The sequence below is a fragment of the Gastrolobium bilobum genome, unplaced genomic scaffold (assembly GCF_033153095.1).
Source record: "Gastrolobium bilobum isolate Gb01-03AN ecotype WA unplaced genomic scaffold, APGP_CSIRO_Gbil_v1 utg27331, whole genome shotgun sequence".
NCBI classification, from domain to species: domain Eukaryota; kingdom Viridiplantae; phylum Streptophyta; class Magnoliopsida; order Fabales; family Fabaceae; genus Gastrolobium; species Gastrolobium bilobum.
This window is the reverse complement of record NW_026896532.1, coordinates 9,823-154,001: the sequence shown is the minus strand read 5'-3', so window position 1 is coordinate 154,001 and position 144,179 is coordinate 9,823. Positions and strand designations below refer to the sequence as shown.

Sequence of the window (144,179 nt, the reverse complement as noted above, 5' to 3'; positions counted from 1 at the left end):
TATTTTATCCTTCACATGGTTCTTTATGCATACGAGCCTTTGCTGATTCCGACTGGGCATGTTGCCCTCTTACTCGCAAATCCATTACTGGTTTCTGCGTATTCATCGGTGATTCACTGGTTGCTTGGCGTTCGAAGAAACAAACGACTGTTTCTCGTTCCTCTTCCGAAGCAGAATACAGAGCTCTAGCTAGCTTGTCTTGTGAATTACAATGGTTCCAATACCTTTTCAATGATCTTGGTTTACCATGGCACACTGCCTCTGTATATTGTGACAATCGCTCCGCTGTATATCTTGCTCACAATGCAACATTCCATGAACGTTCCAAGCACATTGACATCGATTGTCATGTTACTCGTGACAAAATTCGTTCTGGCCTACTTCGTCTTCTTCCTGTATCCTTAGTTCATCAGGTCGCAGATGTCTTCACCAAGTCTTTGTCTTCCTCAGCTTTTGTTTCTGGTATTTCCAAGCTCGGCCTCGTTAATCTCCACGGTCCAGCTTGCGGGGGCTTCTTACCAGAGTCATGCTCATCTAACTCAAGCCCAAAGCTAATTGATCCAGGCCCAACTCATCAAACTTACTCTTCCTCTTCACATGGGATCAAGCCACGTGGAACCAATCACAACATATGACGAATAACTAACTCAGCTCTCAGTTTGTTAGTCAGTTAGGAATTTGTTGTAAACCTTTAAGCTTTAATCATTGACTATATATCTAAACTTTGTAATCGTTTTACGAATGTGAAGAAGAATGATTCATTTTTACATTTTGAGAAACCACTCCATTGAAACAATTATTCCATATATTCTATCAGTGTTGGGACGTTTTCCCTCATATTTACAAACCTAAGATTATTTATTTATTTTTACTTTTTTTTGTGTGAAGAGTATCTATTATTTATTGACAGTCAGCCATATTGATATGGTGTCATCTACCTTATATTAAAAATGGAATGCATTAATTGACTCAGATGAAAAATAGGCTGGATTGCTTTACTATAACCTTATTGTTAGTACATTGCTGCATCTCTGTGTAGTTACGTATGTCTTGTTATGTTTTCTTTCTTTCTTTCTTTTTAATTAGTCGAGGTTAGAAGGAAAAGAAAAGAAAAAAAGTGCCTGAATCTTAAATATGGTTGTTGAGGTTTTTAAGTCTAGTTTGGGTTGCTTCTTTGCAGTTTAGGTTGGCTTATATTTCCCCCGAGTCAAGGGTGGTTGGTGCTGGAGATTTAGTTGACGGTCCCTGGGAAATTGCTTGTAATTATATGAAGGGTTATTTTTTTTTGGACTTTTTTGTTGTATTACCTTTTCCGCAGGTAAATTTCTTCCCATCTCTCTTTCTTCGTAGTTAGCTTATTGTAACTTGGTATTTTTGGTATCCACCTTTATGTTCCACACAAAGTTTATATTGTGAATTGAGATATACATGCCTTACAATTGAACGTGAATGCTAAAATGATATTTTCTCTCCATTTCCTGGTTGTAATCAGATTTGAAGGAAAAAAAAATCTAGTCATCTCATGCAATATCTGTTTTTATTATGGGATTAGGGTTTCACATGAAATTGAGGTTTCTTTTTCTTCTCTTGTTTCTTTTGAAATATCTATTATTAAGTTGTGATATTCTTGTTCTAAATAAATAAGGAGTCCTTGGGAGATGCTGTTACGTTTTTCAGATCTATTGTAATTACTGTTGTTAAAGGCCAAATTTTTAAACAGCTTAAGCTGGTAGGTGCATGCACATAAATAATTTTTATCCATTATGAACTCCTGAATGCACAAGTCTTTCTCCTTGAAGCATAGACATGCCAAAGGTCAACCTTATATTGTGTTGACATTGAAATTAATTAAGAAATCGGGGCCATTGAGATTCTATGTGTTGACAATGAATTGTAGAGGCTTAATACCTTGTTAAGAACCAATTATCCTAAAAGCTTAAGCAGCTAGGTATTGGCTAGAAATGATTTTTATCTATAATAACTTCCATGCTATAGCAGAGTAATGCTCAAGAACCCTAAAGATTTTGTTGTCTTGTTTCTATCTTTATCTTTACAAATGGCTTCTTGTCTTATATCATCATGTTCAATTTCGAAGTGGGCCACAGTTATTACACATTTTAGTGTGTTATTCTGAGGAATAAGTAGTTTGTGGACATGAACATGTGCTTGAGAACAAGTAGGTAGCAGGGGAAGGAAAGGGGATTCAATATCTGAAAAAGACTATGGGTTTATCATGTACTCATCAAACTCCTTGTCATGACATGTAGTGAAATATTTGCAGATAATGATATTGTTGGTCCTTCCAAATTCCTTCGGGTTATCAGGAGCAAATAATGCTAAGAATCTTCTGCGTGTACCAATCCTTGTACAGTATCTTCCCAGATTATTCAGGTTTCTGCCTCTGCTAATTGGCCAGTCTCCCACTGGATTCATATTTGAGTCAGCCTGGGCAAATTTCATTATAAATCTTCTCATTTTTATGCTATCTGGTCATGTTGTTGGTTCTTGCTGGTATTACCTTGGTCTACTGGTGAGTGAAAATGATATTTGAAGCTTCATTTTCAAAAAATTCAAAATTTCTTCCTCTCTAAATTTCATAATTTGCTTCTCACATTGCACAAAACTGGAGAAAAGGTACCCTGCCCAGAACAAAAGGAAAATGCAGAATAAATAGTACTTGATTCACTTGAATTCTCGTGGTTTTCAAGTGGTTGTATATAATACGACAACATGTAATGAGAATTACAGGAAAAATAATGTATGATAGTAGTATGTGGCAGTGTGTGCTCAGAAATTTAATTAGCATTCAATTTACTAACTTTCTCCCTTTCTCCCTCTTCCTTCTTCTAGAGGGTTAATCGATGTTTGCAACATGCCTGGGATAACCTTAATATTACTGGATGCCAGACATTCAATAAGTGTGATCGTGCGTTTCACCAGATATCAGCCCTGTGGATCAACAACACAGATGCCATTGCTTGTTTGAATTCCACTCCCGATAATAATCCTTATTATGGGATCTATGTCAATGCTGTAGAACTTACTATAGAAACTAAGGTGGTCAAAAAATATGTGTATGCGCTGTTTTGGGGCTTCCAGGTATGTATTTCATTCTTTTCCTTTTTTGTTCCTTTGTTAGAGTGTGTGTGTTTCTCCTGCAACAGAAGATAAAATTATCTCTAGCAACCCCAAAACGACGTCATTTTGTGGTTTAGGAAAAAAAAAAATGCGGGGTATTTTGATGAGTTTACATTTCTTCTGTATCATATATCTTACTAAATATCCTGTTTTTCTTTTCCCAAACCCCAAACAAATGTTGTTTTGTGGTTAGAGGAAATAACTTTATCTCATGTGAGAGACGAAATATAAAGTACGTCTTTTTAAGGGTTGAGGGAATTAATGAAGGGTATTTTGGTAATTTTGTTCATTTTTTTTATTATATTAATTTTACCAAAACATCTCTTATTAGCTGCCCCCCCCCCCCCCCCCCCCCCCCCCCCCCCCCCCAAAAAAAAAAGGCCCACACACACACATGTATATATATATGTATATATTGCTAGCCTTCTCTTCATGTGGAAGTTACCATCATGCACTTCTTTAGTTGGATGAAAACACGTCATCTTTTCATAATTAACAAGACCTATTTTAGTAATAAAAATTCCCATTAATTCTTGCAGTGAAACAGCTAAGGTTAAATTATTCAGTAGGTAGTTTTACATAATCTTTAAAGAAGTTCCTATTCTTTAAAACATTTTAATGGCTCTCTATACTTCTAAAAATTTTATAAGTCCCTCTAATGCAACCAAATTTTCAATTTGGTCTCTAATAATTATGAATTTTAATAAATATCCTTGAAATCTTTAACAACAGCACAGGATGGCTTGTAGATTACTATAAGCATCCATTGACAGACTAACAGCCCATCAGTCAATAGGGACTTATTTGAAAAAATTTAAACATATTACGTTGAAAATTTTTAAAGTGCAGGTGCCTCATTGAAAGTATAGTATAACTATAGGGCACATATAAAGTAATTTAACCAAACACTACTACGCTTTTGTAGTATACCACAAATTCTTTTCCCTCTATCAATTCTCATTGTTTATCTCTCCCTCTCTAAAGCCCACCACTGGTAACCCCTTTTGGATTTAGGTGTAGATAAAGCACATCCCCACTTTATGTTGTGCGGGAATTATGATTTAGTTAGAAGAACAACAACCCTATTTAAAGGGACGAACCGGAACAGTGGTAAAGCTGTTCTTTCATGATTCAAAGGTCATGGGTTCAAATTCAGGAAACAGCCTCTTTGCAATATGCAAGGGTAAGGGTGCGTACAAGGATTGCCTTCCACCCTACACTCGCTAGTCGGGTTTAACGGGAAGTGGTTTATTTGGTTTATTAACAACAATGCTATTTGGTACTAAAGCTTTTCTACGAAAGTTGTTACGTATGTCTTATAACCAATCATGCTTGAAGAGACTAAGGTTTGAAAGGTAAATTGGTAATTGACAAACCGCAATAAACTTCTTTCATTTTATTTTTATTAAGTATTATATGGAAACATATTCATACCATTTAGCATTTTTCTTAGAAGAATGGGAAAGACAAAGCTTAAATTCCAGAACTCATGGTCATATATGCTCTAATATCATGTCAAGACCCAACTTGGACCAAAACTAAAAGGCACATAATGATTTGATATCCCTTAACAATTTTACCCTTGTGATCTTTTAATACAGCAAATCAGTACTTTGGCTGGTAATCTAACCCCGAGCAAATTTGAGTTGGAAGTCCTCTTTACAATGACCATCATAGGATTGGGACTCTTACTTTTTGCGCTTCTCATTGGAAACATACAGAACTTTCTTCAGGCTCTTGGACGGAGGTAGGACTTACTGCTTTACTTGCTGTGACCCTTAGCTCTTGGTGACAATAGTGCTCTTAGTCATCTCTTTCCCTTTAAATCAACTTCTGTTTACAGTTCCTTTCATTTGAGAAATTAAAAATGATTCAGACGGATGAATGGCAGCCGTCCCATAAGTGCAATTGTATCAAACTATAGGCTGTAATTCCAAGACATCAGCATGCCTCTTAAGTTTGACTGTACCTCGCATGTGACTCATATTGTCATTAATTTGGACTAGGTACTTAAAGTTGGTCTCGGAAGAAGTCCTCTCTAAGTATTATATCTTGTTAATACTGTATAGGGCATTGTTTTGTCCTTGTTGGTTAGTTTAATTTATCTTATGCTGCGAGTTTCAATTGAACTTTGATAGTGTTGTAATGTGTTTAGGCTCATAACACGCATCTTATATTTTCTTCTGTCCTGCTTCAGGAGGCTAGAAATGCAACTTAGAGGCCGTGATGTTGAGCAATGGATGAGCCATCGTCGCTTACCAGTAGATCTAAGAAGGTATGAAATGTTCTCATTCTTTTCACAAATCACATCCACATTGCCAAAATAATATGTCAATTGGTTAATCCAAATAGTTGCTTGTTAACTTCCCGTCACCTCCTACAACTCCTTTTCTTGACAATGTACATGAAGCAGTATGCTGTTACAATGTGACACAGCTACTGCTTTACACACCGAGTCTCAATTAAATTAGCAACTTCTAAAGACTTATTTTAGTTTTTAAAGAGAGAAAAAAGATAATTTGTAATCTCTCATTGCATCTATTTGTATCTGTCTGCAGTGCAGGTTTTCTTATTAAATATGATTAATCACTATGTGCATTAGTAGTATCCTTAATCCTGAAACTTATGCGGAATAACTAACTGTTGGGAACATCTTATTGGTATGCTGTCTTGCAAAGGCAATCCATTTCCTTATTGATTGTGTCTTAATTTAATGATTTATTTTGTAAATACTGATTTACTCCTCTATTTCTTATTATACTAGACCAGTCTAAATTTTTACAGCATTTGTGTATGTTACAATCATCTGCTTCCCATGAATTAAGTGCTTAGCTATATTAATCGTATTGATATAGACAATGTACATATATGTGGAGCTACTGATTATCATATAATAGAGCATATAGGCCTGAATGCTAAGAAAATAGTATGTCAACTATTTTTTATTTTTTATTTTTATTTAGGTTGTCACATGAATTTAAGAATCACACGTAATGTACAAGTGATAGATATTATGTGTGTCATGCAGGAGAGTACGACAGGCTGAACGGTATTCTTGGGCTGCAACAAGGGGGGTGAACGAGGAAATGCTTCTGGAGAATTTGCCAGAAGATCTCCAGACAGACATAAGACATCATCTCTTCAAATTTGTTAAGAAAGTATGCACTAGAATATTCGTGGCATAAATGGCTAGTAATAATTAAAAATGAAATTATGATTGATCATTATGTGGATTTTAGTTATCTTGTTCATGTCTGTAATGGTTATTTAATTTTCTCTGAGGATCTAAAATATCTGCAGGTTCGAATTTTTGCCCTGATGGATGAGCCAATCTTGGATGCCATCTGTGAGAGACTAAAACAAAAGACATACATCAAAGGAAGTAGAATTTTGAGTCATGGTGGTCATGTGGAGAAGATGGTCTTTGTTGTGCGTGGAAAATTGGAGAGTATTGGAGAAAATGGAATGGGAGTTCCCTTATCTGAAGGGGATGCTTGTGGTGAAGAACTTCTGACATGGTATCTTGAACATTCTTCTGTAAGCACAGGTATAGCAATTGCAATACTTGATGCAATGATAAAATACCTGTTAAATATTTGAAGTACAAATCAGCAGAAGTTGCAATAATCAACAACTTGACCATACTACAAAATCAGAAAAAGCATGTTTCATCAATATGGTTTCTCTTGCAGATGGTAAAAAAGTAAGGCTTCCAAGGCAGAGGTTGCTGAGCAACAGGACAGTAAGGTGCCTAACAAATGTAGAGGCATTTTCACTCCGAGCTGCAGACCTTGAAGAACTCACAACCCTTTTCACAAGATTCTTGCGGAGCCCTCATGTTCAAGGAGCTCTAAGGTCATTCATTCTATTTACTTGCATTTGGGTTTATATTTCACCATAATCTTGACCTTTTTATGACTTAGAGTAATGAAAATCAATTATATCTCTCTCATGCCCCTCATGCAAAACACACTGACGTAATATACATATTACAAATGCGTGATTTTTAACCATGGTTTCTGTTTTCAAAACCATGGCTCTGACATAATGATATGATCATTTTATTATGTTAGGTATGAATCACATTATTGGAGATCCCTTGCAGCAAACCGAATTCAGGTTGCATGGAGATACAGGAAGAAGTGTCTAAGTCGTGCTAATACCTCACAATCAGTTCAAACATTGAGTCGTAGGGTATACTGTAATATATGATTAGCTACCCTTTGTCATAGGTTGTACTTGAAAAAGGGTACTGAAATATATTATTTGAATTGAAAGGGTAATGAAATATATTATTTGAATTGTATGTAAACTGTACAAAGAGTTTTCTATTTAAAGAGATTACATGACCTAATGGGCTAAGTCCAATATAACAAATAAATAAATAAATATTATTATATACAACACTTCCCCTCAAGCTGAGGAATAGATATTTATCATTCTCAGCTTGCTGGTAAGTTTTTGAAATCTGTCTGAAAGAAGTCCCTTTGTCTATACATCAGCTAATTGACTCTCAGTGGGAATATATGGAGTGGTAATCAACCCGCTATCAAGTTTCTCTTTGATGAAATGGCGGTTGACCTTAATATGTTTAGTCCGATCATGTTGAACTGGATTATGAGCTATACAAATAGTGGACTTATTATCACATAGCAACTTAAGAGGTCTCTCATATTTTATTTTGAGATCATCAAGTACAATTTTCAGCCACAATAACTCACAAATGCCTTGAGCCATAGCTCGAAATTCAGCCTCTGCATTTAATCTGGCAACTACATCGTGTTTCTTGCTTCTCCACGTCACCAAGTTACCACAAAGAAACATACAATAACCAGTGGTAGAACGACGTAGAACGGAGGTCAGTCACAGATCTAGCATAATCAGCATAAGTGTAAACTTCTAAAGAGAGATCGCCATCACGCCTGAATAACAATCCTTTACCAGAAATGGCTTTAAGATACTGAAGAATTTTCTCCACTACCTGCATGTGTTTCTCCTTTGGATCGTGCATAAACTGACTGACAACACTAACAGCATAAGCTAGGTCTGGTCTAGTATGAGCGAGATATATCAGTTTCCCAACTAGCCGTTGATATTGTCCTTTATCAATTGGGGAACTCTCCTCTTTATAACCTATCTTGTGATTCTGCTCAATAGGAGTATTCGAGGGTTTACACCCATGCTTTCCTGCTTCTTTGAGAAGATCAAGAACATATTTCCTCTGGCTGATAAAAATTCCTTTGTTTGAATGAGCTACCTCTATCTCTAGGAAATATCTCAGTTTCCTTCAAACTCAGAGGCTAGTCGTGTTTGCAGAATATGTCTCTCCACACAATCATCACTTGTTATAATAATATCATCAACATATACAAGGAGCACAGTGAGCTTCCCATCTTAAGAGTGCTTAAAGAAAAGTGTGATCTATTTGACTCTGTTTGTATCCTATGGTCATCATAACCTTAGTAAACCTCTCAAACCAGGCACGAGGTGACTGCTTCAATCCATACAAGGTTTTTCTTAATCTACAAACTTTATTTTCTCCGTTCACAGAATCAAAACCAGACGGGATTTATATGTAGACTTCTTCTAACTCACTATTAAGGAAAGCATTCTTCACATGAAATTGATTTATATCCCAATTGTAATGGGCAGCAAGGGATAACAAGACTCTCACTATATTCATCTTTGTAATTGGAGCAAAGGTTTCTTCATAATCAATGCCATAGGCCTGAGTGTAACCCTTGGCGACTAACCGAGCCTTATATCTCTCAAGAGTGCTATCAGAATTATACTTCAGGGCATAAACCCATCTGCACCCTACTACTTTCTTTTCGTTGGGTCTATCAATAACATCCCATATTCTATTTTTCTCCAATGCATTCATCTCCTCTTGCATGGCTTGAGCCCAATTCTCATCTTTCAATGCTTCATGTACTGATTTTGGGATTGAAATAGAATATAGTGCTGAAACAAAGCTTTTGTGCTGCACAGAAAGATTAGTAGAAGAAACAAAGTGGGAGATAGGGTATTGAGTACAAGAGGGACATGAGGAACAAGATTTCTTGGAACAACATCTTTTTCCTTTTCTTAGGGCAATGGGTAAATCATCAGAATCAGAAGCAATGGGTAAGCCCTCAGAAGTATTAATATCATAATCAGGAATCTGAGATTCAAGACTTACCAATGGTTCAGACGATTGAGGTTGCTGGTGAAGCAGTGTGGGTTATTTCCTTCTATGATATACCAACTCAGGTGTCACAGTCTTCCATCTTTCTAGTGTACTTGATGGATCAGACACAGGAAGATCAGACACGAGGAACAGAGACAAGAGGAAGAGGTGAAGGAGTAGACACTGAAGATTTAAACTCAAAGAAGGAAGGTGATAAGTTTTTCTGAAGAATTGTTCTCCCCCTGAAGATGAGGACCTTGGAAAAAGGACTCAGATTCCTAAAATGTAACATCCATAGAAACAAAAAAAATTCGGCTGCCAGGGTGATAGCACTTGTAGCCCTTCTTATCAGGAGCATAACCAAGGAAAACACATTTAAGAGCCCTAGGATCTAACTTACTGCGATGATGTTTATGGTAGGTGGCCCCCCCGTTGGTTTTCCACGCCTGGTCTTTATTTTCCTGACATGCTCCATATTCCACACTCGCTGTGAAATATGAGCACGCTGCGTCCTCTTACGAAGGACCTCCCATCTGTACGGCCCATGTATAATGTACATGCTAGGATTGGTAGGCTCTACATCCGATGCAGAACCCGATGAAGATGATGAATCAGCCATTACCCTCAACTATATCATATAAAACAACATTTAAATTAATCACATGTAATGCCCATTTTATTTACCAATTATTAAGCAATGCCATAATTTATTATCAAAAAATTTAAGCATATGCGTCATTTATTTTACTAGAATTGAAATTAATGAAATAATGTTAATACGTAGTACAATCATTTATTTGTAATTAAATAAAAAAAAATATTGGACAAAAATAATGTAATACTTACAGAATACTTAACCCTAGGTCACTAATAACTTCATAAATATGTACTAATCATCACACCTAACTGACTACAAAATTATGAATAAACTCCCGCATTAATAACATCATACATACAAAATTTACGATCTCGCTATCACTATTTTCTAAATCACTAATTAATATGCTAAACCCTAATGCATAATTAAATAATAATAATAATAACTACGTAACAAAAAAAGGGGAGTATCATTACAACATTCATAGCATGGCACAAAATTTTTAAGTGACTATCCTAATGTTCTAAGTCTCTAATATACAATCAATCCTAACATGTATTACTAACTAGCACTGTAATTTAAACGTATACATAAGAGGTATTACGACCTTACCTAAGTCGGCAGAACTTCGCTACGAACCGTGGTTAGAGAGAGGTTAGAGAGAGGTGAATGAGTGAGGAGTGAAATGGGAAAAATGAGATATTTATAGCATTGCACATGAGACGCCCCTTTTGGGCATCACATGTGACGCTCCATTGGGGCGTCTCTCCTTAATAAGAGACGCCTCACTGGGGCTTCACATGTGACGCCCAAAAGGGGCGTCACAGTGTGCAATAGATCTGTAAATACTTCCCAAACTGTCATATTTGCGTAATTATTTAATTAAATTGCAATAAATAAATTTTTTTGCCCAACATTTAATGAAGTTCAACAAAGGTGTCCTTTTGTAATTAGATAATAAAGGGTAAATGCTTTAAATTTTTCTCAAGGTTTAGGTATACTTACTCTTGATATGCCTCTATATTATAAGAAATGTGTAACACCTCCAGCATTAATTAATTAATTACGAGTAAATCACCAATTTGGTTTGTGAAAGATTTGCTGTATATGATATTAATTCTTAAGAGATTAAAATTCACTTTTTTTTAGTATATGATTAAAATTCACTTTGGATGTATGAAAAATCAATTTGTTATTAAAGTCTGCTCAACCATTAAATTTGGTCTGGTTGATTCGGTTTGATGGTGTTCTAATTCAATTAATCAAATAATCAATGAACTAGTGAATATATGTATATAAGAAAATGAATTTATAAACGCCCCTTAGTGGGAGATTAACTGCTTATGTGGTAGTAATGATATTATGTGAGGTGCCCAATGGACCCATCGTGACTACAAGGGTAACATTACTTTCTGAATCCTAATTTTTCAAAAATTCACAATTTGCTTTGTTCTTCTTCTCCCTTCCTCATTGCAAGTGTTTCCTCCCTTGGTCCAGGAAGCATTTTTTGAAATGGGTAAGTTTGAATGGAGTGATTCAAGAAATGTATTTTTTTTAATATCTTAGACTATAGAAATAACGGGTTAGGATAGAGAATAAAAAAATAACAACCATTAATTTATCTAAAAAGTTTCACAGTACCTAATGTTAAATTTGTAGTTTGACATGTGATAACAACGTAATATTACTTTTTTAACCAAAAAAGTGGATATTAATATATTTCAAATTTATTTTAATAGTACTGTGACTATTATTTATCCATTAAAAAAAGTTAGTCATTTAATTATTATGATAAATTATAGGGTTAATTATATTTGTTCATTTGATTTCCAATAATCATCTGCTCACATGGCTCCGAACCAAGGAAAGGTTCGAGTCATGATTTTATTGAGGTTTTCCTGACCCATGCAATGCAAGAGGCACATTACCGTGTAATTCTTTTAATAAATTATTTAATAATTTAATGTGAAAAGACATATATTTTACCAATGCTTGTTGATGTGTAATTTGTGCAAAAAGCAAAACGTATATGTCCTGCTCTACGAAATGCGTATGAATTGAAAAGCGTGCACACGAACGCATATTGCCAAGATTGTATCTTGCATTTCATTGTGTTAACTATTACACAAATCAAGATAAAAATGATGATCAATTTAAAAATTTACATTCTCTCTATATATATTTCACTAGTATTATATTATAGGATTCACTTTTTTTGCGGTTATTGCAAATAAGTTCTCTGCAGTAAGTTCAATATAACGTCGTTTTGGGACGAAAATCATGATATTTTTGTAATTTTAATTTATTTCAAAGTTATAATAGTCTTTATATTTATAATTTTTTAAAATTTTACTACCAAAATGACGTTGTTTTGAAAATAAATGTAGATAACTTATCTGCATTAAGTGCAGAAATATTTTTTCCTATATTACATTAATAAATAATTTATCAAAAGACCCGTGAATATTTATATTTTTGTATTATATCGATCAAAAAGTCTTTAATTGAAGATTGCTTCAAATTAAGTGGAAAACATTCATAAGAAAAAGCTAAGGTCTGAAGAGAAGTCACGTTAGCCAAGGTCTCAAGTACTTTACAGTTCAACTATTGTACCCCTAATAATTAATTATATTTTTAATAAAAATGAAGTAATATATTATTATTATTATTTTTAGTAGTTAGTACTTGGTGCCTTCCTGGAAGTTTCTAGGAAGTTTTAGTTGTCTCTTCCAAATTACGCTCACAAGACTATCCAATTTTCATCTTTTATTGTAAAACAAAAGAAATAATAAATTATGATTGAAAAAGACAGAAACAGTTTTCAGAAATTGAACCTTGACTACACTTTTTTCTGACTCTCTCAAACTTTTTTCTATCATCAAATTGAAATCAATGGCCAGTGTTGGTGTGAGGCTAAAACTCTTTGCAAGTTAACTCCTCTTCAACATTATATATATCTTTCTTTGAGTAGACTGAGCAACGCGCCATTATTAGAAAAACACACACACACACACTAAAAAATGATTATGTCATGCCTAATCCAACAATCTTCTGTTCATTGTTGACCAGATATTTTGTGATGATAATTTATCAACTTGAATATATATTCTTTAATTGTTTATAAATTAAATATATGTTCAATTAAATTGACATGTGACTCTGTATTGATTTAATATAATTTGATAGGAGACTATGACGACTTTCTACCTCTAACCCACAATTAACTTATTACTACTTTTGAAGCCTTCCGATGACCCATAGGCGGACGCGGACTCAAGGGAGGGGCTAGGGTTGGCCAACGCCCCCTTTTTTATTTTTAGAATTTTTTTTTATTATATATATATATATATATATATATATATATAATTTTCCCTAAAAAAAATTAATTTTGAACTAAAACAATTAAGTAATTGTGCTGAAAATTTCAAAAAAAATTAAACAAACACAACTTTAGAAATTGAAATTGTAGTTTTTTTCAAAGGAAGGAGCAACCTTTTAGGGCTCAAGAAAAAATTTCAAAATCAGACACACTTGATTATCAAGAGGGTTGCGAAAATCATTGTCAAAGAAGACAACAGCAAAACACACAAACAAGGATTCCAATTTTTTGAGCTAAATATTGGGGAAGGAAAAAAGCTCGCATCCATTGTCGAATGAAAGATAATCAAGATCAAACTTCAAAATTGAATGGAAAACCAATTTCTTGATGATTCTTTAATTACATATGTTGAAAAAGAAACTATTTTGAATTTTAGCACATATTCAATTATAAAAGAGTTTAATAATATGAAAAAACGTAGAGCAAGAGTTAAGTGAATTGACCTTAAATTTTGTAATAAAACTCTTTCAAACTTTTTATATTAAGTTCATATATATATGATTGTATATATTTTTCTTAATAATATAAAAAAATTAGCCTTCCTCTATAAAAATTTCTGGGTCCGCTACTGCGATGACCCCAATGGATATGATATATATTTGTTTTTAAAGATATATCTAAAGTAGATCACTACGTACGGTATTCGGGATTATATATGAATGTATTTTATTTGCACGAGTTTAGTGTTTTGAAAAAACTATGGTTGATGATCATCACTTCCGAGAAAAGAATCTTATGACAAATGCTGATTTTAAGATGACCACAAAATTTAAGTTAGAAGTTATTTTTAGCTGAAGCTAAAAAAAATAGCTTAAAAATAAAGTTAAAAACTGTTTGAAAATTACATAAAAATTTTAGCTTAAAAATTATTTAAAAACACATATTTTAAGAAAATTATTTCTCTCTAACTTTATCACTCTTCATTTTTTGAAAAAAGCACACAATTAAAGAAAAACAGATAAGAGCTTAAAAAAAAGCTCCTCCTATGAGCTTTTAGTTTTCAGCTTTTTTCTTCATTATAGAAAAAGAGCTTTTCATTATAAGAGCTATTCCTAAAACCTGTTTGACCTAGCTTATGCTTATAAGTAGCTTCTAGTTTAAAAAAGAGAGATCCAAACAGGCACTAAGTTAAAATGTGTTATTGAGTTTGGGAAATGATCCGTTTACAAACTTTTTTTACAAATTACACTAAGTATGACCGGTCATACACTCTTGATTGAAGTATGACCGGTCATACTTAATGTAGTTTGTAAGAGTTTGTAAATAAAAAATTTATAAATATAATCTTTCTCGTTGAGTTTATTTGTTAGGTGGTTTTCCGTAGGTGGGCAATTTTTTTTTTCCAGGAAAGCGATCCCAAGATTCTTATTTTGCCATGTTTGATATGAGGAATTCTAAAATTTATCCTGGAAACTTTATATTGCCTGAATTTGAATTAATACATAAACATCCTAACAAAGAATGCCATTAGAAACGTGGAATTTCAAGAATCCTGTGGCATGTTGAGTGAATTTTCAGACAAAAATATCTTCCATCAGAAACGCAGTTCAGTTTTGTTGTTTTGAAAAGTTGAGGTTAGTTTGGTAAATTCACTGTATATTCCTAATAATATTTTACCATAAATCAAAGGTAGACTCAATAAAATTTATCTAATTTTTACGATAACATTTTGGTCTACCAAATAATTTTTTATAACATTCATTGAAAACTCATTTTTCTATTATATTTCCGGTAATCGTAATTCTCGGGTAAAAGAAATTTCTCCTCTATTAAATGCTCCCTTAAAGGGAAATTTTTTTCTACAACGATAGCGATAAGAGATAATAATCTTATGTCATAGAGACACAAAAACACGTGCTTGCATTTTTTTTCTTTTTTGTATTTTTCTTTAGTTTGTTGCATTTTTTTTCTTTTTTGTATTTTTCTTTAGTTTGTGGGCTGCACATTTTTTGTTAGTGCTAGAAAAAAAAAACTTCTCACATGTTAATGAGAGAAGTATCGCCCTTTGTTAAAATGTAAAGGAAATTACATTTACCACCTCTTTTCTTTATAATTTCTTACAACCACTTTTATAGTTTTTGGATCAAAATCAAATCAATGATTGTCACTTAATATCATTTTGTAACAGTTAATTTGATTTTGATCCAACCACTATAAAAATAATTTTAAGAGGTTATAAGGAAAAAGAAATTATAAATACGAGCTTACTCATAAAATATTATTTAATGTATTTGATGGTAATTTTCTCTACTATAAAATCCCTAATACCCAAGAGAATAATACCTAGTTTTGAAATATAGACATAAATTTGGAAGTAACCTTTACTACTACTTTTTGTTAACAAAAAAGGAATTATATATTTAAAAAGAGATTAATATTTCTTATATTATAAGAGATAATTTTATCTCCTACATACACATAAAATATATGGGCCCCATATTAGGTCATATGAAGAGAAGAAAAAAGAAAGAAAGAATTATGGGCCTTGTACACTTTTATGTGTATATTGAAAATAAAATTATCCCATGCAAGAAACACTAATCCAATTTAAAAAATAGCAAATGCACTTAAGAAAGAAAAACTGAATTTTTTATTACATTTTATCATTGATCCATTTATTTTTTTCTTCCTAATTACTCTCACAAACAAGTATTGGTATTTATTTAATTTTTAAAATTTAATTTTTTCTCTTTAATTATGTATGATTAGTTATAAAACGTCCGTAACATTTTTATATAAAAACTTTCATAGTAAATAACAGAGGTGATATTTTTGAACATTCATAAGATGATGCGTGATGACACATTGACACTGCATTATTGTAACAAAATTAAAGGTATTTAAAATGCAATCGGGTCTGTTACGATCTTAAATAGTCAATATATTTACGTAATGTTAATAATTAACTGTTTAAGGTTTCGGTTTCTTTTGTTTATTTTTAATGAAATGTCAATAAACGTTACCCGCTAACAATTTCAACTTTCCAAATTGACATTGTCAAAAGTCTTTCTTTTTCTCTCTGTGTCTCTCACTTAGGAGAATTTTTTTTTATATCATCCCAAATTATCTTTTCATGCAAGTCGGTCTCACTTTCTTTACAAGCATTAATTCTTTGAATTGGTTACGAGATTAATTTTCAGTTGAGATTTAATAATAGTTAAAATTCTTCATTTCTTTTTAAAAATATATGTGGGTAAGAATCGAACTCAGATTCTAGGAAAATATTTTTAATACTTTTCAATAATGAAAAATGATACTACTCTTTATTTTTATTTTATTTTAATAAACCACACTTGAATGTGCCACTTAAAATAACACCTTTAGTATAAGGTAGAGGTGTTCGCGGTCTGGATTGGATCGATTTTGGAAACAAAAATCATCTGATCCAATCCTTTCGATTTGATCATCTAATCATCCATTCAGTTTGAATTTTTTTCAAATCCGATCCGATCCAATCGAATTTTTTTCGGTTTGAATTGGATCAGTTTTTAGTTTTTTGAAAATCCTAAAATTAGTTTCATGATTATTGTGTAAATAACATCTTTGGTATATATTGGCTTTGTAAATTTATTTATTTTTTGAAATACAAAAGCATTAGTAAACGATAATATAGTTATTTTTTTGGACAATGAGATATGAAGCTCTACACAGATAAAATTTTGTTGATGGGATGTGACTAGATTTTTTTTTTGGTTTAGTTGATGGGTTAATGGGTTTAAAAAATGGGGGGTTATGATTGGAGAAAGGCCCAAATAGGTAGAAGAGAATTAATATATTTGATCGGTTTGGATTTTATCAACCCATCCGAAAACCGATCCAATCCAATTAAAATTTGCGGTTTTTTTCGGTTTTCGATTTTTCAATTTTCGATTTTTCGGTTCGGTCACTGTGGTTTGAATCGGTTTGGATTGGTTGATGAACATCCCTAGTATAAGGGATTAGTATTTCTTATATTATAGGAGTTATATATATATATATATATATATATATATATATATATATATATATATATATATATAAATAGATGGAATCCATATAAAATGGCGGAGAAGAAAGAAATTAAGAAGGATTTAATGTTTATACAGTGAATATAGATAAGTTATTTACATTTGTTTTCAAAACGACGTAGTTTTGAGTTAAAAATTTATAATTAAAAAGATTATTATAACCCTGAAATAAATTATAATTATAAAAATATCTTGATTTTCGTCTCAAAATAACATTGTTTTGGGCTCAATATAAATAAATTTATCTATATTGATTAAAAAAAATGAATCCAAATAAAAAAATATAGATCTCGTCCTACGCCAGATAAAACTATAATGATACTATTCTGTCATTCAAGATAAAACACTTGTATTTAAAACTCTTATTGTATGTGTCAGAAATGAATCTCCTTTTCTACCTTGCCCCTTCATCACCAAGCCTATAAAAATGCACTCTTTAACTTGAATGGGTGCATAATAATTTGTGGGGTTTTCACTTCATACAGGTCTTACTCTTTCTTTGCATGTTATCTCTCCTTGTTATTCTTGATTATTGCTGCTTGTTCATACCCTTTTCTCTAACTTAGTCTCATTCACATTGTACTTGAATTCTTCCATTGATTGCTAACCCAAGTGTGATTCCTCATACGTCATAATGCTTCATTTTGTTGTATAATATAGTGTATATATGTTAACTTAGAAACTTGAACACAAGCACTGATGTTTGTTAACTCTTTTATTAAAACTGGTGATCGAGGTTGGATGGTACATGCATTTCAATGATTATATTGTTAGTTAAGTCAATTTAATTGGTTTGTTCCAAGCTTCTGGAGATTTAAGATGAGGAGGGGATTCATTACTTCTCTCTTGCTACAAGTTGTTCCACTTGTTAATCTATTTGTGTCATAAGAAAATTCCCAATGTAAATATACATATATCATTTTTCAATTTGGCTTTTTTCCGCATAAGAACAAGGATCTTCCTTATGATGTATTAAGTTCCTTCTAGCTTTGTCACTGATGTACAGTCTTTGGCTTTTCACTGCACTGGTTATTTAATGTCTTGTAATTTATATTCTTCCCTTTCAAGTTTCGAGCTAAATTGGACTGTTTCATTTTAAAAGATTACAGAATCATCAAGGAAACATGGCTCATTTTGAAAAAGATGAGGTGCCAACTCTGTCAGAAACACATGCTCAACATCAATCTGATGAAGCTGTGGATTCTAATTTCCGGAGGCTTGTATACCGGACACGAAGTGCATCAATTTCTATTCCTATGGTCTCCATGGATCCCAATGAGAGAGAAGCTAGTCTTGTGGGACATACTGGTCCACTTCGTAGTGTGAGAAAAATCCCCTTTAAACATATGAGTGGTCCACTGTATGCTACCCATGGAACTGGAAATCTTCTGCATCAGAGTATTGTTGTGACAGGAAACGAAGTAGTGGAGAGCAAGGAAGAAAAATTTTCTACTGGAGAAGGCACAGACGAAATAAATGCTAGAAAAAATGAACACTTACTGAGGTCTGGGCAACTGGGAATGTGTAATGATCCTTATTGCACTACTTGCCCTACTTACTTCGAGGCCTCTTCTCTAAGAAATCCAAGAGCTTCGACTATATTTGATCCCAAGGTGTCTTTCTTCCTAAAATAGACTGTTAGTTCTTCTTAAATTTATGAAAAAAATGACTTCTATGTTTTGAAGATGACTTCAATTATGTACTGCATAGTAACAAATTTGTGCTACACATCTTTATTCTGACCAAGGTCAGGAGTTTACTATGATGACTTTTTAAAAAAAAAATAATTTATAGATATTTGATTGAATTATACTGTACTCAAGTGTTTCTTAAGTAGCCCATATTTTTCATATTTATGCACAGCCTTACTTTTATATTGCTTTCATTGTCAATCAATATGATGAGTATACTTTTTTAGTTATATAGTTGTGGCTTTTGCACTTCTACATCATCTATATTTATGTTAGAAATCAAGATGGCGAATAGTATTTCTATGAAAAGTATTCGGTTTCAATTGCTATTTACTTATATGGGTTCGTCGTTTCTTCTTTCGCTGCTGACGAGAAAAGTTGCAGCAAATTATTAACACCCCGTATCCTGGCCTAAAAAAAAAAAAAACACATCAGGATTCGGACGCGTATCCTGATAAAAATAAGTGTTGCTGCACTTTTTCCCATCTGCAGTGACAGAAGAAGTATATAACCCTACTTATATATATATATATATATATATATATATATATATATATATTCATAAGAAAAGATTGTGGATTTAGTGTCTTAAGGCCCTATTTAGATCAAGCATCTAAAGCTTGCATGCTATGTGATTTTGGTCTATCAGGAATAGCCACTGTTTTAGAAAATTCAGAATATATACAAAATTCAAAGTAACAAAATAATTGATTTACAATCTAGAAAATAATTGTTTGGTTTTGAATCACCCACTTGGTGATGCTTTTCTCCTATGAATATGAGCTCCTAGACAGGTTAGCAGCTCCTATTGCCATTTCTCAAAACAAATCTGAACTATAGGGACTAAATTGAATTTTTCTGAAACTTTAAGGATTAAGTAAGTAATTTAACCTCTTGTAATAGTATTTATAATTGCCAAACAATCCTTATTCCCTTTACTTTAGGTACACTACAAGAAACCACTCTCTTAACCTGCACAATTTCGTTATTACCATACTCTTAAAATTTGTTTTAAAGCTGAATCTATTTGTATTGTTCTTTTTTGTTGATATCATTGTCTGATTTAGGTGCATTAGAAGTATTGTCAATCGACAATTTCAAGCTGTCTCATTATTTATGCAACACTTATTTTTTTAACACTGATAAACTTTACTGTATATCAGCATACTTGAACTTCTTCTGACCTTTTCATTTGCATTTGTAGACATTTATGTGCTGTCACTTTCACATAACCAAGGGTAGTTTTGTTCTTGTTTTAAATGTTTACAGTTCCACAATGCTCTTTATGGGGATGCCAAGGGTTTTGGGGGAAAACTTTTTTCTTTCTGCTCTTCATATGTTCCTGGAGTTATGAACCCTCACACTAAAATCGTACAACAATGGAACAAGTTTTTGGCCATTTTTTGCCTGGTGGCGATTTTTGTGGATCCATTGTTTTTCTTCTTAATCTATGTGCAGAAGGTATGATTCTTTTCCTTTTATTTAAATACCAAGATTTCCCTCGTATGCAAATTTACTTTACATTGTTCCAATTCATTGTATGCAGGATCATAAATGTATTGTTATCAACCTGACATGGACAAAAATACTTGTTTCACTGAGAAGCGTGATTGATTTTCTATATTTCTTGAACATTCTTCTCCAGGTAATTTATCAGAAATTCCCCCTGCCCCTTACCATACGTTTGAATTTTTCTAATCTGTATATTCTTAGAATGGTGTCATATTACTAGCTTGAAGAATATAATAGCTCCTTCAATGACAGCAAGTTTTTGTTATTCAATTTTACTATTTTTGAGAAGGTAAAGATGTTGAAAGTGTATGTCAGAAGAGCTTTCTAGGTACAGAATAACACAGTTTAGGTTTGTTCTTGCGTCATGCACAATTGTTCACTAGAGAATAATTAGATCATTGAAGCTTCAAAAGCGCGCTAAAAATTTCCCGTAAACTTCTGCATCTTAGTAAATAAAGAAGCAGGTTAGTCTCCTAGTGCCACTTGAAACAGAAGAGTGTTAGGCCTTGCCATCATGTCAAGCATACTTGTCTCAAAGATATACAGCTGTTTACGGAGGTGTTTCTTATTTTACTCTGTCATCTCTTTATTGTTTTTTCGATGAATGCATATAGACAATTTTAATAGATGGGGAGAGCTAGGAGCAAGTAGCTGGGGGAAATAAGGTATATCTAGAAAACTTCATGAGGAAACTTAAAAGATATGTTTGAGCATATGATGATGACATGGAAAGGATTGATATGTGTGGCTCCAGCTTAATAGTAATAATAAAAAAGCCTCTTATGCATCTCTTCAAGTAGCATTCATCATCTTAAAGCAACAAAATTCTTGTTGAAGTAATGAATGCACTCCGTTAAGCTACAATGCATGAGATTCCGGATGAGACTTCCTCTATCCTTTCCACGATAATATGAACTCCGATGAGCATAATAATATTCAAACCAGAAAAAGTTAAAGAAGAGATCCACATAGTATATACACTAGGAATGTGATTTACTTACTCTCTGGTGGTGGATCAAGTACTAAAGATATTTATTATAAATGTAATAATTATTATGTTACTGTAATTTGAGACATAGTGTAGGTAATTTAGGTATTAGGGTTCAATTATTAACTTTATCTTCCCCCTGAATATAAGCCAACTCGAAGGATGTCATTCAATTCGAATAAAATTTCAGTATCCCATCTGTAAGTATGTCTGAATCTTGTTGCGTTCCCCATCCCTAATTTCACATCAACCACTCCATTGAAACAATTATTCCATATATTCTATCAGTGTTGGGATGTTTTCCCTCATATTTACAAACCTAAGATTATTTATTTATTTTTACGTTTTTTTTTTTTTGTGTGTGAAGAGTATCTATTATTTATTGACAATCAGCCATATGGTGTCAGCTACGTTATATTAAAAATGGAATGCATTAATTGACTCAGATTAAAAATAGGCTGGATTGCTTTACTATAACCTTGTTGTTAGTACATTGCTGCATCTCTGTGTACTTACGTATGTCTTGTTATGTTTTTTTTATTAGTCGAGGTAGAAGGAAAAGAAAAGAAAAGAAAGTGCCTGAATCTTAAATATGGTTGTTATGGTTTTTAAGTCTAGTTTGGGTTGCTTCTTTGCAGTTTAGGTTGGCTTATATTTCCCCTGAGTCAAGGGTGGTTGGTGCTGGAGATTTAGTTGACGGTCCCTGGGAAATTGCTTCTAATTATATGAAGGGTTACTTTTTTTTGGACTTTCTGGTTGTATTACCTTTTCCGCAGGTAAATTTCTCCCCATCTCTCTTTCTTCGTAGTTTGCTTATTGTAACTTGGTATTTTGGTATCCACTTTATGTTCCACTCAAAGTTTATATTATGAATTATGAGATATACATGCCTTACAATTGAATGTGAATACTAAAATGATATTTTCTCTCCATTTCCTGGTTGTAATCAGATTTGACGGAAAAAAAAATCTAGTCATCTCATGCAATATCTGTTTTATTATGGGATTAGGGTTTCACATGAAATTGAGGTTTCTTTTTCTTCTCTTGTTTCATTTGAAATATCAATTATTAAGTTGTGATATCCTTGTTCCAAATAAATAAGGAGTCCTTGGGAGATGCTGTTAAGTTTTTCAGATCTATTGTAATTACTGTTGTTAAAGGCCAAATTTTTAAACAGCTTAAGCACCAGGTGCATGCACATAAATAATTTTTATCCATCATGAACTCCTGAATGCACAAGTCTTTCTCCTTGAAGCAAAGACATGCCAAAGGTCAACCTTATATTGTGTTGACATTGAAATTAATTAAGGAATTGGGGCCATTGAGATTCTATGTGTTGACAATGAATCGTAGAGGCTTAATACCTTCTTAAGAACCGATTATCCTAAAAGCTTAAGCAGCTAGATATTGGCTAGAAATGATTTTTATCTATAATAACTTTCATGCTGTAGCAGAGTAAACCCTAAAGATTTTTTGTCTTGTTTCTATCTTTATCTTTACAAAAGGCTTCTTGTCTTATATCATCATGTTCAATTTCGAAGTAAGCCACAGTTATTACACCTTTTAGTGTATTATTGTGAGGAATAAGTAGTTTGTGGACATGAACATGTGCTTGAGAACAAGTAGGTAGCAGGGGAAGAAAAGGGTTTTCAATATCTGAAAAAGACTATGGGTTTATTATGTACTCATCAAACTCCTTGTCATGACATATGTAGTGAAATATTTGCAGATAATGATATTGTCTGTCCTACCAAATTCCTTCGGTTTATCAGGAGCAAATAATGCTAAGAATCTTCTGCGTGTACCAATCCTTGTACAGTATCTTCCCAGATTATTCAGGTTTCTGCCTCTGCTTATTGGCCAGTCTCCCACTGGATTCATATTTGAGTCAGCCTGGGCAAATTTCATTATAAATCTTCTCATTTTTATGCTATCTGGGCATGTTGTTGGTTCTAGCTGGTACCATTTTGGTCTACAGGTGAGTGAAAATGATATTTGAAGCTTCTTTTTAGAAAAATTCGAAATTTCTTCCTCACTAAATTTCATAATTTGCTTTAAATTCTCACATTGCACGAAAGTGGAGAAAAGGTACCCTGCCCAGAACAAAAGGAAAATGCAGAATAAATACCACTTGATTCACTTCAATTCTCGTGGTTTTCAAGTGGTTCTATATTGTAAAGAACTTTGGGATACACCACCCCAAAAGCTAACTCAAACGGTGGGAGTGCCCAAGACCTTATAAACTCCACATTAGTTGCACATACAACCAATGTGGGACTATATATCTCAACACGCCCCCTCACACGAGAGCCTATTGGGCTTGAAGAGTGGACAATGCAACAGGCCCGGCCTACCTGTGCTAAGAAACGCCACAAGAGAAAGTGGGGGGCGGCGAGGCTCTGATACCATGTAAAGAACCAATTCAACCCAAAAGCTTAAGTTGTTGGGTGAGGCTACATTAATGGTTTTATATATCTCAACACGCCCCCTCACACGAGAGCCCACTGGGCTTGAAAGGTGGACAATGCACAGGCCCACCTACCTGTGCGAACAAAGAAATTCCACTTGAAAGAAAGTGGGGGGCGGCGAGGATCGAACCCGGGACATGACCCCAAAAGAACCTTGGGATACACCACCCCAAAAGCTAGTGCCCATGACCTTATAAACTCCACATTAGTTGCACATACAACCAATGTGGAACTATATATCTCAACATATATAATACGACAATATGTAATGAGAATTACAGGAAAAATAATGTATGATAGTAGTATATGGCAGTGTGTGCTCAGAAATTTAATTAGCATTCTACTAACTTTCTCCCTTTCTCCCTCTTCCTTCTTCTAGAGGGTTAATCGATGTTTGCAACATGCCTACAATAGCACAGATGCCATTGCTTGTTTGAATTCCACTCCCAGTAATGATCCTTATTATGGGATCTATGCCAATGCTGTAGAACTTACTATAGAAACTAAAGTGGTCAAAAAATATTTGTATTCGCTGTTTTGGGGCTTCCAGGTATGTATCTCATTCTTTTCCTTTTTTGTTCCTTTGTTAGTGTGTGTGTGTGTATTAGTGTGTGTGTATGTATATATATCTATATCTATATATATATATATATATATATATATATATATATATGTATGGAAAATTGTTTCTCCTGCAACAGAAGATAAAGTTATCTCCAGCAACCTCAAAACGACACCGTTTTGTGGTTTAGGAAAAAAACGCGGGGTATTTTAATAATTTTACATTTCTTTTGTATCATATATCTTACTATAATATCTGTATTGCCAAACCCCAAAACCAAAGCAAATGTCGTTTTGGGGTTAGAGAAGATAACTTTATCTCATGTGAGGGAGAAATGTCACAGGAGATAAAGTTATCTCCAGCAACCCTAAAACTACGTTGTAATAGGAGTTGAGGGAATTAATGAAGGGTGTTTTGGTAATTTTGTTCATTTCTTTATTATATAAATTTTACGAAAACATCTCTCATTAACTCCCCCCACCTGCCAAAAAAAAAAAAATAACACACGTGTGTGTGTATATATATACATATATATATTGCTAGCCTTCTCTTCATGTACAAGTTACCATCATGCACTTCTTTAGCTGGATGAAAACACGTCATCTTTTCATAATTTACAAGACCTATTTTAGTAATAAAAATTCCCATTAATTCAGCTAAGGTTATAAATTATTCCGTAGGTAGTTTTACTGAATCTTTAAAGAAGTTCCTATTCTTTAAAACATCTTAATGGATCTCTATACTTCTAAAAATTTTATAATGAGTCCCTCTAATGCAACCAAATTTTCAATTTGGTCTCTGATAATTATGAATTTTTATAAATAAGTCCGTGAAATCTTTTTTTTTTTTTTGGTACATTGCCAGGAGGTATCCCCATTCAACCTTCTCCGGGTACCATGCCCTCGGGGTACGGCCCGTTTGGGCTAGCCCCTCATTGTAACAGTGGGTGCACTAAGCTTCGCAACCGGAGAAAGGACGAGACTAATCCCCAACCGAAGATTTTTTGACTTATCCTCTGGCCCCCAAAGATTTTCCAAGAAACTGCTTGAGGCAGGGTTTGATCCCTGCACCAAGCAATCCCTTGGGAGCTCAGCTGCCAACTGAGCTACCCTTGGGGGTTAGTCCGTGAAATCTTTAACAACAGTACAGAATGGCTTGTAGATTACTATAAGCATCCATTGACAGACTAACAGGCCATCAGTCAACGGGGACTTGTTTAAAAAAATTTAAACATATTACGTTTAAAATTTTTAAAGTTAAAGGGGCCTAATTGAAAGTGTAGTATAATATAGGCACATATAAAGTAATTTAACCAAACACTACTACGCTTTTGTAGTTTACAACAAATTCTTTTCCCTCTATCAATTCTCATTGTTTATCTCTCCCTCTCTAAAGCCCACCACTGGTAACCCCTTTGGAATTTAGGTGTAGATAAAGCACATCCCCACTTTATGTTGTGCAGGAATTATGATTTAGTTAGAAGAACAACAATGCTATTTGGTACTAAAGCTTTTCTACGAAAGTTGTTATGTATGTCTTATAACCAATCATGCTTGAAGAGTATAAGGTTTGAAAGGTAAATTGGTAATTGACAAACCGCAATAAACTTCTTTCATTTTTTTTTATTAAGTATTATATGAAAACATATTCATACCATTTAGCATTTTTCTTAGAAGAATGGGAAAGTCAAAGCTTGAATTCCAGAGCTCATGGTCATATATGCTCTAATATCATGTCAAGGCCAACTTGGACCAAAACTAAAAGGCACATAAATGGTTTGATATCCCTTAACAATTTTACCCTTGTGATCTTTTAATACAGCAAATTAGTACTTTGGGTGGTAATCTAACCCCGAGCAAATTTGAGTTGGAAGTCCTTTTTACAATGACCATCATAGGATTGGGACTCTTGCTTTTTGCCCTTCTCATTGGAAACATACAGAACTTTCTTCAGGCTCTTGGACGGAGGTAGGACTTGCTGTGACCCTTAGCTGTTGGTGACAATAGTGCTCTTAGTCATCTCTTTCCCTTTAAATCAACTTCTGTTTACAGTTCCTTTCATTTGAGAAATTAAAAATGATTCAGACGGATGAATGACAGCCGTACCGTAAGTGCAATTGTATCAAACTATAGGCTGTAATTCAAGTCATCTCTAAGTATTATATCTTGTTAATACTGTATAGGGCATTGTTTTGTCCTTGTTGGTTAGTTTAATTTATCGTATGCTGCAAGTTTCAAATGAACTTTGATAGTGTTCTAATGTGTTTAGGCTCATAACATGCTTCTTATATTTTCTTCTATCCTGCTTCAGGAGGCTAGAAATGCAACTTAGAGGCCGTGATGTTGAGCAATGGATGAGCCATCGTCGCTTACCAGAAGATCTAAGAAAGTATGAAATGTTCTCATTCTTTTCACAAATCACATCGACATTGCCGAAATAATATCTGTCAATTGGTTAATCCAAATAGTTGCTTGTTAACTCCCCGTCCCCTCCCACAACTCCTTTTCTTGACAATGTACATGAAGCAGTATACTGTTACAATGTGACACAGCTACTGTTTTACACATTGAGACTCAATTAAATTAGCAACTTCTGAAGACCTATTTTAGTTTTTAAAGAGAAACAAAAGATAATTTGTAATCTCTCATTGCATCTATTTGTGTCTGTCTGCAGTGCAGGTTTTCTTATTAAATATGATTAATCACTATGTGCATCAGTAGTATCCTTAATCCTGAAACTTATGCGGAATAACTAACTGTTGAGAACATCTTATTGGCATGCTGTCTTGCAAAGGCAATCCATTTTCCTTATTGATTGTGTCTTAATTTAATGATTTATTTTGTAAATACTGATTTACTCCTCTATTTCTTATTATACTAGACCATTCTAAATTTTTACAGCATTTGTGTATGTTACAATCATCTGCTTCTCATGAATTACGTGCTTAGTTATATTAATCGTATTGATATAGACAATGTACATATATGTGGAGCTACTGATTATCATATGATAGAGCATATAGGCTTGAATGCTAAGAAAATAGTATGTCAACTATTTTTTATTTTTTATTTTATTTAGGTTGTCACATGAACTTAAGAATCACACATATTGTACAAGTGATAGATATTATGTGTCATGCAGGAGAGTACGACAGGCTGAACGGTATTCTTGGGCTGCAACAAGGGGGGTGAACGAGGAAATGCTTATGGAGAATTTGCCAGAAGATCTCCAGACAGACATAAGACATCATCTCTTCAAATTTGTTAAGAAAGTATGCACTAGAATATTCGTGGCATAAATGACTATTAATAATTAAAAAAGACATCATGATTGATCATTAAGTGGATTTTAGTTATCTTGTTCATCTCTGTAATGATGATTTAATTTTCTCTGAGGATCTAAAATATATGCAGGTTCGAATTTTTGCCCTGATGGATGAGGCAATCTTGGATGCCATATGTGAGAGACTAAAACAAAAGACATACATCAAAGGAAGTAGAATTTTGAGTCATGGTGGTCATGTGGAGAAGATGGTCTTTGTTGTGCGTGGAAAATTGGAGAGTATTGGAGAAAATGGAATGGGAGTTCCCTTATCTGAAGGGGATGCTTGTGGTGAAGAACTTTTGACATGGTATCTTGAACATTCTTCTGTAAGCACAGGTATAGCAATACTTGATGCAATGATAAAATACCTGTTAAATATTTGAAGTACAAATCAGCAGAAGTTGCAATAATCAACAATTTGACCATACTACAAAATCAGAAAAAGCATGTTTCATCAATATGGTTTCTCTTGCAGATGGTAAAAAAGTAAGGCTTCCAAGACAGAGGTTGCTGAGCAACAGGACAGTAAGGTGCTTAACAAATGTAGAGGCATTTTCACTCCGTGCTGCAGACCTTGAAGAACTCACAACCCTTTTCACAAGATTCTTGCGGAGCCCTCATGTTCAAGGAGCTCTAAGGTCATTCATTCTATTTACTTGCATTTGGGTCACCATAATCTTGACCGTTTTATGACTTATAGTAATGAAAATCAATTATATCTCTCTCATGAAGAGGGCTGTTTCATTCTGTTGGTGAAGACACATGAATGATTTTATATTCTATTTCTAACACATCCCTCATGCGAAACACATTGACGTAATATTACAAATGCGTGATTTTTACCATGATTTCTATTTTCAAAACCATGGCTCTGACATAATGATATGATCATTTTATTATGTTAGGTATGAATCACATTATTGGAGATCCCTTGCAGCAAACCGAATCCAGGTTGCATGGAGATACAGGAAGAAGTGTCTAAGTCGTGCTAATACCTCACAATCAGTTCAAATATTGAAGTCGTGGGTTGTACTGTAATATCTGATTAGCTACCCTTTGTCATAGGTTGTACTGTTATAAATATCTGATTAGCCACACTTTGTCATAGGTTGTACTGTTATAAATATCATTGGTACACTTTATGAATGATTCTCTAATCCAAACATGAGGTTCTATGTTACGACCCATATTATAGGAGTAAGGCAGTTGTTGTTTGGGTGGTTAGGTTGTTAGTAGCGGTTAGGCCTTCAACTATATGAGGGAAACATTCTTTCAATCATCAGCATCTTTGGGATTGCATTGTAGAATTGACTTAGAAGTCTCTAAGTGTAAAGGGGTGCCCCTTGAGAAGAGCTTGCTTTTGAATTCTGTCGTTACACTCTTTCCTATTAATCAATAAAGAATTGTTCTTACTTTCATTTTCCTTCTCTTTCCGTCCTCCCCTACCCCATTTATGTAATTCTTACCTTGTAATAATCTAGGGCCGTAATTTTTCAATTTTCCATACTCCCCTCCCCTAATTTTTCAATTGTTTTTTTCAATTTTCCTATTTGTTTTACATGGGTAAGTTTGAATGGAGTGTCCCAAAATCAGGAATGTATCTTCTGATGTTAACATGACTATGACTATTATATTAGATGATTTCAAGTGTAGATAGATAAATCAATGGTTAATTGAAATATAGGAGGATTCATTCGCCCAAAACCACAATTTAAGTGGAGTGGCATTGTAGGATGTGATAATAGCATTATATTATTTTCTTTTATTATTATTTTTTATAAAAGTGGACTTTATTATATCTCAAAGTAATTTAAATAATTTTGTGACTAGTGTTTATCCATTTTTTAAAAATGATAATCATTTAATTTTTATGATAAGTTGTAGGGCTCAATCTATAATATCTATTAGTACATTTGACTCCCCATGGTCATTGGTGCACATGGCTCAGAAGGAAGGTAAAGTTGGAGACATGATTTAAACGAAGCATGCTACAAATTTAGTGGGCCAGCATCCAACTGAAGCCAAAGATGGGCAAAGATTTCAATAGAAAAGCTAGAGGAAATGTTGATGTTTGTGTGAACATAAGTCATCTTAGCCAAGTTCTCAAGTACTTTACGGTTCAAAATTTTACTTCAACACGACTTATTCATTCTTATCCATGCAATGATTGAATATATATATATATATATATATATATATATATATATATATATATATATATATATAGAGGCAGGATCCTTTGACACCGGTGTCAAAGAAAAAGTTTGACACCTCATATGAGAACCGTTAGATTAAAAAAAATCAACGATTCTGATTTGTAAACATGTGACACCATTGATTTTTTTTAATCTAACGGTTCTCAGATGAGGTGTCAAACTTTTTCTTTGACACCGGTGTCAAAGGATCCTGCCTCATATATATATATGGGAAATACAAGTGTTATGTTACATGAAAAATCTCCACTTTCCTACACACTCAATATAGCATGGGACCCACTTCAACTTTTTTTGCTTTTTTACTATACAATGGGGCCCACAGTGTTTTTGTGTCTGTAACATGACACAAATGGTGTCATGTTACATGACAAACTATTATTCATATATATATATATATATATATATATATATATATATATATATATGGGTCAGGATCATTTTACATCAGTGTAAGTTACACTCTCAATCTTGACCATTGATCCCACTTATATCTAAGGGCTCTAATTTTTTAGTAATGTGAGTCATTGGATATAAGTGGATCAATGTTCAAGATTGAGTGTAAGACTTCTAACTCTTACACTGGTGTAAGAATATCCTGCCCCTATATATATATATATATATATATATATATATATATATATATGGGTCAGGATTATTTTACACCAGTGTAAGTTACACTCTCAATCTTATCCATTGATTTCATTTATATCTAACGGTTCAAATTTTTTAGTAATGTGAGCTATTGGATGCAAGTAGATCATTGGTCAAGATTGGGTGTAAGACATCTAATTCTTACACCGCTGTAATATATATATTACAACCACACATACAACGGTTGTAATAGTCTTTTTCATTATATATAGGGGCATGATATTCTTACAGCGGTGTAAGAATTAGACGTCTTACACCCTATCTTGACCAATGATCTACTTGTATCCAATAGCTCACATTACTAAAAAATTAGAGCCTTTGGAAATAAGTGGGATCAATGGACAAGATTGAGAGTGTAACTTACACTGGTGTAAAATGATCATGACTCATATATATATATATATATATATATATATATATGGTATATTTACATAGTGTAGTTTGTAAACTACACGGTATATTTACACAGTGTAGTTTGTAAACAAAAAGTTTGTAAATGTACCCTATATATAGTTTGTAAACAAAAAGTTTGTAAATAAACCTGTAAATATAAATATATATATATATATATATATATATATTTACAGGTTTATTTACAAACTTTTTGTTTACAAACTACACTATGTCTGACCGGTCATACTTAGTGTAATTTGTAAAAAACGTTTGTAAACGGATCCATATATATATATATATATATATATATATATATATATATATATATATATATATATATATATATATGAGCAAGATCATTTGACACTGGTGTTAATCTTTAAAATTTGACACCAAATCTTAACCGTTAATTTCCATCAATCAACGGTTATCATTTATTGAGAATTAATAATTAAATAATAAACTTGATTGACGGAAATCAACCGTTAGAATTTGGTGTTAAATTTTAAAGTTTAACATCAATGTCAAATGATCCTATCTCACACACACACACACAGATATATATATATATATATATATATATATATATATATGGGTTCACTTTTTCTACAGTGAACGTAGATAAGTTATCTACATTGAGCCCAAAACGATGTCGTTTTGAGACGAAAATCAAGTTATTTTTGTAATTATAATTTATTTCAGGGTTGTAATAGTCTTTTTCATTATAATTTTTTAATTTTTCAATTCAAAACGACGTCATTTTGGAGCGAATGTAGATAATTTATCTACATTCACTGTAGAAATATTAAAGCTTATATATATATATGGGAGAAATATTTGTCAATTTAAGAGAGAGATAGAGACAAAATAAATTTTTGTATTTAGAATTAAATTAAAAAAAATCACCTATTTTCTCTCCCGTGATTTTCATTTCTTGTGTCTATCTCTCTTCTAAAATGACATAGTTTATTCCATTTAAAATGACAAACATCAAACCCTATATATATATACATATGGGAAAAAATTTATCCGGCAACTTGAGATAAGTTTATCTTCGGCTACTCCAAAACTACGTCGTTTTGTTTATTTATTTCCTTATATTAATTGATTCACCTTTGAATGGTTATGATTTCTTTTTTCTCTCTCTTCCTTCATTACCATTGATCCATCTTTGTACGGTTATGATTTAGTAACCGAAGATAAAATTATCTCAAGCAGTTTGAGAAACGATAAGCCCTATATATATATATTTCTCTCTTCCTTCCTTCACACACACATAGGGGTGTTCACGGTCTGGATTGGATCGGTTTTGGAAGCAAAAATCATCTGATCCAATCCCTTCGGTTTGATCATATAATCATCCATTCGGTTTGGATTTTTTTTCAAATTCGATCCAATTCAATTTTTTTCGATTTGGATTGGATCAGTTTGCGGTTTTTTGAAAATCCTAAAATTTATTTCATGATTATTGTACAAATAGCATCTTTTGTATATATTGGCTTTATATTTTTTTTTTGAAATACAAAAGTATTAGTAAACTATAATATAATTTTTTTTTTTTTTGGATAATGAGATATGAAGCTCTATAAAGATAAAAAAAAAATTTGATGAGATGTGACTAGATTTTTTATAGGTTTAGTTGATAGGTTAATGAGTCTTGGGTTTAGAAATTTTTGGGCTATGATTGGGGAAGTATCCAAATAGGTAGAGGGGAATTAATATATTGGATCCGTTTGGATTGGATCGTTTTTCATCAACCCATCCAATCCAATTAAAATTTGCGGTTTTTTGTCGATTTTTGATTTTTCGGTTTATTCGGTTATCAGTTTTTCGGTTCGGTTATCGCAGTTTGAATCGGTTGATGAACACCTTTATACACACACACACACCAAATCCTAATCGTTAGTTTCCATCAATCAACAATTATCATTTATTGGAAAATAATAATTAAATAATAAGTTTGATTGGAGGAAATCATAATCATTGATTGGCAAAAAAATCAACGGTTAGGATTTGGTGTCAAATTTTAAAGTTTAACATCAATGTCAAATGACCCTATCACACGCACATATATATAAAGAATGGATCTTGACTTTAGTACAAGACTAAGAAATCTTATATTATAGCTTGACCGTTGATTTATGTTTATTTAACAATTATAGTTTATTGAGTTATAGAAATTAATTAATTATTAATTTCATGTAATTAAATAGATAGAAATCAATGCGTGAAAAATAGAGTAAAGTCAAAATGTCTAGGTGCCTTTGTGGAAATTTCTATTATATATATATTATATGATAAATAATAATAAAATATATTAATATTTAAAAAATTAAAATATAACAATAGTTAGTACCAGGTGCCTTCGTGGAAGTTTCTAGGAATTTTCTTACTTGTCACTTCCAAGTTTATAGTTTTGCATGTGAATTATTTTTATAAATTAAATAATTGGAATTAGTCATTTAGTCTCCTAAACATTACAATTTTTTTTTTATATCCCTCTTCAAATATACTAGCTGGCTAGCTGCATCCCCATACCTTGGAGTGGGAAATCACCATTAACCTCAGGAATATATTCCGAATCTATTTATTTTTGCTTTCCATTGCCATTTTGAATTTCAGGTTGATGGTAACATAAATAGAATGGATAATATGTGTGAACGTTTCTTCCTCTAAACTAGGGGGTGGCAATTTAGGTTGGCTCGTCTCGACCTGTCGAAAACGGGGTGGGGCGGGTTGGTCCGCCATTGAATATGGATTGAAAAATTAAATCCACCTCGTTTTATGGTGGGTTGGCGGGTCAACCCACCAACCCGTCAATTAAAAAAATTTAATTAAAATTTAAGAATAAATTATATTTTATAAATTTTTTTAATATTATTTTATCTTATTTCACACTTCTCTTAATTTTTTTCAGTCTCAATCTTAAATGTATACTAATATTTGTCAAACATTCTTTAGGAACTCATTTGTCTCCGTATATAAATAATATTTCTCATAAATAAAATTGTTATTCTTTATCTTTTCTAGGAAGTATTAAGATAAAAAAAAATTAGATATCACAAAAATTTAATGACAAATGAAATACTAGCTAATTGTAAAAAAAATAAAAATATAACCCGGCGGGTCAACCTGCCGCGCGTTTTGATCCACTTTTAGGCGGGGCGGGTTGAAGTGGGTTGGTGGGTTGAAAACTTCAACTTAACCCGTCCCGTTTTGGCAGGTTAATCCATCGGGTTCAACCCATATTATCACCTCTATTGTAAACTCGCATAAAAACACGCACTTATAAGAAGAAGAAGAAAAATGATAATGTTACTACCAATCCTACTATGTTCTGTTCATTTTTGGACCATATATTTTATGGTTATAATTTATAAATTAGAATTTTTTTTATTATAAATTAAATATATGTTCCATTAACTTGACAGGTGACGCTGCATTAAATATAAGTAAAGGCCTGCAACATTCATTTAATATAATTTGACAGAAGACTGAGTTATGACCACTTCTACCTTCAACCCACAATTTATTTATCCCTACTTTTGATGCCTGCCCATGACCCACTACGGATATTTTATTTTTGTAAACCTGACTTACGAAAAATAAAAATAAAAAAATGGTTGAATGAATGTGACCAAACGAAGAATGTTTTTTTGTTGCGGAGAGATTGGTGGAGACAAAAACTTTCTTTACATCAATTTTTTTATTGACAATATTTTAATTACGAAAACTAAACTCTTGTTATTATGACTAATTAGTATTGGTATTTATTTTATTTTTAATTTTTTTCTCATCAATTATTTATGATTAGTAATATAACATGCGTAGCATTTTTATATAAAACTCTCTTTTAAAGTAAATAACAGTAATGATATTTTTGAACATTCATAATATGACACTGCATTATTTTAACATAGTTTAAGTTGGCTAAAATGCAATCGTGTCACTAACCACCATTTGTTCAATTTGTAAGCAACTTCTTCCCCTTAAAAAAATGGGTTTTATAATTCTCATGTTGAAGGAGAATTGAAATCTCATGTTGTAGAGATAAAAAGCATGTGAGACCCATTTGTTAGAAAAAATTATATGTAGGACCCATGTTAGCACGGAAATCGAAGGGTGTGTAGGAAAATTGTAATTCTTATGTTAAATGAGAATTATAAAACCCTAAAAAAATTCATTCGTGTATCTTACGATCTTAAGTACCCAATATATATATTTACGTACTGTTCAAACTATGCTTACATAAGACACTCATGTTTCAAAGGTTTGACTGTTTGAGGTTTTACTTTTGAGTTCTTCGTTTGTTTTTCTCTGTTAATGAAATGTCAATATATTAAATTCTCAACTCAATAAATTAAAATAAAATAAGGGTTTACTTAATATTTATAAAAAATAGAATATTCATGCTACCACTTTTTTCTATTATCAATTCATCGTCACTCTAATATAATTATGAGTTTTATAAGAATTATGTTATAGAAAAAGTGATTGTGTAATGTTATAGAGATTCGTTTTGTGTACTTTAATTTTATTTTATTTTTCTTCAAAAAGTGCGGACCCCACAAAATATTGTGTGTGTAGAAATTTTTTTTGTGTCATGTTACATGATGAATGCAAACCCCTATAATTATATACTTCAAAAAGTGTATTAAAAATTATTTTTTTCTCTCTTTACAATTTTTTCAAAAATTATTAGCTAAAAATAGAATCCAATAATAATTAAAAGTAATAATAAATTAATTAATAGTATAAATATCCTAACTCTACTCATAAAACCAACTTACAAGTTATATATATAGATTATATTTATCTCATGTTACATAAGATAAACAATTTTTCTACTCACAAAAAAAAAAGTTAGGTCTCGTCACTCTTTTTTTTCTCTCGACGAGTACCGGTTATAATTTTATGTGAAATATTACTCTCATTTTACATGAGACATCTTATCTTATTTTCTCTCACTTCGATTTTTACACCCCATTTTTTTTTCTTTTTTCTTACAATGATGGAACCCACCCATTTTTCTCTACAACATAAGATAATTACGGAGATTAATAAAATTCTAATTTTATTTTATGAGATAACTATTTCCTACAAAGTCATAAAAGCATTCCCCTATGTATATATTTCAGCTTTCCCAATTGACTTTGTCAATGTCTTAACCTTTACGACTCTTTCTCTCTCTGTCTCTTCTTACTTGGTTTTTTTTTTTTTTTAAGTACAATGGTTGATGTATTTTTGATACACACTATTCAGTTTTCTTTGTCCTCAAACTCTTACTCTGTCTATCAGAGTCACCCTTTCACTTTCTCCCCCATAATCACTAAGCTCCCAAAAATGCATTCTTTAACTTGAATTGGTGCAAAATAGTCGGTGGGGGTTTTCACAGGGAATTCTTCTTCAAACAGGTCTTACTCTTTCTGTGCTTATTATCTCTCTTGTTTTGCTTGTTTATACCCTTTTCTGTAACTTAGGCTCATTGTATTGTACTTGAATTCTTGCATTGATTCCTAACCCACTTGCAATTCCTCATAAGTTATAATGCTTCATTTTGCTGTATAATATAGTGTATGTGTGTTAGCTTTGAAGTCAGGATCAATGGCATGAAGGGCATAGATGTGTTTGTTAACTCTTTTATTAATACTGGAGAGTTTGGATGGGACCTGCATTTTCAGTGATTGTATGGTTAGTTTAGGTCAATCTATTTGGTTTCTTCCAAGCTTCAGAAGGTTTAAGATGAGGGGATTCATTAATTGTTTCTTGATATGAGTTTCACTTGTTAATCTTTTTATCTCATCAGAAATTTCCCAATGTAAAGATAAATATATCATTCTACAATTGAGTCTCAGCCACATAAGAACAAGGATCTTCCGTATGATATGCATTAAGTTCCTGTGGATTTTCACTACAATGGTTATTTAATGTTGTGTAATTTATATTCTTCCCATTCAAGTTTTGAGCTAATTGAACTGTTTCATTTTAAAATTACTGTTATGGTACAGAAAGTATATAGATATTGATGTTTTGTTAGTTTCCAAAAATTACAGAATCATCAATAAAACAATGGCTCAGTTTGAAAAAGATGAGGTGCCAATGCTGTCAGGAACACATGTACAACGATCTGATGAACTTGGGGGTTCTAATTTCCGGAGGCTTGTAACCAGGACTCAAAGTGCATCAATTTCTATTCCTATGGTCTCCATGGAGTCTAATGAGAGAGAAACTAGTCTTGTGGGACACACTGGTCCGCTTCGTAGTGTGAGAAAAACTCCCTTTATGCAGATGAGTGGTCCACTATATGCTACCCCTGGAACTGGAAATCCTTTGCAGCAGAGTATTCTTGTGACAGGAAACAAAGTAGTGGAGAGCAAGGAAGAAAATTTTTTTGAAGGCACAGATGGGAATCATTGGAATAACAATTATGATAGAAAAAATGAACACTTGCTGAGGTCTGGGCAACTGGGAATGTGTAATGATCCTTACTGCACTACTTGCCCAACTTACTTCAAGGCCTCTCAGCTAAGAAATTCAAAAGCTTCGACTATATTTGATCCCAAGGTGTCTTTCTTCTTAAAATAGACTATTACTTCTTCTTAAATTTAAGAAAACATTGACTTCTATGTTTTGGAGTTGACTTTAATCACGTACTGCATAGTAACAAATTTTATTATAGAGATGTGTTTTTGGGTTGTGCGTCTGAAGTTCACTATGATGATTTTTTAGAACAATAATTTATAGATATTTGATTGAATTATATTGTACTTATATGTTTCTTAAGTAGCCTATAATTTTCATATTTAGTCATAGCTTTACTCTTATATTGTTTTCATTGTCAATCAATCTGATGAATGTACTTTTTTAGTTATATATTTGTGGCTTTTGCACTTCTACATCATCTATGTTTATGTTAGATATCAAGATGGTGAATAGTATTTCTATGAGAAGTGTAAAGAACCGATTCAACCCAAAAGCTTAAGCTGGTGGGTGAGGGTTTTTTAATGGTTTATACTATTATCTAATACGCCCCTTTACACGAGAGTCCATTGACCTAGTAGGTGGATAATGCACAGACCCAACTACTTGTGCTAAGAAAATTCCACAAAGTGGGGAGCGGCGATGATTGAACCCGTGACACTGAGGCTCTGATATCATGTAAAGAACTGATTCAACCCAAAAGTTTAAGCTGGTTTGTGAGGGCTTTTTAATGGTTTATACTATTCTCTAACAAAAAGTATTCTGTTTCAATTGTTATTCACTTAGATCTATATTCATAAGAAAAGATTGTGGGTTTAGTGTCCTAAGGCCCCATTTAGATCAAGCATCCGAAGCTTGCTTGCTATGTAATTTTGGTCCATCAAGAATAGCCACCGTCGTAGAAAATTTAGAATAGATTAAAAATTAAAACTAACACAATAATTAATGTACAATCTAGAAAATAATTGTTAGTTTTTGAAACACCCATTTGGCAATGCTTTTCTCCTATGAATATGGGCTTCTAGATGGTTTAGCAGCTCCTACATGCCATCTATTTTTAAAGAAATTTATGTTGGAAGCTAATTTCTGGGAAAATGACTTAACTTCTTCAAGTTGAAGGCACCACTCTGATCACATGTGCTAAAATTTCCTACTGGACATATAGCTTATGGAATTTCTTTTGGTATTTCAACAATGAGCTGGTTTAAATCTTCGAAAGTACTGGCCATTGTTAATAAAGTTTGTTGACAATATGGGAAGAAGATGGGAAAAATTTGAAAGAGAAGAGAGAGAAAAAATGCAAATGTAATTCACTAAATTGCTCTGAATAACTGTAATTTGTAATACATAACACTTACCATATTCCTCTATCAGGTTAAATCATGCAATTTGATCCCTATAGTTTCACTTAAGTTCAGTTTAGTCCCGATAGTTGAAAATATGTTGAAAAAAAAAAATTCCATACATTTTTCAAATAATGAAAAATGATCCCCATTAGCTATGTTTATTCCCTATGTGGAGTGAAACAATAGGGACCAATTATGGACCACTTTGCATTGTTTGAAAATTACAAGTTATATTTTACATTGTTTGAAAACCATACGAACTTATTAAAGAAATTCTGAACTATAGCCTATAGGGACTAAATTGAATATGTAGTGAAACTATTACGATTAAATAAGTAATTTAACCTTTTGTGATAGTATTTAGAATTACCAAATAAACCTTATTCTCTTTACTTTTGGTACATCACAAGAAACCACTCTCTTCGCCCTCACAATATCCTTATTACCATACTCTTAAAAAAATCTGTATTCAAGCTGCTTCTATTCATATTGTTCTTTTTTGTTGATATCATCTGCTTTAGGTGCAATAGAAGTATTGACAATTTCAAGCTCTCATTATTTATACAACACTTATTTTCTAGCACTGATAAACTTCTCAGCATTCAGTATACTTGATCTTCTTCCTACCTTTTCATTTCCTTTTGTAGACATTATCTGCTGTCACTTTCACATAACCAAGGTTACTTTTGTTCATGTTTTGAATGTTTACAGTTCCACAATGCTCTTTATGGGGATGCCAAGGGTTTTGGGAGAAAGCTTTTTTCGTTCTGCTCTTCATGTGTTCCTGGAGTTATGAACCCTCACACTAAAATTGTACAACAATGGAATCAGTTTTTGGCTATTTTTTGCTTGGTGGCAATTTTTGTGGATCCATTGTTTTTCTTCTTAATCTATGTGCAGAAGGTATGATTCTTTCCCTTTTATTTAATTGCAAAACCTTGCAAATTTTAGATACCAATATTTCCCTTCTACTATTTTTTGCTAATTTACTCTGCATTTTTTCCATTTGTTGTATGCAGGATGATAAATGTATTATTATAAACTGGACAATGACAAAAACACTTGTTATAATTAGAAGCATGAATGATTTTGTATATTTCTTGAACGTTCTTCTCCAGGTAATTTCTCAGTAACTACCTTTTCAGAAAGTCTCCCCTCCCCTCATTGGAGCTCCAAAAGCATGCTAAACATTTCCTGTTAAACTTCTATATCTTAGTAAATAAAGAAGAAGGTTGATACACAGAATCAATTATTATTTTTTTGAGTCTGTTAGTGCCACTTGACACAGAAGAGTGTTTGGCCATGGCATCATGTCAATCATACTTATCTCAAATATGTAGCACTATTTACAGGGTTGTTTCTTATTTTACTCCATCTTATCTTTATTGTTTTTTTCGATTAATGCATATAGACAATTTTATTAGATGCGGCGTGCGAGGATCAAGTAGCTGGTGGAAGTAAAATATATCTGGAAAACTTCATGAGGAAACTTAAAAAGATATAAATGAGCATATGGTGATGTCTTGGAAAGGATTGATATGTGCGGCCCAAGCTTAATAGTTATAATAAAAAGCCTCTTATGCATCTTTTCAAGTAGAATTCATCATCTTAAAGGAATGCAGTTCTTCTAGAAGTAACCAATGCACTCCATTAAGCTACAATCAGCCATATGGAGTCAACTACCTTATGTTGATTAGACGGGAAGAAAAAATAAAAATGGAATGCATTAATTGACTCAGATGATAAATAGGCTGGAGTGCTTTATTGTAACCTTATTGTTAGTATATTGCTACATCTCTGTGGACTTATGTATTTCTTGCTTTGTTGTTTCTTTTCCTTTTCCTTTTATTAGTTGAGATTAAAAGGAAAAGAAAAAATGTGCATGTGTCCGGAATCTTAAATATGGTTGTTGAGGTTTTTAAGTTTAGTTTGCTTCCTTTTCATAATTTAAAGCTTAAATAACTCTACTACGTTGCTTCTTTGCAGTTTAGGTTGGCTTATGTTTCCCCTGAGTCAAGGGTGGTTGGTGCTGGAGATTTAGTTGACCATCCGAAGGAAATTGCTCTTAATTACCTGAAGAGTTATTTTCTTTTGGACTTTTTTGTTGTATTACCTCTTCCTCAGGTAAATTTCTTCCCATCTCTCTTTCTCCTTGAACCATAGACATGCCACATTGTGTTGAAATTGAAATTAATTAAGAAATCGGGAGCACTGAGGATCTATGTCTTGACAATTAGTCATAGAGGATCTAATACCTTGTTAAGAACCAATTATCCAAAAAGCTTAAGCTGCTAGTTATAGGCTAGAAATGATTTTTGTCTATAATAACCTTCATGTTGTGGCAGAATAATGCTGAAGATTTTGTTTATAGACACTCCAAAGATTTTGTTGCCTTATTTCTATCTTGATATATATTACTAGCTTCTAGTCCTATATCATTATGTCCAGTTTCGAAGTGATTATTGCACCTTTTAGTGTGTTATTCTGAGGAATAAATAGTCGGTGGACGTGAACAAGTAGGTAGCAGGGGAGGAAAGGGTTTTCAATCTGTGAAAAAGACTATGGGTTTGTTATGAACTCATCAAACTCCATGTCATGACATATGTAGTGAAATATTTGCAGATAATGATATTGTCTGTCCTACCAAATTCCTTGGGGTCATCAGGAGCAAATTATGCGAAGAATCTTCTGCGTGCATCGATCCTTGTACAGTATATTCCCAGATTATTCAGGTTTCTGCCTCTACTAATTGGCCAGTCTCCAACTGGATTCATATTTGAGTCAGCCTGGGCAAATTTTATCATTAATCTTCTCATTTTTATGCTATCCGGTCATGTTGTTGGTTCTTGCTGGTACCTCTTTGGTCTACAGGTGAGTGAAAATGATATTTGAAGCTTCATTTTCAAAAAATGCAAAATTTCTTCCTCGCTAAATTTCATAATTTGCTTTAAATTCTCACCTTGCACGGAAGTGAAGGAAAGGTACCCTCTAAGATATGTAATGAACATAATATGATTATATGATGATATGGTTGTATATATGGTTACTTGAAGAATAAATTTGGTTGAAGAAATGTTACTTGATTCACTTGAATACTTCTGGTTTTCATGTGGTTGTACGTAATATGATGATATGTAATGAGAACTATAGGCAAAATGAAGTACAATAGTATGTGGTAATGTCTGCTCAGAAATTTAATCCTTCTACTTATTTTGTTAATATTGTTCATGAAAATCAACTATCAGAGTTATTACGTTCTCCGGATGTTTTAAAGATGAACAGTTCAATTAGACTCGGGAATTCAATTCAGTAAATGGATGTTAATTAGCATTCAATTTTACTAACTTTTTCCCTTTCTCCCTCTTCCTTCTTCCAGAGGGTTAATCAATGTTTGCGAGATGCCTGCCATAAGTCTAATATTGATGGATGCATAGCATTAATTGATTGTGGCCATGCGTCTCCCCAGACATCAGCTCTGTGGATCAACAACACAGATGCCATTGCTTGTTTGGATTCTGGCTCTAGTTCTTTTTCTTATGGGATCTATGCCAGTGCTGTAGAACTTACTACAGAAACTAAGGTTGTCAACAAATATGTCTTTGCGCTGTTTTGGGGCTTCCAGGTATGTATTTCATTCTTTTCCTTTTGTGTTCTTTCATTAGTAATTATGTACAGTTTGTCCTATATCTTTTCCTCTTCATGTGCAAGTTACCATCATGCACTTCTTTTATTGGTTGAAAATCCATTATCTTTTCTCACTGAACTTAACTAACAAGACCTATTTTATTAATTACAGGTCCCATTAATTCGAACTTTGAAACAATTAAGGTTAAATTATTCAGTAGGTAGTTTTAATGAATTTTTAATGAAGTTCCTATTGTTTCAAATTTTTTAATGGGATATTTATACTTTAAATTTTTTTAGTAAGTGCCTATACTGCAACCGGTTTTTTAATGTGGTCCCTACTAATTATAAATTTTTATAAATAAGTCCTTCAAAAATCTTTAACGATAACACAGGAGGATTTGTAGATTACTATAAGCATCCATTAACAGACTTTTTAAACGTATTCCATTGAAATTTTTTAAATTATAGGGACCTAATTGAAAGTTTAATATAACTATAGGGACATGGAGTAATTTAACCAAAAGATATTAATCTTTTCTAGTGTGCAACAAATCCTTCTTTCTCCTATCATCAATTCTTATTGTTCATCTCTCCCTCTCTAAATCCCACTACTAGTAACCCCTTTGGGATTGAATGTAGACAAAGCACACCCTCTTTACGTTGTGCAGGAATTATAACTTAGTTAGAACAACAACAATGCTATTTGGTACTAAAGCTTTTGTACGAAAGTTGTTATGAATGTCTTATAACCAATCATGCTTGAAGAGACAAAAAAGTAAGGTTTGAAAGGTAAATTGGTAATTGACAAACGACATTAAGCTTTTTAACTTTACTCTTTTTGTAAGTCGTTTTACGAAAACATATTCATACCATTTAGCATTTTTCTTAGAAGAATAGGGAAGACAAAGCTTGAACTTCAGAACACATGGTCATATATGCTCTAATATCATGTCAGGGCCCAACTTGGACCAAAACTAAAAGGTACATGAATGGTTTTGATCTCTTAACAATTTAAACCTTGTTATCTTTTAATACAGCAAATCAGTACTCTGGCTGGTAATCTAACCCCGAGCAAATTTGTGTGGGAAGTCCTTTTTACAATGGCCATCATAGGATTGGGACTTTTACTGTTTGCGCTTCTCATTGGAAACATACAGAACTTTCTTCAGGCTCTTGGACGGAGGTAGGACTTATTGCTCTTACTTGCTGTGACCCTTAACTGTTGATAACAATGGTTACTCTTAATCATCTGTTTCCCTTTAAATCAACTTCTGTTTACAGTTCCTGCCATTTGAAAATTCAAAAAATGATGCAGACGGATGAATGGTAGCCATCCTTTTAAGTGTAATTGTATCAAATTATAGGTTCTAATTCCATGACATCACCATGCCTCTTAAGTTTGACTATACCTAATATGCTACTCATATTGTCATTAATTTGGACTGAGATTCTTAAAGTCAGTCTAGGAAGAAGTCCTCTCTATGTATATATCTTGTTAATACTGCTTAGGGCATTATTTTGCCCTTGTTGGTAAAATCTAATTTATCTGATGCAGTGAGTTTCATTTGAACTTTGATAGTGTTCTCATGTGTTTGGGTTCATAATATGCTTGATATATTTTCTTCTATCCTGCTTCAGGAGGCTAGAAATGCAACTTAGAGGCCGTGATGTTGAGCAATGGATGAGCCATCGTCGCTTACCAGAAGATCTAAGAAGGTATGAAATGCTCTCATTATTTACACAAATCAATCCACATTGCCAAAATCATGTGTCAATTGGTTGATTCAAGTCGTTGCTTGTTAACTCTAAATTTGTACAACATTTGTGTACGTTACGACCATCTGTTTCTTATGAATTAAATTCCTACCTAGTTCTAATAACCATAGTGATATAGACAATGTACATATATGTCGAGCTACCGATTATCATATAATAGGGCATTTAGGTTGTAACATGTCTTTTTGCAAATATGCAAGAGCAAGACGGCGTACAAGGATTGTCCTTACCTATACCCTCATTAATCGAGGTTTAATAGGAAGTGAGTTTTTTTATTTAGGTTGTCACATGAACTTAGGAATCACACATAATGTACTAGTGATAGATATTATGTCTGTCATGCAGGAGAGTAAGACAGGCTGAACGGTATAGTTGGGCTGCAACAAGGGGGGTGAATGAGGAAATGCTTCTTGAGAATTTGCCAGAAGATCTCCGGACAGACATACAACGTCATCTCTTCAAATTTGTTAAGAAAGTATGCACTAGAATATTTGTGGCATAGATGATTAGTAGTAGTTTTAAAAATTTCATGATTAATATTTAAGTGGATTTTAGTTACATTGTTCATCTCTGTAATGATGATTTGATTTTCTGAGGATGTAAAATATCCGCAGGTTCGAATTTTTGCCCTGATGGATGAGCCAATCTTAGATGCCATCTGTGAGAGACTAAAACAAAAGACATACATCAAAGGAAGTAGAATTTTGACACAGGGTGGTCTTGTAGACAAGATGGTCTTTGTTGTGCGTGGAAAATTGGAGAGTATTGGAGAAAATGGAATGGGAGTTCCCTTATCTGAAGGTGATGCTTGTGGTGAAGAACTTCTGACATGGTATCTTGAACATTCTTCTGTAAGCACAGGTATAGCAATACTTAATGCAATGATAAAATACCTGTCACATATTTTGAAGTAAAAATCAGCAGGAAGTTGCAATAATCAACAACTTGACCACACTACAAAATGAGCAACATGGTTTCTCTTGCAGATGGTAGAAAAGTAAGGCTTCCAGGACAGAGGTTGCTGAGCAACAGGACAGTAAGGTGCTTAACAAATGTAGAGGCATTTTCACTCCGAGCCGTAGACCTTGAAGAACTCACAACCCTTTTCACAAGATTCTTGCGGAGCCCTCATGTTCAAGGAGCTCTAAGGTCATTCATTCTATTTCCTTGCATTTGGGTTTATATTTCACCAAAATCTTGACTGTTTCTATGACTTACAATAATGAAAATCAACTGTATATCTTTCATGAATAGTGACATTCCTTTATGTTGGTGAAGACATATAAATGATTTTATGTTATAACACAGACCCTTCACACAAGACACAAACTCGCCTACTTCTTGAGGAAATTTAACATTTTATTAGAAGAATCGGGGCAGTAAGAATCTAACTCTAAATGATTCGGTCATAGAAACTCTGATATTATGTCATAAACTAACTCTCCTATAAGTTTGAGTTGTTGGTAAATTCACATGATTAATTTTATATTATATATCTAATCATAGCCAATTCATAATTATCAATATTGTATATCTGACACAACATCTGTAATTCAAATCCATCTTTCTCCTCCCAAAATAAGGGAGAATAAAAGGAAAGAAATGGCCTTAATATACATGTTACGAGTGTGTGATTTTAAGCCGGATTTCTGTTTTTAAAACTATGTCTCTGACATAATGATTTAATCATTTTATCATGTTAGGTATGAGTCACCTTATTGGAGATCCCTTGCAGCAAACCGAATTCAGGTTGCATGGAGATACAGGAAGAAGCGTCTAAGTCGTGCTTATACCTCACAATCAGGTTAAACATTGAAGATATAGGTTGTACTGTAATATCTGATTAACTACACTTTGTCATAGGTTGTACTGTTATAAATATCATAGGTACACTTTATGATTGATTCTCTTGGTGAGTTAGGTCTGTTAGGAGGAAATGGAAGGGTGCTTTGTTCATATTCAAGAGTACTTTTCCACAATGTACAAATTAAGGAGCCATCTATTGATCAGCTAAACTACCAACATAAAGTGTACAATAATTATTTTCAACTATACTTGAAATTTTATCATGCATTATGTTATCAGAGATAATTACATACCTTATAGGGAATATTTTTATTATATTTTCCTTATATTGAACAGACAGTTTCTTTCTCATAGTTATTTATGTTAGAAATTTTTATATGTGGGCTATATTAATTAATGTTTTTTTTGTATTTACTAAAATAACCGGGTTAATGAATATTCCAATTTAATGTATTATGATAAGCCTATTGTGATCTTGTTGAGTTGGGCTTTTGACATTTGTTGACATCGGGCCTAGTTGGGTAGCACAATGTAGGCATTAGTGTCTGATTGAGTTTCTGTGATAGATGGACCTATCAGACACACTGTTGATTAGGGTTTTGCTAGGTCCCTTCTCTAGCTTATTTATATTGGGGTTAAACCCCATGATTCGTCATGCTCCCATTGCACTAAGGCTGCCACTTTCGGAATAGGTCATAGAGAGGAAAATCCTAACAAGAAGAACAACTCAGAATTTGTTCAATAGACCAGATGGCCCAAGCATGTATTTCTTATTCTCGAATTATTATTATGTGTGGTGCTTTATACATTATATGTGTATCGATCCTATTATGGGATGTTTGGTACATGGTAATATTTTGGATGCCCAGGAAAGTGACAGTGAGAAACTTTTATTCCCACATTTGATACAAGGAAAATAGAAAATGTCTGGGAAAAATTTATTCCCTGCATTTCATTTAACACTACCCAAAGCCAATTCAAAATATAGTTATCAAATGCGGATTGTGGCATGTCGCGGCTAACCCTGAAAAACGCTATAGCGTTATAGCGGGTTGCAGTTACGGAAATAGCGGAATAGATATATGACAAAAATAATGACAAAAAAAAATATTTTTTAAAGACAGAGATAGCAGAAGTGACAGAGAGAGACGCGGATAGACTAAAAACCCTTAAATTTTTTCTGTTACACATTTAAATTTAGGACAAAATTGACATTTTGTCTTATGTCAGCAATTTGGCCGCAAATGCGATCGCAATGGCCGCTATTGCGTTCAGGTGCGACGCGGCGCGGTTTCTTGCGGAGAGGCACCGCAATGCCTATACGGCGTGGCTTGCGGCGCTATTGCAGCGCAATTAACTACTATGATTCAAAATACCTTCTTGCACATGGTAATATTTTTTTTCCTGCATACTGGGAATCCATTCACAAATTTTGCAGAAAAAATTACCCTTCTGAGCCCTAGCAGTTAAAAGACAAGAAGCCAAATAATAAGTAAAAGCACTCTTGAATAGCCAACAACCATGAAGCTCAACTGTCACCAGCCCCAATCTCTAAAACTGGGGTGTGCTGTGCATGTTGAAGGTTATATTTTACATTAGATCACCTACTCTTCTTCCTTACCAGGTGCTTGCAACTCCAATGAATTCCCAAAAAAGTAAATAAATAAAGGGGAACAATTACACATAGAAGAGGAAAACTCACTTGTTGATATGCATGGAAGCAGAGTGCAGCAAGAAATGTTCTAATGTACACTTGTCTCGCATTCAACCCCTGTCAAGAAAGATTATACAAAAACATTTTAGCAACCTCAACACAATTATATCTTTCCGTTGTTGCTATGCTAACAGCAAGTCTATCAATTTTAACCATCAAGATACTCGCACCAGATTACAAGTAAGCAGGGCTAAATTTAACACCCTCCATGAAGGCAGCCACAGGTGCTAACAAGAAGAAGGACATTATTGTTATTATAGAAAACAGGGTTATGTTGTCCATAGATTCTGGAGAAAAACAAAATGCCTAAGTTTGCTTATATGCGCACTGCTGTTTTATTATTTTGTTTCTAAATGGTGTTTCAAAGTTATCTTTTAAGAGGGTAGTTTCATAAAAGTTCTCCATTTTTTCAGTAATATTTTATCATCAACAAAACACTCCTTCAAGAAAATTAATGAATATTCCCAGTAATATCTTGACCTACCAAATATATTTTTTGTAATATTCCCGGAAAAAAATTTTCCAACCATATTTCCCGTAATCGTGATTCTCAGATAATTTTTTTTTTCTACCAAACGGCCCCTTATGGTTTTACATTTGGTACCAGAGTAAATCATGTATGAATTTTAAGACCCACAATTTTTTTTATTAAAATAATTCAAAATTTGAGTATAGAACCTAAAGTTCATAATAAAATTTCTTTTCAAATTTTTTGCCATTGATCATGAAAATCTTTGGGGTTTTTTTGTTCTCTTGTCTTCCCATTTCATTTTTTTTAACACAAAATCACAAAAAAAAAAATTGTGCAAAGAAAAATTGTGAAACACAAAAAAAGCTGATGTTTAAAAGGGATGTTACTTTTTGTCACTTTTAAAAAGATCCGTAAAAAAGATGTGCCAATTTGATTGTTTAAAACAAGGGATAAATGTTTATCTTTACGAAGGATATAACTTTGTGTCATTTTAGATCTTAATCATTGATTTTCATCAATCAATAATTATAATTTATTGGGTCAAACTTATTAATTGATTAATAATAAATTTGACCAAATAAATTTGACCCACTAAATTATAACCATTGATTGACGGAAAAACATTATATCGAGGAACAACATTTTCCCCTTAAAACAAATTATTATTGTGCCAATAACATTATAATCGTACTCCTTCATATTTTTATTTTTATGTATTTCTTGTATTTCGTACTGTTCCACGTTAACATATTTGTGGTTGCTGTTATTGTGTGTTAAATGTTTATGAGTTATAAGTGATTTGAAATCCAAATAAATAAAAGAGTAACTACCATTTTCGGTTTTCAGCAGATTTTACGATGTTCGTTTTAGTCCCTAACAAATAAAAAAGTTATTCGTGATCCGTAAAAAATTCGAAGTGAACCCATTTTAGTCCTTACGAGGGACTAATGTGGATCTTTTTTGAATTTGTGAGGGACTACGATTTCAACTAAATGGGTCTATTTTGAATTTCTTAGGGACCACAAATAATCTCTTTATTTGCTAGGGAGTAAAGCGAGCATCGTAAAATTTGCTGAGGACCAAAAAAAATATGTACTCTGAATAAAAAATGCATGATATGGAATATTGGCAAAGTCCCAATGCAGCATGAGGAGAGTAAAGGAGAGCGTGCACTCAAATTTATGCCAAAATTCAAAAAAAATAAAATTAACATAATCATTGAAACATTTGTGAATTGTTGGTATATTTTTTGCAATTTTTTCACTACATTATATATTTTTTATGAAATTATTTCATTTTATTTATAATAAGGGAGAGTGTGCACTTTCCTTTAATCGAAAATTCATCAAATTTTAACAGAATCATTCTTATAATATTTGTGAATTTTTATATGTTGTTTGTACTTTTTTTAGCACATTATATATTTTTTATGGAATTAATATGTTTTGTTCTATATTTAATTATGTATAAATGTATATATGCCTGAATTTTGAGAATCAAAATTACTGGAAAATTATTATATCGTGTGGTGAACTTGATGACAATATTCACTCTCCCCAAATTGAATTAGGGTGTTGTCACTCTTCTACTTAAGTATAGTTAGTAATTTTGTCTTATACTTTAATGTTTAGTGCTGGTTTTTTATGGAAAAATTTGTTGGATTGACAAATGCAATATAATTGTTGGAAACACATGTTGTGAAATGTTTCATGTTGTTAGAAACACATGTTGTTAGGTGTTTCATGTTGTTGGGCATCGTTGTTGATCTATTATTTTGAATTATTATATGCTAATTATCTGCCTAAAAGGGTTATTATATATAATAATTTGAAAAATTGCATGAAGAAATTATTGATGGAAATACGTGATTTAAAAGTATTTATTTGTCCAAAGGGGATAAATTATTTTAAAATTGCATGTGGTATTATGGAGAAATATGTAAAATTTAAATATTTGTCTGCTCAAAGGAAATGAATTTTTATAATTGTATGTATTTTCTCCTGTTGTTGAAATCTTCATGTGATGAGAAATATTTGTATATTATATACCCTGCCCAAAGGGGGGTTTATGGTATATAAATTATTTTGTTTTTGCCCAAAATTAATTTTGTTGCATTGTGTATGTCCAACAAATTAGCTTTGTCATTAACAACAACCATGCTTCCATTGAGTTATTGACTAGAACAAATTATAAGAAGTGGAAGCAAAGATGTTGAATTTGCTATGGGGATTGTTGACTTGGACTTGGCCTCACGAGAGGATGAACCACGCAAGCCAAAAATGATAGAAACACTGATAATGAAAGTGCTTATTATGCTAAATGGGAGAAATCAAAATGGTTGTGCCTCATTACTATGAAGAGGTCTATTTCTGAGCATCTCCTTAGTGGTCTTCCTGAAAATTTGAATGCGAAAGCTTTTCTAAAAGAGGTTGGTGAAAAATTTAAGGTTTATGATAAGGCTGAAGTTGGGAACCTAGTGAATGAGCTGACTGATATGAGATATAATGCTTCTATTGGGGTCAGAGAGTTCATATTGAGGATAATCCATGTCCAAAATAAACTGAGACCCATAATATTGTTTTTGACGATGATTTTGTTGTGCATCACATCCTAAACCGTTTACCTGCTGAATTCAGTCAGATAAAGACTACCTATATTGCTCAGAATGAGAATTGGAGCCTTAATGAGCTGATTGTAAAATGTGTGACTGAGGAAGAAAAGCTAAAGAAATAAAATAATGAGTATGTCCATTTGACCTTTAATGCTAAGAAAGGCTCCTTGAAGGCGAAGGGGAAATTTAAGAAAAATTATTCTCCTGCTCCCAAGAAGTTTCAAAATTTCAAAAAGAGGGGTGCTAATGAAAAATATAGAGGAACAATCTTGAAATGTTTCCACTGCAAGAAGAATGATCATAAGAGAGCAAATTGTAACAAGTTTAAGGCTTGGTTAGCAAAGAAAAAAGAAGCAAATGTGAGTTGGTTTATTTTGAATCAAATTTGATAGATGTCCCTTTAAATTCTTGGTGGTTGCTTTCTGGTGCTACTGTCCATGTAACAACCACTTTGCAGGTTCTGACAAACCTAAGGAGACCAAGCTCGAGGGAGACAGGGCTTAAATTTGGGAATGATGCTAGTATGGACGTGTTGCACGTGGGCAATATTATTTTACTTTTAGATTTTGGTTACAAACTCTTTTTGAATAATGTGTTTTATGTTCTTGACTTTAGAAGGAATTTAATTTTTCTTTTTTCCCTTGATAATGAAGGATATTGTTTTAATTTTGGAAATAAAAAGGTGGATTTAGTTTATGATTCAAATGTTGTTGGGAATTGTGTTATGGTTGATGGTTTATACAAATTGTCCTTGTCTTTTGATGAACCTTATTACACTTTGAATGTGGAAAATGGTGTGGAAAAAAGATGTTTAATAAAAGAAAAATCATCATTGCTTTGTGATAAACCTTTAGTTTATCTAGTTTTATAGACTAAAATTACATGCAAAATCAAGTTAAATAGATGAAAATTAAGGTTTATTGATATAAAAACATGAACTATGTGATTATGAATTAAATAACATATATTTGCTTATTTTGAAGGTATTTGATGATAATTGAGAGCAAATACAAAGCTTGGAGATTTAATGATCAAGAACCGATGATATGAAGATCTCAATTGAAAAAAAATGAAGAAAACCAAGTTCTTGAAGAGGAGGCTTAAGCCTCCAATCTGGGGCTTAAGCCCCCAAGAACTCCAAAAATTCCATTTATGAGCAAATAGCCATTGAGGGCACTTAAGCCCCCAAATTCAGGCTTAAGCGCGAAGTAAGGAAGAAATCCTGATTCGAAGTGGGCGCTTAAACGCCCATCAGCGCGCTTAAGCGCGCCACGTGAAAATTTCATGCATAATATTGGAGGCTTAAGTGCCCAAATTCCACTAAGATTCCCTATAATAACAATTTTCATGCCAGTGTGAGCATGACACCCTACTAAGCTCTGCATAACAGGAGGTTCAGGATTCCTACATGCTTGATAGAAATAGATGAACGACATTTATTTAGTTCAGATCCAGTACAGGATATCCAAAACAAATATGAATCATCAAGAATTAAGTTAAAGTAGACTCGAGCTGTCAGAAAAGTTATTGTGATCACAAGCATAAACCTCTTAAATTCATTGAAGGGAAAATGTTTTTGGGAGATTATCACATGTGACAGGTGTAGGTTGTGCTCTGAGTGAGAAGAACTGTGTCCCAGATTTTTAGGCCCTTTTTCGATTATCAGAAGGGTGGAACCAGTGGCCTATCAGTTGGCATTACCTTCACAGTTAATTAATTTAGTTGATGACTTCCCTGTCTCGTAATTCATAGAGGATATACATCATCCTTCTTATGTAGTACAGTCAGATTATATTCAGATACGAGAGAATTTAAAGACTCATGTGACACCTTTCAGAATCTTTGATAGATCTGAGGAACAATTGAGAAAGAAAGCCATCATAATGGTTAGAATTTAGTGAAAAAGCAGAATGCCAGAAGTATCCACTTGGGAGCGGGAAGAACAGATCCCGCAGCAATATCTTGAGTTTATGGACAGGAAATATTCTTAATTTTATGGTCAAAATTCATAAAAGGTGGAGTGAATATAATAACACACATCAGTAAATTGCAATTATTCCATTAAATTAAAAGATTATTAGATGAGAAATCTAATCTTCCAATTTAAGTCATTTTTTAGATAAAAGTGCATCGATAGTAAAATTCAAGGGAAAAATAGTAATTTTACAAATTACACAAAAATTTTACAATAATTATTGGATATCAGTATTATGAAATTTATCTGTCAAAACACATGTTAGAAATACTAAGTAAATTTGAATTTGCCATAATTTATTAGGTAAATAATTAGATTAAAAATCTAATTATTAAATATAAATTAGATATAGAAATCTAATTTATTACAGAGTAACTCACTTTTTAGATAAATGTGCAATTTCAGTAAGTTTTATGGTAAAAATATAAATTTAGGCAAAAATACCTAAAACTGACATATAAATCAGGTAAAAGTTAGATATGTGAAATTTGAAAAATTAGAACACATTTTTAGAAATCCTAAGTCATTTGGCTAGAGTAAGTAAGAAATGAAGTTAAAATAGAGAGTTATTATGTTTAGTGGTGTAACCGTTAACTCTCCCAAATGAGAGTTGATTTGGTATTTTTATGATGAATTTGCTGCATAAATTCCTTATAAAGTGTCTTAATTGCATGATAATTGAGCTAAATGTCGCATATTCATGATTAAGGGCTTTGAGATGACTAAGTATGGAAAATGAGACAATATTCCTTGGTTTTGTATAAGAAAAGATGATTTGTTGAGTGTTTGTCTTTGTAGGAAAAATTGACGCTCGAGTGCTGTAGTAGAGAAACTGACAAGTAATGATATAACAATCGGTACAGCATGAGACATGGGAACAACTGAAATTCAAATTTCAAAAGTTAGTTATTTCTCAACAAACGGATAAAGCACCAGCAAGCAAGGGATAAGGACATTTTTGAAGATTAAATCACATCTTAAATCCCAACAACCAAGGATAAAAAATTATTATCTAATCAACAGCAATATTGGCAGAATAAAATCAAGAAGATCAAGATCTTATCTAATCAAGTGCCAACAGCCCAAGAAAATAGGAATAAGATAAGGCTGTAGCAGCACAATTAATGGATTTTCACTCCCAAACTTAAGGCCCAATTAACTAACCACCTTTTCCTATTTAAAGAGGACTACATTACGAATTCAAAAAAGGCTGGAAAGAATGTAGTACCCCACCCATGTTTAGAGAGAAATGGGAGATTCTTGGAGAAAGAAGAGCAGCTGGAGCAAGACTGTGACAGAGTTTTACAACAACATCTTTTTAGTCTTCTTTTCTGTTTTTCCATGGATTCTTTCTTCTTCTTTTATGTTTTCTTTTATTCCATAATCAGCTAACTTACTCTTTAGGTTGGGTGATAAAGTACCTATGCTGTAACACTGTAATGGATGCCTAAGCTTTGTTTTTATTAATGTTTAATTAGTTTTTCAACGAGTTTGCTTATTCTTATTCATGTATGCATGTCGAGAGATACATATGTGATATTGAGGAGGTTGGGGCCGGGAGGTTTCCTAATCCAGACCCTTGTTGAATTATGTGGATTAATTAGGTGAAAAAAAGTAGCCTGATTAAGTTGTGGGTAGAGAGATCATTCACACCACATAGCCTTTGAACTTGAACTTTAACAATTCAATAATTAGTTTGGCCATATAGATGTGAGAATTAGTTATTGGGTATATATGTTAGGTTGGCCAAAAGCCCCAACATACCTTAGTGTTTAGTTACTAATTAAGCATTGATAGAGCATCGTTTCAGTGTTACTGTATCAGGAAAATTGAACTTGACCTATATCTCATCCATCATTTTAATACCTTAGAATTAGCTTACTGTTTTCTTAGTTTAATTATCTTTTATTTTACAACCCAACCATAAAAATTAATCCTTTTATAATTTTTTTACTTAAATAATCATTGCTTTATAAATCATCTTCGTGGGAACGATCTTGGACTCACACATCCCTTTATTACCTGTGACACGTGCACTTGTGTATTTATGTGATTTATTTAATTGATTGCATATTTCACAACAGTAACCAAATATTGCAGTCCAATGTTATTAAAACCAGCTCAATTATTAACCCGGTCAAGGTACTAGGTCACTGGTTCAACCAGAGGGTCACTGGTTGAACCACATGACCCAGTAATTATATGTAATTCTGTAATTTATATTAAAAAATTATAAATATACTCAAATATCTAAAAAAATGATAAAAAATTCAAATATTTTAATATAAAAAATAATAAATCACACATTATTATCCAATAAAGGATCAAATAGAAATATCATGATCGTGATACGGGGCTTCAGGTTCACTAAACGACATCTCTAGCTATAAAACAAATCAAAATTTTCTGCATAGTGCATAATTGAGATAATATTAGTGTTGTAGGTACATAACCTATGTAAATCAATAAGCCAAAAATACTCAAATATGTTCATTATGATTTTTTTTTTAATTTTTTTGGAATTTTGTTTTTGGGATCGGCCGGGTCACCGGTTTTCAGAAAAATCGGTCGGGTCGCACCGGTTCTGATGCATGGTCGGTCCGTTGCTTCACCCGGACTAGTTATATGACCGGTTTACTGGTTCCCGTGTCAAACCGGCTGGGCCGGTCTATTTTTATTAATATTGCTGCAGTCACTTAAGTGACCAAAGAAAAGAAAGAAAGAGACACACATGACAACATTTTATTCTTCTCCTCTTCCTTCGTCCTTCGAACCCCATGAGATAAAGAAAGCAAGCTTCCAAAAATTGTAACTTGTGCTAGAGACCACCAAATCGGACTATTCCAAAGCCAAAATCACTTCAAATCTTCTCCTTTTTCACCTCCACTACTCATTCTCAGTTGAGGTTCATTGTGGAGAGAGATATTATCCCCCAACCAATTCAAGATTTGAGGAATTTTTGAGGTTTTGAGGTGTTTTAATAGCAACGAAGCTTGTGGTTTGCTTCTACAAGTATTCTATGATGATATATGGTAATTTTTACCCACTCAAACGTTATTTTCATAAATTTTCAAGGATTCTAGGTTTTATGTGAATAGTGCCACAAATTTGGATGGATTGTGTGGTTTGTGATAATTGATTCATGATGTTTCATGTCGTAGAGTTGACCCTTGTGGTGTTGTGAGTGATTCCCACCGATTGGAATTCACTTTTGCTCAAGTTGGAGATTCTTGAGTTTTCACACAAGTGGTAAGTCATGGAAATGAGATTTTTAGATGTGTTCTAGCCAAATGCTTAGTGATTTATGTATTAAATTATGTAGTGATCACAATTTCACTTTGTGCCATAGGTCGCCTGTGTGTTGTTGGTTGTGATCTTAGCTCTTGCTGTAGAAAAGAGCATCTGTCAGAAAGTCTACAACAGGTAAACTTCTAGACTTTAGGGTTAATCTCATAGTGTGTTCCACCATACTCCTTTGAGAGGAAAGGTTAGATTATGATTGTGCATTTAGTATCATGATATAGTGACATGCATAATGAACAATGGATTGGATACATGCATTTGAGATATGAGATTGTGATTTAGATTATGATGATCCTGCAAGTGGCCGGGCATTACATATGCTGATAAATGTACTTTAGAAGAATTTCCTAGCATTTTTTTTGGAGTTAACTCAAACCTAATTATCTCTTTGAGGGGAGTTGGCTCCTCTCAGTATACCCACAAGCTTTGACTCTTTGAGCCGGCTATGAGATTAGTCTGCCGTACAAGGCAGGTCAGAGATAAAGATATTTAAACCCCTTCCAAATGTGGCATATGGGGATCCAACCGAAGCTCTTTTCTTTCCATTTACTCAGCTCCCTTGCTATCAAATGAGCTACCACCATTTGATAATTTCTTAGCACTTCAAGTACAAGAGTTTAGGTTCACTCGTGTCATACATGGGTGTTTCATGTTAAACTTCAAGTGCAAGAATTTCCTAGCATTTCATGTTAAACTTCTATATCTTAGTAAATAAAGATGCAGGTTAACGTAGTTTGCATGGGTGTTACTTATTTTGCACTGTCTTCTCTTAGTTTGATTTTGAATGAATGCATATAGACAATTTTAATAGATGTGGAGTACTGCAAGGAACAAGTAGATGGTGGCAGTAAAGTATATCTAACAAATTTATTTTGAGGATAGGTAAAAATGATATAAATGAGCATGTGATGCCATGAATAAGAATTGACATGTGTACCTCCAGCTTAATAATATTAATAAGAAAGTAACAGAAGAAAGAAAGGTGCAAATGTCCTGAATCTTAAATATGGTTGTTGAACTTTTAAGTCGTTTGCTGACTATTCATATTTTAATGCTTGAATAACTCTACTGGTATGTTTCTTCTTTTGCAGTTTAGGTTGACTTATGTTTCTCCTTTGTCAAGGATTATTTTCTATTTTTTTTTTTTATATTTATCAGTTTGGTTATTCAATTAGTTCTATTTAAGTCGGGTAAGATCATATGAATAATAAAATTTTTCCTATCAGGTTTCAGAAACTCGAATTCGATACTATTAATTAAGTTAGAATAAGCTGAAGAGTTATTTTCTTATCCTAAGAAAATTGCTTTCATTATCTAATGGGTTTATTTTCTTAACCACTTATTTGTTGTGTTTCTTCTTCCTCAGGTAAATTTCTTCCCATCTCTCTTTCTTATGGAAACTTTTTTTTAATTTTATTTATTTTTTGTCTAAGTTGCTCATTTCAAATTAGTATTTTGGGCATCCATTTTTATGTACCACAAAGTTTAAAATGTGAGTTAGATAAAATATGGTACCAATTGGTTGATTTGATATTCCAATAGGTTGCCTTTAAATAGACTAAATTGAATACAATAAGAATCAGCAAAATATTAACAAACCTAACAAACTGGAACAATCCTAAAATAACTCAGAATAATTAAATATGTTGCTAACAATTAGGATTACAAGCTAACAACTAAGATTACAACAAACTGAATATCTACATGATAAGATCATATCTCGAACAGAGTTATGAGATATACAATACAAGCCTTGCAATTGAACGTAAAAAATTAGATATTTTCTCTCCATCTTCAAGATGTCATCAGACTTGACCCAAAAAAATATCTAGTCAACTCGTGCGACATTGGGTCTTGTCATGGTTTAAAAAATAAATAAAAGGCAACATTTATTTATTTATTTTTAAAAATAAAAGTGTTTTTTGTTTTATATTTGCATTTGGATGCAACTTTTAATAAATGGCAACATTAAAAATAATTAAAATAATTTTTTTCTTAAGAGAAGATTTATGGCTTCTTAAAAAAAAAATAGAAGCAAAAATCAAATATTTTTCCTCAAAACCTAATTTTACCTCAATGACATCACATCATTTCCATCTCCCCATCATTATTATCATCACATGTCTTTTTTTTAATAATTTTACATATACAATTTATTTATTAATTTTAATATCCGATAATTTTTTATTTGAAAGAGTTTTTTTTATATCCCATCTAAATATTAAATAATTTTAAATTTTCATAAAAAGTATTTTTCGTACACCAAACGGTAGAAAGCTGACAGGAAAGAATTCAAATATGATCAATTTTTTTTTTTTTTTTTTTGTAATCAAATATGATCAATTTACATATAAAGAGGGAGTACATCTTACTATCAACTCCCTTACCTATACGAGGTAAGATCTTTTGACATCGGTGTCAAATTTCAATTTTAATACTTCATCTGAGAGTTGTTAGATCAAAAAAGATCAATGGTGTCACATGCTTGCAAATCAGAGTCGTTGATCTTTTTTGATCTGACGACTTTCAGATGAGGTGTCAAAATTAAAATTTGACATCGGTGTCAAAGGATCCTACCTCTACCTATATATATATATATATATATATATATATATATATATATATATATATATATATATATATATATATATTTGGGATAGGATACTTTGACACCGGTGTCAAATTTTGAAATTTAACACCAAATCCCAACCGTTGATTTTCGTCAATCAACGGTTATCATTTATTGGCAATTAATGATTAATTAATAAGTGTAATTACCGATAATTGACAACCGTTGATTGACGGAAATCAACGATTAGGATTGGGTGTCAAATTTCAAAATTTGACACCGGTGTTAAAGGATCCTGCCCCTATATATATATATATATATATATATATATATAATGAAAATAATTATAAAGATAAAATTATATAAATAACTAATTTTTATCATATTTAATATATGATGTATCTTGTATTTGCCACTCCCGTGACACGGTAAATATTTTCATTAAAAAGGAATAACATTTTCCGAGCTACAAAAATATCTATTCTCTTATCTAAAATAAAAAAATAGAATATAGGTGGAAATAACTATAAACATGGAATGATATAAATAGTTACTTTTTACTATATTAAAAGAAATTTATCACCCATGCTATATATATCTCTACTCCCTTATAAAAAAAATAACTATAAATTAAGATGGAATAATATAAATAGTTACTTTTTACTTATGTTGCACCGACATCGACACGGGACACGACACAACACTCCAATACGTTAATTTTAAAAAATGTTAAATTTTGACACGTTAGGATACGTTTTGATATTATATAATATTTTTAATTTATGTAGTGTATATTATATTTAGTATTCAATAATTTAACAAAAAAATAAAGCTAAACTTATAATAAATAAAGCTAAACTTATAATACCCATCAATTTTACAAAGAAACATAAACATCTCAAATGTTTATATTAAACTCAATAAAATTGTAATCGTAATTTAACGAATCTAATAGTTGAAACTCAAAATGCAACACAACGTAACCTTTGAACATTTTTTGAGTCTTTGCAACGAGTATTGGAGTGTCGAAAAGTGTCGGAGTGTCAATGAGTGTCGTGTATAAGACACGACACGTTAAAATTTTTGAAGTGTCGATCATTCATAAGTTTTTACCATATATGATGTAACGAGTGCTTAATACTCCTTTAGCATTGCAAATATTTTTATTAAAAGGAGTGCATTTTCGGTAATAAGAAAGTATTTACTTTCCCATCAAAAATAGGAAAAATTATTCTCATACTACATGAGATAAGATTTTCCTCCTACACATCCTTCAATAACTGTGTTACTATTTTTTTTATTTTTTTTATTTTTTCAGGTAGCGGAGTCCACAAATTTGTCTCTATGATATAAGATAACTTATTTCCTTTAACATGAGATTAATGAAATTCTGAAAATAATTACAATGATATAATAATATAAATAATTACTTTTTATCATATTATATATGATATATTATATTTTTTTTTGATACAATGATATACTATATTTTGGGAACACGGACCAAAGTGTCACTGTTCACCAAGTTTTTTACCCAAATGCCACCCGAGTAGTGTTATTTTCTAATATGCCACGTGGACAAGTTCGCTGGACACTATAGTGAACTCGATTTGCTGACGTGTCACGTTTCTAGTGGACACCAAATTCGCTACCTGGTAGCGAACTTGGTTATAATACATAATTTTATGTATTGCAACCAAGTTCGCTACCCAAGTAGTGAACTTGGTATCCACTAGAAACGTGACACATAAGCAAATCGAGTTCGTTATAGTACCCAACGAACTTATCCACGTGACATATTGAAAAATAATACTGTTCGCGTGACATTTAGATAAAAAATTTGATAAACAATGACATTTTAATCACTGATATCTCTGTTTTGATATATGATGTACTTAGTGTTCCATGCTATGCCGGAAGCACTGTAACTTGTTATGAGATTATCTACTTAGTATATTACTCCTAATTTGAAATTGAATGTAATTTGCAAATTTGAAATTTGTGTGGAAAACATTTTCCACACAAATTTGAAAGCACTCTTTCTCTCTCAAATGATTGATTTGACTCTCTCTCCCTGTGTCTCTCACTTTGTTGATATTTATACACACTCACAGTTAAGTTTTCTTTATCCTCATACTCATACACTCTCTGTCAGAATCTCCTTTCAAAAGGTCCCAAAAAAAAGCATTATATAACTTTAATTGGTGCGGTTTTCACTGGGAATTCCTCTTCAAGCGGGTCTTACTCTTTCTGTGCTTAGTTTCTCTCTCTTTTTTCTTGATTATTGTTAGTTTTTGATAGCCATTTGGCATGGAGGGCATACATGTGTTTGTTAACTCTTCCATTGTACCTGGAGAGGTTGGATTGCTTATGCATTTCAATGATTGTATTGTTAGTTTAGGTCAATTTAATTGGTTTGTTCCAAGCTTGTGAAGGTTTAGGATGAGTGGATTCGTTACTTCTCTCTTGATACAAGTTTTCCCACTTGTTAATCTTTTTGTGTCATAAGAAAATTCCCAATATAAGTATAAATATTGAGAAAAACTACTCTCACTTTGTTAGAAAGTAGCTTTTTTTTCCTACACACTAACATACCTCACTCGTGTAATTTAATTTAATTTTTTTATTTTTTTATAAGTGAGTAGATCTCTTCTACGATTGTGTCTATGGTAAAAGAGAATTATTCTCCTATCATTCTACAATTTGCTCTCAGCCACATAAGAACAAGGATCTTCCATTCTTCCTTATGATGCATTAAGTGTCTTTGGCTTTTTTCCGCGTAGGTTATATATATATATATATATATTAATGTTTTGTTAGTTTTAAAATATTACAGAATCATCAGGGAAACATGGCTCATTTTGGAAAAGATGAGGTGCCAACGCTGTCAGAAATACGGTCCGATGAACTTGTGGATTCTAATCCCCGAAGGCTTGTATCCAGGACACCAAGAGCATCAATTTCTATTCCTATGGTCTCCGTGGAGCCCAATGAGAGAGAAAATAGTCTTGCGGGACCCACTGGTCCACTTCATAGGGTGAGAAAACCCCCCGCTTTACCCAGATGAGTTGTCCACTATATGCTACCCATGGAACTGGAAATCTTTTGCAGCGTAGTATAGTTGTGACAGGAAACACAGCTATATATATTTTTTAAAATAATTTATGGATATTTGATTGAAGTATACTGTACTTATGTGTTTCTTAAGTAGCCTATATTTTTCATATTTATGCATAGCCTTACTTTTATATTGTTTTCAGTGTCAATTAACATAATGAATACACTTTTTTAGTTATTTAGTTTTGGCTTTTGCATTGCTACATCATTCAGTGTCTATACTCATAAGAAAATGTTGTGGATTTAGTGTATTAAGCATCTAAAGCTTGCTTGCTCTGTAAATTTGGTCTCCTAGGATTAGCCACTGTTTTAAAAAATTCAAAATATAAAAAAAAAATTAAGTAATACAATAGTTAATTTACAATCTAGAAAATAATTTTAAGGTTTTGAAACACCCATTTGGTGATGCTTTTCTCCAATGAATATGGGCTCCTAGACAGTTTTCCAGCTCCACATGTCATTTCTTAAAACAATTATGAACTATAGGGACTAAATTGAATTTGTGGTGAAACTACTATGATTACATAAGTTATTTAACCTTTTGTTATAGTATTTATAATCACCAAATAATCCTTATTATTTATTTATTTTTTTGAGATAAACTACAGGTATCTTCAACCAGAGACAATCTTGTTCGGTTCAAGAACATGTTTATGATGGTAATCCTTACTCTCTTGAAGTATATTACAAGAAACCACTTTCTTAGCACGCACAATTTCATAATTACCATACTCTTAAAAAATATTTGTATTCAAGCTGCATCTATTTATACACTGGTCTCTTTAGTTGATATCATTTAGGGGTGAAACTGGGCCAAACTGGCCTACAGGGGCCTACGGCTCGGCCTACATCAGGCCAGATCTGACCTAGTATATTTTGTATAATAGGTCGGGCTTGGGCATTAAAAAAGCCTGTTTAATAAAAAGGCCGTAGGCCCACTTTCAAAAGGCCGGGCCTATAAGCCCACAGACCAGCCTATATTGTACTATTTATTTTAAATAAAATAAAATAGAGTAAGTATGTCTTGAAGAAAAAATAAAAGATATAAATTTAATCAATTGCAATTATTTATAACTTAAATATATTTGATTATATTTTAATAGAAATCTTATTTTATTTCTTATATAGGAGGAACCAACATCTCAACATATTAGATTGTATATATGAATACATTAAAAGATTTTTGGGAGAGTTATACTTACTACAAGCATCATGAATTGTTTGTTGGATTCATGTAGTTATTTTACTTTACATAGTATAGATTTGTTTATTGGATCTGATGAAATATATGTTATTTAGTTTGAGCATTTTGCTTTCGAAAATGACTTAAGTGCATATTGTATGAGTTTTGTTATGATTCATGATTGTGTTTGGATATTGAAATTATGATTTTTGGTGTAGCAACTGAATTTGAGTAATTTGTAAAGTTGATTTAAAGTTAAAAATTAACAGGCTAACGGACCATTTGTTTTTTTATAAACGGGCCAAACCAGGCTAACAGTTAGACTTATACTAAGTTTGAGCCAGGCCAAATTGAAATTTTTTGACGTAGACTTGGACTTTTCGGGACAAAGCTTGGCCCAGCCCAGCCCACTTTCACCCCTAATATCATTGTTGGCTTTAGGTGCAATAGAAGTATTATCGACAATTTCAATCTGTCTCAGTGTTTATATGACTCTTAATTTTTAACACTGTGATAAACTTTACTGTGTATCAGTGTACGTGATCTTCTCCTGACTTCATTTCCTTTAGTGGACATTTATGTGCTATCACTTTAACATAACCAAGGATACTTTTGTTCATGTTTTGAATGTTTACAGCTCCAGAATCCTCATTATGCCTATGACCAAGGTTTTGGGATAAATCTTTTTTCTCTCTGCTCTTCCTATGTGGACCCTCACGCTGAAAGCATACAACAATGGAACAAGTTTTTGGCGATATCTTGCTTGATGGCAATTTTTGTGGATCCATTGTTTTTCTTCTTAATCTATGTGCAGAAGGTATGATTCTTTTCCTTCTTTTTTTTTTTTTTTTAATTGCAACTTTGCAAATTTACTCTACAGTTGTTACGGTCAATTGCTTCACCCCACTCTTGTTGTGCCCATCTTGTTTCAACACTATTATTTTTTATCAAATTACCATTTCTGCTTATTTCTTTTAGCTTCCACAGCCTAGAAATGCTCATAGTAAGGAAAAACGAACCCAAACCTCTAGGTTGATTGACAAATGGGCATTTGAGAACCAAATTTGATCCACTAACTATCAAAAGCCTTACTTTACTACCTTGGGCTTTAGCCCAATAGTACTTCCTGAGGTGGTCAACATATTAAATGGGCCCAAAAGGTGACTTCCAAATAGGAAAGATTAGAGACCCACCGTACAACACCACTGACATCTGCCCTTCTATTCTCCAGAGGATAACACCTTCTTCTTTTTCTTTTTCCTTTTCCGACCCAGATGGATAAACTCCTTCAATTGCTAAAAGATCATCCTCCAGTGTACAAAAAGGAACCTTAGTCATTTCCCATTAGACCCACCCACTTCCTTTTGGGGTTCTTGCGATGCTAACGGAGATATAAAATTTTGAGTTTTTTTTTTCTATTTGTTCAAGCTTTAAGGTTTTGAGTTAAAAGTGAAATTTATCACGGTATAGTATGAGCATAGGAGTGACTAGAACTGAATTCGATTCTCACCCCTTTTATTTTTGAAATTAATAAAAGGGACAGAGTATTTTTACTATCATATAATATTACTATCTTTTATAAACGTCGCCTCAACCTAAAACTTGTGAAATGTGAATATGGTAACAATATATTTTATAAATGTTGCTTGAAGGAAATCAATGGTTAAGATATGGTAGTAACATTAGTAGTAATATTATTTGATAGGAACAATATCCTATCCTTTAAAAAAAACACAAGGTAAACCTAAAAATAAAATGAGCCTTTGCAGTACAAGATAGACTAAAAAATGGGCTTGTTCAATATTCATGTTTCCATCCCTTTAAAATGTGCTTGTTCTATATTCATGTTTCAAGCCTAAAAAGTTTTTGTGTGAGGGTGTGTGTTAGAGATATAAAAGATAGAAAATCATTAATTAAGTCTTACCTAATGCCTTAAGTTTTAGGTTGAGGTGACGTTTATCATGATACTAGAGCTAGAGTGACCACATAGTTCTATCTTCGTCACCACCCACTTTAAGGTGGAATTAAAAATATCATAAGATAAACCAAAAAATGGGTTTGTGCAGCACAAGGTAGACAAAAAATATAGGTTTGTGCCATATCTACGTTTCAAGCCACATGATTTTTGTACGAGGGGTGTGTTAGAGAAATACAAAATATATAAAATAAGTAATATATCTTTACCTAAGGCTTTATGACTTTGGGTTAAAGTGACGCTTTTCAAAATGTCTCAACCATTTTTTTCTATCTCCATTTATGAGTACCCATTTTTTGCTTTGAGGGAGGGTTATATTTACAAACTCTTACAAATTATATTATGTACTCTCGGGAGAACACTATATTCTCCCGGGAGTACACTATGTATTCCCCTTGACCTTGAAACTACAAAAGTTTCGTTGAAATCTTGCTTCTTGATTTCGCATATTGATGTCTCCCTTTTCTCTACCAACCTATCTAGAATCTTTAATATTTTATGCATCTTTTCATTGAATTCTGATATGCTGGCTGAATCGTTGGTCTAGTTCTTGATATGATTTCCATAATTCTTCAGAGCTCCAAGATGTACTTCCATGGTGTTAACCCCCTCAAAGATCCAGCAAATCGGACCAATGTTACAACTCTAGACTTATTTAGAGATAGGAATTGATATTAAAAAAATGAAGAATGCAAGAAAATAATGGAAATGGAAGGAAAAATTTGTTCATTGATAAGAAAATGGAATGTACACTCAAAAGACACTTCTCTTGCCAAGGGGCATTTCCCTTCAACTAGGCACTCTGAGCCTAACTCATATTTTGTCAAAAGCTCCTCCTAAAGGAGGGTTATCTCCCTTATATAGTTCTAAGCTTCTCTCAAAAACCCATAACCATCTAACTACCTGATTAACAAGTCTAACTACCTTTACATGACCTGATTATCTACCTTAGGCAATTATAAATGCCCCTAACTACAAGTCGTAACAACATTGTTCCAATTCATTGTATGCAGGATCATAAATGTATTGTTATCAACTGGACATTGACAAAAATACTTGTTTCACTTAGAAGCATAAATGACTTTATTTATTTCTTGAACATTCTTCTCCAGGTAATTTCTCACTCTCTTGGTAACTACCCTTTTAGAAAGTCCCCCGTCCCCCCCTCTAGTTATGTTTAATTTGTGCTAATCAGACTATTCATCGAATGGTGTCATATTGTTAGCTTTAAAAATATAATCGATCTCTTCCTTCGACAACGAGTTTATATTATTCAATTTTACTAGTTTTGCGAAGGTAAATATGTTGAAAAATGTATTTCCGAAGAATTTTCTAGCTACAGAATAGTAGGGCTTAGGTTTGGTCTTGCGTCATACATAATTGTTCACTGGAGAATAATTAGATCATTGAAGCTCCAAAAGCGTGCTAAAGATTTCCTGTAAAATTTGTACATCTTAGTAAATAAAGAACAGGTTGATACACATCATTGATTATTTTGTTGTCAGTCTTTTGAGTGCCACTTGTCTTGTCTCAGAAGAGTGTTAGGCCATGCCATCAGGTCAATCATACTTATCCCAATGATTTAGCGCTCTTTACAGGGTTGTTTCTTATTTTACTGTCTTCTCTTTATTTATTTTTCAACGAATGCATATAGACAATTTTATAACCATTTCGAGGTTTTTGATTCCTTAACATCCCTATTTGGTATTGAGTTAATACATTTTACCATCGGGAGATGTTTGATACCTTGGGGTTCCAACGGGTTTGAATCCTACCCCCTCCCCAGGCGATACAAGTAGTTTCTTTTTTTTTTCTCAAGAGTTCTGCTAACCCATTCGAAGGAAACTCTTTATTTATTTAATTATTCAACAACTAAAAGCTTAATATTCGAGGACTCAAGTGTAACGGACCCAATTGAGATTACAACATTACCAGAGAAGCGGGCCCGTAAGCAGTCCAATTATCTAAAAGACTATGAGACCAGTTAAAGACTGTAGCAGAATAATTGTCTTTTATTATTCAGTACACATGTAATCAGACTATCAGGTCCAACTAGTTTAGGGCATACATAGTAACACTAGAAAGGAAATACAGTAAGCATGAGTTAATTCTTCTTCTCTCTAATTTCTTTTCTCTCTCTACCTCTATTTCCTCTCGTCTGAACCATCTTCTTGGTAATTCTTGATTTCATTGCTACATTTTGGTGTTCTCGTTGCTCATTCATCCTTCCTTGCAATGGCAAACAACACTCGCATGAGAGATGTCACACAAGTTTAGAGATTCTGTAACATCAAACCCAACGCCTAGATCTGCTGGAGCAGCAATGACGCTCCTCTGAACTGGTACGGGAACAACAATTTCTGGGACTCCAAGAATCTAATGCCCAACTACATGAGTCACAAACGCAAATACAACTAGCAATTTAGCGTTTACTAGATGGGAATGGTCATTCACATTCAGGCATCTTAGGTTCTGGACCAGGGTCTGCTTCCAAATCTACTAATTCTAACACAGATCTGGGTAAACCGCACTCCATTAAGCTACTTTTTCCACGATTTGCTGCTGGTGATCCAACTTCTTGGTTATTTGTTGTGGACAAATATTGTCAATATTATAACATTTGTGAAGAAGACCGTTTCTTAATTGTTTCATTCCATTTAGATGACCCCACAGCTTGTTGGTTTAGGGGTCTTAGTGAAGAGGGTTTGCTACCAACATGGTCTGCGTTTGTCACAGTGGTTCATAGACAATTTGGACCCTCTGGATTTGATGATCCAATTGGGGCATTGGCTAAACTACAGTAGTTGGGATCTGTATTTGATTATCAATCCCATTTTAAGGCTGCTGCCAGTAAGGTTCATGGGTTATCAGCCACAATGAAACGTGGTTTATTCATCTTAGGTCTCAAACCAAGCATTCGCCATTCAGTTCTTACTCAACGTCCTGGTGATTGGCACGAAGCTTTAGCTTTAGCTAAAGTTTTTGAGGATCAACACTGATGAAAAACCTGTGCGCTATTGGTTTACCAAACCAATTCCTGCCATCAACACCGTACCCAATAACCAGATTCTAGCACCCAGCAAACCTCCAAACCCTTTAGGACTCACCAACACTCCTCATAACAAACCAATTCCAGCTATTCCAATTCGTCGCTTATCTCAAGCAAAAATACAGATGAAGCGCGACAAAGGATTTTGTTTCAACTGTGATGAAAAATTCACGTATGGTCACAAATGTAGAGCAAGAGCTTCACTTATGTACTTAGAGGGAGTGGAAGAGGAGGAGCCCCCCCTGATCTCGTCGATCCATTGGTTGAACAAGAAGCTCCTATTGAAGACAACGAGGAAACACCAGAGATAAGCTTCAATGCATTATTTGGTACTTACTCTTCCAAATCATTCCACTTAACTGGCACCATCTTGGGTCAATCCATACAGATTCTTATTGACGAGGAGAGTACTCACAATTTCATCACTCCACGAATAGCCAACCATTTGCATTTAACCCTGCTAGCTATTTCTCCATTTAAGGTACAGGTAGGGAATAACGATTCTCACTTGTGCGGCTCTCTGCCAATCCATTCCCCTAGACATTCAAGGTCACAAATTCAATATGGATTTGTTTGTGTTGGAGTTACAAAATGCCGATACTGTCCTCGGAGTACAATGGTTAGCCACCTTAGGACCAATTTTAACATATTATAACCACATGACAATGGGGTTCATGCATTGCGGTGCAAATGTGATTTTACAGGGTGATCAACGCATTGCAGCTAGCTTGATTACGATATCCCAATTGCACAAATCAATAACGCCAAACTCACTCGAGTCCTCCTTTATGTGCTTAGCATCGAGAATGGTTCCATCACCCTCTTCTTCACCTTCTTCAGAAGGTAACCAGACTGTACCCCTTCCCCCTGATGTCCAAACCTTATTGGATCAGTATACAACTGTATTTGCAGTTCCACACTCCTTACCACCTGACCGGCCCACCAACCACCGTATTCCACTAATTCCTGATACATAGCCCGTGCAAGTCTGACCATATAGGTATCCCCAATTCCAGAAAAATGAAATCGAGAAATTAGTTTCTGAGATGTTGCAGAATGGAGTCATACAACCGAGCCAATCAGCTTTCAGCTTTCCAGTGTTATTAGTAAAGAAAAAAGATGGAACGTGGCTTTTTTGCGTTGATTACCGTGCCTTAAATGCAGTTACAGTGCGGGACAAGTTCTCAATTCCAACAATTGATGAATTGATGGACGAGTTACATGGTGCAACCATTTTTTCCTAATTGGATCTCAGGTCTGGTTATCACCAGATTAAAATGCACCCAACAGATGTTCGCAAAATGGCATTTCATACACATCAGGGCCACTATGAATTTCTGGTTATGTCTTTCGGATTATCAAATGCACCATCGACCTTTCAGGCAACCATGAATCAGGTATTTTTTGAATTCTTACGTCGTTTTGTGGTAATTTTTTGTTGTTGACATTCTGGTGTATAGCTCATGTCTCCAGGAACACCTCAGCCACTTACAATAGGTCCTGATGACGTTTCAAACTCACTGTTTGTTTGCTAAGCTATCCAAATGTTTATTCGCCCAACCATCGATCCAATTCCTAAGCCATACCATTTCTGGTGACGGGGTAAAACCTGATTACAACAAGACACAAGCAATACTGGGCTGGCCCATACCAACATCTGCAACCCATGTTCGAGCCTTCTTAGGCCTTTCAGGCTACTATCGCTGTTTTATACGCCATTATGCATCTATTCCCGCTCCTCTAACATATCTTCTAACCAAAGATGGTTTTGTTTGGTCTCCCACAGCAGAAGATGCATTCTTCAAACACAAAGCATCTCTGACAGCGGCTCTTATTCTGGCATTACCAAATTCCAAAGAACCCATTGAGGTAGAAATTGGCACCTCAGGAATTTGAGTGGGAGCGGTTTTAATGCAAAACAATCATCCCATTGCGTTTTATAGTAGGAAATTGGCACCTACTATACGCACCAAATCCACATACATTCGTGAGATGATCGTGATTACAGCAGTAGTAGCCAAATGGAGACAATACCTATTGGGGGTACCATTCACCATCCGGACAGATCATAAGAGTTTGCACAACCTCATGAATCAGGTTGTCCAGACTCCAGAGCAACAGAACTTCCTTCCAAAGCTGCTAGAGGCTTTGATTACACCATTACATACAAGTCCGGTAAGGCCAACGTAGTGGCCGATGCCTTATCCAGGAATCCAGGAGGGGTTTCTGACACTATGAAACCCCATTTTGCAGCAATTAGTGGTCCTATTAGTGATTACAAATCCCTATTGTCACAAAACTTACAACAAGACATCTCGTTTGCTACCATTTTACAAGATTTAGCTACAGAACCAGCCAAGTGGCCTCAGTGGAAGTGTAAGGAGGGCTTGTTACTGTTTCGCAACCGCATCGTTCTCCCTGCTACCTTTGCCATCATTCCTCACTTGTTACACAATCTCCACACTTCAGTGCAAGGAGGTCATTCAGGCTTTCTAGGTACTTTGCATCGAATTGCCTTTAACTTCACCTGGAAGGGAACGAGAAAAAGATTAAACCGCCAAACCATTCCCCATTTGGTTTATTAACTCCAACTATGCCCCCAGATGAAACATGGACAGATCTGAGTATGGATTTCATTACTCACCTGCCCCCTTGACATGGCTTTACAATGATGTTGGTTATCGTGGGCCGATTTTCAAAAAGGGCTTATTTTGTTCCATTACATTTCCGCTACACAGCTGCCAAGATAGCACAAGTATTTTAGGATTCGGTTGGAAAATTACATGGTCTACCTCGGTCCATCATTTCGGATCGTGATCCTCGGTTTCTAAGTAATTTTCGGACCTCCCTCTTCCACCTGCAAGGAACATCACTTTGTTTCAGCTCAGCATACCATCCTCAGTATATCATCCTTAGTATGATGGCCAAACTGAGAGGATAAATAGGTGCGTAGAACAGTTTCTAAGAGCTTTTACCTTCGATCAACCTTCGGCTTGGTCTCGGTATTTACCGTGGGCAGAATATCACCACAATACGTCCTTCAATAGCGCCACAGGCTTAACCCCATACCAGATTACATTCGGTAGACCCCCTCTGAATATATTATCTTACACACTGGGGTCCTCACCCAACGACATTATGGACGACGTTCTTTCTTCAAGAGCTTCCATCCTTGCAACAGTTAAGGACAATCTGCTCAGATCTTAAATTCAAATGAAGAATCAAGCCGATAAAAAAGAAAAGACAAGAGCTTTACCGTGGGAGAACATGTCTTCCTCTGCTTATAACCTTATCGGCAGATTTCATTGCATCGAAAATCTTCGCAAAAGCTGGCCCTGAGGTTCTATGATTCCTTTGAAATCGTTGAACGAGTTGGTCTAGTAGCATATCGTTTAAAGTTGCCACCTTTGGCTCGAATCCACCTCGTCTTTCATGTCTCGCTCCTGCGTCCGTTCATGTCCGACCGGAACTACTAGATCCATGATTTGCCCAACACATCTCCGGACAGCCCTCTGGCCTATACACCGGCAGCTATTGTAGGAAGATGCGACGTTTGGCGTAAAAGGACGAGGGTCACCCAAGTTCTGGTTCAATGGTGTGGATTACCTCCCGAGGATAGTACATGGGAGGATAAAGATTCGATCTTTACACAAGAAGCCGATGGCAACACGCAAGGGAATTTCGAGCTTCTACCACAGGACCATACAAAACAAGGTGGGGAAAAAGTCAACTCTCTAGAAGGATAGATGACATTCCCGGTGGAAAAGGATTCACAGGTAACCCCACAATTACCTTATCCATTTGGAGAAGAAAAGAGAAAAACAGAGCATGAGGACAAGGGCCGCAACGTTTAAGTTCTGGACCCAACACTCAATATCCCAACTAAGTTGCGTGGGAAGTCTGCTGTCATTAAAGCTCATCTGCTAAACACTTTCACGCGCGACTCAAAATGCTCTTCTCCATAGCATGAATTGCAATTGGAATCTAACCCCTCTCACCTCATTGGACCGCTACTCAAATCAGACCCTCTGATTGGTCCACCACAAAATCTTATTCTCGTGGACGAGGATATTTTTGAACGGGAAAAGGGATGTAACGAACCCAATTGAGATTGCAACATTACCAGAGAAGCGGGCCCAGAGGCAGCCCAATTATCTAAAAGACTATGAGACCAGTTAAAGACTGTAGTAGAATAATTGTCTTTTATTATTCAGTACACATGTAATCAGACTATCAGGCCCAACTAGTTTAGGGCATACATAATAACACTGGAAAGGAAATACAGTAAGCATGAGTTAATTCTTCTTCTCTCTAATTTCTTTTCTCTCTCTACCTCTATTTCCTTTCGTCTAAACCATCTTCTTGGTAATTCTGGATTTCATTGCTACATCAAGCCACCCAGCACAAATGTCATGTCAGTGCCAAATCTCAAATAGCAAATCCCAACAATGAAATTCTTCTAATTGGACTAATCACCAAACCAACACTTTGAGATGAAACTGTTTGCATCTGCAAAGAATGGAACACAAGTGATGCTGATTAAGTCTAAGAAGCCATAACCTGTGCAGCAGAACCATTTCAAAAGCAACACCAAACGCCAAAAAAAAACATGTATCCCCAAGATACGATAATGACACAAAGAATCACCTTGCAAGCACCATATTCATGAGGATGGTCACAGAAACAAAGAGATGGAAGGAAAAAAAAAGAATAAACGAGAAACAGGTAGGTACTAATGTGAAGTAAAGAAGAGAGGGTGACAGTTATGGTCGTCGAGAAAACAGAGGCCGGAGAAAAGCAAGACAACTTTATTTATGTTTGTGTGAAGTGAAGAAAATAAATAAAGAGCTCCACTTGATTGGGTCAACAGAACTCTTTTGGGAGGAAAAAAAACTTGTATTGCTAGGGGTAAGGGCCGAGACTTAAATCCGTTGGGGCCTCCAAGTAGAGCCGGCAAAATGGGCTCGGTTCGGCGGGCCCACCTGCCAAACATGACAGGGCGGGCTAAGTTTTTCAATCCATCTCAAAAGCGGGGCGGGGCCAGCTCATTTTTTGGCAGGTTGATGGCAGGCATAGGCAGGGCGAGGAGGGTCAGTGTAAAATAAGTTAGGGCTGGCGGACCAACCTGCCCAGCTCACCAAATGGGGCAGGGCGAGCTGAATTTTTCAGCCCACTTTCAAAAGCGATGGGCTCATTTTTTGGTAGGTTGAGCCCCCTCGCTTTTAAGGTGCTATATATGTTTATAATAATGTATTCTTTGACGTCTATAATAGTATAATTTACATCAAATCCTCTTATCAAAGCATGTTTCACAGCCTAAGAACATATTTTTAAAGCAATACATCAAAAGTTTTGCATTTATTAATACAACTTAAAGAACATTATATTCTCACCAATCTGTCTCACACTTTTATGTTGTGGTACTTTTATAGTAATACCGTTGTTGCAAATTCGAACTGTATTTGTGAGAGATAAAATATGTCAAACGAGGTGTCATTGTGTAGATATCAAAAAGTTATGTGGAATTAAAAAAAATATCTGATTTGAATACACGAGTCAAAAGTTATGCCCTTCCGAAATTTTACGATTAAACAATAACTTTTTGTGCCACGGGTCAACATCAGACGAGTCACGCCTAATTTAGGTGTGAGTGCCTCATGGGTCACGCCCAACTTAGGCGTGAGTGGTCACGCTTAATCAGGGCGACACACTGCAATACCTGTGTAAATAGTTTCATAACATCAATAAACTTGTAAATTTTTATTTAAATTTCAATTAATTAATTTTTTCCCAAACATTATTGGATCATAAACTTCCCAATGCATATAAAATTAGTTGATCCAATTAACTCTAGAATATATTTTTAGACACTTATCACATCCCCAAACTCAAGTTCTTGCTTATCCTCAAGCAAAAATAAGTCACCATATAACAATTAACACGTTACCACTTCAATCATCAAATAACTGAACACCACTCAGCAACATAATTCGTAATCAAAAAATTCCAGTTAACATATGACCTTTTTCTATTTTCTTCCAATCCGTTTTCTCCAAATTAATTCACCAAATACTTTTCTCGATCATCAATCAATTCTGTCAATTTCCTAATCCTGGATCAACATTCTACCAAGTCCCAAAATATTTCAACTCAACTTTCAGACGGATCTTCAATAGACTCAAAAAAAAAGTCATCACAACACTCACATGGTTAATCATCTCAAAATTACTTCCATCCTTTTACATTCACAGACATTCCTTTGGTTAAACCAAATAGTTGCTTAAAAACCTTTCTACGTCTAACAGCAGCAAAATTGTTCAACTTTCAGACAGTTTCATTCAACTAGCACATCATGGCAGAATTAATATTTTCTAAATCTAGAAAATTAGAATATTAAATCAGAAAGAGTACACCTTTTTGCTAAGGAGAGATAACAACAGAAAGTTACACAGATATGGCAAAATGAACAGAGTTTAGAATTCTCACAACATGGCTATATGATCTCAAAAAATTGGAAATCATTCACCACTCAATATTTTAGGGTGGTGTTTCTCTCTATTCCACACTTATGACTGCCTTGACATAGGTTTGATAAGATGCTTGATCTTCTCAGATACGACTACCTACTCAGGTTTAATCAAAGGGACTTTGAAAATGGTTGTAACTTGGCTAGGCTTTGAGGTGGGTAATTATGGATAGTAGCTAACCAGATCATGGTGGAAGTTCAACTTTGAGGCTTCTTTATACTTTCGATTCAACTTCTTTTTCTCTTCTCTTTTTTTCTATTTTTCTTTTTTATTAGCTTCCACCCTCTGAAAATTCCTTGCTCTGAACTCTTTCCTTATGATCAGTGGGTAAATATTGGAGTGGTTAACAATGTGTAATAGGGTGATGAATGAAAAGGTTTAAGGCTCAATGGGGAAATGCAATGGATGATGTATAGGTGGCTTTTTGGCTGAATTAGGTGAAATAAAAAAAATCGCCCTTATCACTTTTTTCCTACGCAAGCGTCACACATTATCAGACAAGCATCAAATCAAATTTTGTCTTAACTTTCTCAGTGAAGACCACTTGAAAAGGGTAATCTGAAATATATTATTAATTTGTGTGTTTCATCTGTACAGAGAGGTCTCTATTTATAAAGAATAAAAGACCTAATCCTTGACCTAATGGGCTTGGCCCAATACAACAAATAATAATAATAAAAATCAGCTAAATCACTAATATTTACAACACTCCCCCTCGAGCTGAGGAATAGATATTTATCATTCTCAGCTTGCTAGTAAGTTCTTAGAATCTGTCTGAAGGAAGTCCCTTTGTCAATAGATCAGCTAATTGACGCCCAGTGGGAATGTATGGAGTGGTAATCAACCCGCTATCAAGTTTCTCTTTGAAGAAATGGCGGTCGACCTCAATATGTTTAGTCCCATCATGTTGAACTGGATTATGAGCTATACAAATAGCAGACTTATTATCACATAGCAGCTTCATAGGTCCCTCATATTTTATTTTGAGATCATCAAGTACAATTTTCAGCCACAGTAACTCACAAATGCCTTGAGCCATAGCTCGAAATTCAGCTTCTGTACTTGATCTGGCAACCACATCTTGTTTCTTACTTCTCCATGTCACCAAGTTACAACAAAGAAACATGCAATAACCAGTGGTAGAACGACGGTCAGTCACGGATCCAGCATAATCAGCATCAGTGTAGACTTCTAAAGAAAGATTGCCATCACGTCAGAATAACAATCCTTTACAAGGAGTAGCTTTAAGATACTGAAGAATTCTCTCTACTGCCTGCATGTGTTTCTCCTTTGGATCGTGCATAAACTGACTGACAACACTAACAGCATAAGCTAGGTCTGGTCTAGTATGAGCCAGATATATCAATTTTCCAACTAGCCGTTGATATTTTCCTTTATCAACTGGAGGACTCTCCTCTTCAAAGCCTATCTTGTGATTCTGCTCAATAGGAGTATTAGAGGGTTTACACCCGAGCTTCCCTGCTTCTTTGAGAAGATGCCAAACATATTTCCTCTGACTGATAAAAATTCCTTTGCTTGAATGAGCTACTTCTATCCCTAGGAAATATCTCAGTTTCCCAAGGTCTTTGACTTCGAATTCAGAGGCAAGCCGTGTCTGCAGAATCTGTCTCTCCACAAAGTCATCACCTGTGATAATAATATCATCAACATATACAAGGAGCATAGTAAGCTTCCCATTTTGGGAGTGCTTGAAGAAAAGAGTGTGATCTCCTTGACTCTGTCTATATCTTAAGGTCATCATAACCTTAGTAAACCTTCCAAACCAAGCACGAGGTAACTGCTTCAATCCATACAAGGCCTTTTTTAATCGACAAACTTTATTTTCCCCATTCACAGAATCAAAACCAGGCGGGATTTCCATGTAGACTTCTTCTTCTAACTCACCATTGAGGAAAGCATTTTTCACATCAAATTGATTTATATCCCAATTGTAATGGGCAACAAGGGACAACAAGATTCTCACTGTATTCATCTTTGCACCTTTGGCGACTAATCGAGCCTTGTATCTCTCAAGAGTGCCATCAGAATTATATTTCAGGGCATAAACCCATCTGCACCCTATTGCTTTCTTTCCGTTGGGTCTATCAATAACCTCCCATGTTTTATTTTTCTCCAACGCATTCATCTCCTCTTGCATGGCTTGAGCCCAATTCCCATCTTTCAAAGCTTCATGTACTGATTTTGGGATTGAAGTAGAATCTAGTGCTGAAACAAAGCTTTTGTGCTGCACAGAAAGATTAGCAGAGGAAACAAAATGGGAGATAGGGTATTGAGTACAAGAGGGACATGAAGAACAAGATTTCTTGGAACAAGATCGTTTTTCTTTTCTTAAAGCAATGGGTAAATCATCAGAAGCAGTAGTAATGGGTAAGTCATAAGAAGTATTAACATCATGATCAGAAATATGAGATTCAGGACTTACCAGTGGTTCAGACGATTGAGGTTTCTGTTGAGGCAATGTGGGTTGTTTCCTTCTTTGATATACCAATTCAGGTGTCACAATCTTCCGTATCTCTGGTGTACTTGATGTATGAGTCATAGGAGGATCAGTCACAGGAGGATCAGACATAGACACATTAGGAACAGGAACAAGAGGAAGAGACACTGACACAGGTGAATGAGTAGACACTAAAGATTCCAATTCAAAGAAGGAAGGTGGTGAGTCTTCTGGTGAATTATTCTCCCCCTGAAGATGAGGACCTTGGAAAAAGGACTCAGATTCCTGAAATGTAACATCCATAGAAACAAAAAATTTCCGACTTCCAGGGTGATAACACTTGTAGCCCTTCTTATCAGGAGCATATCCAAGGAAGACACATTTAAGAGCCCTAGGATCCAACTTACTGCGATGCTATTTATGAATATGAACAAAGACAATACAACTCGAGGAGGAAGACTTTGCAAAGTTGGAACAGAAGGAAAAAAGAAGTCATGGAGTGAATATGACTTACATGATCGAGAACCCGAGTGGGTAGACGATTGATCAAGAATGCTGCAGTAAGAATGGCATCTCCCCAATAGCATTTGGGTACATGTGTTTGAAACAGTAAGGCACGAGCAACTTCAAGAAGGTGACGATTTTTCCTTTCAGCAACCCCATTTTGTTGAGGGGTGTCTACACAAGTAAGTTCATGAATCATACCTTGATTTTGTATAAATTGGGAAAAAGAGTGATTAACATATTCAGTACCATTATCTGTCCTTAGTCTTTTGATTCTTTTACAAAATTGAGTCTCAATCATTTTATAAAATTGAAAGAACAGTTGTGGTACCTCAGACTTTTCACGCATTAAGTAAACCCAAGTTACACGAGTGCAATCATCAATAAAAGAAACAAACCATTTATTTCCAGAAGAATGAGGGACCTTAGAAGGACCCCAAACATCAGAATGAATAAGATCAAACGGTTGAACACTTTTAGTACTACTAGAAGGGAAAGACACACGATGATGCTTAGCAAACTCACAAACATCACAATGAAAAGACTCAACAGACTTAGACAAAAACAAAGACGAAAATAAAGACTTGAGTAAACTAAACGGAGGATGTCCCAAGCGCTTATGATGAAGCCAAATCAGAGAATCAACAGTTGACTGGCCATGTGACAGCAAGATGTGATCCTTAACATGAGTTGGAGGAGATTGTGACACCAGATAGTACAGCCCACCTTGCTCTTTAGCACCCCCAATCGTCTTCCCCGTGGCGAGATCCTGAAAAACACAATGAGTAGGAAAGAAGGTTACAGTGCAATTTAAATCCTTTGCAATTTTATGAATAGAAAGATTAGTAGAAAGTTTAGGGACATGAAGAGCATCTTTGAGATGTAAGGAAGGCTGTAATTTTATGTTACCAGAACCCGCAACTGATGTATGTGAGCCATCAGCTACGGCTATCGTATGAGTGCCAAGGGTAGGGTTATAAGAAACAAAAGGGTCAGCACAACAAGCCATATGATCAGTAGCACCAGAATCAACAACCCAAGAATGTTTAAAATCAATACATGAACTAAGAAAAGAAGAAATTTTGGAGCTTATACCAGTCATAGCCAAATCACTAGTACCAGATGGGTTACTCAGAGAATCAAGTATGGTCCGAAGTCGTTCCAACTCATTTGGACGAAATGCAGGTTGGGTCTCATTAGGTGCAGGAGCTATATCAGAAGAAGTAAAATGCGCTTGACCACGCATCCTTGCCATCTTTTCTAAGACAGATTGTTTTCCATGGAGGCGATAGCATAGATCCTTGATATGACCTGTTCTTTTACAATAAGAACACCAGCGATAATCTTTCTTAGGTCTAGAAGATGCTCCATCAGAATATTTTGGAAAGGAACTCCTGTAAGTAGAACCATCCATTTTTGTTGAAATCATAGCAGACCCATCAGTGGGTTTAGAAGCAGCACCATCATTTGATAATAACATGACAGATTTATCAGGGTTCATCATAACACCCCGACGATTCTCCTCTCCCCGAACAGTATTGAAAACAGCAGAAAGGGATGGAAAAGTTTCTTTGCCAAGTATCTGAACCCGAATAGGATCATACTCGGAATTCAAACCAGCAAGAAAATCAAAAATACGCTCATTTTCCACCTCCTTGGCTAAAACAGTAGCATCTGCAGTACATTTCATCTTCAAACTCTAAAATTGATCAAGTTCAGTCCATAACTCCTTCAAGGTGCCATAGTACTCAGTCATGGATAAAGAATCTTGTTTTGTAGTGAATATTTTATTGTGCATTTCATAGCGCGCAGCCATATCCTGTTTCAAGGAATAAGTGGAGCGGACAGTTTCCCAAATCTCCATAGCAGAAGACAGGAACATACAGTGATGACCCACTTCAGGAGTCATCGAATTCCACAACCAAGTCATGATAAGAGAATCCTCATTATCCCAGACAGTAAAACCAGGATCCGTGGGTTCAGGAGCAGGGCCATCAAGATGAGCAATCTTATTGCGACTCTTGATGGTAGTACAAATGAGCTGAGACCAAGACAAATAATTTGATCCGTCAAATCGATAACTCTGATGTAGACTTGGAAGATCATCGTGACCAAGAGGGGTCACCACAGATGGGGTAGAATTTTTTTCAGATGTGTTTAAAGTTGACTCAATGTCGGAAGCGGCTATACTGCAAAAAAAATACTCAAAGAATAGTACCAAGAAGCCAAAAATCACGAAAAATTACCAAACGACGTCCGATCAAAGAGGTAAGCACAGATCCAGAACCGCCTTGGAGAGACGTCAATGGTCCGACCACGAGAACCTCCTCCACGCGCCGGAGAAGCTGGCGGCGCGTGGGTTTCACGCGCAGGGAGAAGGGAGGCGCGTTTGATGTCCGGTGACCTTGGGCTTTTCAGGGCGGCGTCGTCCGGCAGGTGCGGCTGGGTCTGTGGCTGGTCGGAGCATAAAATCGACCGGAAAAATGTCCAAATCGTGAGAAACAGGTTCTGATTTTGACATGAAACGTGAAACAGGTTGGAACATGATACGTGAAACAGGTTCTGAGTTGGAACAATGATCTTCTGTTGTGTAAAGAAGAAAAATAAAAAGAAACAGAGATGTTCTCGGTCCAAGAGGTCCTCGGAAAATTTTTCCGTGGCGGCTGATGGCAGCGAGAGACGAACAAGGTTTCGTAGGCGCGGAAGCAGAGCCCTCAAGATCGAGAGCTCTGATACCAACTTAAAAAGGGTAATCAGAAATATATTATTAATTTGTGTGTTTCATCTGTACAGAGAGGTCTCTATTTATAAAGAATAAAAGACCTAATCCTTGACCTAATGGGCTTGGTCCAATACAACAAATAATAATAATAATAATCAGCTAAATCACTAATATTTACAACAAGACTTCTCTAAAAAAATTTATTTTGTTTGGCCCAAAGTCCTCATATGTTAAGGTTTATGTAACATTCACACATTCCTATTGCTCCAATTCTATCCTCTATCATTCACCCTTTTCTTTCATTTTCTAACTCATGTTGTTATACTTAACTAGCCTAAGATTCACCTTCATGACTTATACTCCTGAAAAATTTAGTTTCAACCAGATTTTCGCAACTGCCTTCTAAAAAATTACCTGCTGTCTTTTGTAAAAAAAGAAAAAAAATTACACATGATTTTGGTTGTCTTTCACAACTATCATTCTTGTTTTTTCAAATGAATCATTAAATTAAGTTCATTAAACCCAAAATACCAAATTCATCTAAAAACATCAAACTAACCAATACTAAAAATAGCAAAGTAATAGCCTAGTATCAAAACATCGAAAGAAATATTTACAATGAAAGACGAACAACAAACAAAAATAACTAGCAACCAAATATCAAGCAAAAACAGCAACAACAACATGTTAAAACAACAAAACAAACAACTAAGGAAATCAGAATCCATATTCACAAAAATTAAAAACAGCAAATAAACACAAAACAGAAAATAATCTTGAACTGTTCTTCCCTAAAACTCAAACTAAACTGTTTCCCCACTGTTTATCAAAATCAGGCTACCATCAAAATGTAAAAACAAAAACAAAATAAAAATAAACTTGGTATTCATCATCACTATAGAATTCTTCTTCTTCCTCCTCTTCGGACACTTGTTCTTCTTCTTCAATCTTCTGTTGCCCTAGCTTCTTTTCAACAACTTTTCTTCATTTTCCTCTCTTCATTGATGTAGAGGGCGTGGATTCTTTTTCAACTTGAGGAGGAGGTGGTGTAGTTGATGGTGGAACATTTGATTGCTGAACTTGTAGGTCTGCAAAAATGGAAGACTAAGGCCAAGTTATGCTATTGAGGAAGGGAGAAGATCAGGGTAATTTGCAAACATGCTCTTAAAAAATTCATTAGTCCTTTTGTCCTTTTCTTCTGTAACATCCCCGTCTCGAGCCGGTTCAATTAACATGCATATGATATAAATAGAAACAACAGAGGACTTATCTTACGAAAATACGAGCTAACTTTTCCTTTTTCTTTTTAAATTCTTATTCAGCGTAAACGAAAATCGGACAGAGTAACCTCTGTAAATCGGACAACTGGGGATTTTCCAATCCTACTCCCAAGAGTTCCTGATAGACAGTTTAAACAATATTTATATCCAGAAGTACCAGTCATGCAAATATAATCAGATACCCATCCATGGGCGCATGCAGAACTTGGCTCCGTGCCACTAATCTAACAGCATGTAATCCAATACATAAACATAACTGAATACTACATAGTCATGCCAACATGCCTGAATACAAAAATGTACATGCATCAAACTGAAAGACATGTACAAGACATATACAGGCCATATACAAAGTAAAGGATCTAACATCATGATCCATCAAATAAGAAAATACGAAATACATAAATGCACTCCAAAAAGTAGTAGCCTACAGCCACTCAAAATCCGGTCCGTCGAACGTCTCAGCCACGTGTTGCGTCCCTGCCTAATGAAGGCTCACCGGAAGTCTGGGAACCTGAAAATATATCCCCAAAGAAGGGTGAGATTACAAATCTCAATAAGCTCCAGGTTTATAGAGAATTCTCCATACCCTTGGCTCCCTCCTGCATGAAAGTCAGATACAGAGTATACAGATACAACATATAGCAGATATCATAACGGAACAGAGCATATATCCATATCATATCAGAGGCGTGCGCCGTCATTCCCAAGGGAGGACCCTAAGCAGAAATCAACGCACGTGTTCCCAAGGGAGGACCCCAAGCGGAACCAGAGCATGTCAGAGGTGTACATCGTCAATCTCAGGGAAACCCCAAGAAGACATCAGTGTACCATATATCAATACAGAAATCATATCAGAACAGTCATATCATGTTATCAAATAACTCTACATGAATGCATCTATACAAAGTATCAAACAACAGTCATACAGTGCAACCATAGTTCACTAACTATGGCGGAGCACTCAAGTAGGAAAAGACTCCTTAAACATAGAGCTTACCTCTTGAAGCTTTTCTGATCCGCTTACTTGTGACACAAGTTACTTATGTAAATCTTCAAGAGATTCCGATCCTTTTGAATCCCTAGGTACACCTAGAGCAAGAACCACAAATACAAATCAACAAAATGCTATTATGCCTAGATTTTACATAAGGCATGCATTTTATCGCTTCTTTTCGTTTCTTTACGTTTTTGCTAATACTATACCAATACGCAAGTCTAGAACGATTTATAACTGTTGGTGTTCTTTAATTAAATCAAGTATTCCTTAAGAATTTTCAACATAATTCATGCCATTTTACTTCAAAAGCCGCGGACATACCCTTAGGAAATCAAAGTATTTTTCAACCATTTTTCAAGTCATTTCACTTCTTAACTCATCAATTTTATACAATGAATTACAACATATTTTATTTACAATAAAATGTAACAAAATATACCCTTATACCACCCTCTAGGTCGAACACTACAAGGACATAGGCAAAGGTTCTTTTTCTTCACTTACATGTAACTTACACATGCAAATACATGTTTTCATAAGGTTCCAACTTAATTTTTGGAGCATAAAGTCCCTCCAAAGCCCCACAAGGCCTAAACATAAGGGCATATTTCATATATTTTTTCCCACTTTGGCATTCTCACTAATTTATCAAATTTCCACTTAATTCCTACACATTAAACCTTCCTAATACTTGAGATAAAATTTTGTACAACATCCTACTCTTCACCTATGATGGCCGAACATGTAGAGGAAAGCATATGATTTTTTTTTCTAATTTTTTTTACATACATACAAATGCTTATTTTCATTTCTTAAATCCAAAACATCAAAGATTCATCATTAAATCAAAGTTTAATACACAATGCTTTCCTACCAAAACATACTCATAACTTTTATAACTTAAATCATCAAAATAATACCATGGAAATAGAGGTTTATTACCTCTAATCAACCACCCAAAGCCTAGAAGACATCCATCAAGCTCCATGAAAAGCTCCATTTTTTCCCTTTGATGAATAGTAACTCGAAAATAGGGAGATGAATATCTCCCTTCACAAACGAAATCAGCTCAAAAGGATGGGTGGAATAGCTTCCTTGGATGATTTCCTATGAGATTGGTATAATGGGTCAAAGATTTGGTTGCTTAATCATGGAGAAATCAAACAAAAATCAAAACAAGCCCTAAGCTCTATTCTCCATGGCTTTCACGGTTTGGGAGGGAAGAGGGAGAGAGAGAATGTGAGGAAAAGTGGTGACTTTGAGTCACTTAATGTACTTTTTAGCCTATGTGGCTTTACCGGATGTTTTTCCTACACATATTTTTACTTAAACTGACCCGGAATTAACTTAAAGCTACGGACATATTTTTATTTTTCTAAAATCATTTACATTACTTTTTATTTCTTACAAAACAATATTCATAATTCACAGTATGGTTTTTGCACCATTTTTGACGAAATGCACTGTGAATCACTAATTGTACTTTGTTTACTTATGAAACTTAAAACTTATAAACTTATCATTTTCTTGGGCCTATATTGACTTGCTTGGCATATACTGTACTTTCTTAAACTTATTTCATCAATTATTTGCTTCTGGACTCTACCGGTCGCTTAAACAGCCGTACAAAATACCCGGTAGAAACACTTTTCACGGGATTTTCACGGAAAGTGCCAGACTATACAATTTTTCATTCTGAACTCATATTTAATGTCAGAATTGTCAAATTATGTCTCAAAAATCATTCTGCTCATTTAAGCTCTACCGGTTAATTCACCAAACTGCGAATTCTCCGGCAGAACGCACTGTTCATAACATAGTCATAATTACAGTCAAAATACTCGGAATCACTCACAGAATCTAATTATGGAATTTAAATCCTTAAATTAAACCTCTAATTAAGATTTACCATCTAGCTTGATCGTACATCATTTTGTAAAATTGGTGATAAGTCTTTCGAAAATGTAGATTAGACCTCTTGTTATGATTACTCAAATTTTTCAACACCATATAAATATGGGTTAAATCATTATGAGTGCACCTAGGATAATCTTGATTAAGCTTGGGGCTTTGGGGGGATTCCTCTCTTTCAAGGGGAATTTATCTCTTCTTTGACTCTTCACTCACCCTTCCTTCAGGCTTTCTAATTGTTTTCACTCTATTTTCACTACCTTCACCTCTACAAACAAATTTTGCTTTTTCTTTCCTAGAGAATTTTGTTCTCTTTTCTTCTGTCATCACTCTTTTAGTGGTTTCTTACTCCTTTAGGTCTTTGGCCATTCCTTTTTTTAATTTTGTAATAATTGACAGTGTGATGGCTTCCTTAATTGAAAAATGGGTGTCATCTTCATTGCTTTTTATCCCTTGGGATTTGCAATGTTCAGTTGGGAACCAAAGCTTCCCTTTTTTTCCAATTAGGGCATTGTCTTATTTCTTGGTGCATGAGTAGACTAACATCTAATATTTTCCCAGACAAAATATACCATAAAAGAATGTCTTTATCTCTAAATACAGTATGAACATGGGTAGTGGGTAGCAACCTAGATTTAATAAAGTGGTACCAAACCTGAGCTGGTTCATTCAGGTATTGTTTGGGTAATGTGTAATTTTTTGTATTTGACAAACCATTGTGCCCCTGGTACTCCAATTACTCGGAGTACCTCCTATAAGAATGCAGCATCAGATTTGGTTCCCAACCTTAGGAATTCATCCTTAGGATGCTTAGGGAGAGAGTAGAATTCCCTAATGGTCTTTGGTTCATAAGAAACAACAAGACATGTAATTTGTACCTCAGCTTGTTTCTTATCCAAAATTCCAGCATAAAACTTTATTACTGAAGTAATATTGGCTGCAGTCTTTGGAGGTAAAGCACCATTTTAAAATTTTGGGCAAAAGAATTGCCTAGTTAAAGCTGTTTGGATAAGTTTATCCAAAGTAATGCAGTCAAACATGTCACATATGCCGATGGGACTAGTCCCGTCACTGATACTGACGGGACTCGTGCCACGTCAGTGCCACGTAGGCAGTCTCATTATCGTAAAACCTCGGAAGGTCATAACTTGTGACCCGGGTATCCAAATCAGATGATTTTTTTTATTTCACATAACTTTTCGAGATCTACGCAATGACACCTCATTTGATATATTTTATCTCCCACAAAGATAATTTGAATTTGTAACAATTGTATCACAAATTCACAATCACAAGAGCATTTAAATCCAGAAGATCTTCAAACTATGTTTGTAGGAGATAAAATATGTCAAATGAGATGTCATTGCGTAGATCTCGAAAAGTTATGTGAAATAAAAAAAGCATCTGTTTTGGATACCCGAGTCACAAGTTATGGCCTTCTAAAGTTTTACGGTAACAGGACTGCCTACATGGCGTTGACGTGGCACGAGTCCCGTCAGTGTCAGTGACGGGACTAGTCCCGTCAGCATATGTGACATGTTTGACTATATTACTTTGAAAAAACTTATCCAATCAACTTTAACTGGACAATTCTTTTGCCCAAAAATTTTAAAATGGTGCTTTTCCCAGTCTTTGGATGAAGGAAAAAGTTTTCCCACTACTGAGCCTTTACTACTTCATAAACATACTCTGGGTATGTAACATGAGACTCAAAACCCTTATCAGGAGTGGGGTGTCTGGCCTTCATTACGGTCTCAAATCTATCTAAGGCTGTTTGAGAAGCAAAAGATGTGACAGTGTGTAACATCCCCAAATTTTTAAAAATTTATAAAAACATAAAATTTCTAAAATCATAAATAACTGTGAAGTTTAAATTAACTAAATTTGGGAAATGTTGTCGTCGCACTTGTATTATGGACAAGTGCAAGACTAAATTTATTATATTAAAATAAAACCAAAGACTAAAGTTTAACTAAAGGAAATATGTCTTGTGTATTTATTAAATCTCATAAAATTTCTAAACTTTAGAACTAGCTAGAAATATTTGAGTCATTATCCTCACTGCCCACAGCTAGCCCCATCCTTTGCAACCTGTTTCACTGAAAATCTGCTCCCCCAAAAGATCATTGCAGCCAAATAAACACAAACACAAACAGTCAGCAAAGCTGGTAATCCCAATCCAATATATATAAAAAATATAACTCATAATAATCAAATCAAGTAACATAACTCAAAAATTCAAATCAAGTTTCAACTCGTTATTAATCATATTAATCTTTATTTAGTTCATTTAGCGGGAAGAGAACCATAGTAGACCCAGAAAACCCTGTTGCCAGTCTACCCCGTGACCCGGGAAACTCTGCTGTCAGCCACATATAATCAAAATTGGCCATATCAAAATATCAAATCCTAGTGTGCACACCTCTTCCCAAAGTTGCTACTAGTATCCCGGGAAACCCTATTGCCAGATACCACTTTGGGAAGAACAGAAAACATCATTGTCACATCATGTAATATCGAAGGCATAAAGCCCAAAGATTGTGTTCATCACTTTCAGGAGATACCATTCCAAAAGCTGTATTTCCACTATTATTTATTACAATCACACACAATAAAATTCAATCTTGTCACAATTGTTAAAATTGGAAAATTTCCTCAAATAATTTTCATAAATTTCACATCAATTTAATCAAGAGTATAATTTCCAAATTCAAATTTTCAATAATATCATAATTTCCAAATCCATCATAATTTCCAAATCCATTATCCAAGAATATCATAATTTTCATATTTAACATCTACAAGAGTAAAACCCAAATCCAATCATCATATCATAATTTTTCAAATCATAATTCAAATATTCACATCTTTTAGAGTAAAGCCAAAGTCCAATAATTAAACTAATTGATTTCTAGAGGTTAAAATAATTAATTTAAATACCCTAAGGGTTATATATAATATATGAAAATAAACTAAAATTCTGGCTTTTTGTCCCTTTTGCCCCTCATTAATTAATTAATAACCAATTTGCCCCTCACCCAGAACTATCCAACAACCTGCCCCTCTTTAATCGATTAACTTGAATTTTTAATCGGTTAAACGGTCAAAATTCAGGAAATATGTTGACCCAAAATTTAATCGATTAAATATCCCTCTTAATCGATTAAATTTCGGGACATTTAATCGATTAATTACCAATATTTAATCGATTAAATGTCGGCATAAACCCTATATTTTTCCCATTCTCGGTCTCATTTCAAATATTATCGTTTTGTAAACCAATATCTCTCTTATTTGTCATCTGTAATCCTTCCAATCAAGATTCTATTTGATCCCACCATCTCTAAAGCCTTAATCTTGTGAAATCATCGTCATTGCACTTATATATTCATTTTTTGCTCCCAAAATCCGAATCCAAACCCCCAAAATTCGAACCCTACTCCCAAATTCGTGTGAAAGATGAGGTCAAGTCCAAACATGTATGTTACAGTGATCTACCACGATGGAAGGCATTATGAAGGCCCCATGGTGTTTAATTTGAAGGAAAAACGAAAATGTTGAAAATTGTAAAGAACCAATTCAACCCAAAAGCTTAAGCTATTGGGTGAGGCTACATTAATAATTTTATATATCTCAACACGCCCTCTCACACGAGAGTCCATTGGGCTTGAAGGGTGGACAATGCACATGCCCACCTACCTGTGCGAAGAAAGAAATTCCACTAGAAATAAAGTGGGGGGCGGCGAGGAGCGAACCCGGTACACTGAGGCTCTGATACCATGTAAAGAACCAATTTTGTAAAGAACCAATTCAACCCAAAAGCTTAAGCTATTGGGTGAGGCACATTAATGGTTTTATATATCTCAATAAAAATCAAACGGGACACTACATACAATGAGCTGAAGGGGAGAATTCACCAAAAATTGGGGCTACAAGGCAACCAATGCGTTCAGCGGATGATAGTCAGGGTAGAGTCTACAGTTGGTAAGGATGCTATATTCTACATTAACGATATATGTGATAATGAAGACATGGAATGTGTCATAGATGCAAAAATAAAAAATTCAAAAAATTCGAAAAATCAAACACCATACATGTTATCCGCGGCTGCCTATATATATTTTCCCTACCTAAAATTGGTCCACAATCATCTGTTTAAAAAAAAAATCAAATGGAGAAACTTTACCAATGCTCGAGACTCGTTTTCCTAAACTATAACTCAAAGGCAAACAAAATAAAAGCAGCACATCGAATTTTTAAATCAACAAACGAACTTGAAAAAAATAAAAATAAAAAACTGTAAATAATCTCATGGGTAGGAAGAGAATCAAATGATATTCCAAAAAAAATTGTTTTTTTCCTCTCTCTCTCTCTCCTAGCAACTGATCTCAGAGACGAGGGGAGAAAAATTGAAATTTAACCCCAACCCATATCCACCGACCACCAAAACCAAAACCCCCGAAAATACCAAAAAAAATAACAAAATTCGAAAATCCCTCACTGTGGAGGACGAAGATGTTTGAAGTAGACTTGGGGACGCAATCCACATGCCTGGGGAACGACTTCTGGAGCTGGGTTCAGATTTGGGGTTTCTTCTACACCTTAATCGATTAGGGTTTGAAATAACCACCTCTGCCAAATGAGGGGGGGGGGTTTAAAAACGCTCCTGACGAAATCTAATCGATTAAATAATACATATAATCGATTAAATGTCCCGAAATTTAATCGATTAAGAGAGATATTTAATCGATTAAATTTGTCAACGTATTTCCTGTATTTTAACCGTTTAATCGATTAAAAATTCAAGGTAATTGATTAAAGAGGGGCATGTTGGTGGATAGTTCTGAGTGAGGGGAAAATTGGTTATTAATTAATTAATGAGGGGCAAAAGGATCCAAAAGCCCTAAAATTTCCCAAGGATTAAGATTACATTTAACAAATTTAACATAAAATTATCCTACGATCACTTAGGGGATTACGCATACCAAATTTCATCTAAAATTAATTAAAGATGCCCTAAGGATCAGGATTACCTGGTCTCCGTGTTTGATGACTTATAGGAGAAAAAACGATTAGAGAAGAGAAACGCAGTCAGTAATATCAAAAGATGAGGAGAAATATTGAAATAAGAAGAAAGAGAAGAAGAGAAGATGGAGAAATGTTGAGGATTGGAAGTGATTTGGTTTAGTTAGGTTAAGCTCCTATTTATAGCTGAAGTTTTGTAACTGAGATATTAATTATGATAATATCAAAAGTCTTCATACTTATTTCAATTATTGAAACTGTAGGTAATATCAATGGTCATCATAATTACGTTAATTATCCTTAATATATTATAACGGTCACATTTGAATGAAAATAACTGTTCATATTACCAATTAAATGATAACCAATATCACTAACATTCAGTATCAACCATATATATCAATGTTTATAAAATCACTCTATGCTAAACCCAATATGTCTGGCATGATATGATTATACACATAAAGGTACACACTATTATTATTATTATTATTATTATTATTATTATTATTATTGGGTTATCACACAGTGTGACTGTCAGGATCATTAGACTTTGCTTGGAAATTTGGACCATGTGGTCCTCCACTCCTTAGAATTCCCTCTCTCACCCTTCTAAAATAAATTAAAACTAAATAGAAAAAGAACAGAAAAGAGAAAACATAACAACAAAAGATAAAAGAGAGTGATGGTGTAATACACCTAATTCGCTTCAAGATCAAGTAATCCTCTACTTTAAGGTGCTATCCAACTCTCCCCAAACTTATATTTGACTTACTGCAGTAATTATCATCTTACTCCTTCATTTGACACCTATAAAACAAATGCAATGTATTAAAATTCCCATTAAATAACAATTATGTTTTGCAGATTTTTTTAACTATCTAATATTTAGAATAATTAAAGTAACTTGGCAACTCATTCAGCAAACTTGCAGATACAAGGTTAAAGATAACACATAACAACAAGAAAAATTGACTAACACTAAAGCAAGTGAAAGAAATTAAACAAAAATTATATACAAAAACAATATGCAAAATTTTTGCTTAAATTATAATCTCTAGATAGACATTTTGATTCATGTTTCCTATAAAACTCCAGGGGTTCATGGAGGGCTATGGAAATCTTTGCCTTTCAACTGGCTCCCCCACTAATGTTTTAATATCTGACCATTAACGATGAACTTATTTCTATCTTTTTCATTCATTATTTCTACTACTCCATGTAAGAACATTTTTGTCACCTTAAAAGGGCCTGGCCACCTTCATCTTAATTTTTTAGGGAACAATTTTAGCCTGGAATTAAACAACAGTACCTGGTATCCCACTTCAAATTTCCTATCCAAATTTCCTTATCATGCCATATCTTCATTTTCTCCATGTATAGTTTGGCAATTTCATAGGCATTCAACCTAAACTCATCCATCTCATTCAGTTGAAGAAGTCTATTTTCTCCTGAGGCTTTTGCATCCAAATTCAGTTTGTTGGTTGCCCAATAAGCCTTATATTCAAGCTCTAATGAGAGGTGATAACTTTTTCCAAAAATTAATTTGTATGGAGAGCAGCCTAGCAGAGTCCTATATGTTGTCCTATAAGCCCAAAAAGAGTCATCTAACTTGGTGGACCAGTCTTTCCTAGAAGAATTTACAACCTTTTTTAGGATTCTTTTTACCTCACTATTGGTGACTTCTACCTGTCCAATGGTTTGTGGATGGTATGTAGTGGCTACTTTATGCTTAACTCCATACCTGGCTAGTAGAGCTTCAAATTGCCTACTAGTAATATGCTTACCCCTGTCACTTGTAATGGTTCTTAGGGTTCCAAATCTTGTAAATATATTCTTTTTCAAGAACTTCATCACCACTCTGGAATCATTTGTGGGTAAGGCAACAACCTCTATCTATTTTAGAGACATAATCTACAGAAACCAATATATATTGATTTCCAGAGGATGGTGGAAAGGGACCCATAAAATCTATGCCCCGCATTGAATATTTTAACCTCTAGGATGAGTTTTAAGGGCATTTCATGCCTTCTGGAGATGTTACTTGTCCTTTGGCACCTATCACACCTATGGACATAAGTATTAGCATCTTTAAAAAAGTTGGCCAATAGAGGCCAGATTGCAGCACCTTGGCTGTTGTTCTCATACCTCCAAAATGACCACCATTGGGTGGATGATGACACTATTTCAGAATTTCCTCCTTTTTTTCTTCTTAATCACACCTTCTCAAAATTTGGTCAACACAAGTTTTATACATGAAAGGTTCATCCCACATGTAAAACTTGCTTTCATGTATCAACTTTTTCCTTTGTTGGTAATTTAGTTCTTGAGGTAATAGCCCACTAACTAAATAATTTGCTACGTCAGCATACCAAGGAGTCATTTTAATGGACACTTCTAACAGTTGTTCATAAGAGAAAGATTATGTGATGATTCCTTCATCCTTATCCTTTTTTCCTTCATTCAGCCTAGACATATGGTTAGCCACTTGGTTTTCTGACCTTTTACTATCTTTAATCTCTACTTCAAATTCTTGAAGTAAAAGAACCCATCTAATTAGCCTATATTTGGAGTCTTTCTTTTCAACCAAGTAATTTATGGCTGAATGGTCAGTATAAACCGTGACATTTGTGCCCACTAAATCGGATCTAAACTTGTCAAAAGCAAATGCAACAGCTAACAACTCTTTTTCTGTGATAGTGTAATTGAGTTATACCCTATTCAAGGTTCTACTTGCATAATAAATGGAATGAAAAATTTTATTTTTTCTTTGTCCTAAAACATCCCCACTGCCCAATCACTTACATCACATATTAATTCAAAGGGCAGTACCAGTTAGGAGCTATAATGATATGGGGTGTTATCGATTTCTGTTTTAAATCCTCAAAGGCTTTCAAGCATGCCTCATCAAATCTATAAGGAACATTTAATTCAAGCAGGTGACTTAAAGGTTTAGATATTTTTGAAAAAACTTTTATAAGCCTTCTATAAAAGCCTGCATATCTAAGCAAACTCCTAATTCCTTTTATGTTTGATGGAGGAGGCAAATTTTCAATTAATTCTACCTTAGACTTGTCTTCTTCTAGCTCTTCTTTGGAGACTTTATGACCTAAGACTATTTCTTCTTTAACCATAAAGTGACATTTCCCCAATTTAAAACCAGATTGGTTTCCTCAGATATTTCAAGCACATTTTCTAAATTGCCTAGGCAGTCCTTATATGAGTCTCCCAAAACACTGAAATCGTCCATCAAAATCTCAACAAATTTGTCTACCATATTAGTAAAAATTACAATCATGCACTTTTGAAAGATGGCTGGTGAATTGCACAGCCCAAAGGGCATTCTCGTAAAGGAAAAAATGCAATAGGGGCATGTAAAAGTGGTCTTTGGCTGATCTTCAGGGGCTAAGACTATTTGATTATAACTTGAATAGCCATAAAAAAACAATAATATTTCCTACCAGTCAACCTATCTAACATCTGGTCTATGAAAGGGAGGGGAAAATGGTCATTTCTAGTGGCTTTAAGAGCTTCTTATAGTTCACGCAAATCCTCCATCCTGTGACAGTCCTAGTGGATACTAACTCCTTGTTTTCATTCTAAATAACAGTGATCCCACCCTTTTTTGGGACACACTACACTAGGCTGAACCAGTTACTATCCGAAACAAGATAAATTACCCCTACATCCAGCCACTTTATGATTTTCTTTTTTACCATCTCTTTCATTATGGGGTTCAACCTCCTTTGCTGTTCTCTTAAGCTGCTATTTGGATCAGTTAACCTAATTCTATGCATACAACAGGATGGACTTATTTGCCAATGTCCAACCTATAACTTTCTTAATTTTTTTTAACACCAACAACAATTGTTTTTCCTCTAAGACAGTTAGGAAATTAGACAAAATAACTGGCAAATTTTCATTTTCTCCTAAATAAGTATACCTAAAATGATTAGGCAGAGGCTTAAGCTCTAAGGTAGGAGGTTCTTAAATTAGAGGTTTGGGTAATCTAAATCCTCTCTTGGACAGCTCTAAGGATTCGAAATTCTTGTTTCTCCAATTAAGAACAAGTCTAGTGTTCAACCATTTAGAACATTCTTCAACTTTAGCTCTATCTACTTCACACTCATCCATAAAGTAGCTGTTAATGGGCTTTGTATTTCTTCCTCTATAAACTACTCTTTGACAGGATTATCAATCACATTAATCAAAGAACACTCTTCTACTTTCCTTGGGTACTTCATGTCTTTTAAAACTGTAAAGAACCAATTCAACTCGAAAGCTTAAGCTGGTGAGTGAAGGCTTTTTAATGGTTTTATATATCTCAACACGCCCTCTCACACGAGAGCCCACTGGACTTGAAGAGTGGACAATGCACAGGCCCACCTACATGTGCGAAGAAAGAAATTCCCCTAGAAAGAAAGTGGGGGACAGTGAGGTTTGAACCCGGTACACCGAGGCTCTGATACTATGTAAAAAAGCCTTCACTCACCAGCTTAAGCTTTTGGGTTGAATTGGTTCTTTACAAGGTATCAGAGCCTCGGTGTATTGGGTTCAAACCTCACCGCCCCCAACTTTCTTTCTAGTGGAATTTCTTTCTTCGCACAGGTAGGTGGGCCTGTGCATTGTCCACTCTTCAAGCCCAGTGGGCTCTTGTGTGAGGGGGCGTGTTGAGATATATAAAAGCCTTCAGCCCAAAATCTTAAGCTGGTGAGTGAAGATTTTTTTAATGGTTTTATATATCTCAACACGCCCCCTCACACGAGAGCCCACTGGGTTTGAAGAGTGGACAATACACAGGCCCACCTACCTGTGTGAAGAAAGAAATTCCACTAGAAAGAAACTGGAGGGCGGTGAGGTTTGAACCCGATACACCGAGGCTCTAATACCTTGTAAAGAACCATTTCAACCCAAAAGCTTAAGCTGGTGAGTGAAGGCTTTTTTAATTGTTTTATATATCTCAACAAAAACATTAAACTTCTCCTGCTCTCCATTTACATTCATAGACAACTCACCCTCTTTCACATTTATTGTTAAGACTTTTGATAAATGTGGTGGGGGAAGATAATAGAGACATATATCATCCAAAATAGAAATAAAAAGCTCAATTTTACTATTGACTAATAATTTAGATTCATGAATTGAATATAAGAGAGTGATTTATTAGTCAAATTACTTTGCATTTAGAGCCACATTAGGTAGCTCACCAAGACAACGCATAAGGAAATTATTCTTGCTTGACTTTATTTTTTCTTTGTATCATTTTACACCACTTTTTCTGTGAAGGAGGTGTTTTGGTAAGAGAGCAAAGATATTTTCAGGAGTCATAGGTCTCATAAATAGGGGTAGTAAGATCAAGGGGACAATGGTGTTGATGTGCAAGAATGTGTTGGATGTCAACAACATCACTAGTGTTAGAGGGGTTATTGAAACTGGTCTCAACATCATTAAAAGATCTAGACATAAACATCTCATTTGCAGCAGAATCTGCTAGAGTTCTATTTTGAGGGCTTAGTGTAAGAATTTTCATATAATAATTCAACACAAAGATCGAAACATGTATGATAAATAAAACACCACATATCAATTTCATTCTGAGAGGAATTTGTGTACCTGATTGGGGCATCTTATCTACCGAGCGAAGAACCTTGATCTCACGGCTAGAATCTTCCTCTCTATGACCTATTCCAAAATGGCAGTCTTCTGCGATGGGAGCATAACGGCTCATGGGACTTAATCCCAATATAAATAGACTAGAGAGTGGACCTAGCCAAATACTCTGAAAAGAGTTTGTGCCCACTGGGTCCACCCATCACGGAAAACCAGGGTCACACTAAAGCCTACACTGCTGCCCAACTAGGTCCAATACCAACAGATGCCAAAAGCCCAACTCAACATGATCACAACAGACTTATCAAAATAATACAATTGGAATATTCATTAACCCGATTAATTTTAAAACAGAAAACTAATTAATTAATATTGCCCACATAAAGGAAAATTTATAACATTCTCCCACTTGGGCTATATTAATTAATTTAATATTATTTTAGAAATTGTTTTATTTTGAAAACGACTCTATCGGGTTAATAACTAAAAAATCATTTTACGTGGCCACGATTTTGAAAAATAATATTCCAATTCCAATACTAGCATCTCAACACAATTCAATCCAACATAACCTCACATAGGAACATGGATATCAATATACCGAAAATATCATAGCATATGACCTTCCATACTCATATACAATGAGTATTACATCTTCATGAATCAGGGCCTAGTAGTGTAGTAAGAATTAGTGCCAAAATGTGATCAACAATGTAACACACTAATTATTATCGGTCCTCAATGTAATTTCTCAACAACATGAAATTACATTAGTGCAATTTCCAAGCAACATGAAATTACCCTTCATAATGCAATTTCTCAACAATATGAAATTACATTAGTGCAATTTCCAAGCAACATGAAATTACACTCTATAATGCAATTTCTCAACAACATGAAATCGCATTACCGCAATTTCTAAACAACATGAAATTGCTTTTTTCAATCCAATTTCTTAACAACATGAAATTGAATTAACGCAATTTCCAAACGACATGAAATTACTTAGTTTAAATAAACCAACATGTCACAATACAACATGAGATCTCAAAATTTGTGACATCCAATCATCTTTAAGCTCACAACATGCTTAAAGATACTATTCATACATATATTTCTCAGTCGATAGGAGAAATAACAATAATGATGATCATCAATTATTAAAATTCAAACAAGTCACAAAAGTCATCATTAGTTTGCATGATCAAAAAGGAAAACTGAATATAACTCCCATTGATCAAGGGAATTAAAAGAATGTAAAACACTCAAAAGAAAGCCTCGAGTACAACTCCCACTAATTAAGGGAATAAAAAAAATTAAAGTACTTATATATACAACAGATGCTACTTTAAGATATTTCCTATAAAAGTTTTTCAGACAAAAAACTTTTATTTCATTCAGTAAATCATCATCTTACTGAAAAATAAGATGTCATTTACATAAAGTACTAAAACTATACATATACTCCTACTTACTTTCATGTAGATGCACTTGTCAAATATATTTAAATTAATTCAAATGAATTAACAAAAAATCACTATTAAGGTAAAACGAATGCATCCAAATAGACTACAGGGAAAAATACAATTTCAATACAATGGGTTAGGTGTGCGTGCTCTACACGCGCGCGATTTTTCTTTTCTGCTAGGGCAAAATGAGCGTTTCGAATGAAAAACATGGTGGACCAAACTTCGCTGCAATCAATCCTCAGGAATGTATGCGAAAGAACTTTAAAAGATCAAAGAATGGGGAGGAATTTTCCCCTGATTCGTCGAATCGAGGGGCAAGCTTGGGGAACCTGTTGAACCGTATTCCGTCAGGAAAGCCCAAATCCTTCACGGAGGCTCTTCGGTCGGAGGGAAGCTTAATGGGAGAGGATGACTCATGGCAGGATGAACCAGAGGAAGATACAAGTGAGCCTCTGGATCCCAAGCTGGGAGTAATAAATGATCTGGGTTTCCAAACCATCTATGGGGAGGATGGCTCAGTCAGATTTCGATGTACGAAGGAAGCAAAACAGAGGCTCAGAAGCCCCTGGAAAAAAGCGATCATAGTAAAGCTACTGGGAAGAAAGGTTGGAGTCATGTATATGAAGAACAAGCTGGAAACCTTATGGGCGAAGTCTGGTCCTATCACAGTAGCTGACCTGGGGAACGATTTTTTTTCGGTGAAATTCTCAAGTTTGGAGGACCTTAATCTGGCATTAAATGGAGGTCCTTGGGTTCTGATGGGGCATTATCTGGCTATATGGAGATGGGAGCCATTCTTTAACCCTCACAGAGCAAATATCCATCGTGTGGCAGCTTGGTTTCGACTTCCAGGTATTCCCCTTGAGTTTTGTGTTATTCCTGTGTTGAAACTTATTGGAAATTCTATTGGTAAAGTTTTGACGATTGATAAAACTACATCAATGGGTGATAGATGGAAGTATGCATGAATTTGTGTCGAGTTGGACCCCTCAAAGCCTTTGAGAGGTGAATTTATCCTGGAGGAGGAGGTTTTTAAGGTGGAATATGAAGGTCTCTACCTGATTTGCCTTCATTGTGGAAAGTATGGGCACAATTCTGAAAAATGCCCAGACTTGGTGCAGCCTATGGATAGCAACCATAATCAGGAAACGATTGCTGAAAAGGAGACCCCTATTGCAAACCATAGTGTGGGACCTAGGAAGGTGGTTCAGAAGAAGAAATTCCTAAAGAACCAACAGGGAAAGAAATTAGATGGTAAGGCAGAAAGAGTATTTGGAGCTGATATCTCCAATAAACAAGTTTCCAGCCAGGGTAAAAATGAGGAAGAGGTCAAGTCTGGCTCACCTGTTTCGAAGCACTCTAATAGCAAATTGGCTGAAGGAATTAGGATAAAGGAGAGTAAGGAGAATAAAGGGATTAACCTACCTAAGGCTAACCTCCAATGCTCAACCAGAAAATCCCCAGTAGCTAAGAAAAAGGCTGCTAGAAAGTCCATTTACAAACCTAAAACTTCTGAGAGTTTAGACTCCTTTATTTTTACCTCTGATTCATTATCAGTAGGGAAAAAAATCAAAACCCTCAGAGCTCCCTTCATCCAGTAATAAGCCGAAACATAATCCACAAAGTTAAAACCACACTATTCATCCCTGCTGCTTTGGAAATGAGCCTAATCCTATCGAAGTAGAAAAGGAGCTATGTGTAAAGATTGCTGCATCTAACCTTAGTGACAAGGCTGGTCAAATTCCAAGCTGTGTGATGTGCAAGGAGGACAGTAAGCCTTCAGATATGGATATTTCTAAGTCCAGCAGTGATCTTCAGCCGAAACCAGAGGAACCTCCTGATAAAGAGGGTCGTGTTGACATGGAGATGGAGAAGAGCATAGCTAGTAATGAAGCAGTGCACATGATAGAGAGTGTTCAGGGACTCAGTAAACCTGACCATGATTTAGTTATCCAATGAATTGCCTTGTTTGGAATTGCAGGGATGCTGCAAAGAAAACTTTCAAGACATCGCTTAGTAATTTCACAAGGAAGAATAAGATTGGCTTAGTTGCAATCTTAGAACCTAGAATTAGTGGGGCAATTGCTCAGAAAAAGATCAAGCAGCTTGGTTTTAACAGATTTGAATTAGAGGAAGCTATTGGTTTTGATGTGGTATCTGGATCATGTGGAAGGAAGAGTTCTTCAATATTGATATCATTGAAAAAACAGTCAATTCATCCAGATGTCCTGTTCTATCAGCCTAGGCAGTTCGTTTCTCTTAACTGTTGTCTATGCTAATCCTAGAGAGGACATTCGTGAGGAATTGTGGTCAAACCTCAAGAGGATCAGTAATGATGTTGTTGGGCCTTGGGCCATGATGGGTGATTTCAATGAGATAGCTTCTGTTAATTAAAAAAAGAAGGAGCCCCAGTTAATATTGCTAGATGTCAGAAATTTTCCTCTTTCCTTAATGATTGCAATCTTATGGACCTCGGCTGTAGAGGGTCTAAGTTTACTTGGAGGGGACCCAAATGGCTTCATCTTGATAGGGTCTTCAAAAGGTTAGACAGAGTGTGTGCAAATGCAAATTGGAGAGTTGTTTTTGAAGATGCTAATGTGAGATCCTTGCTTAGGCTTAATTCTGACCACAATCCTCTGCTCCTCACTATGGCTCCTAAAGAGGATTTTAAGAAGGATAGGCCATTCAGATTCTTGGTGGCTTGGCTTGAGCATTCTTCCTTTTCCCATTTCCTCATATTTGTGTGGAAAACCCAGCTTCCTATTAACCAAAGCTTGAAAGATTTGGTTAATCCTCTAAAGTCTTGGAATAAAAGGGTATTTGGGTGTATTCAGATTAGAAAAGAGTTCCTTCTAAAAAAGCTTCATGAAACTCAAATGAATACTGACAACCAGTTGGACTAGTTTCATTCTGATCTAGACAAGGCCCTCTAGGAAGAATTGAATCGGGTTTTGGAACAAGAAGAAGCCCTTTGGTTTCAAAAAGCAAGATGCAAATGGATAGAAATGGGGATCAAAACACTAGATTTTACCATACTACCACTATCATCAGGAGAGCTAGGCATAAGATCCTGGAGTTGAAAAATGATGAAGGATACCCTGTTAGATAGGAAGAGAACCTTAAGAAGCTCATTCTAAGGTTTCTCAATAACCTGTTTGTAGAAGAAAATTCGAATAGACCTTGGACTGTTACTAAAGTGAACTGGCCTGATCTTTTAGAATCTGACCTGAAGGTTCTCCATGACCCCATCTCGAAGCTCATGATTAAGGAGGCTTTCTTCTCCATGGGTGGCCTCAAAGCCCCTGGCCCTGATGGTTTCCTAGCCTTTTTCTCCCAAAAAAACTGGGATTTACTGAAGAAACAAGTGGAAGAGTGTGCTATCCAAATCTGGAAGAGTCCAGCTGTTGTGAGAGATCTCAATAAAACCTTCCTTGTTCTAATTCCAAAGTTGGCTAAACCTGAGAGAATTTCTCAATTTCGGCCAATAGCTCTTTGCTCTGTTCTATACAAAGGTATCAGCAAAATTATTGTGGGAAAGCTGAAACCTATCTTAAGTAAGCTTGTCTCCCCTCAACAAGTCAGCTTTGTGCCCAATAGGAAAATCCAGGATAATATTGCTATTACTCAGGAGATGGTCCACTCTATGAATAGAATAAAAGGTAAGAGGGGCTTCTTTACAATAAAGATTGATCTTGAAAAAGCCTACGACCGCATGTCCTGGAGTTTCATTCATAAAGTGCTTACCGAGATCAAGCTGCCAGATCAGTTAGTAAATCTTATCATGCATTGTATCTCTACTACTAATCTAGAGATTCTATGGAATGGTGCAAAATCAAGAAGTATATCTCCTAGCAGAGGTCTAAGACAAGGGGACCCTATCTCCCCTTATATCTTTGTGCTTTGTATGGATAAATTATCCCATTTAATTGCTGATCTTATTAATACCAAGGATTGGTTACCTATGAAAGCTGGTAAAGGTGGTCTGACCATATCTCATCTACTATTTGCAGATGATTTACTGCTCTTTGGGGAAGCTAGTATTACTCAGATTCAAACCATAATGAACTGCCTTGCTAATTTTGGTGATATGTCTGGCCAAAAGGTTAGCTACCCTAAATCGAATATTTTTTTCTCCAACAACAAAATAATTTCTATACCATAAACCCCCATTTGGGTGGGAATATAATATTCAAATATTTTCTTTCACATGAAGATTTGAACAACAAGGAGAATTACATACAATTATAAAAATTCATCCCCTTTGGGCAGACAATTTTAAATTATACATATTTCTCCATAATACCACATACCATTTAAAAATAATTTATTCTCTTTGGGCAAATAAATATTTTTAAATCACGTAATTTAATCAATAATTTCTTCATGCAATTTCCCAAATTATTATATGTAACAACCCCCTTTAGGCAAGTAATTAACATATAATAATTCAAAATAATATATCAATAATAATGCCCAACAACACGAAACACTTAAGAACATGTGTTTTCAACAACATGAAACATTTCACAACATGAAACACTTCACAACATGTGTTTCTAACAACATGAAACACTTCACAACATGTGTTTCCAAAAATTTATTGCATTTGTCAATCCAACAAATTTTTCCACAACAAATCATACAAGAATTTTATTATATTTGTATGATGAATTACAACTAATGTCACACCATTTCTGTGATCCAAAGACTCTCAATATATAATTGAAATAATTAAGGGTGTTGAGCCTAATCCCTAATTAAATGAAATTATATGGATCACTTGAGATTAATTTCTAAACCCAAATTATTGCTTCAAACCATAGGCAATAATACCAAAATATTCAAATTATTCATCTGAATATTATATGGATAAGGAAACTTTAATTAATACATACAATCAAATCATTATAATACATGACATAAAAACTTGCCTAATTTAAATCACACGGTGCATAGATATTAACCTTTAGTCATGGGTTCAGAATCCGTTATACCCATTTATAATGCCAAATTATACAGTAGTTTTACTCCCTTTTATTCAATAAAATGATTCAGTAGCACCACCAAATGGAGTAAATATTAATTTTTATATGTTCAGCTACAATCAAAAATCTTATCGCAAAATATAATTAATTGCATTTATTCTATTGTCAATCAAAAGACACGATCCAATATACAACAATCAATGAGACTAAAAAATGGCAACAATGTTTTTGCATGCCAAAAACTAATGACGGTGAACTAGTCATAAATGTGCCAATTGAATAAAATATTGAAGAAACATATAGCCAAATGAAGTAAGAAACCAATTTCACTAAATCCAAAATGTGAAATGTGAAACCCACTAAAATGTCCCAAAGGACAAAGTTTATTAGTTATAGCCCAATTAATGTAATATAAATAGAATATCACTAATAATAGTAATAAGGCAAATAGAAAGAGGCAGAGCAAAAAAAAAAAATTGCGCATATAATACTGTATAAAGGATGCCAATTTCTACCACAAAATCAGCATTTAAGAAAATAATACGAAAGTCAAGGGCATGACTTTAATACTTTAAGCTCTCATATATAAAGCATTAGCAGTTAATGCCCATAACTATACGAAGACAATAATAGTGTAACAGTAATACACTCACTAAAGTCATGGAAATCGAAAATTCAGTTAAAATATTAAACATGAAATTTCATGACTTAAATAGTACATAAATAGTACTTAGATCCATTTTTTTAAAGATATAGAGATCCAATCAAAAGTTTCAACCCACTTTGAAAAGAGATGTCCAATCCAATGAAAAACAATAATCCACTCTTTTCAAAAAAAAAAAGTGCTTCACTAAAACCCAAATGTGAAACTGTAAAAGTCTTAATGGATTTTAAGAATCACTAAATAGTAATACGCAAATTTGAATATACCACAATTCACGCTAACAATCCAAAATATTTCGGAAATGGAAATCAGTCAAAACAAACTAATAAATCATGCCAGTAACGTCGTTGATTTTTCGAAAACAACAACAACAACTAACTTCGTGCTAGTTGAAACAATAAACATAGAAAATAATAACCAAGAAAATAATTCACGTTAGCATTGAATAATTCACTAGGATTCTAAAAAAACACCATTCTGAAAGTATATTCGATAAAAGATACACAGTTGAAAAATATCCTCAAAAATTCAAAGTTTAAGAATTGTGGGACCTACCCATGTAAAACTATTTCATATAAGTGACATAAATAATTTCAGACATATATGCAGTGAATATAAAATTCAAAAAATAATACTTAATGCCCACTTATTAATAAGTAATAAATGTTAATACTAACTCATATGTGAAGTTCAAAAATAAATATAAGTATTCATACTAAGGTGAATAAAGCCATAAAATATTGTTATTCACAACATCAGAAAAATTTCAAAATAATAAGTGAAACCAAAAATTGAGTCCAATTCACACTAAAAATTGTCAAATACAAAAATAGGATTTAAAATATCAGAATACTAAGCCCATGTAAGTGTAAAAACAATAAAACCAATTCATTAATACAATAACGCAATACCGCAATATGAGTTGCAAATACAGTACCGGTGCAATGATTAAAATCAATTGCATATAATATGTAATGTACCATATATACAATACGGTGATTTTTAAACAAACCTTATTTTATTTTATTTTGGTAAATAAAAAAAACCTTATTCTATTTCCAAAGAATCGAGGCAAGTGCGTTCCAAAATTTATATAATTTGCAATATAATAATTTCTTTTTGATCATTGGATATTTATAGGAATTCAAATTGGGAACTTTAGCATACACGCAAATCGAAAAATTCAATATAACGTTTTCAAAATAGGTTTTTTTTTTTTTTTTTTTTATATGTGATATCGTTTTCACGTTCTCATGAAAGGTCAATATATATATATGTACACAGTGCAGAATTGAAACCTTATATATATATATATATATATATATATATATATATATATATATTCACGTAAATCAAACAGTTTGTAAGTAAATATATATAATAAGGTTTGCGATACTACAATATATATAACCAAGACAATTGTAAATCAAGACTATCTGCGATAAGGTAATTCAAGCCAATATATGCCGATTGACAAACCGAACACATTTGTAACAAACAGTGCAAAATGTAATTCACGAAAATCGAGATAACATGAATATATAATGAAAATATGTATATATAATATTCACGAAAAAGGTTCTGATCGAAGCAATAATAGAAATTCAACAACCCAGATTTTAAAAAATAAATCGCAATTGTATTCAACAACCTAGATTAAAAAAAAAAAAGCAATTGATTATGGGTCTTAAAATCATACATGTCTTGCTCTGATACCAAATGTAAGAATTTCATATAATAATTCAATACAAAGATCGAAATATGTATGATAAATAAAACACCACATATCAATTTCATTCTGAGAGGAATTTGTATACCTGATTTAGTCATTTTATCTATCGAGCGAAGAACCCTGATCTCACGGCTAAAATCTTCCTCTATGACCTATTCCAAAATGGCAGCCTTCTGCATTGGAGCATGACGACTCATGAGACTTAATCCCAATATAAATAGGTTAGAAAGGGGACCTAGCCAAATACTCTGAAAAGAGTTTGTATCCACTGGGTCCACCATCACGGAAAATAAGGGTCACACTAAAGCCTACACTGCTGCCCAACTAGGCCCAATATCAACAGATGCCAAAAGCCCAACTCAACATGATCACAACGGTCTTATCAAAATAATACAATTGGAATATTCAGATTAATTTTAAAACAGAAAACTAATTAATTAATATTGCTCACATAAACAAAAATTTGTAACACTCACACCATTATATAAGGTCTGTAGCAAGGCCTATGGAGGTAATCCATGGTTTGGACACTGTTTAAGGAGAAGTTTGAACCTCTCCCAGACATGTACTAAGGCTTCACCATCCTTCAACATAGAATTGGTGGTCTTTCCCTTAGTGTGGACAATTTTATTAGATGGAAAAAATTTCATTATGAGTTTTTCAGCCAACTCATACCAAGTGGCTATAGAGTTGGAAGGGAAGGAGTTCAACCATTCTTTGGCCTTATCAAAAAGAGAGTGAGGGAAGAGTTTTAACCTCAGCACATCATCTGGGATGATTGAGTTTCTAAAGGAGTTTGCAACCTCAATAAAGTTCCTCAAGTGTTTGTGAAGGTCCTGTAAGGGTAGGCAATGATATTGCCCCATGTTTTATAATGTGGTGAACATTATGGGTTCAAGCTTAAAGATGACTTCTATGATAGGTTGGACAATGCTTGGATCAAGTTCATCCAAGACAGACAGGATAAAGTCCATCATGGATCTATCTTTGTAATCCATTGGCTGATTCATTATCCTCCTACGTTGCTCCTCATTCCCATTGTCATTCCCATTTCCCTCATTCTTCATCATCTCTGGCTCAGTCTCAAAATCAGGATCTATAATCTGTCTATTCTCCCTCTGCGTCCTTCTCCTAAGCCTAAAGGTCCTCTCAGGTTCAGGGTCAAAAGCTCCTAAAAAGAAGTGAGGAGTTGCACACATGCACATCTTTTTTTCTAACTTAGAAAAAAAAATCTAAATACTAGACTAACTAAAGAGAACTTTAACAAAACACAACTTAACAGAAGAAAAACAAATAATAAAATTAGTAGACTCACTACCAACTGTAAAACAGCCAATAACTATTAATATCAGCAATTTAAATCAGAACTATCAAACACAAAAGAAACATAAGGCTAATTTGAAAGTTGCACTAACAGCAAAATAAACAACTAATGCACTAAATTTTTTCCAAATATCAGAAACAACAATGGACATATAAATTTATAACAGAAATAGAAACAAAAACAACAGCACTAATATAACTAGAAAAGTACTAATAAAAATTAAACTGACACAGAACTGAAAAAAAAAACATAAAATGAAATTAAAACAAAAACAAAACTGCAACTTAACAAAGAAAAGAACCAATAACAGAAATGCCAACTCACGAATAACAACAACTAATTATAGAACCAATGTATCAATCAACCAAATGGGAACAAAGATCAAATATCAGCACAACACCCAACAAACATGATAGAAACTAATTAAAGACAACCAAAACTCAATTCTAAGAATTTAAAATTAATATCATAAAGAACACCGAAACTAACAAAAATACTAATAAAAGAATAACAGTAGCAGAATTTAATGTATCATTAAAACTCTTACCAACAACCTGACTATTGCAAACGGCAGACAAAATTTGCAAAGACAACTGAAAAATTAAAACTCTAAATAAACTTAAGATATCATCATCAACAACACCTTTAACCCAAGTTAATTGGGGTCGGTGGTAGATAAACACAATGATAGATAATAGGATATTAAAAAAAAAAAAAAACAAAAAACAAAAAACAAAAAAAATTGAGGAGGGGGAAAATAAGATAAAAGACAATAAGGGGAAAGAAAGAGAGGGGGGATTGAAGAAGAAAAGGACTAAAAAGGGATCATCTGAAACATAGGAATAACAATGAGTTTTAACCTTCCACCCTGTTTATAGCTTTTCTCCATTCCGTCCTAAGACACACTGTCCGCCAATCTATATCCCACTTCATTAAGTCTTGTTTAACTACCTTTCCCCAGGTAAGTTTCGGTCTACCTATACCTCTACCTCTCTTTGTGTCGAGTTCTTGATAATAAACTTTTGTTCTTACAGGAGCATCCAGGGGCCGTCTCATTACGTGCTCAAACCACCTCAATCTATGCTCCTTCATCTTTTCAGTTATCGGTACTACTCCTACCTTTCGTCGAATATCTTCATTTGTTATCTTATTCATCCTCGTATAACCACACATCCACCTTAACATTCTCATTTCTGCTACTCCCATTTTATGCTCGTGTTGCCTATATGCTAGCCAACATTCAGCTCCATATAACATTGCAGGCCTTACTGCTGTTCTATAGAATTTTTCTTTTAGCTTAAGGGGAATTTTGCAGTCACATAAAAACCCAGATGCACTCCGCCATTTCATCCATCCTGCTCTGATTCTATGATTTACATCTTCATCAATCTCACCACCTTTTTGCAAAATTGATCCCAGGTATCTAAAAGCATCTTTCTTGGGTACCTCTTGACCAAGTAGATGCACTGGGTCTTGATCTCCATCTCTTACTAGAGAAAACTCAGACTTCATATACTCAGTCTTGCTCCGGCTTAGCGTGAAACCTTTAGACTCCAAAGTGTTTCTCCACAATTCAAGTTTCCTATTATCACCGTCTTTGGTCTCATCAATAAGCACAATATTATCAGCGAAAAGCATACACCATGGCGCTTCCTCTTGAATGTCTTTTGTTAGTTCATCCATCACTAAGGCAAAGAGATAAGGACTCAGAGCCGAACCTTGGTGTACACCTACTGTAATAGGAAAATAACTTGATGTCCTATTACAAGCTTTCACACAAGTAGTAGCCCCATCATACATATCCTTGATTGCATTTATATACTTTAAGGGTACTTTTTTCTTCTCAAGAACCCACCATAAGACTTTTCTTGGGACCCTATCATATGCTTTCTCAAGATCTATGAACACCATATGTAAATCCTTCTTTTTTTCTCGATATCTTTCCATCAATTGACGCAACAAGAAAATAGCTTTTGTGGTACATCTTCCTGGCATAAATCCAAATTGATTTGCGGAAACCTTGGTCTCTCTCCTCAAACGATGTTCAATTACTCTCTCCCACAATTTCATAGTATGGCTCATAAGCTTAATGCCTCTATAGTTAGAACAATTCTGGATATCTCCCTTGTTATTGTAAATAGGCACAAGCACACTCTTCCTCCAAGCATCAGACATCTTATTTGTTTGAAGAATCTTATTGAAAAGATTGGTCATCCAATTTATTGCCACCTCCCATAAGCTTCTCCATACTTCAATAGGTACGCCATCGGGTCCCAAAGCTTTATTAGTCTTCATCCTCTTTAAAGCCTCCTTGACTTCATGTGTATTGATTCTGCGCACAAATCTTCTATTTCGATCATCATATGCATCCTCAGTAACATCATAGACATTATTTTGAGACAATATGATTATGAGATAGCCTAGGCCATGGATGGCTGGGCAATATGTTTTATCTATGTTGTGGTATGCCTGGATTATATAAACTGTCAATCAGGTTGAAATTATCATACTGAAAATTATCCCCAGTGGTCCAAAATATAGAGAAAATATTGTCCGTTTTATTTTATGGAAGTAAAAAGGTTTGCAATACATAAGGAAAAAGAGAAAATTTATTTAGTTAGCTTCCGCATTAATTAAGTTGAGCATGCTGCGCCTACTATCATATGAATGTTAATTAACCAGCTGCAGACGGGACGTTACATCCTCCAAGCCCACTGCGCTTTTATCGCCATCCCCATTAAAAAGCTTGTTAAAGTAGTTCATCCATATTTCATTTACATCTTCATCTCTTATCAAAAGTTTTTGATTTTCATCCTTGATGCATCTAACTTGGGTGAGGTCTTCACTTTTCTTATCCCTCATTTTTGCAAGGACGTATATACCTTTTTCACCACCCTTGCTCCCAAGATTTTTATACAAATCGACGAAAACCTTACCTCTAGCTTCTCGCACTGTTTTCTTTGCATTTTTTATCGCCAATCTAAACTTTTGCAAATTATTATCATTTGGACTTTTATGCAAAGATCTAAAACATTCTTTTTTCTGTTTAATTGCTTCTTGCATCTCTTCATTCCACCACCATGTTTCCTTTGTATGGAATCCAATTCCTTTGCTTTCTCCTAGCACCCTCTTTCCCACATTTTGGATACATATAGCCATCTCATTCAATATTTCATTAGCTCCTCCAACAAACTCCCATGGTCCTTCATGCAACATTTTTTCTTTGAACTCTAATTGTTCTTCCTCCTTTAGCTTCGACCATCTTATCCTTGGATTCTGAGCCCTTTTCCTCATTTTAAGTACTTTGATGAACCGAACCTCTAGAACTATCAGCTTATGTTGCGTAGCAACACACTCTCCAGGGTAGACTTTGCAGTCGACACAAGAATTTCTATCTTCTCTTCTATAGCCATGAAGAAATCAATTTGACTACGATTTTGGTCACTATAATAAGTGATAAGATGTGACTCCCTTTTCTAAAAAAGGTGTTCTCTAGCATCAAATCGTAGGCTAGTGCAACGTTCAAACTTAACATATAAAAACAGAAAATAAAAATAACAATAAGATTACTAGAAACAACAATATAATTTTTAGCTTAAAGCAAAACTTCAACTACAAGAGAGTATACATAAAAATTCAAAATACTAAGAAGAATAACAAACTGTAATTATAACATACACTCAACCAACAATAAAATCAAGACAGAAACACAGGCACATAAAACATATACTACTCAGGAAATACAAACAAAACAACAATCACAAAGAAAATTTAAGCAATCTGACACTGTACACTTTCGATCCCCGACAATGGTGCTAAAAACTTGTTGCCTTGCTAACAATTACACAAGTATGGCGTGCAAGTCTACACGACAACAAGCAGTAAATGGGGTATTAAGACCCTAATATCGTCCCAGAGGGATCATGGCGGGTTTACTTTGCTAAGAAATTGTAATTTATCTACCAAGAACTAAAAAAAAAAAAATTAATTCAGACTACTAATATAAACTAAGTGTGAGAGAAACTGTTTTAGAAAAGGTTTTCTATTTAAAATCAGAATTTACGTAATGCTGAAAATGAACTAAATAAAACTTAATATTTTACTTTTCAAACTTAAATTTTTTTGTAACGTCTAAAACAGAGAAATGAAAATGCAGTTAAATAAAGGAAGCAGAAACAAGTGTTGATGGAAATAATAAGAAACAAATTGGATTTTTGTTTCCCCTCCCCTCAATATTTAATGGGATGAAAAGATTATCAAGTTGCTTCTTCAACAATTTTCAATTAACCAAACACAAATGTTAATTTTTAAACATTATTGTTGGATCATAAGCTTCCCAATGCACATAAAATTAGTTGATCCAATTATCTCTAGAATCTCTTTTCGGAGACTTATCACACTCCCAAACTCAAGTTCTTGCTTGTCCTTAAGCAAAAATAAGTCACCATATAACAATTAACACATTACCAGTTCAATCATCAAACAACTGAACACCACTTCAATTATTAATCATTGCTAAAATGGTATTGAGAAGCCCAAAACCCTTTGTAAGAGATATCTTACTCTAATGGATCAAATTCATAAGTGAGTTGACACCATATTGTAATCCAAAACCTCAAGGCTAAAGGTTCGTGGATCTTTCATACTTATATAATCCTCGTTTGGTCTATGTCTAACCAGCGTGAGACTTCACAGCACTCACTTGAATATTTTCAATAACTTTATCTTCCCACTTAATATAAGCCAACTCAAAGTCTGTGCTTTTTATTATTTAAATAAAATTTCAGTATCCCATTCTGTATGTATGTCTGAATCTTGTTGAGTAACCCATCTCTATTTTCACACCAACCACTCCTTTTAAACACTTATTCTAGGAGTTTTTTTTCATCTTGTGCACAATTCTAAGAGTGCTTATTTATCTATTTTTTGGTGAAGAGTATCTATTATTTATTGACAAACAGCCATATGGTGTCAACTACCTTATATCGATTACACGGGAAGAAAAAGTAAAAATGAAATGCATTAATTGACTCAGATGATAAATAGGCTGGACTGCTTTACTATAGCCTTATTGTTAGTATATTGCTGCATCTCTCTGTGTACTTATGTATATATATATCCTGAATGTTTAATATGGTTGTTGAGTTTTTTAAGTCTAGTTTGCTGCCTTTTCATAATTTGATGCTTGAATAATTCTACTACTATATATGTTGCTTCTTTGCAGTTTAGGTTGGCTTATGTTTCTCCAGGGTCAAGGGTGGTTGGTACTCGAATTTTAGTTATCAATCGTAAGGAAATTGCTCTTCATTATCTGAACGGTTATTTTCGTTTGGACTTTTTTGTTGTGTTACCTCTTCCTCAGGTAAGTTTCTTCCCATCTCTCTTTTTTCCTTTTGGAAATTCTCTTTTCGTTTTTTTGGGAGGGTGGGTGCGAAGTTTGCTTATTGTATCCATTTTTATGTACCAGAAAGTTTATATTGTGACTTATGAAGCCTTACAATTGAAGATGAATAATTAATGATATATTCTCTCTATTTCCTGGCTGTAATCAGATTTGACGGAAAAAACATCTAGTCATTTCATGCAATATCTTTTTTTATTGCCATTAAATTTCAATGGTTTTTGTATTTTTGATATAATAGGAAAACATGAAGGTCTTTGATGTTTCCATGTCATTGGGATTATTAGTTTGGATTTACTCGGATATTATTTTTGAAACATAGAGATTCAGTTAAAAAGTTCCCCCTACTGGGATTAGGTTTTGTATGAAATTGAGGTTTCTCTCTCTTCTCTTGTTTCTTTTGAAATATCAATTATTTAGTTGTGATGTTCTTGTGCTAAATAAATATGGAGTCCTTGGGAGAAGCTGTTTTTTCAGGTCTTTCATAATCACTGTTGTCAAGGGCCAATTGTTTAGAAAATTAAAGCTGGTAGGTGGTTGCGCATAAACTTTTTTTTCTCTCGTGAACTCTTGCATGAACAATTCCTGCATGCATAGGTCTTTCTACTTGAGCCATAGACATGCCACATTGGGAAATGGGAGCATTGAGGATCAATGTCTTGACAGTTAGTCATATAGGCTCTAATACTTTGTTAAGAACCAATTATCCTAAAAGCTTAAGCTACTAGTTATAGGCGAGAAGTGATTTTTGTCTATAATAACTTTCATGCTGTGGCAGAATAATGTTGAAGAACTCCAAAGATTTTGTTGCCGTATTTCTATCTTCATATATATTACTAGCTTCTTGTCCTGTATCATTCATTATATTCACTTTCGAAGTGAGACAAAATTATTGCACCTTTTAGTGTGTTATTCCGAGGAATAAATAGTCGGTGGACATGAACATGTGCTTGAGAACAAGTAGGTATCAGGGGAAGGAAATGAGTTTTCAATCTGTGATAAAGACTATGGATTTATTATGAACTCATCAAACTCCTTGTCATGACATATGTAGTGAAATATTTGCAGATAATGATACTGTGTGTCCTACCAAATTCCTTGGGGTCATCAGGAGCAAATCATGCGAAGAATCTTCTGCGCGCATCGATCCTTGTACAGTATATGCTCAGATTATTCAGGTTTCTGCCTCTACTAATTGGCCAGTCTCCAACTGGATTAACATTTGAGTCAGCATGGGCAAATTTCATCATGAATCTTCTCATTTTTATGCTGTCTGGTCATGTTGTTGGTTCTTGTTGGTACCTCTTTGGTCTACAGGTGAGTGAAAATGATATTTGAAACCTCATTTTCAAAAAATGTAAAATTTCTTCCTCACATAATTTGCTTTAAATTCTCACCTTGCACGGAAGTGGAGGAAAGGTACCCTGCAAGATATGTAATGGAACATAATATGATTATATGGTTTGTACATATGGTTTCTTGAAGAAGAAATTTGGTTGAAGAAATGTTACTTGATTCACTTGAATGATTCTGGTTTTCATGTGGTTGTACGTTATATGATGATATGTAATGAGGAGAACTACAGGCAAAATGAAGTATGATAGTAGTATATGGTAGTGTGTGCTCAGAAATTCAACTATCAGAGTTATTATGTTTTCTGGATGTTTTACAGATGAGCAGTTCAATTAGAATCAGGAATTCAATTCAGTAAATGAATGTTAATTAGCGTTCAATTTACTAACTTTTTCCTTTTTCTTCCAGAGGGTTAATCAATGTTTGCGAGATGCCTGCCTTAAGTCTAATATTGATGGATGCATGACATTCATTGATTGTGGCCGTGCGTCTCCCCAGAAATCAGCTCTGTGGATCAACAACACAGATGCCACTGCTTGTTTGGATTCCAGCTCCGGTGCTTTTCCTTATGGGATCTATGCCAGTGCTGTAGAACTTACTATAGAAACTAAGGTGGTCAACAAATATGTTTATGCGCTTTTTTGGGGCTTCCAGGTATGTATTTCATTCTTTTCTTTTTGTGTTCCTTCATTAGTAATTATGTATAGTTTGTCCTATATCTTTTCCTCTTCATGTGCAATTTACCATCATGCACTTCTTTTATTGGATGAAAACATGTTATCTTTTCTTAATGAACTTAATTAACAAGACCTATTTTAGTAATTACTCGTCCCATTAATTCTTTGGTTCGTCGTTTCTCCATTCGCTGCTGATGAGAAAAATTGCAGCAAATTATTAACACTAGGATACGGGGTTGTATCCTGACCTAAAAAAAAAAAAAAAAACACATCAGGATTCAGACGCGTATCCTGATAAAAATAAGTGTTGCTGCACTTTTTCTCATCTGCAGTGACAGAAGAAGTATATAACCCTTAATTCTTACTATGAAACAGTTAAGGTTAAATTATTCAGTAGGTAGTTTTAATGAATTTTTAATGAAGAAGTCCTTGAAATGTTTAACAATAACACAGGAGGGCTTGTAGATTACTATAAGCATACATTAACAGACTTTTTAAACGTATTCCATTAAAAAACTTTTAATTATAGGGACCTAATTGAAACTTTAGTATAACTATATGGACATAGAGTAATTTAACCAAAAATATTAATCTTTTCAAGTGTACAACTAATCCTTCTCTCTCCTATCATCAATTCTAATTGTTCATCTCTCCCTCTATAAATCCCACTACTTGGCAACCCCTTTGGGATTGAATGTAGACAAAGCACATACCCACTTTATGTTGTGCTTAGAAGAACAACAATGCTATTTGGTACTAAAACTTTTGTACGAAAGTTGTTATGAATGTCTTATAACCAATCATGCTTGAAGAGACAAAAAAATAAGGTTTCAAAGGTAAATTGGTAATTGACAAACCACAATAAGCTTTTTAACTTTACTCGTTTTGTAAGTCAATTAAAAAAAAAAATATTCATACCATTTAGCATTTTTCTTAGGAGAATGGGGAAGAGAAAGCTTGAACTTCAGAACACATGGTCATATATGCTCTAATATCATGTCAGGGCCCAACTTGGACCAAAATTAAAAGGCACACGAATGGTTTTAATCTCTTAACAATTTCAACCTTGTGATCTTTTAATACAGCAAATCAGTACTCTGGCTGGTAATCTAACCCCGAGCAAATTTGTGTGGGAAGTCCTTTTTACAATGGCCATCATAGGATCGGGACTTTTACTGTTTGCGCTTCTCATTGGAAACATACAGAACTTTCTTCAGGCTCTTGGACGGAGGTAGGACTTATTGCTCTTACTTGCTGTGACCCTTAATTGTTGGTAACAATGGTTACTCTTAATCATCTGTTTCCCTTTAAATCAACTTCTGTTTACAGTTCCTGCCATTTGAAAATTCAAAAAACGATGTAGACGGATGAATGGTAGCCATCCTTTAAGTGTAATTATATCAAACTATAGGTTGTAATTCCATGACATCACCATGCCTCTTAAGTTTACTATACCTAATATGTTACTCATATTGTCATTAATTTGGACTGAGATTCTTAAAGTCGGTCTAGGAAGAAGTCCTTGTTGGGAGGAGGATTTTTTAGAAAAGTAAAGGTTATAGAAAGATATGGAGGAAGAGAACATTTTTATTGCTACACAACTCTTTTTTCTTTTTTGGCTTATTACAAAATGATGGAGGACACCTATGATGCACGGACACGGACACGGGACACGGGACACGACACGACACGCCGACACGTTAATTCTAAAAAATGTCATATTTGGACACGTTGGGACACGTTTTGATATTAAATAAATTAAAAATATATATAATATAATTTATATTTAAGACATATAAGAGTCCATAATAAGTCATATAACCAATCAAATATTTAAATTTCATAACATAAATATAAATATAAATAATTTTTCGTACTTTGTTAATTTTTCATGTCAAATTTCATAACAGAAAAAAATTAATTTATAAATTATTTCTTTTATATTTAGTTAACAAAATAAAATTAAGATTAAAAAAAAAAAAAAAACGTGTCTGAGCGTGTCCTAGCGTTGACTGCGTGTCCAAAAAAATTGATTGCGTGTCCAAAAAACGTGTCGGAACGTGTCGGAGAGTTGACCGCGTGTCCCCAAATGTTGACCACGTGTCGGACGCGTGTCCGAGCGTGTCGGAGCGTGTCCGTGTCGGACACGTGTCCGACACGCAAAATTTTGTTTGATCAGCGTGTCCATGCTTTAGTGGAGGACACACCTATTTATACTAGTGGCACCTCCTTAACCAATGGCTAGGATTGTGCCCACACAATTCTTATCTAAGAGCTACAAATTATTCTCTAGAATTTTCTATAATCTCCTAGCCTAGATATTTATGATGGTGGTTTCTAGATACAACTATTCTCTAGATATTTTGATGGAGACATCTAGAGTTGATTATTCTAGAATTTGGGCTAGATAACTCTTGGATAGTTCTAGATGTTGGGCTAAATGTATACTAAGCTCAATGGACCAAAAAACTAAATCAAGTTTATTTTTCAACACCCCCCTTAAACTTGATTTTGTAAACCAATCATATTTTGTGGAACACATTTGTCCGGTGGCTTTGGGATTGGTGGAAGATAAACAATCTTTATCGGTGTTTGTGGCGTCTCCGGTACATACACGATCTCTGCTAAATTTGACCAAGTAATCCTTGGTTTTTCCCTTTGCTCATTCTCTAAAATATCTTATTTTTTTTGCTTTTCTGGCACATCAACGAGAGTTTTTTTTTTCTTTTATTGGAATTATTTCTCCTTTGTTTGTCTTCTTTGTTGGTACTCCCCCTGACTTGTTGCTACTGCTCCTTGGCTTCACTTTCTGTTTAATTTCTTTGTTGCTGTTGCTTCTTCCTGTTGATGGTGTAGATGCAAAAGTTGTTGGAGTAGGACTTGATGGAGGAGTTTGATCATTTCCATCTTGAACTGTCTGCCCTTCTGAGTCATAAACATTTCTAAAGAATATGCCTTCAACTTTCATTTCTTTAGTTGCTATATGCTTTTACTTGGTTGTCATTGTTTCATCCAATATAAAATTTCTTTGGGGTTCTATCTTTGATTCTGGCAGTGTTAGTACTGCTTCATTCTCCTCTTCTTCCTCATGTTCCTCATCATCATCCTCGACGTCGTCAGGATCACCACTACGCTCGCTATCACCTTCTCCTCCTCTTTTTTCTTCATGTTCTTTCATCAAATCAGATTTATTTATCCACTCAGCAGCTTCTGTATCTTCTTCCATATCATCAATATTATCAGCTTCAGCTTCAGTTTCTTCTTGATGTTCTTCTTCTTCTTCCATAGTCTCTGATTTCTCTAACTCTAATTCATTTTGGATATCGAATTCTGATTCTGGATTGCTTGATTCTATGTCTAGATACCATGTATTCTCTTGTTCTCCTACATTGTCATTGCGTACCATCAACAGAGTGCCATCTTCTTGACTCCTTTCCTCCACATAGTTCGCCTTCTCCTCAATTTTTCTTATAGGAGTTCTACATTCATAAGCATAATGGTCGAACCTTTAACAGTTGTAGCACTTGATTTGAGACTTGTCACGTCTTGGTTGCGAGCCACCTCTTCCACGACCTCTTGTTGAGCTCTCTCTTCGATCTTCATTTGCATAGTTGTTGTTGAAGCCTACTCTTCCACGTCCACGACCTCTTCCTCGACCACGATATCCTCCTCGTCCTCTTGTGTTGCCAAAGTCTTCTTCCTTTTCTTTGAAGTTGAGTTGTGTCTTGAGTAATTGTTCACCAACCCCTTGCTTCTTCTTTTGCTTCTCCTCATATTCTTGTAAAGAGCCCAAAAGTTGCTTTATTGTCATAGCTTCCAAATCTTTTGTTTCTTCTATGACAGTGACAATATGATCGAATTTCGAATCTAAAAATCGCAAAATTTTCTCCATAATTTTTACATCATCTATCTTTTCACCATTTCTTTTTAATTGATTAGTCACCGTCAAGACTCTAGAAAAATAATCGGGGATACTTTCGGCATCTTTCATGTGTAAAGTTTCAAACTCATTTCTTAGAGTTTGGAGACGTACCTTCTTGACTGGCTCAGCACCCTTGCAAGAGGTTTGTAGCTTCTCCCATGCTTCCTTTGCGGTGGCTGCCTCCGAAATCTTCTCAAAAGCATCTTCATCCAATCCTTGATAGATGAGATAGAGAGCTTTCTTGTCTCTCTTTCTTGAATCCTTCAAGCTATCCCTTTGAGCTTGGGATAGAGTAACTCCTTCTTGTGGCTCATTGTAGCCTTTCTCTACCATTTCCCACACATCTTGTGATCCAAGGAGGGCCTTCATCTTGATGCTCCAATTATCATAGTTGCTCTTGGTGAGCATAAGGACTTGGAAAGGAACCATGTTGCTACTTGCCATTTCTCTAGAAAGGATCTTAAGGCTCTTGATACCACTTTGTTGGGAGGAGGATATTTGAGAAAAGTAAAGGTTATAGAAAGATATGGAGGAAAAGAGCACTTTTATTGCTACACAACTCTTTTTTCTTTTTTGACTTTTTTTGGCTTATTACAAAATGATGGAGGACACACCTATTTATACTAGTGGCACCTCCTTAACCAATGGTTAGGATTGTGCCAACACAATTCTCATCTAAGGGCGCTACAAATTATTCTCTAGAATTTTCTATAATCTCCTAGCCTAGATATTTATGATGGTGGTTTCTGGATACAACTATTCTCTAGATATTTTAATGGAGACATCTAGAGTTGATTATTCTAGAATTTGAGCTAGATAATTCTTGGATATTTATGGATGTTGGGCTAAATGTATACTAAGCCCAATGGACCAAAAAACTAAATCAAGTTTATTTATTCAACGGTCCTCTCTACGTATTATATCTTGTCAATACTGCCTAGGGCATTATTTTGTCCTTGTTGGTAAAATCTAATTTATCTCGTGCAGTGAGTTTTATTTGAACTTTGATAGTGTTCTAATGTGTTTGGGTTCATAATATGCTTGATATATTATCTTCTATCCTGCTTCAGGAGGCTAGAAATGCAACTTAGACGCCGTGATGTTGAGCAATGGATGAGCCATTGTCGCTTCCCAGAAGATCTAAAAAAGTATGGAATGATCTCTTTATTTTCACAAATCACATCCACATTTCCAAAATATTGTGTCAATTGGTTGATTCTAGTCGTTGCTTGTTAACTCTGTCCTCTCTCACAACTCCTTTTCTTGACAATGTACATGAGCAGTTCACTGTTACAATGAGACAATTACTTTTTCAAACACCGAGACTCGATTAAATTAGCAACTTCTTGACAAAATACACGAGCATTTTTAAAAGAGAGACAAAAATAATTTATAATCTCTCATTGCATCTGTCTGCAATGCAGGTGTGTTTATTAAATATGATTAATCACTATATATGTGCATTAGTAGTATCCTTAATCCTAAAACTTATGCGGAATAACTGTTGAGAATATCTTATTGGCATGCAGTCTTGCAATCCATTTCTCTTATGGCTCTGGATTTCTAGAATGTTGAATGTGTAGTAAAGGAGTAGAGATATTAATAGAGAAAAGGGTTGTAAAGAATGAATTTTATTAATGGAAAGCAAACAAACATACAAGAGATGATGAAATCTCTTCGCAAGGGGAACTTATCTTCAAACGAGCGCTCTCAGCCTAACTCAAATTCTGTCCAAAGATGATTCTAACCAAAAGTATATGCCCTTATATAGTTGGGGAAACTAACAACTATTAATAGCCTCCTGTCTGCCTATCCTCTCAACTAACTAATCACCTCCTAGGTTTCTAATCACTTGATATATTCTTTCCAGAATATCCTTTCCCTCCTAATGCTGCATTCCTTGAAGAATATCTTTTCCCTCTTATTACCAATCGTATCAATTTCCTTATTGATTGAGTCAATTTGAATGCTTTATTTTGTAAATAATATTGATTTACTGAAGGGCAATTTATTGGGGAAGGATAGAAACAAGATGAGAGAATTTGAGAGAGAAGAATTGTGATCAACTTTCCATGCCTTCATTGATCTTTTTCCAAGATATTTATAACAAACAAAATAACAAAACAAAATAACAGCCTCTGGCTTAAGGATTGCCAGCTAACATCTAATCGACGAATAAATAACAAACTGAAGATAATAACAAATCCTAGCACAACTAACTAACAAACGGATAATTGCATGGAATTATTAAAATAGATTAAAGACTCCTAGATAATAAGGCAGTTAAACATAATCCTTGAGATGGGCTGGTGGCTTTGGCATGCGTTTGGGCCTTGTATGAACTGGGTCCGCTACATTTACTTCTCTATTTCTTCTTATACTAGACCACTCTAAATTTTTACATTTGTGTACGTTACAATCATCTGCTTCTCATGAATTAAGTTCGTACCTAGTTCTAATAACCATAGTGATATAGACAATGTACATATATGTGGAGCTACTCATTATCATACAATAGAGCATATAGATCTGAATGCTAAGAAAATAGTATGTCTACTATTTTTCATTTTTATTATGGTTGCAACATGCTTATTTGCAAATATGCAAGGGCAAGGTTGTGTTGGCAAGGCTGCGTACAAGGATTATCTTCATCTCTACATTGGCTATTCGGGATTTAACAGGGAGTGGATTTTTTTATTTAGGTTGTCACACGAACTTATGAATCACACATAATGTACAAGTGATAGATATTATGTCTGTCATGCAGGAGTGTAAGACAGGCTGAACGGTATAGTTGGGCTGCAACAAGGGGGGTGAATGAGGAAATGCTTTTTGAGAATTTGCCAGAATATCTCCGGGCAGAGATAAGATGTCATCTCTTCAGATTTCTTAAGAAAGTATGCACTAGAATATTTGTGGCATAGATGATTAGTAGTAGTTTTTAAAAAATTAATAATTAATATTTAAGTGGATTTCAGTCATATATATTGTTCATCTCTGTAATGATGACTTAATTTTCTGAGGATCTAAAATATCGCAGGTTCGAATTTTTGTTCGAATTTTTGCCCTGATGGATGTGCCAATCTTAGATGCCATCTGTGAGAGACTAAAACAAAAGACATACGTCGAAGAAAGTAGTATTTTGACACGGGGTGGTCTTGTTGACAAGATTGTCTTTGTTATGCGTGGAAAATTGGAGAGTATTGGAGAAAATGGAAAGGTGGTTCGCTTATCAGAAGGGGATGCTTGTGGTGAAGAACTTCTGACATGGTATCTTGAACATTCTTCTGTAAGCACAGGTATAGCAATACTTGATGCAATGATAAAATGGCTATTAAATATTTTGAAGTAGAAGTCAGCAGAAGTTGCAATAATCAACAACTTGGCTACACTACAAAATAAGAAAAAACATATAGTTCATGAATATGGTTTCTCTTGCAGATGGTAAAAAAGTAAGGCTTCCAGGACAAAGGTTGCATAGCAACAGGACAGTAAAGTGCTTAACAAATGTAGAGGCACTTTCACTCCGTGCTGCAGACCTTGAAGAACTCGCAACCCTTTTCCCGAGATTCTTTCGGAACCCTCAAGCTCTAGCACCCCTCCTGAGGTCATTCATTCTATTTCCTTGCATTTAGGTTTATATTTCACTATAATCTTAAACTGTTTTATGACTTATATTAATCAAAATCAACTATATACCTTTCATTAAGAGTGCCGTTCCTTTATGCTGGTGAAGACATATAAATTATTTTATATTATACTTCTAACACACATCCTTCACACAAGACAGATACTCACCTACTTCTCGCGGAAATTCAACCTTTTATTAGAAGAATTAGTAAGAATCTAACTTGATCTAAACGATTCGGTCATAGAAACTAAGATATTATGTCATGAACTAACTCTCCTAAAAGTGAGCTATTGGTAAAGACACATGAACGATATTATATTATATCTCTAATCAAAGCCTATTCATAATTATCAATATTGCAAATCTAATACAACATCTGGAATCCAAATCCATCTTTCTCCTCCCAAAAAAATGGCAAACAAATGGCCTTAATATACATGTTACAAATGATTTTTAAGCCTGATTTCTATTTTTAAAACTATGTCTCAGACATAATGATTTAATCATTTTATCATGTTACAGATTTTTCTCAGCAATCCGAATTCAGAGTGCTTGGAGAGACTGGAAGAAGCGTCCAAGTCCTGCACTTATTGGGCAAGTGGCCTCTTATAATGGATGCTTATCGAACACCTAGAGGGGAGATCAATAGATGTTTTGACTTTTTCAAAAAACTTTTTGTGAGTAGATCTTTAAATTTGATTAGCCTAAAGAATATTGAACTAATAAGTTCAATAGACACACCAAAGTAACTAGAATGATAGTCCTCAAATTTATTTTGCTATTTCCAATTTAGTTAAAAATCACACAAATATAACAATGCTATTATTTTACTTCAAGTCCCTATTACCCAAATGTTAGAATAATGCAATAACAAAATTTGTGTACCTGACCTTTTTATATAGAGTACAAGTGCAGTTTTATTTTCTTCCTTAAATCGTGAAGTAATTCACTTTCGATGGTCATACATTTATTAATCAAGTAGCTTGAAAAATTACTTCAATGAACACACTAATATAATTGCAATGGCTAGGAACTAATATGCTTTTGACTAAATAAGATAGGCAAGACTAATAAGCAAAACTGCTACAACACTTATTTAATAGAACAAAACAGAATTTAGTAAAAGTTCTACAACATATTGATAATTGATATTTTATTGCACTTATTTGTTACTCTTGATAGTATTTTAGGATTATTTGGAATGTAAAAAATTGTCATTTGGGCTAAATTGAATTTTTGACTTTTTATTGGATTTAATTTATTTTCGTCCTTAATTTTCAGCTTTACATTACTGCAGTATTTTGACCATAACTAAAGGTGTCTGATTGACCCCATTCTTGTCGCTTTTTACAGATAACTCAGAGGGCTACGAATAATATGAAGACATGAAAGCCCAGTTCGGACAAGAAGATGATCAAAATTAGAGCCCAAGTCAGACATTAATTGTTGGAGTTTTATTTTATTATTTGGACCTGTAAATGTAATTAAGAACCCAATTCCCACGAGCCCTAAGGCCATTGTTTCAATTTTATTTATGTTTTATTTTTATTACTATGGGCCGAAATTAGTGGAGCCCTAACCCAGTTTGGATATGGGTTATAAGGGCGAAATTAGAAAACTTTTCAGTAGTTTTCGTTTGAGAGTTTGTACGTTTGACAAATTTTCTTTGGAGATCCAATTTGAAATTTTCTGTTCTTCTTCATCTTTTCTTTTTAATTTTGAATTATGTTTATCTTAGTCATGCTAAGCTAAGTGTCCTTTAAGCAACCCAAGGGTTGAGGATTTCATGGTTGGATTTGGAGTATTTGCGATTTCATTGTGAACCAATTTTGTTTCTCTTCCCTTTCTCAGATTTGAGATGTGCAGAACTGGTGCTAGAAACCGGTACTGGCTTTGAGGAGCGCGTACCGGAAAGGTGCTCAGAAAAATATAATAAAAATATGATAATTCTTGGAAAAATGTGTAGTTTCAGAATCCAAAGTTTGGGATTAAAATGCTAAGCGTAGCAATTAAAGTTAATACTGCGTGTTTAATGAGTAAGTGTCTATATATATGGCTTTTAAGGGCACACAACCCTAGATAACTACCTTGTGCGTGGCTGGAGAAAGGAGTGACTGACCAGAATAGTGCCTCTTGGTTTCTTCTCCATTTTCTTGACCAAGGTGTCACCTTTACTTGATTTCTTCCATCTTTGAGCTTGCAAACACTTGGTTGGGGTGAGGGTGAGCTTTGTGAGGGTTGTGACCAGCTATTTTTCTGAGTTTGGAGGCTGTCTTGGAGTACCTTGAGGGCTGTCTTGTTGACTAGAGTGTTGAGGGGCTTTGTTCTTGCCTTGTCATTGCTCCAAGGAGCAATCTTTGTGAAGAAAAGAGTCATCTTGTGATACATTTTCGTGCATCATCTTTGAGTCAGACTTGAGGGGCTGTGTTGAGCTCCAAGAGCATCTCCATCCTCTGTTTTTGAGTTGTGGTATGATCACCAACCTTTAACTTGAGTTTTAAGGCTTAAAAATGGAAGCTTGATGCATGTTAAGCCTAAAAGATGATAACTTGTAGTTGGGTAATGCTTAAGACACCTAGAAATGCATGTTTAAGTGTTTAAAATCGGTAAAAACCCAACCTTTGAAGGATATCTTCACGAAATGCAATTGCTGCATTCTGTCGTGAAATATCCGGATATCTGCCCGTGGAATATCCGGATATGGGGTTTTGGATATCTGGATATTGGATATCCGGATATGGGAATCTGTATATCCGGATATGTAATATCCGGATATGGACAGTGAGATATCCGGATATTGCATATCCGGATATGTCCTCGTGGAATATCCGGATATTCTGGGATTTCGTAGAACAGTAGCTGTGCTGTGTGTACAGTAGGCTATTGGGGGTTTGGGGACCCTAGATTGATGAAGTTGAACTTCTGTAATTATTGGACTAAGCCAGAATCATGTGATTAAGGGCTTGTAGCTTTGTTAGAAGCTTTAAGACATAAAACGTAATAAAAAGGCGTTGTCTTTAATTTGTATGCATGTGGTACATGTTATTGATTTATATTTGGTCCATATCAGATTGTGATCTGCTGTGATTGGACTTTGAACTTGTGGCATTGGATAGCTAGCTTAGAGGTAAGCTTTCGTATCCTCGGTTTAGCCATGTTGTGGTTCCACCATGTCCCATGGGGGTATGGTTATATGCATGCTGTGTTACATGCTTTTGATGTTTTGGAAATGCTGTTGAGCTATTGTATGTTAGTCCCTTGTTGATATGCATGGAGGTGTTCCACCTATACGGTAAGCCTGAGTATATGGAACATACAATAGGGTGAGGCTGTGGGTGAGGTGCAAGCGGTGTTCCTTGTACTACATGTAGGAGATAGACGTATTCCTACATTTCTCTGGCCAGTAGATAGTGATAAACACACATGTCATAGATATTTATTGCACTACATAGTTTTGGAACTGATATTGATATAAATGCTTTTAGAACTTATATTGCACATGTAAGTGAGCTTGGGGTGGAAGATCATTGAGGACCCCTTGTCTTACTGAGATTTCTTGTTTAGAGATCTCACCCCACGTTTGGGGAATGCTTATTTCAGGGTCAGGTAATGTTGAGACCTCAGGCGAAAGGAGGCCGGAGCTGAGTTACTTTGTTGTTATTTATGCTGACATGTTGAATGTTGGATTTGCATGCTGCTTATATGCTTATAGCTTCAGTTTATTCTTATGGAGATTTATGTTTATCTTGTTGAGACTATGTTATTTGGTGAGCATGGGGATTGTCCATGACACATAGTGTTGTTATGTCTCGTTTATGTCTTGAGTCTTTTGGAGTTGTAATAATGTATCAGGATATTGTCCGGATTACGAGATGTAATGCCGTGATTTAGATACACACTTTATTTATATATTGAGGTATTTCAGTAGATGTATTATTGCAATTTACATACAGGCGATATTTTATGAAATTGATTAAGTAATCAAGATGGTAATTGATAATGACGTCATAATTGAAAAGAAAAAGAATATTCCGCATTTTTAATTAAGCACCGCTTAATATGATGTAATGATAACACTACCGGATATATACGGGGTGTTACATTTTATGGTATCTGAGCAACGGTTCAAGGGAAAAGCATGTATGTATTGCAATGATTAGGATGTTTGTTGTGTCTGTTTTGTGTGTTTGCTCCGTCGAGTATTATTATGATAATGCATATGTGACCACATTGTGTGGGCCTGATCAACTCATAAATTGTGTAACTTGTGCAGAATCATGGTAAGACCCGGGAGAAACCGCGAGACTTCGGAGGATCGGCCCAATCCTGTCCTGGCTGCATTGGCTGAGATGCAGGCGGCCCGACAAGCCGACCAGGAGGCCATGAGAATGGCAAACCAGGCCATGCTGGACGCCGTCAGAAAGGCGAACAGGAAGGCCACTGAGGACGTGTTGGAGGCCAACCGTCTGGCGAACATGGCGATGTTTAGAGTCATGTTGGAGGAGATGAGGAATGGCCCTGATGTTGGTCATATTCCTCCGCCACCACCTCCACCCAGTCTGCAGGATGACTCTCAGAGTCAGATGGGTATGGCAGTCACATTACGGGGGTCATGCAGACTGTCCCTGTTTTTGTTGAGGATCGAGATGAGATCGATCGTCGGCTGAATGCTTTCCGTAAGCATAAGCCATCTGCCTTTGATGGATCCTTTGATCCTGTTACTGCGGCGCGTTGGCTACAGGCGTTGGACAAGATATTTCGGGTCATGCAGTGCACAAATCCGCAGAAGTTGATGTTCGCTACTTACATGCTGGAGGGCGATGCCCATGAGTGGTGGATAAACCTTTCTCATGTCTACGAGATGCAGGGTCATGTGATGACGTGGCCTTTGTTTGAGGATTTCTTCTTGGGTCAGTACTTTCCGTATGACGCTCAGGAGAGGCAGCAGGGAGAGTGTGACAGATTGGTTCAGGGCTCGTTGTATGTGGACGAGTACCTGGCTAAGTTCAACCAGTTGGTGAAGTTTGCACATTTCAGGATGGCGAGGCCTACCCCTACATTTCTGGCTGCTAAGTTCCGCAGGGGACTTAGTGAGGATATTGCTGGTTACCTAGCTGGTTCTGCTTCTAGAGACTTTGGGACACTGGTTCAGCAGTGCCGTGATATTGAAGATTTCTACAGCTCGAGTAAGGCCAAGATTGCTGAGGCGACGAAGGTTGCAGCTGGTAGTTCCACTTCTTGGCGAGACAGGAAGTTTAGGAACAAGGGTAAAGGCAAACAGTTGGCAGCTCGGCAGGCGCCGAGTCAGTTCAAGAGGACTTCTGCTCAGGGGAGTGCAGCGAGACCTCCTACTCCCAAGTGTTCGAGATGCGGGAAGACTCATTTTGGGTCGTGCTCTACTGGCCAGTTGATTTGCTTTCTGTGTGGCAAGGAGTGTCACTTCTCCAGAGACTGTCCGTCGGCGACGGCGAGGGCTACTGCAGTGCAGGCAGTGCCACTTCAGATGGTCCCCCTTCCACCTACTTCGACATCGGCACTGCCACCATCTTCTGGGAGAGTTTATACTCTGGATCGTCAGCAGTCGGATCGAGCTCCGAACCTTGTCAGAGGTACTGTTACGATTTGTACATCAGCTGCTGATGTTTTGTTTGACTCTGGGGCTACGCATTCTTTTGTTGCTACCCCGATTGCTGTGGGGCTTGAGTTGCCCATGTCTGTGCTTTCTCCACCGCTGCGGGTGACCACCGCCACCGGAGAAAGATGTGATGCTACCACTGTTCATCGCGATGTGGCGTTTCAGTGGGATGGCCGTGAGTTCTCGGTAGATCTGACAGGGTTGCCGATGGCCAACTTGGAGGTTATTCTGTGCATGGATTGGCTGTCCAGCAATTGTGTGATGATTGATTGTTGTGCCAAGCGGGTAGTGTTGTCTCCGTGTGATTCCACAGCCAGTTCATCTCCGTACATTTCGTTGCTGCAGGCTAGGAGAGCCTTGAGAGCAGGGGCATTTGGTTATGTCATGTTGGGAGGTTTGGTGAGTGGTACACAGGAGGATATCACTGGCATTCCTATGGTGAGGGAATTCCTCGAGGTGTTTCCTGAGGAGATTCCTGAGTTTCCGCCACATAAGGAGATAGAGTTCTCCATTGATCTGTTTCCTGGTGTGCGGCCGATTTCTTTAGCTCCATACCGGATGTCGCCATCGGAGTTGGCAGAGCTGAAGAAGCATATTGAGGATCTTTCAGCGAAAGATTTCATTAGACCAAGTGTGTCTCCTTGGGGAGCACCGGTTATCTTTGTGAAGAAGAAGGACGGGACAATGCGATTGTGCACCGACTACAGGCAGTTGAACAAGGTGACGATTAAGAACAAGTATCCCCTTCCTCGGATTGATGATCTGTTGGATTAGCTCAGGGGTGCTTGCGTGTATTCCGAGATTGTTCTCCGGTCCGGATACCATCAGATTTGGGTGAAGCCGGAGGATGTCCCGAAGACCGCATTTCGCTCGAGATATGGTCATTTTGAGTACTTGGTGATTCCGTTCGGTCTCACCAATGCACCTGCTGTGTTCATGGATTACATGAACAGGATTTTCCAGCCGTACCTGGATCAGTTTGTGATCGTCTTCATTGACGACATTTTGATTTACTCCAAGACGGAGGAAGAGCATGTGGAGCATTTGAGAACTGTTATGCAAGTGCTGAAGGAGAAGAAGCTGTATGCGAAGCCTTCCAAATGTGAGTTTTGGCTCAAGTCCATGAAGTTTCTTGGGCTTGTTATTTCTGCTGAAGGAGTTGCAGTGGATCCGAACAAGATCGAGGCCGTACTGGATTGGGAGAGACCCAAGACAGTTACGGAAGTGAGGAGCTTTCTGGGTTTGGCAGGTTACTATCGGAGGTTCATCAAGGGATTCTCCACCATGGTCTTGCCATTGACTCGCCTTACTCGGAAGGAGACTCCATTTGTGTGGACTCACGAGTGTGAGGTCTGTTTTCAGGAGTTGAAGGAGAGACTGACTTCTGCACCTGTGTTGGTCCTTCTTGATCCTGCGCTTGAGATTGAGCTTTACACTGACGCCTCCGGGAAGGGGCTAGGTTGTGTGTTGATGCAGTTGGGAAAAGTGATTGCCTATGCTTCGAGGCATTTGAAACCTCATGAGGAGAACTACCCTACTCATGACTTGGAGTTGGCTGCTATTGTGTTCGCTTTCAAGATTTGGAGGCATTATCTTTTTGGTTTGAGGTTTGTGGTGTTCAGTGACCACAAGAGTTTGAAGTACTTGTTCGACCAGAAGGAGTTGAACATGAGGCAGAGGAGATGGATGGAGTTCATAAAGGACTACGACTTCGAGCTAAGGTATCATCCTGGCAAGGCCAATGTGGTAGTTGATGCTTTGAGTCAGAAATCCAGTAGCTCATCCAGTTTGTTACTTGGTAACTTTGATGTGGTTGAGAAGTTCCGAAACTTGGCAGTGACCGCTCCGTGTGAGAGTGTACTTCTCGAGTTGGAAGCAGCAGATGTTGTGAACGAGCTGTTAGAAAAGATCAAAGAGGCACAAGTTCAGAGAGAGTGTCTGGATTATGTGAAGAACCAAGACGGTGTATCTTGGAATGATGATGGATTGCTTTTGTTTCAGCAGAGGATTGTAGTTCCTCAAGGTCCGTTGACAGAAGAGATTATGGCAGAGGGCCATAAGGGTCAGTTTTCTATCCACCCTGGTGCTTCTAAGATGTATCAAGACCTGAAGAAGAACTTCTGGTGGCCAGGCATGAAGAAAGATGTTGTTATCTTTGTGTCCAAGTGTTTGGTTTGTCAGAAGGTGGAGATTGAACAACAGAGACCGTCTGGTGAACTTCAACCTCTTGACGTACCACAGTGGAAGTGGTAAGGTATTTCCATGGACTTCGTGGTGGGATTGTCGAAGATTCAGGCGGGTTGTGACTCCATTTGGGTCATTGTGGACAGACTGACGAAGTCTGCCCATTTTCTTCCAGTGAAGGTGAGCTTCACTACATAGCAGTTGGCCAAGCTTTATGTCCGCGAGATTGTGAGACTTCACGGAGTACCCGAGAGTATCATCAGCGATAGGGACCCGAAGTTCACTTCTCGTTTCTGGGAGGCGCTGCAGGAGGCTTTTGGTACGCAGTTGAGATTGAGTACCGCCTATCACCCTCAGACTGATGGACAGACTGAGAGGACCATCCAGACCTTGGAGGGCATGTTGCGAGCTTGCACTTTGGAGCAGGGCTCGGCATGGGATAGGTACCTTCCGTTGGTTGAGTTTTCTTACAACAATAGCTTCCATGCTAGCCTGGGCATGGCGCCCTACAAAGCACTGTATGGTAGGAGGTGTCGGACTCCTACTTGTTGGTCTGAGGTTGGGGACAAGGAGCTTTTTGGCTTGGACTTTGTCCAAGATACCACCTTGCAGATCCAGATGATCCGCTAAAAGTTGAAGCAGGCGCAGAATCGCCAGAAGAGCTACTATGATGTCAAGCATCGTCCACTGGAGTTCAGTGAGGGTGAGCACGTGTTTGTGAGACTTTCACCTGTCACTGGTGTTGGACGGGCACTCGGAGTGAGGAAGCTGAGCCCGCGCTATATTGAGCCATACCAGATCCTTGGTAGAGTAGGACCTGTTGCCTACCGGCTTGCCTTGCCTCCGAACTTGGCTAACATCCACGACGTGTTTCACGTGTCTCAGCTTCGGAGGTACATAGCAGATCCTTCGCACGTGGTGCAACCGGGTGATGTGGAGGTTCGGGAGAACCTGAAGACTCCCGTCGGACCACTCAGAATTCTCGATCGTGGTGAGAAGCAGCTGAGGAGCAAGATCATTCCAATGGTCAAGGTGCAATGGACCGGAAGAACTCTTGAGGAGTGTACTTGGGAGCGTGAGGAAGAGCTTCTCCGACAGTACCCCGAGTTTCGACCAGGTATGTTTCTGATTTTGAGGTCAAAATCCTAAAAAGGTGTGGTGAATGTAAGAACCCGCACCGTTAATTAAGATATTTAATTAATAAATTATGTGAAAATAGGAAATAATTCCACAATTGACCCTAATAATTATTAAGAGGCTTTAATAATTATGGTAAGTGATTAAGAATGCTGAAAGTCGCTTTTCGGAAGAAAAGTGCAGATACCGATTCTGCTAGTCGGTATAAATGCGTACCGAAAAAGTATCCCGGAAAATTAATGTAAGTGCATGATAATTATTAGAATAATATGTAGGACTTGTAAAACGAGTTTCAAGTCCAAATAATGAGAACTGATGCCAGAAACTGATACTGGCTATGAAAAGCGCGTACCGGAAAGGTGCTCAGAAAATTATAACAAAAATATGATAATTCTTTGAAAAATGTGTAGTTTCAGAATCCAAAGTTTGGGATTAAAATGCTAAGCGTAGCAATTAAAGTTAATATTGTGTGCTTAAGTGAGTTTTGGCTATAAATACTCCCATTATGGGCACAAAACCCTAGGACCAGAATTCTCTACGTGACTCACTTGGTGGCTGAGTGTTGGCTACTGTTCCATTGCCTTCCCTTCATCATTTCTTGAGCTTGTGGCCATTTCCTTCACAAACTCTTCTATAAACACTTAGTGTGAGTGAGGATCATCATTGAGAGTGTGTTGGTGGTCTTGTTTCTGAGTTGTGAAGTCAGTGTGAGGGAGGTTTGGTTGCTGACTCTTTGGTTTTGGGTTGAGAGAAGCTTGGTTTTGGTTTTTGGAGGTCCAAGTGGTGACCTTTTGTGTTAAAGAACCTACCTTTGTGATGCTATTTTCGTGCACATCTTTGAGTCAGACTTGAGGGGCTGTGTTGAGCTCCAAGAGCATCTCCATCCTCTGTTTTTGAGTTGTGGTATGATCACCAACCTTTAACTTGAGTTTTAAGGCTTAAAATGGAAGCTTGATGCATGTTATGGCTAAAAGATGATAACTTGATGTTGGGTAATGCTTAACACACCTAGAAAAGCATGTTTAAGTGTTTAAAATCGGTAAAAACCCAACCTTTGAAGGATATCTTCACGAAATGCAGTTGCTGCATTCTGTCGTGAAATATCCGGATATCTGCCCGTGGAATATCCGGATATTGGATATCCGGATATGATATCCGGATATGTGATATCCGGATATGGGATTTGGAATATCTGGATATTAGATATCCGGATATGGGAATCTGTATATCCGGACATTACATATCCGGATATGTCCCCGTGGAATATCCGGATATTCTGGGATTTCGTAGAACAGTAGTTGTTCTGTGTGTACAGTGGGCTATTGGGGGTTTGGAGACCCTAGATTGATGAAGTTGAACTTCTGTAATTAGTGGACTAAGCTAGAATCATGTGATTAAGGGCTTGTAGCTTTGTTAGAAGCTTTAAGACATAAAACATAATGAAAAGGCGTTGTCTTTAATTTGTATGCATGTGGTACATGTTATTGATTTATATTTGGTCCATATCAGATTGTGATCTGCTGTGATTGGACTTTGAGCTTGTGGCATTGGATAGCTAGCTTAGAGGTAAGCTTTCGTGTCCTCGTTTTAGCCATGTTGTGGCACTACAAGAAAAAATCTTATTAGTGTCGCAAATTTCGTCACTACATATGAAATTTCGTCACAAATTTCTAAGTCGCAAATTTATTTGTGACGAAATTTGATTATTTGTGTCGAAAATTGTCATTTGTGACAAAATTTGTCACGAAAATTTTTGTCACAAATAAACTTTTTTCTTGTAGTGTGGTTCCACCATGTCCCATGGGGGTATGGTTATATGCATGCTGTGTTACATGATTTTGATGTTTTGGAAATGCTGTTGAGCTATTGTATGTTAGTGCCTTGTTGATATGCATGGAGGTGTTCCACCTATATGGTAAGCCTGAGTATGTGGAACATACAATAGGGTGAGGTTGTGGGTGAGGTGCAAGCGGTGTTCCTTGTACTACATGTAGGAGATAGACGTATTCCTACATTTCTCTGGCCAGTAGATAGTGATAAACACACATGCCATAGATATCTGTTGCACTACATAGTTTTGGAACTGATAATGATATAAATGCTTTTAGAACTTATATTGCACATGTAAGTGAGCTTGGGGTGGAAGATCCTTGAGGACCCCTTGTCTTACTGAGATTTCTTGTTTAGAGATCTCACCCCACGTTTGGGGAATGCTTATTTCAGGGTCAGGTAATGTTGAGACCTCAGGCGGCAGGAGGCCGAAGTTGAGTTAGATTTGCTGTTATTTATGCTGACATGTTGGATGCTGGATTTGCATGCTGCTTATATGCTTATAGCTTCAGTTTATGTTATGGAGTTTTATGTTGAGACTTGTTGTTTACGCTGTTTATTTGGTGAGCATGGGGATTGTCCATGACACATAGTATTGTTATGTCTTGTTTATGTCTTGTTTTATATGCGGTTGTAATAATGTATCAGGATATGGTCCAGACTACGAGTTGTAGATCCGTGATTTTAGATACACACTTTATTTATATATTGAGGTATTTCAGTAGATGTCTTATTGCAATTTGCATACAGGCGATATTTTATGAAATTGATTAAGTAATCAAGATGATAATTGATAATGACGTCATAATTGAAAAGAAAAAGATATTCCGCATTTTTAATTAGGCACTGCTTAATACGATGTAATGATAACACTACCGGATATATACGGGGTGTTACGCGATTGTTTAAGAACTCGCACCGTTAATTAAGAAAATTAATTAATTATATATGAGAATTAGGAAATAATTCCATAGTTGACCCTAATAATTATTATGAGGCTTAAATAAGTTTGTTGAGTGATTAAGAATGCTGAAAGTCGCTTTTCGGACGAAAAGCGCAGATACCAGTTCTGCTAGTCGGTATAAATGCGTACCGAAAAAGTATCCCGAAAAATTATAATAAGTGCATGATAATTCCTAGAATAATATATAGGACTTGTAAAACGAGTTTCAAGTTAAAATAATGAGAACTGGTGCCAGAAACTAATACTGGCTATGAAAAGCGCGTACCATAAAGGTGCTCCGAAAAATAAAATAAAAATATGATAATTCTTGTAAAAATGAGTAGATTAAGAATCCTGAGTTTGGGATTAAAATTCTAAGCGTAGCATTTAAAGTTAATATTGTGCGTTTTAGTGTTAAACTGCTATAAATAGGCACACTTGGCCCAAAACCCTAGGCACTCAGCATTTTCTTACGTGAAAGGCTGTTGACCAGTTCTTCTAACACTGTTCCATTGCCTCCTTTCACAATTTTTGAGCTCAAGTTGTCACATTTGCTTGGGTTCTTCATTTTTGAGCTTGTATACACTTGAGAGTTATCCTTGTGAGGGTGTGAGGGTACATTTTCTGAGTCCTTGCCACTGTGTGAGTCAGTTTTGAGGGCTGAGTTTGGAGGTTGAGTTATGAAAGCCTTGGTCTTGACACTTTGAGCTTCAAAGTGTCACCTTTGTGAAGAAAAGAGTCTTCTTGTTGTGCATTTTTGTGGCCCTTGGTTGCTACACAGTGGAGTGGTGTAGGGAGCTCCATTTCCCTGCCATTTTATGTTTTGAGAAGCTTGGTAAGCATACTCAACCTTTGATCATGAGTTATTGGTTAAAAATGGAACCTTGATACATGTAATGAGCTTAAGATGATAACCTAACGTTGGGTAATGCTTAACACACTTAGAAATGCATGTTTAAGCTTCTGTAATCGGTAAAAGTTGGACCTTTGGTTTGGATTTTCGCGAAATGCAGAATCTGGGTTCTGTCGCGAAATATCCAGATATTTTGTTGTGAATATCCGAATATTGATATCCGGATATGGGTATCCGGATATGGAGATCTAAATATCCGGATATGGATATCCGGATATTGGAAGAGAGATATCCAGATATTGATATCTGGATATGCCCCCGACGAAAATCCAGATATTCTGGGTTTTCGAAGAACAGTAGCTGCACTGTTCATACAGTAGGCTATTGGGAATTTGTGGATCCTAGTTTGATGAAGTTGAACTTCTGTTTTAATTGAACTAAGTCAGAATCAAGTGGTTAAGGGCTTACGGCTTTGTGTGAAGCCTTAAGACATAAATCGTAAGAGGAAAATGTAGTCTTTATGTTTATGCTTATGAGCTTGAGTGTTGATATGCTTGCTGGTCCTAATCAGATTGTGATCTGTTGTGTGTTGGACTTGAGCTGTGTGGACTCTTGGCATTGGATAGTGAGCTTGCAAGGTAAGCTTTCGTGTCCTCGGTTTAGCCATGTTGTGGTTCCACCATGTCCCATGGGGGTATGGTTATATGCATGTTGTGTTACATGCTTTTGATTTTTTGGAAATGCTGTTGAGCTGTTATATGCTAGTGCCTTTATGATATGCATGTGATGTTCCACCTATACGGTAAGCCTGAGTATGTAGTACATACAATATGGTGAGGCTGTGGGTGAGGTGCAAGCGGTATTCCTTGTACTATCTGTAGGTAATAGACGTAATCCTGCATTTCTCTGGCCAGTAGAATAGTTTAAACACACATGTCATGAATATCTGTTGCACTGCATAGATTTAGAACCTATATTGGAAATTACTGCTTTTGAACTTATATTGCACATGTAAGTGAGCTTGGGGTGGAAGATCCTTGAGGACCCCTTGCCTTACTGAGATTTCTTGTTTAGAGATCTCACCCCACGTTTGGGGCGCTTATTTCAGGTTCAGGTAACCAGGGGGTTGATACCTCTAGTGGCAGGAGGCCAGAGCTTAGTTGATACTTATTTATGCTGCTTAGCTGAATACTTGCTGTATGACAATTATGTTGGATTCAGGATCCTATTTACTGCTTTATGATTTTAGCTTCAGTTTGGATTTCTATGTTGAGACTGTGTTGACTATGCTGTTGATTTGGTGAGCATGGGGATTGTCCATGCCGCATAGACTTGGTTATGTCTTACATTATTTGGAGTTGTATAATGTATCAGGATATTGTCCGGATTACGTGTTGTCACGCCGTGACTTAGATACTCACTTTATATATATTTGAGGTATTTCAGTTAGATGTCTATTTGCATTAACATACAGGCGATGTATTTTATGAAATTGATTAAGTAATCAACTTGGCTAAGTATAATGACGTCATAATTGAAAAGAAAAAGATATTCCACAAATTTTTAATTAAGCGCAGCATAATACGATGATATGTTAACAAACCGGGTATACACGGGGTGTTACAGATTGCACTCAACGGAATACATTAACCGTTAGATTTAACAGTTAGATTGATGAACCCAATGACCTCAAGTCGAATTGGGCCAAAACTCTGCGATCGCATGAGTAGACGCGCCATATTCGACTAAACGCTAGGCGATCGTCTAGAGAGAGGTTCCTAAGCAAATGTAGGGATTCTGATTCACTTAGGGTCAATTACGTTTTGGTATTTATTTATCCGACGATGGATGTCTTAAGAATCCCAACTCTGGGTTGATTTTTTTAATATTGTTTTTAATCCCAATTTCTACATTCAGCTTTATTTCAAATTCAATTAAACAAAAATTTCCCCGTTTAATTTTTTGTAATTAATCAACGATTTAAACCCTTGTTATTTCCTTAAGAGATGACCTAGGTTTTTACTTTGCTACAAATTTTTTAATAAACCTGATTTAATTAATTTGCACGAGTTTGATAGCTTGTGTCAAATTTGGCGCCGTTACTGGGGAAATTGCATCGGTTTTTGTCGTTATTTTAATTTCGTGTTTCTTAATATTAACTTTACCTTTTTTGGTAGTATTTTTCTTAATCCTTTGCTTTTCATTTGGTTATGTTTTATTGATTTAGGTTATTAATCGTTTATAGTTTAGTTAGTTCATTTACGATTTAGAGTATTTTTGTGATCGGTGAGACATCTTTCTGCCCAAATCGTTTTCAAGAGTTAAATTCCCAAAGGAATTCGATCTTCTGAGCAAAACTCACTCTTTATTTATTCATTCAATTCTTAAAAGGGATTGAGGTCACCCTTATTTTTCTTAAATTCGATCATTTACTAACTCTTTTTGCTGTTTTTCGGTCGTTTCAGGACATATCGAGTATTTCTGCACTTGTTCAACTTGCACTGATTGACCTAAAAATTGGTGTACGCGAAGGAGATGGACCTACCAATCAATACTCATAAGGCATAGCCTATGATGAAAGCCCTGGTTTTGTTGAATTCCTTCATTTAGACCCTCTTTTTAATTTTTAAAATAAAATTGATTTTTGAGTTCCTAAATAGGGTTAAACTTTTTTTATGTTCGTCTCGTACTTTTAAGAAATCGTTTGATATTTTTTCTGTATTTATTTTGGTAAATTTCTATTGTTTTCCATAAGTTTCATATATTCAGTAGTATTGTTGCTTTCTGCCTGCGCCTATGATGCATGACTAGGAGTAATACCAATGTTCACGATCTTACTACAAAAAAGTAAGTGTTTTCTGGAGGTCATTTTGTGGGGGTCAAAGAAAATGACACTATTTATTGCGTTTGATCATAAAATAGAGAGAACATTGCATGCTGCTAGAAGGGCTCGTAGGTTAACTTATAGTAGAATTGTTGAACTTGATCCAATTTTTGAACATACTGAGCATTTTGATTTTGATTTTTCTAGTTCTTTTAATATAGTAGATTTTACTTCTTCTAGTAGTTCTTTATTTAATTCTGAAAATATGGTTAATAGAAGTCTTAAACAGTTAGTTGCACCTGAAGTTGATAATTATCAGCCTCTGTGTATTCGTTATCCTAATTTAGATGCTGCATTTGAACTTAAATATGGACTCATCTATTTGTTGCCAAAGTTTCATGGTATTGTAGGTGAGGATCATCATAAGCATCTGAAGGAGTTCTATGTGGTGTGCAGTACAATGAAGCCACAAGGAGTTGATGAGGAGCAAATCAAGCTGAGAGCATTTCCTTTCTCTTTGGATGGTGAAGCTAAGGACTGGCTGTATTATTTGCAACTGTCCTCTATCGGAAGCTGGAATGATATGGTCAAACTCTTCCTGAAGAAATTCTTTCCTTCCTCAAGAGCCACTTCAATCAGAAAGGCGATAAGTGGCATAAGACAAGAAAATGGAGAGAATTTGCACGAGTATAGGAGCGATTCAAGAGGCTCTGTGCAAGTTGTCTGCATCACCAGATCCCTGATCAGCTTTTGATTGTATATTTCTATGAAGGCTTGCTGCCCTTGGACAAAAGTATGATAAATATGGCTAGTGGTAGAGCTCTAGTCAACAGGACACCTACTGCAACCTAAAGATGCTAAGTGGTTCTCATAAATCAACAAAGTTTAAATACTCACTTTTACACTTTCCAGATTTGAGATACCGTTAGTTTTATTAAACCTGCACATGGACTACATGTCCATAAATTTCCATCTTTTAGTATGTTAAACTAGACTCTTCTAGCTTTCTAATGAGGTATCACACGCCTCAATTGGAGTTCTATAACTCCAGATACGCTCGCCGCAAATTAATTCCTTAAAATTATCAACAATGCACATTTGGGTTCACCAACATCCCTTATTGTTTTTGAAATTGCAGTCATTCTACTTGTCTGTTTGCTCCCAAAGTTTAATATGATTATGTAGACACCTTGATATTTAATTGATATATCATAAGCCTAATTTGGGTAAGAAAGAGGGAGATATGAATTTTCAAAGCATTGGATATAAGCAAATCAAAGCTGTAGCATTAAAGAATGAGAAGGTAGTAGATAGACCAGAGGCCATAGAGAACTACCACAATCTGAAGGAGGAAGCTAAAATTCAAAAGGAAGGAGACAAAGTTGTTGTGGAAGATGAATTAAAAGAACAACTTTTTGCACCTGAAGTTGCTACCACAGAACAGAATGATACAGCAAAGCAACAACACTATCAGCAAGTCAACAGGACAATTAGACCACCACCTCCCTTCCCTCAAAGACTTCTGAAGAAACAAGATGATGTGCAAGAGAATAGCACCTTATGTGATATTGAGGCTAATGCAAATTTGATGCCCATGAATCTACTTGAAAAGATGGGAATAAAGAGCATAAGGTCTACAAAGATGACTTTGCAAGTGCCTAGTCAAGTCATGAAAATATTAGTTGATGTTGTTGAAAATATGATGATAGGCAACTCTGCGCAACCATTAGATTTTGCAATCCTTGACATGAAGAAGGACCCAGTTATTTCTCAATATCTTGAAGAGTCATGCCTTGATACCCCAAAGGTTATGGAAGATATGTGGAAGAATGAGCTGATTCTTGAAATAAATGGAGACCAAGATAAAGGCAATCCAAAGGTCAAGATGAAGGAAGAGCCTACATGCGAGAAGAATTTGACCAAGGATTCAAAGTTGTTCTTCTTCCTTTGTTTCAAGCCACCTTGATCATCAATCAAAGTCAGGCTGAAAACTATAAAACAAGCGCTTTTGGGAGGCAGCCCAAATCAATTAGGAAATTTCTATATTTTTCTTTAGTTTAATTGCATTTAAATTTTTGAATTTCAATTTTTAGATTAGGTTAGACTAGTAAACAGATTCTACACTAATTATTTTTATTGATGCAGGTGCAATTTATAGGTATTTAATGTTCCATTGCTGCAGCATTGCTATAACACTGCTACATCATAGCCGCGGCAGAAGGAATAAGGTGCTACGGGGAAGAAAGTCAAGTTTAATTCTTGAATGAAATCCTAAAAGCACTCAACAAAAAGCTGAGTTTGGAGTCCCCCAAGGCATTTTAGCAAGAACCTCGTTCAAGAAATTGAGTTTGGAGTCCCAACAACAAAGGGACTCCACCATTCTGAAAATTCAATGATAAACCAGGTTGTCTTGTTGTTTTCTTGTCTATATCTTTTTGTACCTACTTAAAATTAATAAAAATATTAGTATGTAATTTGTATGCTACGTAGGTTTAATTTTTGTTTATTTTTAATTGCTATTTTAAATAAGTTAGGCAAAACATGAAAAGAAAATAAGGCACTCAAGAAGAAAACTCAGTACTGATGCTGAGTTAAGAATGTTAAGAATGCTAAAGGACTTAGTGTAACACCCTGTATATATCCGGTTTGTTGTCATATCATCGTATTAAGCCACGCTTAATTTAAAAATGCGGAATATCTTTTTCTTTTCAATTATGATGTCGTTAATCATTACCAACTTGATTACTTAATCATTTTCAAAACATCGTCTGTATGCAAATTGAAAAAGACAGCTAACTGAAATACCTCAATATAAAATTAACATCAATGTGTCTCTAGTCACGGAACTACAACATGTAGACCGGACAACCCTGATAGTTTATATAACTCAAGCTAAAAGTACTAACATCAATGTGGCATGGACAAACCCCATGCTCACCAAATAAGGCAACAAAGCCCACAAAAGTCTCAACAACAGCAACATAATAATAACAAGCTAAAAGCATAACATCAGCTGATATAATCTAGGATCCAAACATGTCAGCATATAATATCAATATCAGCTAAGCTCCGACCTCCTGTCGCTAGAGGCATCAGCCCCCAAGTTACCTGAACCTGAAATAAGCGTCCCCAAACGTGGGGTGAGATCTCTAAACAAGAAATCTCAGTAAGACAAGGGGTCCTCGAGTATCTTCCACCCCAAGCTCACTTGCATGTGCAATATAAGTTCAAAAGCATTTATCAGTATAAGTTCCAAAACTATGCAGTGCAACAGATATTCATGCCATATGTGTTTTAACTATTCTACTGGCCAGAGAAATACAGGACGTACGTCTACAACCCCACAATAAGTACAAGGAACATTGCTTGCACCTCACCCACAGCCTCACCATCTTGTATGTCTCCACATACTCAGGCTTACCGTATAGGTGGAACACCACATGCATATCATACAGGCACTCGCATATAACAGCTCAATCGCATTTATCAAAACAATACATGAAAACAACATCATGCATATAAACCATCCCCCCATGGGACATGGTGGAACCAACAATGGCTAAACCGAGGACACAAAAGCTTACCTTGCAAGCTAACTATCCAATGCCAAGAGTCCACACAAGCTCAAAGTCCAAACACAGCAGAATCACAATCTGTTATGGACCAATTAACATATCAATATTCAACTCTACACTCATACAATATAAAGACAACGCCTTTCCATACGTTTCATGTCTTTAGGCTTCTCACGAAGTCACAAGCCCTTAATCACTTAGATTCTGACTTACATTAATTATTACAGAAGTTCAACTTCATCAACATAGGGTCCACGAACCCATAACTCAGTTTTGTATGAACAGTACCTTCATTGTTCACGAAAACCCAGAATATCTGGATATTTGTCGGGGGCATATCCGGATATTAATATCCGGATATCTGACTATCAATATCCGGATATAAATATCCGGATATTCAAAACCTCATATCCGGATACCGGATATCAATATCCGGATATCCATATCCGGATATGTCGCGACAGAATGCAGTTTCTGCATTTCGCGAGATATCACTCCAAAGGTTAGGTTTTTAACCCATTCCAACGTTAAAACATACATTTTTAACCTCTTTTAAGTTCATATACCAGTTGGTTACTTGATTAACTCTTTAAACATGGCAAGACTCCACTTTTACTCAATAAAACTCATGATCAAAGGTGGTAACACTTACCCAAGCTTAAAACAGAGCAACAATGGCTCTTGGAGCTCACCACACTGCCTCTACAGGTCTGACATTCAAGGCACACGAAAATGCCACCCAAGCAAGGACCTTTCTCTTCAAAGATCAAATTTTGAAGCTCCCACAACCAAGGAAATGGCTCCCAACACTCAAACAAGGAAACTCAGTCCCTCAACACCTCCCAAACAGCAACACAACTCAGAACACAAGCCACAACTTACTTTCAATGATGACTCTCACTCACACCAAGTGTTTAGGAGAAGAATTTATGAAGGAAATAGACTCAAAGCTCAAGAAATGGAGAAGAGAAGGCAATGGAACAGCATGAGAGTTTTGGTCAGCCACCAAAGTCACGTAGGAACTGATACATGCTTAGGGTTTTGTGCTAAAATGCATATATATAGCCACTTAAGAATTAAACACATTGTATTATCATTAATTGCTACGCTTAGCTTTTTAATCCCAAACTTAGGATTCTGAACCTACTCAATTTTCGAAGATTTATCATATTTTTATAATATTTTTCGCAGCACCTTTTCGGTACGCGCTTTTCCATAGCCAGTATCAGTTCTGGCACCAGTTCTCATTATTTTAACTTGAAACTTGAAATAATAGTCCTACATATTATTCTATGAATATTCATGCACTTATTTTAATTTTTCGGGATACTTCATCGGTACGCTTTTATACCGAGTAGCAGAACCGGTATCTGCACTTTTTGTCAGAAAAGCGACTTTCAGCATTATTACACACTCTTTAAAATTATTAAAGCCTCATAATAATTATTAGGGTCAATTATGGAATTATTTCCTAATTTCTCATAATTAATTAATTAACTTCCTTAATTAACGGTGCGGGTTCTTACACTTAGCATAGCATTGATGAAGTATTAATGTATCTCTGTCTATTCTGTTATGATCTGTATTGTTACAGGATTGCTACAACATTTGTGTAAGAGTGAAAGTCAGTGATCTTAAGCCAAGGTCTAAATGGATACCAAAGTAGGACTTGAAGGCAGAAACCAATTAAGGTGAAAGGCCAATGGAGGGATCGTCTAAGCACAAGGGATCACTTGGAGGCAAGAGAAACCAAGGAGTGAATTGCGGAAGAGGGCTTAGGACTCAGAAATTTGATGGGTTTAAATCTTACCACATGAGACAGATTTGAAGGCTATAAGGGTGAAAGAAGCCAAGCAACAAAGTGCCAATGCACAAAGAATTCTTCCTCAGAAAAAATGGAATCAAAAGAAAAGGAAAAACGAAAAAGAAAAAGAAAAAGAAAAAGAAAAGAGGTGAAAACCCCAAAAATAGAATAAGTGCAAAAGCACAAGACAAAAGAGGAAGGCAAAGCTAAAAATGCAAGGTGGACACTCGTTCCTTCAAGTCTTATACACATGGGTGTGAATTCAGATCTGGCAAAGCATGAGAAAAGCAACTAGGCCGTAGGAATCTTAGTTTAAAGCTCCAAGGTGGATTAACCCGATAAGGAAGTTCCTATCACACACACTGATCTGTCCAAAAGCTATGAAGCCTTGAGAAGATGAAGCCAACAAGGAATACTGAAGTTGAAGTAAGGATGATGGTTGAAGATCAACAATCAACTGCACTCTGCTGTAGCAATGCTGCTGCAATATGTAGAATCTCAACAATAGTCTCTGATACAGAAGTATTGACTTGATGTTAGTTAAGCCTGAGAAGTGTCTTGTTGCTCGAGGACGAGCAACGTTTTGAGTTTGGAGTGTGATAACTCTCTAAAATAGAGTTATTTTTAGGCTTATATGTGATGATTTGGTGCCATACTTGTGCATAATTCTCTTGATTTTACATGATTATTGCATGAATTTTATATTTTCATGATTTGAATGAGAAATATGCTAAGTGTTGATATTTGAAGATAATTTGAGTGTAAAAACCATTCATTTCATTTTCTATTTTATTGCAGGTCAGTGTTGTAGCATTGGAAAGCAGTGATGTAGCATCGAAGATGAGGTCAGCAGCATGTCTGGTTGACATCATTACCAGCAAGCTATGGACCCAAGCTCAAATTAATGGAGGGAAGCTCCTGAGCACGAAAATAGATATTCTAGTCTGAATAATCACTCAAGGATCTTCAAGAATCCTAATCAAATATCCCACAAATCAGCGCGCACAAATCCAAAGTAAATCTGAAGTATATTTGGAAAGATTTGGAGAAGATATGCAGCAACATTATGTGTTGTCCCTGATCAGCACTGCAGCAAATAATGAAAGAATCTCCAATCAGTGCTACAGCAAAACAGAGTTGTATCTCCAATCATATCTGCAGCAAATAAGGAAAGAATCTTCAATGCTGCAGCAAAACAGAGTTGTATCTTCAATCATTGCTGCAGCAAAACAAAGAAGATTTGAACATGATTTGCAATGGATTTGAAGAGCTAATTGGAGCCCAATTCATCAAAGTCTATAAAAAGAGGAAGCCTACACACATCAAATAGGTTAGAGAGTCTCTCTTTGAGGCTGGACAGCCTCTCTTTTAGAGAGAGAAAGTGGGAGAAACACTTGGAAGGGATTTGAGGGTTCGTTGAGAGAAATCCAGCGGATCAAAGGAAGGAGCTAGGGTTCAATTGAGAGATCATTGAACCCAGTAACTTGCTGCATTATTTCGGCGGCTGAGGCAAGGTTGATGGTGGTGGAGCTCATGGTTGCTGCGAGAGCAGTGCTACAGCAACGTCCCTGCTTTCTTTACTTAGCTTTATGGAATCCTTTTCTTTTTTGTTGTTTCTTTCCACCCAATTATGGGCTAAATTGTTATGATTGGGTGATAGAGTACCCTTATTGTGATGTAATCAGTTTGCCTAAACTTTATTGCATGATTTTCCTTTCAGTTGCTTAATAAAGTATTAAATTGTTTCTAATCTTCTTGATTCATCGAGAGAGGATTGCAAGGTACTTAGGATTTCGGCTATAGAGATGTAGGTGAATCCCGAATATTATTAAGCATTGTGGTTTAACTAAGTAAAATTAGTTAATTGTGGGTAGAGAGATCACTTGCACCACAAAATCATATGGAACTTGAACTTAATGATTCATAACTATGTTGGCCATAGAGATGTGGGACTTAGTATACATGTATTGTTGGTGAGAGCCCTTGCATGCATTAGTGTTTTGATTACTATTTGGATAATTGTTGTAGCATTATGACTGCATTCTGGTGAAATTGCAATATTGGGGAAATTGATCCCAATCTTCTTTGTTACTTGATTTCTTTGTTCTTGAGTGCACTCTTAGTTTATTTTTACTTTGTTTTTTAGTTATTATTCAGTAGTTAGTATTAGTTTAGTCCTTAGCTCTTAATTCACAAAACTTTCATAAATATTGTTACCTTTATTGCTTCACATTGATCCCAACTTTATAGTTTTCTTCGTGGGAACGATATCTGGACTCACACATCCACTTTATTACTTGTTGACACGTGCACTTGCGTAATGTGTGATTGATAAAAGGAGTACACAATTGCACAACAAGTTTTTGGCATCGTTGCCGGGGAAAACTTATAAAGTTAGTTTCTTTGTGAAGTGATACTTGATCCATTTTCTTTCTGTTTTCAGGTTTTGTAGGTAGTACATGAACGATCCTCCTCACTAAACAGAAGTATACTTTGATCCAAAATTTGAAGGAACACTTCAAGCTAGGAAGAGGCAGCAGTGATAGAGCATTGCTACAGCATTACCTGACATGGCAGCAAGAATAACAGGTTCTGGTGTTGATGGAAGAGGTCCAAACCAGGATGAAATCTCAATCAGGGCACATGGAATGCTGCACTTAACCTGATGTTGCAACAAACAATTTTGAGTTTAGACCAGTGATGTTTGAAATACTGCAAACTATTGGCCGGTTCAATGGGTTGCCAAGTGAAGACCCACATCTACACTTGAAGAACTTTATGGACGTGGCAGACAGCTTTAAGATACAAGGAGTCACATCTGATGCACTGAGACTAAAGCTGTTTCCTTATTCTCTCTCCAATAGAGCTAAGAGATGGCTCAATACTCTACCACCTAATTCAATCAAAATATGGGAGGACCTTGCTGAAAAATTCTTGTTCAAATTCTTTCCTCCCACCAAGGCAACTCAATTGAGGAATGATATAGCAATGTTCCAGCAATTTGATGGAGAATCACTATATGAAAGCTGGGACAGATTCAAGGAGTTGCTATAGAGATACCTCAATCATGGCATACCCGAATGGATCCAGATGGAAACTT

At 35.2% G+C, this 144,179-nt stretch overlaps 3 protein-coding genes across 4 annotated transcripts in view; all 3 read left to right on the top strand.

Moving 5' to 3' along the window:
* Window positions 1-7,350, top strand: part of LOC133300308 (probable cyclic nucleotide-gated ion channel 20, chloroplastic) — a 14,917-nt gene extending 7,567 nt beyond the window's left edge. The window contains exons 4-12 of the mRNA XM_061499828.1: window positions 1,181-1,318; window positions 2,282-2,530; window positions 2,851-3,099; window positions 4,740-4,885; window positions 5,336-5,413; window positions 6,167-6,296; window positions 6,439-6,685; window positions 6,831-6,993; window positions 7,212-7,350. Of these exons, the coding sequence (XP_061355812.1) occupies window positions 1,181-1,318; window positions 2,282-2,530; window positions 2,851-3,099; window positions 4,740-4,885; window positions 5,336-5,413; window positions 6,167-6,296; window positions 6,439-6,685; window positions 6,831-6,993; window positions 7,212-7,350 (1,539 nt within the window). The remainder of the gene's footprint in view (window positions 1-1,180; window positions 1,319-2,281; window positions 2,531-2,850; window positions 3,100-4,739; window positions 4,886-5,335; window positions 5,414-6,166; window positions 6,297-6,438; window positions 6,686-6,830; window positions 6,994-7,211) is intronic.
* Window positions 7,351-18,415: 11,065 nt separating this feature from the next.
* Window positions 18,416-46,349, top strand: LOC133300302 (probable cyclic nucleotide-gated ion channel 20, chloroplastic). Of its 2 annotated transcripts, XM_061499822.1 has the most exons (21): window positions 18,416-18,904; window positions 20,252-20,443; window positions 20,529-20,627; window positions 22,121-22,258; window positions 23,212-23,460; window positions 24,330-24,500; window positions 26,334-26,479; window positions 26,823-26,900; window positions 27,654-27,783; window positions 27,926-28,172; window positions 28,312-28,474; window positions 28,742-28,858; window positions 41,450-41,471; window positions 41,545-41,793; window positions 42,299-42,544; window positions 43,587-43,732; window positions 44,188-44,265; window positions 44,671-44,800; window positions 44,940-45,186; window positions 45,312-45,474; window positions 46,029-46,349. In XM_061499822.1, the coding sequence occupies exons 1-21, from the start codon at window positions 18,416-18,418 to the stop codon at window positions 46,132-46,134; spliced, it is 3,606 nt and encodes a 1,201-aa protein (XP_061355806.1). In that variant the 3' UTR covers window positions 46,135-46,349. The 2 variants fall into 2 exon arrangements, with proteins under 2 accessions (XP_061355806.1, XP_061355807.1); XM_061499823.1 differs by lacking the exons at window positions 18,416-18,904; window positions 20,252-20,443; window positions 20,529-20,627; ... (8 more) ...; window positions 28,742-28,858; window positions 41,450-41,471 and adding exons at window positions 36,378-36,510; window positions 37,150-37,660; window positions 39,634-39,825; window positions 39,942-40,040; window positions 40,909-41,046.
* A 14,570-nt stretch (window positions 46,350-60,919) lies between these two features.
* On the top strand, window positions 60,920-121,938 carry LOC133300306 (probable cyclic nucleotide-gated ion channel 20, chloroplastic). Its single transcript, XM_061499827.1, has 15 exons — window positions 60,920-61,013; window positions 61,612-61,812; window positions 62,501-62,551; window positions 63,713-63,892; window positions 66,064-66,162; window positions 110,535-110,672; window positions 111,780-112,028; window positions 112,473-112,718; window positions 113,827-113,972; window positions 117,734-117,811; window positions 119,431-119,560; window positions 119,704-119,962; window positions 120,105-120,270; window positions 120,817-120,888; window positions 121,648-121,938. The coding sequence occupies exons 2-15, from the start codon at window positions 61,627-61,629 to the stop codon at window positions 121,649-121,651; spliced, it is 2,004 nt and encodes a 667-aa protein (XP_061355811.1). The 5' UTR covers window positions 60,920-61,013; window positions 61,612-61,626; the 3' UTR covers window positions 121,652-121,938.
* Window positions 121,939-144,179: the final 22,241 nt, after the last annotated feature.

What these genes read in the sequence shown, in the direction of transcription:
- LOC133300306 (XM_061499827.1), top strand. Translation starts at nt 61,627, where the DNA reads ATGGCTCATTTTGGAAAAGATGAGGTGCCAACGCTGTCAGAAATACGG. An exon ending in TCTTAATCTATGTGCAGAAG is followed by an intron (nt 63,893 to 66,063) that starts GTATGATTCTTT and finishes CATTGTATGCAG; the next exon opens with GATCATAAATGTATTGTTAT. An exon ending in CGCTTTTTTGGGGCTTCCAG is followed by an intron (nt 112,719 to 113,826) that starts GTATGTATTTCA and finishes CTTTTAATACAG; the next exon opens with CAAATCAGTACTCTGGCTGG.
- LOC133300302 (XM_061499822.1), top strand. Translation starts at nt 18,416, where the DNA reads ATGGCTCATTTTGAAAAAGATGAGGTGCCAACTCTGTCAGAAACACAT. An exon ending in CGCTGTTTTGGGGCTTCCAG is followed by an intron (nt 42,545 to 43,586) that starts GTATGTATTTCA and finishes CTTTTAATACAG; the next exon opens with CAAATCAGTACTCTGGCTGG. An exon ending in CATGTTCAAGGAGCTCTAAG is followed by an intron (nt 45,475 to 46,028) that starts GTCATTCATTCT and finishes TTATCATGTTAG; the next exon opens with GTATGAGTCACCTTATTGGA.